This window comes from Lissotriton helveticus, chromosome 6 (genome assembly GCF_964261635.1).
Source record: "Lissotriton helveticus chromosome 6, aLisHel1.1, whole genome shotgun sequence".
Classification (NCBI taxonomy): Eukaryota; Metazoa; Chordata; class Amphibia; order Caudata; family Salamandridae; genus Lissotriton; species Lissotriton helveticus.
Window position 1 is genome coordinate 514,767,103 of NC_136067.1, and position 144,179 is coordinate 514,911,281.

Sequence of the window (144,179 nt, forward strand, 5' to 3'; positions counted from 1 at the left end):
TAAGCAGACTGAAAGCCTTATTGTGCCAGGAGTATGTGTCCTGAGCATCTGCATGGGAGACGTTTGATCTTCAAGTTGTAAGGTCCACTTCTGAGATACAGTCACTACTCAACACTAACTTCCCACACCATTTTGAAGAACTTGTACATCACATTTTTTATATGTCTAATACAGTGAAAGTGGTGCACTTTTTAAAACAAATTACTCTGGGTTTGGTAGCACCTTCCAGCCAGCCTTCTGAGTTATTACTTTATTCATACATTCCATGCTTGGAAGCATTTTTGGAGGCTTATCGCTTGTCCTGTCACTAGGTGTTGAGACAGTGCTTTTATTTTTTCTGCTCCGCAATCAATGTCCCACGACGATTCCAAATAAGGATAAGACTACCACAAGTGCTCCTGTGTTGTGAACGCATGATAAAGTGCTTTGGCACACCTTCAATTCAGGAATTGATCGGCCATTGGTTCTTTTCCGTACGCCCTGTTTGTCTACACTGCTGGCAGCTCATTTCACAATGTCTGCTGTGTACTTTTGTTTGTGCCCTGGACATATGCTTGGGATCGCAATTAGTTCAACCTCTGAGCATTGCCCTAGTGGTGGGTCCCTTAATGGCTCACTTGTGCTGCTGTCCCTCATGCTTGCCATTGCTCCTGAATACATATTATGAGCCTTCCTGGGATGCTTCTGCTCCAGGTGACCTGGATCCTGGCTCATCTTCTGCGGTATTAGCACTGGCTATTCCTTCCTTGGTGGTTGCTGAGGGGAATGGACTGGAACATCTTTGCTCTAAGGACCTGATGTGTTGCGTGCCTCTGGGATCATTGTCTGTGGTTGCTGGGAACAGCAATATTTTGTCTACACCTTGGAACACATAAACAATCTGGCAGTTTTGAGTTGTGGGAACCTTTTTTAAATTGGGACTTGCTTTTAACATCCTAAATTGTTTTATATACTGCTTTTTAACTTATTTTTCAAATTTGCTTTTATACTTTTCAATATGGCATTCTGTATGCTTTTATCTTCTGTTAGAAATGGGTTCTCTATGTAGCAGTCGTTTGCACCATGTGCAAGTAGGCACCCACCCTATAGTCAAGGTAAGGGAGTCACACAGCTAAAATAACCCCTGCTCATTCCTATGGTAGCTTGGCACAAGCAGGCAGGCTCATCTCAGTGGCAATATGTAAAGCATTTGTGCATACACACACACAGTAGTACAGTGAAAACACTACAAATGGAGTCCACACCAGTTTAGAAAAATAGCCAATATTTATTTGAATAAAACAAGACCAAAATGAGCAAAAATACAACATAAACAAGTCAAGATATAAATTTTCAAGGATTAAGTATGTTTAGTTCATGGAAATCTGTGGATTCCTTTAATTTAGCACAAGGTACCTTGGATGCGCCAAAAATCAAAGACGAAACAGGCACTGGAAAAGCAAAGCGAAGTGTTGGTTCCTTACTCCACATGGAAGGTGATGCATCGGTTCCTTACTGCTAGGCAGGGGAGATATGGTGTCATTTCCTTACTGCTTTGCAGGGGATGCGTCGGTTCTCTACTATCAAGTACGTAATGCATCAGTTTCTCACTGGAAGTGGAGGTGATGCATCAATTTCCGGAAACGCTGTCATAGTTCCTTCCTCGAGTGTGACAATAATGAAAAGACAGCGTAGAGGAACAATGCGTCGAAAATCTATAAACGCTGCATCAATGTGATGGTGGTGATGCAACTGCTGCATTGATTTCACAGCTGTGACGCAGGCGCTGCATCAATTCTTCAGCGGCGAAGCAGGAGCTGCGTCGGAATCAGAGCAGATGCCACAAACGTCGGTTAACCAGTGCTTGAGACTCGGGCTGCAGTGATTCTTCAGCCACAAAGCAGGTGCTGAATCGATTCTTCAGCTGCACTGCAGGTGCTGCATCATGAAAACGGGCGTTGAAAGTAGATGCATGGATTTTCTCACCAGGTTACGCTTCCAAGGGTACAGGAACTGGATTTGGCACCACTTGGCATATCAGGGCTCTAATCAGAAGAGCCTAGGCACTGGTAGGTGAAGTATTTAATGGCCTTGAGACTTCTTAATAAGAGGCAAGTACACAGACGCCCTTGGAGAATATTGGAAGCTGGATGTAGAAAGGAAAGCCCAGTCCTTTCACTTCCAGGACAGAAGCAGCAAGCAGCAAGTCAGCACAACATAGCAATAGGCAGAGTAGCAGTCCCTCCTACAGCATACAGGTCTTCTTCCTGGCAGAATGTCTTCAGTGCAGCAGTGTTCTCATTTTGGGTATCACAGGTTCAATGTTTATACCCCTTTCTGCCTTTGAAGTAGGCAAACCTCAAAGGAAATACTTTGTATTGCACAAGACCCTGCCTCTCCCTGACATGGCTCCAGACACACTACAGGGGGTGGAGACAGATTTGTGTGAGGACAGACACAGCCCTATTCAGGTGTCAGTGACAACTCCTCCCTGCACTGCAGCTCAGGAATGCCAATCAACCAGGTGAAGGCCCATCGGGATATGCAAGGCACATCTTTGTTCCCTTTGTGTGAATGTCTAGAGTGAATGCACATGAGCCCAACTATCAGCCAAACCAGACATGTATTCTATAGACAGGCAAAGGCACAGACTGGTTAAGAAAGAAAATGCCCACTTTCTAAAAGTGATACAAAAGGGAATGATGGACGGAGCGTTTGAGCAAATCAAACACTCATCCCCAGTCAACTGATCTGGGTTTAATCCATCACCATTCTTTAGCTCACTATGCCACCCCAGTTCAGACATGGCCATATGCAAATCAGTCCGACCCTGTGCCTCATGGGAACAGTCCAGCCCGAACTGCCAAGCCATGTCTTCCCTGGCTTTGTTCGCCCTAAGTTGGCAGTGTACGCTCAGACGTGAGTCCCTTGCTCACATTGCCACTGGATTCAAGCTAGCCTGACTGACGACGGCTGAAATGCCGGAAAGCGGTCCTAGGATGCTTGTTTCCGGTCCAGGGAAGACATGGCTTTGGCAGTTCGGGCTGGAATGTTCCCATGAGGCACAGGGTCCGAATGATTTGCATATGGCCATGTCTGAACTGGGGTGGCAGAGTGAGCTAAAGAATGGTGATGGATTAAACCCAGATCAGTTGACTGGGGGTGAGTGTTTGATTTGCTCAAATGCTCCATCCATCATCCCCTTTTGTATCACTGTCTAAAAGTGGCATTTTCAAACACACAATTTAAAAACCAACTTCACCAAAAGACGTATTTTTAAATTGCGAGTTCAGAGGCTACAAACTCCAAATCCCTACCTACTCCCAAATGGAAAATGACACTTAAAAGACATTTCAAAGTAATCCCCATGTTATCCAGTTTGAGAGATAGTCCTTGCAATAGTGAAAAAACTAAATCAGCATCATTTTACTATCAGGACGCGTAAAACACACCAGTACATGTCCTACCTTTTAACTACACTGCAACCTGCCCATGGGGCTGCCTTTGGCCTACCTTAGGGGTGACTAACATGTTGTAAAAGGGACGTTTTGGGCCTGGCAAGTGCGTGCATTTGCCAGGTTGAAATAACAGTTTAAAACTACACTCACAGACACTGCAGTAGCACGTCTGAGAAATGGCTGCAGGGCTACTCATGTGGGTGGCACAATCAGTGCTGCAGGCCCACTATTAGCATTTGATTTACAAGCTCCGGGTACACCTGTCACACTTTACTAGGGACTTACTAGTAATTCAAATATGCCAATCATAGAAAAACCAATCACTAATGCATTTTAGATAGAGAGCTTATGCACTTTAGCACTGGTTAGGACTAGCAGTGGTAAAGTATCCAGAGCCGTAAGCCAACAAAAGCAGGCCAGAAAAAAATAGGAGGAAGAAGGCAAACAAGCTTGGGTATATCCCTGCAAATAAGGGTAGGTTCTACTTCCTCAAACTGTATAGCCCCTTTTTATAGTCTTAAGGGCTATTTATGCTTTTACATAGGTTTAGCATTGTATCTAGGTAGCTTAATTTTTAGACGCCTTACGTCCAAGGAGTGGGTGTCATATGGAGGTATTAAACCCGGTTAAGAAACACCATTTTTACATGCTCGTGTTCTTTTTTATTCAGAGTTCTATATAGCATGGACATGACCCACAAGGGTATCAGAGTGCTTTACACATGAGCAGGATGCAGGCATTGATTTGCAACAATAATGATCAAATTAAAACTACATGTAGTAAAGCTGTATCTACCGATGGGGCACAAATCTGGGAATCTTTTACAAAGATTGTATCAGCATACTCTCCAACCGACAGAAATACCCATAATAAAATCATCCACAGTGGAGACGATCTCTAACCCTATATCTATTTCCAGGACCTTTGCTGAATTTTGCCGTTCCCTCTATACTAAGCATGAGGTCCTTTCAGAATCCCAGATAGAGGATGTTTTTCAAGATATTCCTCCCAGGGTAATATCTGACACCACATGAGATTCCCTCGTAGATCCTATCTCACTCGAAGAATTAATCTCTGCAGAATCTGGGATTGCTTCTGGTCCCAAATGGATTCCCTAGTGAGTTCTTTAAAGCATTTGCACCTATACTGGGGCCGCATTATCTTTAGCCCTTGATGAAACCATCCAGAAGAAAATCCTGCCATTAGACTGGAGACACACCAAAATCGCGGTTTTCCTTAAACTAGGAAGCCCCCAGGACCTATGTACGTCCTATAGACCAATGTCTCTTTTAAACATTGAAGCTATGCTTCCAGCCAAAGTGCTGGCAAACAGGTTGATCCCACATCTAACAGACATGATCCACCCAGATCATGCCGGCTTTATGCCGCAAAGATCGACCCGACACAACATCCGTAGATGAGATAACGCCGTCACCGCCATTGGTCTCCTAAACAGAATGGCTACCTTACTCTTGGAAGACATGGACAAGGCATTTGACTGAGTGAGGTAGACATATATGTTCATATTACTGAGACACTTAAACATGGGTCCCCACCTCATCGCATTGATTAGACTACTATATACAAACCTTACGGCATCTGCCCACTTTCCAATCCACTGGGGCACCCGTCAGGGGTGTCCCCTTTCTCCCCTGCTATTTGCCCTTGCCATTGAGCCACTTGCAGCCTGGGTAAGACTTGATGCACTCTATCGCGGGTTCGAGTGGACTCCTGATATATTGGACGTATAGTATTATATGCAGATGACATCCTATTCTTTCAGACCGATCTCCACCGGAAAGGGCCCAAATACTCCAGGTCATGCGCTTCTTTGGTGAAACATCTGGCCTTTACATGAATCCTACTAAGTGTCAAATTTGGCCACTCAGAGGGTTGCTTGGGAGCGGACAGTGGGCAGAAGTTCAGACGCATGCAACACAAGGCTTCACATACCTAGCCGTCTTTGTTTCAGATAGCCAAATTCTCTCCTGGGGGAAAAACCTGGAAGTAAAAGTTAAAGCGGAGATGAAGACATAGGCTACACTTCCCCCTCACCCCCCTCTCACTTTATGGAAGGTCAGCCTTCTTCAGGATGGTCTAATTACTGAAATTACTATACCAACTACAATCTCATCCTTACCTGATTCCAATGTCCTGGTTTCGTCAAATGAACACAGCCTTGAGCCAATTTATCTGGGGGGTAGCACAGTCATGGTCGCCCTACGCACATGTATGCAGTCTTCAAACTGTGGTGGAATAGCCACCACAGACATGTAATCCTATAATGCAGCCGCACAGCTTCAGATCCTGAATGAATGGTGGAATGGTCCTAGAGAAATACCTGCATGTAAGATTGAACGGTGGAGTATGGGGGAACCATCCCTGTACCCACTCCTGTATAGCAGATCTGTCCCTAAAGGCCTTCCCAGAGCAACACAGGTAGAAATCATGACTTGGCTGCAGACTCTTCACCATATCAGTTGGTGGGGGCATCTAACACGTGAGATCCCGCTGTGGGGAAATCACCTACTCCTGCAGGTAGCGGACCTTCAGGGGTTCGGTGGCTGGGATCACATCGGAATTTCAACCTTAGGAGACGTCATGAAGGGCCACATCTTGAAATCCTTTCAGGACCTTCAAAAGGAGTTCTCCATGCGCCATACCCAGTTTTACAAATAGTTACAACTACAGCATGCCCTACACTCTTACATTAAGGGCTTAAATGTTCTGCCCGAGTTCAGCCCACTAGAAGGCAAACTCCTGATGGGGCACTTAGGGGATCACAAAATGTATCAAACAATAATAACGAACAGCCCCACATTCCCTGGCCACCCTATGAGCCGCTTGGGACACAGATATAGGACCCCTAGACTAAGACGACTAGGCAGAGGCTGTCCAATCACTATGTGCAGCTGCAATATCCACACACATCTGTTATATTCAATTTAAATACCTGCATAGGGTATATTATACTTGATATAGTCTATGGAGGGCAGGGCTGATTACCTCCTCTCAGTGCCTTTAATGTCATTCAGAGGAAGGCACCTTGCTACACACCACCTGATCAAGTCCCACTCCCGATCGTTTTTGGCAGGGGTGCTTTAAAGCCTGTCTGCAGTACTAGCATGGGAAATCTCCAGATCTCCCAAACTTACGCTTTTACACTGCATGGACAAAATCTGGGGCAACCATCATAAAATAAATGTCATTCTTGGGCTTTACCCTTACAAAGCGAGATATAGCCAAACCTGGAAGGCAGACACCCCACCTTGTGTATTGACTTGTAAGAAGGGCATGGTTTACGTCATGGAGTTAGAACGACCTGTATTCATAGCTCGCGGATGCCCACAGAAGCACACCAAAATAAGGAAGAGATGGGTCACATACAGGGACATTCCCCTAAAGGGACATAACACAGAGGATGGTCAGCTAATGAATGAAGTCATAGCATTTCAGTAGGGACGGGGAGTTTATATCAACACTCCACCCATACAGTAGGGACAGGAGTAATCAAGATTACAATGTATGAGATCAGGCGCAGAGTTAGTTATGTTTGACGCATGTGTTTTTGTCTTGTTTGTAATCCTACTGTACATGAAAAGATGTGGACTGTAATTCCCCTCTTATAGATCTATCTGGTGATATGTGTGTCTCTCATCGCTTGGAAATATTGTTATGATCTTGACAAAAGCAGTAAAAATTGTTCTAAAAACAAAAAGTACATGTAGTAGCGGTCCGAGGATATGGGGTGAGGAACTACCTCAGGACCCAATATAACAAAACATAAAGATACATAGACGCTAAGGTGCTGCGCAACATAGGGCAAGTGTATAATAGTCATGGTTGATGCGCCAAGGACCTGTGAACTAGGGTAGGTATTTATTAATCAATAACAGTTTTACTTGTGCTTTGAAAGATGCCATTGATGGATTCCCTCAGATTTCAGAAGGAAAGGGGTTACAAATTCTTGGGGCCGCACCAAAGAAGGCCCAGTTGTAGGTTTTCTTCTCCTTAAATTCTGTGGTTTCATACATAAAGATTTATTACTTCTTGAGGATCTAGCTCTACCAGATAGCTCCAGTGAGTGTAGGGCCTTGTATGTCATACATGCAATTTTGTGTTGAATTCTTGTCTCAAGAGGGAGCCAGTGTAGAGATTTCAAATCTGGTGTGATGTGATAGTAGCATTTGGTTCCGGTAATTAGCATTGCAGCTGAATTAAGTGAGGCCCTGAGGTGGGCCAAATCGATCTTGGCCGGTCCAAGAGTGATGCATTTCCATAGTCTAACCATAGATAACTAGGACCTGAACCACTGACTTGAAGTCCTCGAGGGGGAGGAAGGGTTTTATTTTTCTTAGGATGCTCCTTTGGAAGTTAGTTACTCTAGTAGCTGCGCTGATGTATATCTGCATGTTCAAATTCTTTGTGATTTCATGGAGTCAATGACCTGTGGGATGCAATTGAGGGCAGTTACATGTTTCAACGGTTTTGCAATGTCTAGTGAGTGTTTGGGAGGTAAAATTAAGAGGAATTCTGTTTTGAGGGTGTTTAGTTTGAGGTGGTTGCAGGTAAGCCAATTCTGAGGTTTTTTTAAAGTAGTATTAAGAGAAATTATATCTTCAGGAGACTTTAAGGTAAAGTTGGGTGTCGCCCAAGCACATGTGGTATTTGATGTTAGATGCTTTCAGAATTTCCGTTAAGGGTTCCATGAACAGGTTCAAGAGAGTGGGTGATAGCGAGTAACCTTGCGGAACACCTAGTGAGACAGGCATGGGGTTTGATGAGGAGTGGTTAATCTTTATTCTTTGAGATCGATTATTGAGGAATGAGGCGAACCAGTCTAGGACAGGACCAGAAATTCCCATCCTGAGTTCCAATAAATCAAGGAGGCTGTAATGTTTGACTGTATTGAATGCTGATGAGAGGTCATGGATGATTAGGAGGCAGGATTTATTATGATCAAGCATTTGCAGCGCATCATCAAATATGTAAGTAATGGCTGATTCAGTGCTGTGGCCCTGACGGAGGCTAGATTGGTATTGGTCTAGGAGCTGGAAGGTATCGATGTGATTGCATGATTGAGTGTGGACACATTTCTTTAGGAGTTTTGAAAGAGTCAGGATGTTGGAGATAGGGCGGAATTTTTTTAGATTAGTGTGTCTGGCATGGGTTTCCTGAGAATGGGGGATATCTGTCCAGATTTGAGGCAGTCTGGTATAAAACCTTGTAGTAATGATGCATTTACTATTTTTGTCCAGAGTGGGAGAAGAGAGGTTTTAATCTCCTTGAAGAGATTCATGGGGAGTGGGTCGCTGAAGTGGTTGTAAGGTTTCAGTGTTGATAGGATTTTTTAAATGGTAGTTTCATCAACATAATTGAATGAACTTCACACAGCATTATTTTTGGGGGTGCCGATTGGACGCTCCAAACCCAAGGATGGGGAGGGCTGATGTGTAAAAGCACCGGGAGGAGAGACAATTCAGGACATAAGTTCTCACATACCACCTGACTTGATGTATACTTTATTGTTTGATTAATAAAAATCATTACAATGGTGAACATACGAGCATTATAAAACATATATCAAGAATAGTTATTTAAATATTCACATTTATACCATCACAATGGGAATGAAAGATAAAATTCGTCAGATATGATTTAAAATCCTAAAAACCTATTTATTAAAGCAGTTGTAAACCCTGATTATCCGTTCTAGTTTTTCCATCTACTCTAACCACAGGCAGACATTTGCTATTAATGAGAAACAATTAATAACCTTAATAATATAGTTCCTTGTTTGTAGTGAGGATCCTGGGGTTGTAATCCATTTATGTAATAAACCCCCTGCATACAGTGTTTCAAAGGATTCCAGGGATGCACAGGAAGACAGGTCAACCCGTACGCCCGGGCCGTTGTCAGCTACTCTTGTGTAGTACAGAGGGCTATGCAAATCAGAAAAGAGTACAACTGGAGCGCAGGGCTTCGTCTTTCTTTTGATGGTTGACCGTTGATGGCTTACAGGGACTCGCTGTTTGTAAACTTTCTTGCTGTTCCTGTAACAAACTTGGTGAACCTGATGTTAAGCTGTGGATTATGCAGGTTCATTGATGCAAGAATGGCTTGACGGCGTGTACGGATACCAAGTTTGTTCCATTCGCTCTTTAACAATTTCTTTCGATCGTATTGAACTGCAGGACAAAGACATACCCACGTGCTCGATTGTTTCTGCACTGCTCCCACAGCCCCTGCACGTTACATTAGGGTTTGCACAGCGCCATTTCGGCAGGTGATACAGAAATGGCCATTCACCCATTCTGAGGGCCAGAAATCTTTTTTTTCACATCACTGAGTAGGTACAAGACAGATGTGGTGCCATAATCCCAGGATTAAATCCTGATACAATTGTCCAGGCGTGCTTACGTTGAACCAGTTGGGCTCTGTCCGAGTGAAAGGACCAGAGGCGGTGGTTTCTTTTGATATGGGTTTTAAGTGCCTGCTGCGATGGATTAGAGGTCCAGATTTCTTCTGTGTCATGATTTTTAAAGAATCTTGCAAGTAGCGCTGGTATGAGCTACCAATTTGACCAGCTGAGATTTCCAGCCACAAAAGGGCCTCCAGGCTTCCTTCTCTGGAGCTACGCAACTTGTTGCACAACCTGATATACGCTCCACGCCCTATTGCTTGGTGGTCTTGGAGACCAAATTCAAGACGTATTTGGGCGGGGAGGAGGATTTAGGTAAGCCCAATACCTGTTTGAATATTCTTGTTATTGTTTTGTTCACATGACTGTTGTCTTTCCCTTGCATGACCTTGCAAGATCTCCTGGCTGTAGGTGAGGAAATTGATGATTTTTGCCTTCATTACAGTTATAAGTGGGGTTAGACTAGGACCTGACAGTTGCCTTGCAAGAGTCTTAAACGCCACCTGGATTGTCAGGGCTTTAGCTTCTACCTCATCTCTATGTTTAGAGAATGTTCCCCTTCTGTTCCCCAGATACTTATAAGAAAGGGCTCTTTCAACGCTTCTGCCATTATATTGCCATCCGCCACCTTGATATTTCCTTTGCCCAAGGGTTATTGCCCTTGTCTTGGTTAGATTCAGTTCCAGATCATTTTCGGTGGTGAATAAGGACAGCTGATCAAGTAGTCCCTGCAGGCCCACCCTGGTGTGGCTAAGCAGAACCAGATCGTCCGCGTACAGTAGGTTGCTGACTCTTGTCCCAGCGAGTTTTGGAGGATGCAAGTTAACTTTGTCAAGTAACTCTGACCGGATACTATGCAGGCTGGTCTTTTGTAGTTACTTTGTATGTTAAGCGCCTTGAGACCTAGCGGTGATATGTGCGCTATATAAGATTTTTTGACTTTGACTTTGACTTTGTTACCCAAAACCTGGATTACATGATTAAACTTCGTTTTTTTCTCCCTGGCACTTGGTGAAATGTAGATATTGATCAGAATCAGTTGTTCGGTCTGTGTGGAGTTGTTAATCAGTACGCCAGTCTGTCACTACGGTTTTTGCCTCCTTCATTTTAAGGTGGGTCACCTTTACTGGGGATCGGCCTTTGGCTGATCTTAAGGTTGAGAAGGATCGTGGACCTTGTTTATCTGGTTTGGCCGGGGATTTTACGAGGACTGAAGGGTACCGTAGTTCAATTTGCGGGACTACTTTAATGCCCCATTTGTTGAATAGGGCTGACCTTGATATTACTTCCTCCATGACTGCTGCAGTTGAAAAAGTAATTAACGTTGGTTCTGCAAACTGATTGCTTCTGTTCGGTTTAAACTCAATTTAGATTATTTCGTTGGGTTCAATGTGACACAATTCAGGGATACATTTAAAAAGTTTCAGGATGTTCCCTCTGTTCAGGATGTCATGCGGTCCTTGGCTGTGATATTCAGGGACAAGTAACAGTTTGTCTTTTAAGTTATTTGATGGAGGATCCTGTCCAGAGGTCTTATGGTTGTCTTCGACCGTTATTTGAGATGGGTCAATGCTCCTTTGGATGTAGGGCGATTGTTGCTTGTGTACCGCATATTCGCCGGAGGTCTTATAAATGTCTTCGACCATGATTTGCGATATGTCAAATCTGCTTTGAATGTGGGGCGATTGTTGCTTATTTCCCTTGTCTTCGCCTCGAGGTTCATGAAGAACTTTATTGGGTAAGGGCTTGCCCGTTTGTGATGCACCCGGGTTCTTGAATAATGTTATCTGGAAGTTCTCCTTGCCTCTTGCCTTGCCTCTTGACCTATACTCGTTGGCGTGCTGTTCTATGGTTTCCTTGTCTTGGTTTACCTTTGGTGCGCTTACCGTGTTCGTTAGAACTATCAGATCATCTGGACCAGTCTTGACAACGTGGGATAATGTTTCTAACTTCGTGACCTTTCCAGGCTCGTCCAAGGTCGAGGGCTGTAGAGGCTTTGCGCGAACATCTCTCCTGAGCCCGGATGGTTCCTTGTGTTTTTTGCTAATGACGGGAGCTGTTAGCACCTTGTCAGTTATGGCTGTTACTATTTGTGTTGATGATTTTTGTGGCGATATGAAGGTGCTATTGGAGCTTGCGTTGCTAGTTGAACTAGATCGAGTCTCACCCTTTTCAATAAGTAGTGGCTCACTAGTTATGTTTGAATCGCTACACTACGTTTGTTGCGTTTTTTCCATAATCTCTTTCTTTCTTTTTTGCTCAGATGTTGTTTTTGGGGGGATTTATTCATTGATCCGGTTCCTGGGCCGGCTTCTCTGGTGTCGACAATTTGCACTAACTCAGATGTGAATGGTTTGTCTGTTTTCAACGTGGTATTGTTTTTGTTATTCGATGTGGTTGGTAGAAAGATGCCGTACTCCTTGGGTACCACTCATTTATCTTGATTGTGTGGGGAGGCAGCTACTACTGGGGCATCTGTTGATCGAATGTTGATTTTTGCTGAAGAGGCCTTATGATTTTTGCCCAGATTATTATAAATTATGCTTCCGTCGTTGACTTCATGGGTGATTACGTTAGTTGGGTGTAGGCCTGACGGATGTGGTTGAACTTGTGAACCTGATGGTAGTTTCTTTATTTCTGTCAGAACCAGGGCGAGAAACTGCGGAAGTGTAGACAGACTATCGATTATTGGCAAACAGCAGCATATCGCTTGGGTCAGGTTGACTTTAGATTGTGCTTTGGTTATTAGGGTGTTCAAGCCTTCTAGTTTGTTGTCGATCCCTGCCATGTATACTGCTAGTGTGTTTAGAAGATCAACTTGTAGGTCAAGTTTATCTGAATGATAATTTAGTGCAGACACTGTGGATTGTAATGTTTGTAGAAGCTGAGGCCAGATGGTGGTGGATTCAAACACTGCTGGGTCGTGGGCTTCTATTACGGCTTTTGTTTTATTAAGGTCTGTCTTGAAAAAGGATAGGTCCAAAAGAGAATGGTCGTTGGGCTCACCTGTCTTTATTTCGGGAGATTCGTAATGGACAAAGACGGGTGACGTTGTTGGTGTTAACGGCTTAATGTTACTTGAGAGGGTTCTGGTCCATTGAGCTGCTTGGGGAGTAGATTCTATTTTGTTTACAAAGGAACCCATCCTGTATGGATTGATTTCCTGCTGGATGGGTAATCTGGGGTAAAAAGGAGTGTCATCACTTGAGATGGTTATTGGTGATGAACACTGATCCTTATTAGGTTGTTGCACTTGTTGAGAAAGCTGAGATATATTTCCTGACCTGGTGTCTGGCCTTGGCCTGTTTTTCCCAGATATAGAGGATGTTTCCCTTGTTGAATAACCATCTGAGGATGTGGTGGTGGCCTGGTTTTGCAACTGTTCATGAATCAAGGCCTGTACTTTGATCTGGACTGGATCAGTGTTGGGGGTAGTTTGAGGCAACTCTGTAGGTTGTGACGATATTTCGATGTGATTGGTTGAGACTTGAACTTTAGTTCCTTGTTTCTTAAAGAAGTCTCTGATGGTCCTCTTTTTTACATCATTAGTTGTTTCATCCGGCGTGTTATGCTGTTGGGTTGGGGGTGCTTGGGTCGTTCCAATCTTGGTAATACAGTCTATAGAGCCAGGTCTGCATTCGAAATTCTGCAGGTGGGTTAGTGATAGAGGTGACGCCAGGGGATGGGGTTGCGCTATCTCCAATTCCTCAAGTGGATCTATAGATTCCTTGTTCAATTTCTTGTGTTTTTTTGCGGCCTCTTTTTTCAGCCTTCCGGACCGCATTATGATTTAACCAGAGAGAGGAGAAGAAGAGGAGTGGGAGTGACTACTCTTAGTTTTTAACTCTCTCCATTTCTTCTTTCTCTTTTATTTATTTATTTATTCTGCCTTTTTTTAACCCTCCTTACCCTCGCTTAGTGTCTTCGAAATGCGAGGGGGGTGGGAACCAGAGGGGTTGCCCCCTAAGCCCTACTCAACCCCTCTGTTCTTTCAGTACTGCCCCCAGTCACCCCCTTGTACTTGATCAACTTGTGCCTGCTACCTGGGTCACGATGTCCACCGGCAGTTCCACAGGGGCGGTGCTGCTGTTGGTTGGCTAGCTAGTTAGTTGTTAGTTGTAGGTTGCACGCCTCTTGCCCCCCCTCGCTGGGGTGCTTTTGCGGCTAACTGTGGCTGTGGTGCCGGAATACTGTATGCCTGGTTGCCCGGTTCACCGGGCTCGCTGCACGCTGTTCTCTCCTCTCCCGCTCGTCCCACCTCAGCTGCAGGTCTCGAGCCGCTCTCTCCTGTGGTCCTGCTGCAGCCGCGGGCCTCGAGCGTGGTTCCCGCACTACCCTGCTCCTGCTCCCGCTCTCAACTCGTGGCTCTCAGCGGTTGTGACCCGTGGTCCGCTGTCCGCTGTGGCCGCAGGTCTCCAGCCGCGGGTGTTTACCGTTTTTGCCCCCTCAGTTCTTCCGCCGCAGCCTCTCTGCTCACCCTGGCTGTCGGCGGCTGTCAGCGGCTCTCGATTTTGGCGGGGCTGGGCGGTGCGGCTGGCGATGGCTGCTCTACGGCTCTACTGCCCTGCTCTGCTGCTCTGTGAGGAGAAGGGGCATGACTCCTGACTGCTCGTCCTGACTTGTTGTGGGTATGTTACTTGTTGTATATTATATATGTTGACGCTGGAGCAGGTGCACGGGTACCGTCTCTCCCTGCATATCTCCCTGGCACTTGGATGTGTTGTTTCTTTTGGAACAAAAATGGCCGACTGACGTCACGGACATAAGTCCCTTTAAATCATTCCGATCTTTTCATGGGCGAAGGAGGCCAGTTCTTCTCAGTTAGGTAGCGAGATAGATCCAGATAGAGGGTTAGGTGGCCTGTTAGATTGTGATTTGACAAGTTCAAACCATTTTTTAGGTTTGTTCCTGGCATTGTCAGATTCCTGTAGAAGTTCGCTTTAGCACTACAAATTTGTTTGTTGTAAATATTGTTCTGTGACCTTAGGTGCTTGTGAAGATCGAGAGTGTGGGAGATTCTCCATGAGCGTTCAACCGGTCTTAGATTGCGTCTGTGTTTAGGCTGCCATTGATCCATGGCTTAGAGTCTTTGGTGGATACTACTTTTAGCTGGAGAGATGCCATATAATCTAAAATGTTTCTCATTAAATTGTAAAGATGATCCGTAAGAATCTGAGCATCTGACATTTCTTCTGGAGAGTTTAGCATGTGTGTGCTAATAGATGTCAGTTTGTGCAGCTTTATGTTTCTAATGTTCATTTTCCTTTGACTAGGTTTTTAATTTGAGCCTTTCTAGAGGACATTGACTTTGTTATGCAGAAGGTGATGCAATGATGATCTGTCCAGTCACATATGACAACAGAATCAAGCTGAATGGTATTGGCCTTGGAGATGATTAGATCTAAGGTCAATCCCAAGTTGTGGGTAGGAAAATCACACATCTGGACCAGGTTAAAGTCAAATAGGAAAGTTTTTAGGCTAATCACTGTTTGATCGCAGTTGCCTTTTCTCCCTAAACACGGTGACATTTGAAACACCTTCTTTTGCGCACACACACAGGCTAACATTCTGCGAACTCAGTTTTACGTACAAAACAACTTCGTAGGCACTCTATCAGAACTTCTTGAACATTCTGTACAAGGGCTAAGTTTATCACCCAAGATGTTGTTATTTGTTTTTGGCCATTCGGCGACAAAGCTCTCATAATAGAATAAACAATAGCATCCTTATAAGTATGACATCCAGCATTTGTTTAATCAGAGGGGCATTTAACTGGCACTGAGAGGTCAGTCCAGCTCAGCTGATTCCTGTTACCTTATGCAAGAGATGTTGTTCAACTTTATACCAAAACGGGAAGCTTGCTGACACTTACCCACAGGTAATATGAGTTAGAACACCCAACAGGGTTTTGGCAGATCCACTCACCTTAAACATGATAGGGTAAAATGCACTAGGTAGGTGTACAATAAATTACAATACTTATATGCAAGCATATATTTTTCTGTAATCAACATAATGGTTGTATTATTTATCTTTGTCACATTTTTAGAAAGGAGTCTTGACCTTTCCTCAATAAAGTTGAGAGAAAGGATAGAAAAATTCTAAGAGTACCTCTTGTTCTGCTAAAACGCTTTGGAGAGAGAACCTCATGCTTGCAAGCAAGCACTCAAAATAAAACTATTCAGACAGTCAAACGGTCAAATAAACGGAAGGTTATATAGGGCTGCTGCTAGGCCTGGATGTGAAAGCAGGAAGGTAAACAAACAAGACGTACCTGGAAATGAGTAAAGAGTATTCTTATTGAGAAGTCTTAGATGTTGTGATCTGAAACCAAAACCTAGATACCTAATAAAGGACAAAATAAATTCTCTTGATCAACGGACCCCAAATAGCAAACATAAAGAAACTTTGTCTATAAAAGTGTCGACCTGATCAACCCAAAAGTAGGTTCTTGGTATGGTTTGGATAAATGATGGAAAACTCCTCAAGGGAGTAGGAGTTATGGAGTGGGCACCTGAGTTTGATTGTATAACAGAGGAAATGGGAAGGAGAACTGATCAAGTCCATCTTTTTTTTTGTTTAAATTTGTTTATTGGGATTTTACATTTCATGGTACACAGTTATACATCATCATTAACGCATATTAACAGTCGATTACAGGCATTTAGACGGTTCTACTGCAGTGTGGATCGACTGTCCCATCATACACTGATCAAATCCATCTTGACGAAAGTATGCAAAAGAAATCCACTCATGTTTAGATTATTATCAAGCACTTGGGAGAATCATAGTTGATACATTTTCAGCAAAGTTTCTATCAAGAAAAAATACTTATAAATAGAATAAATGGCCTAAATATAACAAGTTTGCAGCCAAAAATGTCTGAAGTCAAGCATGAAAAAATACAATTAAACTGAAGAACTCTTGTTTCAGAAAGCCACATACTATCTAGATAATGTTTCAGGAAAATGATACCAGTGGATTAATGTGAAACTCTTGATATTAGAAACTCTGTGGGAGGGTTACATGAGTAAGATCATTTGGTAGGCAAGGAAGCCTTTAGGAAAAAGTGCTGAAGCCAGTTGAACACACAAGCAAAATCCTTGCTTTAGATTTTTACTGAATCTAACTCAAAAGCATTGAAAATAATGTTCAAGAATATAACTAAATCTTGTGCATCAATGTGCTTTTAAAATATTTAGTATTTTATATTATTCTAATTTTGTTAAATGTAACTATTTGCATTTTCTTAGCTTGTGGGTAGATTCTTCAGTTTTAAGTGACATGAAAGGTAATTGGCTGAAATAACCTTGTCAAACATTGAAACCTCACCATCCTACTTGTCTCCCTGTCAGCCTATCAAAACCCAGCACAGCATCATCTGGGCTCCTTTCCGAAGTTTGTCTGTTGCAGTGTGACGGTGAATCAATGGACTGCAGACCCTGAGCATAAACTTCCACTTGATTCTTTACTTTAATTTCATCTTCATCTTCAGACACCATCTCAGTGACCTCTTATGTTATATGCCCTTACCTCTGACCATTTTCTGAGTGAGTCTTGCACTTCTTTGTGATACTACTGTAAAAGGTACATGTAAGTATTAGTATTGTTCATTTAGCTGTGGAAGTTGTGTCCCATGAGTAGTTTTTATTTCATGGTGCAATTAGTAGATTAAGTCTCGATTAAGAGTGATACATAGTTACGTGCAAATATGCCAGGTGCCGGCAATTAATATTTCTGGCTTTCATCTCTGTGCCTTGCTAAATAAACCTCTTATAAATTAAACCCCACAGAAGGTTGCACAAATGTCTGAACCCAGTTATGTCAGCGAAATTCCACATGTATTTCAAAATGCCATGAGGTTTAAAAAATACGTTTATCACCTGCTTTAAGCAGATAGTAAGTATGTGTGGGTAGCTAATGTAGGTTGGAGAATTGTACTTTATTATTTTTATGCACGATTAATTAAAACTGTTGCATTCAAGCATTTTACAAAAAAATCATTCACATTACGTTAATACAATAAAAAACTAAGAAAAAGTTTAAAATAAATACTTTTATGTATGCATGAAACTTTTAAGATAATGCCAAAAGTGTGTGTGTCCCTTGCACAACCAGCAATGAGTCTGTTAGAAAGCAGCTCAATAGAAAATTTCTTTTTAAACTGGCCAAATGATCCCTTGCGGCAAGTAGGCAACCTGGAGCAGCTATTTTTTGCATCCAGATTCCGTTGTGAGTGGCTGGCATTGTAAGGTGGTTCAAATAGTTCCCAAGGATGTGACTTTTTCAGGTTAGCTTTTCAGCTTTGTTGCAGTCAATGCAAATAATTTTATGAGGTTGCAGTTTAGCTGTACCAAGGATGGGTTGAAGCACAGCATTACTGCCTGTCTACAAGACCTGACACCATACTGATTGAAGAATGACTTTATTAGCATTTTCCGTAGGTCTTTTAACTTCTCACAGATGCATATAATGTGAATAAGGTTCTCCATGCCACTAGCGCACAAGCAGCAGGGCTGGTCTCCACCCCGTCTTTCCTTTCCCAAGGTGGTAGAAGCGAGTTAATTACTCCGACTCCCAGGCAGAGCCTCAAGAATGTATCCATGATTGCCATTTTTATACCTGCCTTGAGATAGAGTTGGTGTTTGAGGACATCATAGTTGTTTAACACAGCCCAACCATGAGCTCATTTAGATAGTGCATTCTTGTCCTCTATTGATGATATTAGTCTTGTTGTCTTGGTTACTAATTTCTTGAAGGCTGAGTTGCCTATCGGAGTGTTCCAGGCGTCTGTCAAGCCTAGTGTGTTGATGGAGTCTTGAAGGTACACAGTGGCGGACAGTTTTCCAGAACGTGAAAGCTCTACCCTAAGATGACTGTTCAGTGTCCCCACTTCGGCCGCTCTTATTTTATACCAGCTTTTTACAAAAGCCCCCTTTCTTCTTATCACCTGGTTTTGGAGGCCGAATTCCAGCCTAATTTGAGCCGGTGAAACATATTTGGGAAGCTGGAAGATCGCTCGAAAGGCGGTTGCTAATGTGCTGTCGAGAGTTACTGCGTCTCTGCCCATCAGCGATTCGCTGCCATAGTTCAGTGTGAGCTGCAGTTTTGCTCGCAAGACTTTTAAAAAAAGTTCGGAGGGTTTTAATGCTAAGTAGGCCATGACTCCCTTTCTTCACAGTGATTCTAACTGAGGCTTGAAAGAGTTCTTGTGGTCTAGCAAAACGCCCAGATATTTATAGTTTTCTACTTGGTCAAGGCGTTTGCTGACCAAGTACCACTTTGGGTTTGCCTTCTTGCAGTGGTTTACTGCCAGGATCTTTTAGTTTTTAAAGTTAACTTCCAGAGCGTTTAATTGTGAGAATTTATAGGTTGCGTCAAGAAGGTGCTGAAGGCCAATGGGAGTCCTACTAATTAAAACGAAATCATCGGCATATAGCAGGTTTGTAAATGCTGTGCCCCCGAGCTTCGGTGAATGTGAAAGACAGCTATCCAGTTCCCCCGGTAAATCCACCAGAAAAAGGCTAAAAAGCATGGGGGCTAGGACACATCCTTGCTTTAGACCCTTTGTAGTAGTAATTCTGGACGAAAGATGTTTCCCGGAGCTTAGTTTGATTCTAATCCACGTGTTGGTGTGCAGTTTAATGAGTTGATCCAATAAGGGTGGTGGTATCCCCCATTTGTCTAGCTTTTGCCAGAGCCTTCTACGGTCTACATGATCAAACGCTGCTGAATAGTCTATAAAGCAGAGGTGTAGAGGGTATTTTCCCTGCTTTGCAGCACCCATGAGCATGGTTAAGGCCATGATGTTGGTTATTGTGCCATGCTCTTGATGAAAGCCTGTTTGGGTGATTGGTATTTTATGGTTCGTAGTGGACCAGCTGGTCAATTCGGTTAAAATGATCCCTGCAAAGAAAGAAATTTGGCCTCTGTGTCTATAAGGGCTATCAGTCGATAGTTGGATCCGACCTTGCTCCTTGCTTGTATATTGGACTGATAATCGAACCTCTCCATGACTCAGGGAATTCTGTAGTTCTTAATGCATGTTCTATCACAGGTTCCAAAGCATTATTCCAAAACTCGGGGTCTTACTTGTACAGCATTGGTGGGATACCATTTAGGCCTGGTGCTCCCGCCCGTCTTCCTCTTGCAATTTGCTTCCTTATTGCTGTAGCCAGGGGGGCGTTTTGCTTTTCTGCTACATTTAATTCATATTGTGAGCCTGTTGGCTGATCCATCTCCCAGAGCTTTGACTTTGGTGAGCCTCTATCATCTTTACTTTGTAGGTGTTGTTTTGTATCTGCCTGAAGGGGAAATTTGTCTTGCATTCTCCCCCATGCCTTAGAAGGTGATCAGCAGGAGCTAAGGACCAGATTCAAGCTGCACTGCTGACCAGTCCCAATGAGATTTTATGGTAAAATAGGATCAGGTGGTCTTGTTGGGAACAGCTAACCACTTATAATTAAGCACAGCTGTATAAAACCAGAAGATAACATTCAAATTACAATCACTTCCTTAGTTCAACATAACATTTGCACTGGTGTTAGAATGCAAATATGCTCGTTATATTAATATTGCTGTACCAAGTATGATTAAATATTACCTTGACAAAGTTCTCAGCTTTTAATCTGCAACGAGAGCTTGTCTCTAGCTTTGTACACTACCTGGATTTTTACACATGTGGGTTAATTTTGTATATCATTGATATTTTGAATTCTTTGTTTTGTATTATTTACATTGAATCACTGACAAAATATTGAGTACCACAATATCGAGGTAAAAAAATATTGCACAAAAATATCGAAGTCAAGAATATTGACATCCTATCTACATCATGGTGAGTACAAAAATATTGAGAAAAAAAATATTGATGTCTAAAATTTCATTGTATAAAATATAGTTAAAACATAGTTAAAAATATTTTAAAATGTTTAAACATCATATTTAATACATATAGGTGTCGATTCAGATTCGGTAAAATGCCTTCCGAATAGCCGTACGGAGCTTTTTTCCCGTACGAATCGTATGTAGAACCGTACCCGTACGCACGATGTAGTACTATGTGTACCCAAAGCAGTTTTCCGTATGAATCATACTGAAGACCGTACAACTCACAAATCCGTACAAACGCGCAGTGCGCGATGTCCGTACGGATCGAAGCTGCATTTTCCGACACAGCAAGTACGAATCGTATCGACAACACTCCGTACGACTCTTTTTCTACGGGACCTTGAAACGTCCGTAAAAGAAGATTTTGCCTCGAAATGCGTACGAAACGGACCCCCCGGTTACGGTGCGTACACCCCATGATTGCAGGGATATGGTGCATCGGGGTACGGTGCGTACACCCCTGGATTTCAGGGGTGCGGTGTGTGTGTCCCCGTGCGTACACCCCATGATCGTAGGTGTACGGACCGTAGGGGTACAGTTCGTACACCCCAAGGTCGTAGGTGTACGGTGCGTACACCCCGTGCATACACCCTTTGACTTTAGGGGTACAGTGCGTATGTGATAGTGTTAAAAGAAATTAAACATATACATATAAAATATAATATTTATACTTACTTAATATTATTCAAAAATTATTATTTTAATAACTCATACATTGTTAAAAACATTTTATAAATTATAATTACATATATACACAAACAAAAATAATATTAATAAAAATATAAAAAATAGATATTACCAATGAAAAAACGACACTATTTTAAATAGATTATACACAACATTAACTAAAAGAATACAGAAAAATGTTGGATAAATGAAGGAATTAAATTACTATTCCAGCTCCAGAGAGTGTAACAGTAGGGAAAGTTGTGGATAGCGTAGGGATAAAAATAACGATTCCAACTCCAGAGAGTGCAACAGTAGGGAAAGTGTTGGATAGCGTAGGGTTTAAAATTACTATTCCCACTCCAAAGGGTGCAACAGTAGGGAAAGTGTTGGATAGCGAAGGGGTAAAAATTACTATTCCCACTCCAGAGAGTGCAACAGTAGGGACAGTGCTTGATAGCGTATGTGTAAAAATTACTATTCCCACTCCAGTGAGTGCAACAGTAGGGAAAGTGTTGGATAGCGTAGGGTTAAAAATTACTATTCCCACTCCAGTGAGTACAACAGTAGGGAGAGAGTTGGATAGCATTGCGGTAAAAATTACTATTCCCACTCTAGTGAGTGCAACAGTAGGGAAAGTGTTGGATAGCGTTGAGGTTATAATTGCTACTTCAACTCTAGAGAGTGCAACAGTAGGGAAAGTGTTGGATAGCGTAGGGATAAAAACGTACTATTCTCACTCCAGAGAGTGCAACAGTAGGGAAAGTGTTGGATAGCGCAGGGGTTAGAAATAACACACTTATCAATTCATAATTTTAAAAAAAATAAATAATGAATTCATAATAAATAACAATAAATTATTTATAAATACCAATAAAATAAAACGAATAATTACTTTAATAACATTACATTACTTCCCAACCCATTCCCCAATAAAACCGCTCCGCATAAAAATGAACACACTTAATATAATTATCAATTAATCAATTATGAAAAATTAATTACCAAATACTATTTAACGAACAATAAATTAATTATCAATACCAATTAATAATCATTAATACAACTTAATTACCAATACATAATTAATTAACAATAAATGAATTTGCAATACCAATACATATTAATTAATAATTACTTAAATGTAATAAATTGCTTCCCACCCTATTCCCCTATAACACAACCCGCTCCTAAACTAAATTAACACAATTATTATATTTATCAATTAATCAATTAATAAAAATTAATTACCAATTATCAATTAATAAACAATAAATTAATTATCAATACCAAAAAATAAAAAATATTAATTAATGTATTATAATTAATTTACTTCCCACCCTATTCCCCTATAAACCCACAACCTGCTCCAAAAACAAATTAACACAATTAATATAATTATCAATTAATCAGTTAATAAAAATTAATTAATAATTAATTAACAATAAATTATCAATCCCAATGAATAAAAATCATAATCATATTTACTTAATTACAATTACATTACTTCCCACCCTATTCCTCTACAAACCCACAAACCGCTATGGTACTAAAACCCAAAATTTACTGGAGAAAAAATTACTAACTTCTAAACATTTAATACATATATTTAAAAGAAATACAAAACATGTGAAACACATACATATAAAATACATTATAAAATACATAACACTAACATAAACATCGATATTATTAACATTGATATTTTTTCTATTGATATGACTAACTTCGATATTAACAAAAATGATATTTCTTACCTTCAGGTCGATATTCTGGTCACCAATATTCTTGATGTCGATATTTTGTCCCTACGATATTTAAAACTCGATTTTTTTGTAGGTCAAAAGAAAAGCTCGATATTATGTCTGTGCACCATTTACATCCTTGGTATTTTTCCTTCTTTGCTATTTTTTAAACTCTTGATTTTTACATCCTTAATATTTTTAAATCTTTTTTGCTTTCAATCCTCAATTTATTTTCACCCTTTCCATCTTTAGCGCATTGGTAATTTTTACATCTTCGGCTTTTAATTTCAAGCTGCTCAGTGTTTTCCTATATAATATAGGCTCACTTATTTGAAAGAGAGGATGAAAAAAAGAAGGGAGAGAAAATTTGTAAGCCATTACTGCAATGTAGAACTCGGCCCATGTAGAACAGTTGTCTGAGCTGCAGAACACAGTGGACCAGTGGTTGAACACTACAGAAAGCCACATAACTTGACAATGTATGGGAGTATCTGCTATCATGGCCCCACTAGGAGATCCATTAAGTACTCTGATAGGGATTTTTCTCCCTTCCTTATGACAGTCAGATTTGGGGGAATAGGTGAGAACATCATTTTCTGTTCCATACAGGTCTGTTGCCTGAGTGATACCTACATGTGTGAGATGGTGTTGAAGATCTGTTAGGTGTGGGGAAGGCCGCTGTGGAACTTTAGAGTTATAGTGGGACTCCATACAGTGTGTAATAGATAGCTTTAGATCCTACCTCATCTTAAGCCCATTTAGGAGCCCCCTTATTTTGAAAAGCTGACTCTTGGTTATGAATTGGACTAGTCAGGGTAGCTAGATACATCTGCATACCTTGCAAAATACAAACAAGCAAGCACTTTGTAACACACGTATGACTTTACTGCTAATAATATTGTTTACTGCTGGGGAAGCAATTTAAAGTTCAATCTTCACAGCTTACTTTATTTACCAGCATACACATCTTATTGTTGGTCTCTGAATCACAGTCCAGTACACTAAGGCGAACTGGCTTGCATTAACGTTCCTTTGGCAGCTAGATCAGATGAAGAAGTCATTCTTCAAGGAAAATGTATAATGCATTATGTGCAACTGTACATCCAAGCAATGCTATCTATATGAAATAAAGAACACAAAGGTGGTTCACCTGTACGGGTAACACTTTCTTGAGGAAAATTATAAAATATGGTAAGAAGATAATGAAGTTAACAAAGGATGTAGCAAAAAGACATAACATAACATAAAAGTTAGTGGATAAAGTATGACCTAAAGTAAGAAACCTCAATATTCTACAATGCTATGTTGAATCTTGAGCTGCAGTTGGTTACGCTGTATGTTGTAAGGGAGAAGATCTTGCTATAGTTGGAGATTTAGTAATGACGTTAGTTACATTTTGGTCAGATTGGATGAACCTTCAGAAAACTTCCCAAAAAAGAGTTCATCAACCTGAAATGTTTTGGGGGTGGTCCATCAAGCAGAGGACAAAAAAAGGGGTAAGGGGTCCCAAAACATTTATTTCCCATGTTAATTTCCATGAAACATTTGGGAAAATGTAGCAGAAGAAAATAAGCCAAATTTGTCAGAAAGTTGTAACTTTATTCAGATAGTGTTCTTCTTACAATATGTTCCAAATCCGTTCACCCATTTTGAGACGTTTGCATCTAAAGATGTGCTTGTTTTGTATTGAAAGGGTTTAAATGGTAGGTGTAAGTGGAAAGTTGGTTCCATAGGAGTCCCATGGTACCACAAATTCAAATAAATAGGTCCTTTGTCTGAGTGAGCTTTTTGCTTGTTGTTCGTTGTTGATGTGGTGGCAGCTAATCAGTCACTTCTGGAGATCTGTTGTTTCCATGAATCCCTCGCAGCATGAAATAGACAGAGTTTTTTAGGCTTAATTACACAGAAACTACTGAATGGATTTACACCAAATCCCAAAAAGCATGCTTTCTGTACCAACATCTAGCATTCTGACAAATGCGGTGTAAATCTGTTCAGTTGTTTGTGCTTTAGCTTTGTCTAAATTTCCTGAGGGAAAATAAATAGGGAAAAAATAGATTTTGGGACTCCCCTTTTGCTGGGCCCCTGCTTTGGAGCTGAGGTGGGAGAACGTTCTTTTTTGGAGTTTCTTGAAGATTTTTCAAACGGTGCAAAAGGTGTTAGGAAAAGAAAAAAATAAGTTCCTATGGAAACACGATCATACCTATAACTACTGAGTGGTGACAGCCACTACATAAGATATATATATTAATAGTCAAACTCATACTTGAGACAAACAGACTCCCAGCTGAAGATGTCAGGGCTCAGCAATGTGGGGTCTCAATACCCTGCTAATTAATGCATAAAGTAGTCCCCTCTCTTTCCACTCCTATCAGGATGTAAAGTGAGAAGCTTTGGTAATTTCATTTATTAGCATACAGAAGACATGAAACATTGCGACTGCAAAAGGTCATGTTAACATAATCAGGTCACTAAAAAAAGTGCAATTTAAATCCTGAAAACAGACAATAGAAATGCCCAATTGGGTATAACAATGATGATTGTATGATTTATCATACATTCACTGTATCATTAAGGCATTATTAGTTGACATTCCCAATTCAAGCTATGTAGATACTGAACTGAAAATATACACCACCTGAATGCTGATATAAGTTTGTCAAATTCATTAGGTAAACAGACTCCGATGGTGTCCTAGATAGTTTTATGAGGCAGGCTTAAACATTTTTCCACATAGAAGCACCAGGATGCAAAGAAATCAGAAGACTTAGGGGCCCATTAGGATAGCGGGAGGAAAATCACCCCGACCGAAAGGGAGGCGGAAAACAACCGCCCGCCGGGACCGCGGATAAACCGGCAGTCAAATTAGGATCAACCGCCAAAAAAGACCGACTGCGGCTGTAGCGGGCTAACAAAAACTGTCCGACGCGTGCAGTGACGTCTAAAAAACGACCGCTGCGGTCGGAAAAGCAGTGGAAAAGCTACACCCCGCCGCAAGCATAGCGGAGACACCGCACGGGAAATTAGGATTTCCCCAATGGTCCCGCGGTACGAACCGCTGTTTCCGACTGCCGCGGTCACACACTGCAGTGAATGGGAGAGACAGCGGAAGAGCTGCAGCATAGCCACTGCCGTGGACGGTAGATGAAAAACATGGCGGACGAAGCCAAAAGACCACAACAATGCCTAACTGAGCACAAATCAAAGTAGCCATGCCCTGCAAATACACAAAACACATACCAATGTAAAAAAAAAAAAAAAAAACTCCCAGGACAACACCCACAATATACCTCACAGCAAAGGCCCAATTGGACGGTATACACCCGTTACAACGGATCTTTTAATCCGCAGACCCATTACAACGCGACCATTACTCCGCATACCATTACAACGCATTGCGCTGGGGGGCGCTCTAGGATAGGGAATAAGTATAATTTACTATCCAACACCTTCCCTAGGGTCCACGGGGACTGGAGTTAGAATAGTAAATTATACTTACCACTATCCAGCGCCCCAAGGCGCTATGCGTTGTAACGGTATGCGGAGTAAAAGTCGCGTTGTAATGGTCTGCGGAGTAAAAGTATGCGTTATAACGTCATACATCCAATTGGACACACCCACACAGCTGAGTATAAATACAGGTCCTTCACTGACACACAATTCTTTGCAACACTCCAGAAGAGAAGGGCATACACCAGATCTGATAGGAGAGGCAAAATATCACAGCACACACACATCACCACCACCACCATCACACCAGCACCAAACACTCCTCAGCGCACAACACATCCCACACTCCAACACCACACCCACCACACCCACCCCTGCACCCACAAACACTGCAAACACCAACCACCATGGCAGCACAGAAAATGCCACATTTCACAGAGGGTGAGTTGACATTCATGGTCAATGAGATAGCGAGAGTGGGTCCAAAGGGTCAATGCAGTAGGGATCATGAAGCGGTGGCATGATCTCAAGAGGGTTGTCACGGAGAAGAGGAGCAAGAACTTGGAGCTGGCGAACGTGACTGGCAGTGGCCCTCCCATCCCACAGAAAACATTCACACCATGGGAGGAGCAGGTGCTTGCCATACTGCATCCTGAGAGTCTCACAGGAGTATCCGGGGGAACGGAGGCTGGTAAGTACAAACAAATGCCAACCAATACACTGATAAGTACTTCCTTTCACAACCCAAAGACCATTGCACTGTTCACCCTCACCTAACAGGTAGCCAGCCATCTTCACTGTGAGGCCTGTTTGGGGGAGGGAGGCCTGCACTACCACTCCCAGCATGCCCCTTATTCACACTCCAGCAGCAAGGAGGTCTCCCCCACCCTGGAGCATGTGTCAGCCATTGCACTGTTCATAAAACTGACTCAGAGGTAGGTAGCCATCTTGTATTGGAGGACTGCTTGGGGGTGGGAGGACAGTATCACTACCACTCCCAGCATGCCCCCTGTTCCACACTCCAGCAGCATTGAGGCCTCTCCCACCCTGGAGCATGTGTCAGCCATTGCACTGTTCATCAAACAGAATCACAGGTAGCTAGCCATCTTGTATTGGAGGACTGATTTGGGGTGGGAGGACAGTATCACTACTCCCAGCATGCCCCTGTCTCACACTCCAGCAGCATGGAGGCCTCCCCCACCCTGGAGCATGTGTCAGCCATTGCACTGTCCACCCTCACCTAATAGGTAGTTAGCCATCTTGTATTGGAGGACTGCTTGGGGGTGGGAGGACAGTATCACTACCACTACCACTCCCAGCATGCCTCTTGTCCCACACTCCAGCAGCATGGAGGCCTCCCCCACCCTGGAGCATGTGTCAGCCATTGCACAGTCCACCCTCACCTAACAGGTAGGTAGCCACCTTGTATCGGAGGACTGCTTGGGGGTTGGGAGGACGGTATCACTACTCCAAGCATGCCCCCTGTCCCACACTAAAGCAGCATGGAGGCCTCCCCCACCCTGGAGCATGTGTCAGCCATTGCACAGTTCATCAAACAGACTCACAGGTAGCTAGCCATCTTGTATTGGAGGACTGCTTGGGGGTGGGAGGAGAATATCACTACTCCCAGCATGCCCCCTGTCCCACACTCCAGCAGCATGGAGGCCTCCCCACCCTGGAGCATATGTCAGCCATTGCACTGTCCACCCTCACCTAACAGGTAGGTAGCCATCTTGTATTGGAGGACTGCTTGGGGGTGGGAAGACAGTGTCACTATCATACCCAGCATGCCCCCTGTCCCACACTCCAGCAGCATGGAGGCCTGCCCCACCCTGAAGCATGTGTCGGCCATTGTACTGTTCATCAAACAGACTCACAGGTAGCTAGCCATCTTGTATTGGAGGACTGCTTGGGGGTGGGAGGACAGTATCACTACTCCCAGCATGACCCCTGTCCCACACTCCAGCAGCATGGAGGCCTCCCCCACCCTGGAGCATGTGTCAGCCATTGCACTGTCCACCTTCACCTAACAGGTAGGTAGCCATCTTGTATTGGAGGACTGCTTGGGGGTGGGAGGACAGTATCACTATCACTCCCAGCATGTCCCCTGTCCCACACTGCAGCAGCATGGAGACCTCCCCCAGCCTGGAACATTTGTCAGCCCTTGCACTGTCCACCCTCACCTAACAGGTAGCTAGCCATTTTGTATTGGAGGACTGCTTGGAGGTAGGAGGACTGTATCACTACTCCCAGCATGCCCCCTGTCCCACAGTCCAGCAGCATGGAGGCCCCACCCTGGAGCATGTGTCAGCCATTGCACTGTCCACCCTCACCTAACAGGTAGGTAGCCATCTTGTATTGGAGGACTGCTTGGGGGTGGGAGGACAGTATCACTACTCCCAGCATGCCCCCTGTCCCACACTCCAGCAGCATGGAGGCCTCCCCCACTCTGGAGCATGTATCAGCTATTGCACTGTTCATCAAACAGACTCACAGGTAGCTAGCCATGTAAATGTATATAGGCATTTATATAGCGCACTACTTACCCGTAGGGTCCCAAGGCGCTTCGACCGCTGCGAAACCCTTCCTGGCTTCCCTGAGAGATGGTCCCTTAATGGGTATCTCCAGGGTGAGACCAGGCATCCCCGGCGGTCTGGTGGGGCCGTTAGTGAAGATGAGGCAAGCTAATGCCCAGAGTTGCCGAGTGTGATCGCTGATCAGAGTGGGCACCGAGGCGAGAGAATTATCGAGTCCGCTGACCCTGGTCCAGAAACCTGCCGCGCCGGGAATCGAACCCTGGTCCCGGGCCGTCCTCTGCTCTCGGGTCTGCCGCCTCTAACCAGTGAGCCACACTACCTCACATCTTGTATTGGAGGACTGCTTGGGGGTGGCAGGACAGTATCACTACACCCAGCATGCTCCCTGTCCCACACTTCAGCAGCATGGGGGCTTCCCCACCCTGGAATATGTGTCAGCCATTGCACTGTCCACCCTTACCTAACAGGTAGCTAGCCATATTGTATTGGAGGACTGCTTGGGGGTGGGAGGACAGTATCACTATCACTCCCAGCATGCCCCCTGTCCCACACTCCAGCAGCATGGAGACCTCCCCCACCCTGGAGCATGTGTCAGCCATTGTACTGTTCATCAAACAGACTCACAGGTAGCTTGCCATCCTGTATTGGAGGACTGCTTGGGGGTGGGAGGACTGTATCACTACTCCCAGCATGCCCCCTGTCCCACACTCCAGCAGCATGGAGGCCTCCCCCACCCTGGAACATGTGTCAGCCATTGCTCTGTCCACCCTTACCTAACAAGTAGCTAGCCATATTGTATTGGAGGACTGCTTGGGGGTGGGAGGACAGTATCACTAGCACTCCCAGTATGCCCCCTGTACCACACTCCAGCAGCATGGAGGCCTCCCCCACCCTGGAGCATGTATCAGCCATTGCACTGTCCACCTTTACCTAACAGGTAGGTATCCATCTTGTATTGGAGGACTGCTTGGGAGTGGGAGGACAGTATCACTATCACTCCCAGCATGCCCCCTGTCCCACACTCCAGCAGCATGGAGACCTCCCCCACCCTGGAGCATGTGTCAGCCATTGCACTGTTCATCAAACAGACTCACAGGTAGCTTGCCATCCTGTATTGGAGGACTGCTTGGGGGTGGGAGGACAGTATCACTACTGCAAGCATGTCCCTGTCCCACACTTCAGCAGCATGGAGGCCTCCCCCACCCTGGAACATGTGTCAGCCATTGCTCTGTCCACCCTTACCTAACAGGTAGCTAGCCATATTGTATTGGGTGACTGCTTGGGGGTGGGAGGACAGTATCACTAGCACTCCCAGTATGCCCCCTGTACCACACTCCAGCAGCATGGAGGCCTCCCCCACCCTGGAGCATGTATCAGCCATTGCACTGTCCACCTTTACCTAACAGGTAGGTATCCATCTTGTATTGGAGGACTGCTTGGGAGTGGGAGGACAGTATCACTACTGCAAGCATGCCCCCTGTCCCACACTCCAGCAGCATGGAGACCTCCCCCACCCTGGAGCATGTGTCAGCCATTGCACTGTCCACCCTCACCTAACAGGTAGGTAGCCATATTGTATTGGAGGACTGCGTGGGAGTGGGAGGACAGTATCACAACCACTCCCAGCATGCCCCCTGTCCCACACTCCAGCAGCATGGAGGCCTCCCCCACCCTGGAGCATAGGTCAGCCATTGCACTGTCCACCCTCACCTAACAGGTAGGTAGCCATCATCTCATATTAGAGGACTGCTTGGGGGTGGGAGGACAGTATCACTACTCTCACCATGCCCCCTGTCCCAAACACTAGCAGCATGGAGGCCTCCCCCACTCTGGAGCATGTGTCAGCCATTGGACTGTTCATCAAACAGACTCACTGGTAGCTAGCCATGTTGTATTGGAGGACTGCTTGGGGGTGGCAGGACAGTATCACTACCCTGAGCATGCCCCCTGTCCCACACTTCAGCAGCATGGGGGCCTCCCCCACCTGGAACATGTGTCAGCCATTGCACTGTCGACCCTCATCTAACAGGTAGGTAACCATCTCGTATTGGAGGACTGCTTGGGGGTGGGAGGACGGTATCACTACCACTCCCAGCATGCCCCCTGTCCAAAACTCCAGCAGCATGGAGGCCTCCCCACCGTGGAGCATGTGTCGGCCATTGCACTGTCCACCCTCACCTAACAGGTAGGTAACCATCTCGTATTGGAGGACTGCTTGGTGGTGGGAGGACAGTATCACTACTGCAAGCATGCCCCCTGTCCCACACTCCAGCAGCATGGAGACCTCCCCCACCCTGGAGCATGTGTCAGCCATTGCACTGTCCACCCTCACCTAACAGGTAGGTAGCCATATTGTATTGGAGGACTGCGTGGGAGTGGGAGGACAGTATCACAACCACTCCCAGCATGCCCCCTGTCCCACACTCCAGCAGCATGGAGGCCTCCCCCACCCTGGAGCATAGGTCAGCCATTGCACTGTCCACCCTCACCTAACAGGTAGGTAGCCATCTCATATTAGAGGACTGCTTGGGGGTGGGAGGACAGTATCACTACTCTCACCATGCCCCCTGTCCCAAACACTAGCAGCATGGAGGCCTCCCCCACTCTGGAGCATGTGTCAGCCATTGCACTGTTCATCAAACAGACTCACTGGTAGCTAGCCATGTTGTATTGGAGGACTGCTTGGGGGTGGCAGGACAGTATCACTACCCTGAGCATGCCCCCTGTCCCACACTTCAGCAGCATGGGGGCCTCCCCCACCTGGAACATGTGTCAGCCATTGCACTGTCGACCCTCATCTAACAGGTAGGTAACCATCTCGTATTGGAGGACTGCTTGGGGGTGGGAGGACGGTATCACTACCACTCCCAGCATGCCCCCTGTCCAAAACTCCAGCAGCATGGAGGCCTCCCCACCGTGGAGCATGTGTCGGCCATTGCACTGTCCACCCTCACCTAACAGGTAGGTAACCATCTCGTATTGGAGGACTGCTTGGGGGTGGGAGGACAGTATCACTACTCCCAGCATGCCCCCTGTCCCACACTCCAGCAGCATGGAGGCCTCCCCCACTCTGGAGCATGTGTCAGCCATTGCACTGTTCATCAAACAGACTCACAGGTAGCTAGCCATCTTGTATTGGAGGACTGCTTAGGGGTGGGAGGACAGTATCACAACTGCCAGCATGCCCCTGTCCCACACTTCAGCAGCATGGAGGCCTCCCCCACCCTGGAACATGTGTCAGCCATTGCACTGTCCACCCTTACCTAACAGGTAGCTAGCCATCTTGTATTGGAGGACTGCTTGGGGGTGGGAGGACAGTATCGCTACCACTCCCAGCATGCCTACTGTCCCACACTCCAGCAGCATGGATGCCCCCCCACCCTGGAGCATGTGTCAGCCATTGCACTGTTCATCAAACAGACTCACAGGTAGCTAGCCATCTTATATTGGAGGACTGCTTGGGGGTGGGAGGAGAATATCACTACTGCCAGCATGCCCCTGTCCCACACTTCAGTAGCATGGAGGCCTCCCCCACCCTGGAACATGTGTCAGCCTTTGCACTGTCCACCCTTACCTAACAGGTAGCTAGCGATCTTGTATTGGAGGACTGCTTTGGGGTGGGAGGACAGTATCACTAGCACTCCCAGTATGCCCCCTGTACCACACTCCAGCAGCATGGAGGCCTCCCCCACCCTGCAGCATGTGTCAGCCATTGCACTGTCCACCCTCACCTAACAGGTAGGTAGCCATCTTGTATTGGAGGACTGCTTGGGGGTGGGAGGACAGTATCACTACTCCCAGCATGCCCCCTGTCCCACACTCCAGCAGCATGGAGGACTCCCCTACCCTGGAGCATGTGTCAGCCATTGCACTGTCCACCTTTACCTAACAGGTAGGTAGCCATCTTGTATTGGAGGACTGCTTGGGGGTGGGAGGACAGTATCACTTCTCCCAGCATGCCCCCTGTCCCACACTCCAGCAGGATGGAGACCTCCCCCACCCAGGAGCATTTGTCAGCCATTGCACTGTTCACCCTCACCTAACTGGTAGGTAGCCATCTTGTATTGGAGGACTGCTTGGGGTGGGTGGAAAGTGTCACTACCCCTCCCAGCATGCCCCCTGTCCCATACTCCAGCAGCAAGGAGGCCTCCCCCACCCTGGAGCATGTGTCAGCCATTGCACTGTTCATCAAACAGACTCACAGGTAGCTTGCCATCTTGTATTGGAGGACTAATTGGGGTTGGGAGGACAGTATCACTACTCCCAGCATGCCCCCTGTCCCACACTCCAGCAGCATGGAGGCCTCCCCCACCCTGGAGCATGCGTCAGCCATTGCACTGTCCACCCTCACCTAACAGGTAGGTAGCCATATTGTATTGGAGGACTGCGTGGGGGTGGGAGGACAGTATCACTACCACTCCCAGCATGCCCCCTGTCCCACACTCCAGCAGCATGGAGGCCTCCCCCACCCTGGAGCATGGGTCAGTCATTGCACTGTCCGCCCTCACCTAAAAGGTAGGTAGCCATCTCATATTAGAGGACTGCTTGGGGGGGGGAGGACAGTATCACTACTGTCAGCATGCGCAATGTCCCACACTCCAGCAGCATGGAGGAATCCCCCACTCTGGAGTGTGTGTCAGCCATTGCACTGTTCATCAAACAGACTCACAGGTAGCTAGCCATCTTGTATTGAAGGACTGCTTGGGGGTGGCAGGACAGTATCACTACCCTGAGCATGCCCCCTGTCCCACACTTCAGCAGCATGGGGGCCTCCCCCACCCTGGAACATGTGTCAGCCATTGCACTGTCCACCCTCACCTAACAGGTAGCTAGCCATCTTGTATTGGAGGACTGCTTGGGGGTGGGAGGACAGTATCACTACCACTCCCAGCATGTCCCCTGTCCCACACCCCAGCAGCATGGAGGCCTCCCCACCCTGGAGCATGTGTCAGCCATTGCACTGTCCACCCTCACCTAACAGGTAGGTAACCATCTCGTATTAGAGGACTGCTTGGGGGTGGGAGGACAGTATCACTACTCCCAGCATGCCCCCTGTCCCACACTCCAGCAGCATGGAGGCCTCCCCCACCCTGGAGCATGTGTCAGCCATTGCACTGTCCACCTTTACCTAACAGGTAGGTAGCCATCTTGTATTGGAGGACTGCTTGGGGGTGGGAGGACAGTATCACTTCTCCCAGCATGCCCCCTGTCCCACACTCCAGCAGGATGGAGACCTCCCCCACCCAGGAGCATTTGTCAGCCATTGCACTGTTCACCCTCACCTAACTGGTAGGTAGCCATCTTGTATTGGAGGACTGCTTGGGGTGGGTGGAAAGTGTCACTACCCCTCCCAGCATGCCCCCTGTCCCATACTCCAGCAGCAAGGAGGCCTCCCCCACCCTGGAGCATGTGTCAGCCATTGCACTGTTCATCAAACAGACTCACAGGTAGCTTGCCATCTTGTATTGGAGGACTAATTGGGGTTGGGAGGACAGTATCACTACTCCCAGCATGCCCCCTGTCCCACACTCCAGCAGCATGGAGGCCTCCCCCACCCTGGAGCATGCGTCAGCCATTGCACTGTCCACCCTCACCTAACAGGTAGGTAGCCATATTGTATTGGAGGACTGCGTGGGCGTGGGAGGACAGTATCACTACCACTCCCAGCATGCCCCCTGTCCCACACTCCAGCAGCATGGAGGCCTCCCCCACCCTGGAGCATGGGTCAGTCATTGCACTGTCCGCCCTCACCTAAAAGGTAGGTAGCCATCTCATATTAGAGGACTGCTTGGGGGGGGAGGACAGTATCACTACTGTCAGCATGCGCAATGTCCCACTCTCCAGCAGCATGGAGGCCTCCCCCACTCTGGAGTGTGTGTCAGCCATTGCACTGTTCATCAAACAGACTCACAGGTAGCTAGCCATCTTGTATTGAAGGACTGCTTGGGGGTGGCAGGACAGTATCACTACCCTGAGCATGCCCCCTGTCCCACACTTCAGCAGCATGGGGGCCTCCCCCACCCTGGAACATGTGTCAGCCATTGCACTGTCCACCCTCACCTAACAGGTAGCTAGCCATCTTGTATTGGAGGACTGCTTGGGGGTGGGAGGACAGTATCACTACCACTCCCAGCATGCCCCCTGTCCCACACCCCAGCAGCATGGAGGCCTCCCCACCCTGGAGCATGTGTCAGCCATTGCACTGTCCACCCTCACCTAACAGGTAGGTAACCATCTCATATTAGAGGACTGCTTGGGGGTGGGAGGACAGTATCACTACTCCCAGCATGCCCCCTGTCCCACACTCCAGCAGCATGGAGGCCTCCCCCACCCTGGAGCATGTGTCAGCCACTGCACTGTCCACCTTTACCTAACAGGTAGGTAGCCATCTTGTATTGGAGGACTGCTTGGGGGTGGGAGGACAGTATCACTTCTCCCAGCATGCCCCCTGTCCCACACTCCAGCAGGATGGAGACCTCCCCCACCCAGGAGCATTTGTCAGCCATTGCACTGTTCACCCTCACCTAACTGGTAGGTAGCCATCTTGTATTGGAGGACTGCTTGGGGTGGGTGGAAAGTGTCACTACCCCTCCCAGCATGCCCCCTGTCCCATACTCCAGCAGCAAGGAGGCCTCCCCCACCCTGGAGCATGTGTCAGCCATTGCACTGTTCATCAAACAGACTCACAGGTAGCTTGCCATCTTGTATTGGAGGACTAATTGGGGTTGGGAGGACAGTATCACTACTCCCAGCATGCCCCCTGTCCCACACTCCAGCAGCATGGAGGCCTCCCCCACCCTGGAGCATGTGTCAGCCATTGCACTGTCCACCCTCACCTAACAGGTAGGTAGCCAACTTGTATTGGAGGACTGCTTGGGGGTGGGAGGACAGTATCACTACTCCCAGCATGCCCCCTGTCCCACACTCCAGCAGCATGGAGGCCTCCCCCACTCTGGAGCATGTATCAGCTATTGCACTGTTCATCAAACAGACTCACAGGTAGCTAGCCATCTTGTATTGGAGGACTGCTTGGGGGTGGCAGGACAGTATCACTACACCCAGCATGCTCCCTGTCCCACACTTCAGCAGCATGGGGGCTTCCCCACCCTGGAATATGTGTCAGCCATTGCACTGTCCACCCTCACCTAACAGGTAGCTAGCCATCTTGTATTGGAGGATTGCTTGGGGGTGGGAGGATGGTATCACTACCACTCCCAGCATGCCCCCTGTCCCACACTCCAGCAGCATGGAGGCCTCCCCACCCAGGAGCATGTGTCAGCCATTGCACTGTCCACCCTCACCTAACAGGTAGGTAACCATCTCGTATTGGAGGACTGCTTGGGGGTAGGAGGACAGTATCACTACTCCCAGCATGCCCCCTGTCCCACACTCCAGCAGCATGGAGGCCTCTCCCACTCTGGAGCACGTGTCAGCGATTGCACTGTTCATCAAACAGACTCACTTGTAGCTAGCCATCTTGTATTGGAGGACTGCTTGGGGGTGGGAGGACAGTATCACTACTGCCAGCATGCCCCAGTCACACACTTCAGCAGCATGGAGGCCTCCCCCACCCTGGAACATGTGTCAGCCATTGCACTGTCCACCCTTACCTAACAGGTAGCAAGCCATCTTGTATTGGAGGACTGCTTGGGGTGGGAGGACAGTATCACTACCACTCCCAGCATGCCTCCTGTCCCACACTCCAGCAGCATGGATGCCCCCCCACCCTGGAGCATGTGTCAGCCATTGCACTGTTCATCAAACAGACTCACAGGTAGTTAGCCATCTTGTATTGGAGGACTGCTTGGGGGTGGGAGGATAGTATCACTACCACTCCCAGTATGCCCCCTGTAAAACACTCCAGCAGCATGGAGGCCTCCCCCACCCTGGAGCATGTGTCAGCCATTGCACTGTCCACCCTCACCTAACAGGTAGGTAGCCATCTTGTATTGGAGGACTGCTTGGGGGTGGGAGGACAGTATCACTACTCCCAGCATGCCCCCTGTCCCACACTCCAGCAGCATGGAGGCCTCCCCCACTCTGGAGCATGTATCAGCTATTGCACTGTTCATCAAACAGACTCACAGGTAGCTAGCCATCTTGTATTGGAGGACTGCTTGGGGGTGGCAGGACAGTATCACTACACCCAGCATGCTCCCTGTCCCACACTTCAGCAGCATGGGGGCTTCCCCACCCTGGAATATGTGTCAGCCATTGCACTGTCCACCCTCACCTAACAGGTAGCTAGCCATCTTGTATTGGAGGATTGCTTGGGGGTGGGAGGATGGTATCACTACCACTCCCAGCATGCCCCCTGTCCCACACTCCAGCAGCATGGAGGCCTCCCCACCCAGGAGCATGTGTCAGCCATTGCACTGTCCACCCTCACCTAACAGGTAGGTAACCATCTCGTATTGGAGGACTGCTTGGGGGTAGGAGGACAGTATCACTACTCCCAGCATTCCCCCTGTCCCACACTCCAGCAGCATGGAGGCCTCCCCCACTCTGGAGCATGTGTCAGCCATTGCACTGTTCATCAAACAGACTCACAGGTAGCTAGCCATCTTGTATTGGAGGACTGGTTGGGGGTGGGAGGACAGTATCACTACTGCCAGCATGCCCCTGTCCCACACTTCAGCAGCATGGAGGCCTCCCCCACCCTGGAACATGTGTCAGCCATTGCACTGTCCACCCTTACCTAACAGGTAGCTAGCCATCTTGTATTGGAGGACTGCTTGGGGGTGGGAGGACAGTATCACTACCACTCCCAGCATGCCCCCTGTCCCACACTCCAGCAGCATGGATGCCCCCCACCCTGGAGCATGTGTCAGCCATTGCACTGTTCATCAAACAGACTCACAGGTAGGTAGCCATCTTGCATTGGAGGACTGCTTGGGGGTGGGAGGACAGTATCACTACCACTCCCAGTATGCCCCGTGTCCCACACTCCAGCAGCATGGAGGCCTCCCCCACCCTGGAGCATGTGTCGGCCATTGCACTGTTCATCCAACACACTCACAGGTAGCTAGCCATCTTGTATTGGAGGACTGCTTGGGGGTGGGAGGACTGTATCACTACTCCCAGCATGCCCCCTGTCCCACACTCCAGCAGCATGGAGGCCTCCCCCACCCTGGAGCATGTGTCAGCCACTGCACTGTCCACCCTCACCTAACAGGTAGGTAGCCATCCTCACAGCTCTAGCTGTTTCTGTCTGGCAGACCTGCAACACTACACAGGGCACCAATTGCATGCAATGCATTGACACAGTACATGTATGAGTTCATGATGTTGGCATGCACCATGTAATAACAGCCAGTATTGCCTGTAACAAGAATACAAAAGTTGTCTCAATTGTGTAATGTACAGACAGCAGATGACATGCACCTAACAGAATCCCTGCAGCTCGCCCAACACTGACCATTTTCCATCTAATCCACAGGTGATGAAGATCTTGCTGCTGCGGACAACATCAACAGGCAGAGCCAGTCTTCACCCCCGGTACATGGACTCTCAGATGTAGACTCCCAGGATAGTTTGGACAATGAGCTCTAGGCCGACCCATCTGGTGGGCCAAGGCCCAACCGGGCCCAGGACCCCATCCTCCCCACCACCACATCTGCTGCACCAAAAACTGCACAGCAGACCCCTGCAGTCACGGCCTGTGCCTCCACCGCTGCCACCTCGGGCACCACTACCACCATCACCACCGCCGCCACCACCACCACCACCCTCCCTGTCCAAGGGGACGACCAGGACACACCACCAACTGTGGAGGACAGGGAGAGTGTGCGAGGACCCACCGTGGCAAGGCAACAGATCCATGGCAGCAGGGCAGGTGGGAGGGCCAGTGTCCCCCCCAGACATCAGGAGGTTGGCACACCATCCCTGGACCACTTCACCTGAGTCATCGGTGCATATGAACAGGCCCAGGGACAAAGTGGCAGGTCGGACGAACTTTTAAGTGAGCTCATCCTGCTGATGAGGTCCATCGACAGACGTATAGGTCAAATGGTGGACCTCATGGCCCAGCAAGTCTCGTTGTAGAGGGAGAGGCCTGTGTCCCACCCAACACCTCTGCCCCCTCCTGTTGTGCCGCAGGATGACAGTGCACCATCCTCCCCTCCGCCAACAGAGAGGGGCGGGTCCTCTGACGCCGCTGGCCAGTCAGCAGGCCCCCCACCGCCAAAAAGATCAAGGGGGCGTCCAAAGAAGAGCCTGGGAGTCTCCGGAGGCAAAGCACCTGCCACACGCCAGTCACGGAGCCAGCCCTGATGGCAACCCTCTTTTCCACTGCATTGACTGTTTGGACTGTCTTTCCCCACATTTCCTAGGCAATGGCACTTGTCTGTTGGACTGAGTCACCACATCCATGTGGTGTCTACTCTTCTCATCTACCATGACTGTCAACTCACTGCTCATTCCCCACCTTCATGTAAATATTCCAGCACAAATCACATATCCACTTTCCAAATAAAATATCTGATGCACCCCGGACCCCTGCGGTGCATCACCGCCATGGGGCATAGCCTACAGCCAATGGGAGCGACGATTGCGGTGGCATGATGCAGGTTTGAAAATCGCGGCAGGCGTGCTCCGCCACCGCGGAGCCGGTCATTGGATGGGTTTGAAAGATGCACCATCGCGGTAACGTACCCCGAGCCCCTGCGGTGCATCACCGCCATGGGGCAAAGCCTACAGCCAATGGGAGCTACGATTGCGGTGGCATGATGCAGGTTTGAAAATCGTGGCAGGCGTGCTCCGCCACCACGGAGCCGGTCATTGGATGGGTTTGAAAGATGCACCATCGCGGTAGCGCACCCCTGGCCCCTGCGGTGCATCACCGCCATGGGGCATAGCCTACACCCAATGGGAGCGACGATTGCGGTGGCATGATGCAGGTTTTAAAATCGCGGAAGGCGTGCTCCGCCACCATTGAATGCTTTTGAATGAGGCAGACCTGGACAACCAATAATTGCAGCTTGGCACCTTACAAACAAGCCCATGGGGCTATAAATCTGTGGGAGTGAGCCTAACATTTCTACTGCTCACAGAGCCTGCTGCCTGGGACCCTCTCCTGCTGCTGCCTGACACCCTCTCCTGCTACTGCCTGAAGTGCCTGGGACCCTCTCCTGCTGCTGTTTGGGACCCTCTCCTGCTGCTGCCTGGGACCGGGACCCTCTCCTGCTGCTGCCTGAAGTGCCTGCCGCATGGGACTCATCAACACTCACTTCAACCACAGGTGTCAACTGTCCACAGGGATGGCAAGAACAGAGAATATCCGTGCCAGCCCATTCACAAGCGAGGAGCTGGAGGTGCTAGTGGACGAGGTGCTGGCACAGTACCCGAGGCTGTATGGTGGCCCCAATGTAGTGGTAAGTTATCATTGAGTGTGCTGTTGGGCAGGGGTGGGTCATACATGCATGGGACTGGTGATGTGTGCGACACACAGAGGGCTTTCATTGCTGTCATCCTGCATGTGTGTGTGTTTGGCATGTAGTCTGTATGCCCTCATGTTTGCATGCTTTGATGACTATTTGGCCCATGCAGAGTGCCCTTGTGCGGTGTCCCCCAGTTTGGGTATTTGCGGGATTCCAATAGGTCGAGACTCTGCATAATGCTACTGTAGTGATAGATGTGGGAACATGACACAGTGCAACTGGTAACTTACCCTACTTTTCTCCAATACCTGCAGCTCAAGGTACACCAACGTAAGGCCGTATGGAGGGGCCTTGCTGCCAAGGTATGGGCCCTGGGGGTATCCAACAGACGATGCAACCACTGCCAAAAGAGGTGTGACGACATCAGCCGGCTGGCAAAAAAAGTGGCCGAGATGACCTTGGGGCTGCTACCACGCACTGGGCATCTGGCACGGCAAAACTTAACACCACTGCTTTCTTGTAACATTTCCTCTGCTTTCAGAGGCCGAGGTCAAGTGTCAGTTTGTATTCCTACTTGCCAGAAAGGGCGAGTAGGACCTAAAAATAGCTCGTCCTTAATCAATCTGACTCGCAAATGCGAGCGGTCGAGTGAATTTTTCGAGCCCTGCCTATGTTCCAAATGCTGTAATGATATAAAAAAGTCTTCAAAATATACTTGGCATGTTGTTGTCACCATAATCCCCTTATTTATGATGCAATTGAAAACCGAAAAGATTCTGTTCAGTATCAGAAGTTTCAATAGGGATGAACCCATGAATCAAGAAATAATAGGTGCATCTTCTGAAGGACTGTTCATACACATAGCCAATTCATGACAACAGTTATAGTAACACATGTTCAATGACAAATTGTTGTTGCTATTGTAAACAAAGATTAACAATGAAAGTCAATGTACATATTTAAACATAATTCTATCAAATCGCAATACAGCTGACATGTGGTAGTGAGATTCTGATCTCCATAAATCACGATACAAAACACTCAAATTTATTCATAAAAGAATAGTAAAATATAATATATTAAGAGCCCAAATTTGAATGTCCACAGTTCATTTGACTGTAGTAGCCTGTATCATTCCTATTATGTAGCTTGTGTAATCATGTTAACAACACAATCATCTATACTAGCCCATTAAACGGTTCACGAAGCAGAAACTTTTTGTGTATCCCTACAAAAAGAAAGAAAAACATCTAGAATAACACAAAACAGCAATCCTAATAGAAACAAATACAGTTATACAATTAAAGTTACTTATAGAAGGATGAAATGGCAATCTGAAAGCCTGTAAAGGGTTGAAATGGTCTTGGTTGACCTAATTACAGATGTACAGGCAATGCCTCATCCGTATTCATGGCCCTTGAAACCATGCATCCTGCTTCTGTTATTTATTTAGACTCCAAACTGAAGAGGGTAAGTATACTATTACTTCCCCTCTGATTTTATGGAACACAGCCAATCCCAAAGAATTTTAGAAACCTTAAGGGGCAGATGTATTAAGCTGTTTTCATGTCGCAAACGCTGCGATTCGCATTTTCGCAGCGTTTGCGACAAAATAAAGTGTAACTGGCATGTATGAAACAAATTGCATCGCATTTTAAGAAATCGCAACATTTGCGATGTCTCAGTGTGCGAGAAGTGTTTTTCTGAGAATTTTGTTGCGATATCTTATTTTGCATGTTCTTAGTTTTGCGAACTTCGCAAACAAGAAATCGCAACATAAGAAATCGCAACAGGATGTATGTAAAAATAGCAATTTGCGAATTTCAAAAAATCGCAAAATTAGAATTCGCAATTAACACCAAATAGAAGCAGGTGGTAAAAGAAAAAAAAGCATAAAAAGGCACCCAGAATGCATTATTTTAAATTCCAAAATGGCTGGACTGTACCTGATTGCCAGGAGGCTGCGCATTCAAGCTCTTGCCCAGAGAAGACAAAGACAGGAGAGAATCTTCAGAATACGCATTACGCTGTTCCAGCAGACTCAGGAGGAGATATATGACAAATACAGACTTCATCCACACACCATTTTGGACCTGATTAATGAATTGGAACCTTTTTTGGAACATCCTACAGGCAGGACACAATCAATCCCAACACATGTGCAGGTATTGTGCTCACTGCACCTTTTGGCTTCAGGGTCTTTTCAAAGTGTCATTGCAGAGGTTGGTGGAGTGTCACAAAGTGCCCTATCACGCTTCTTTCATGTGTTCCTGGGTGCAATGCTGAGGAGACTCTAACATCATATATATTACTCAAATACACAACAAGCCTTACAGGAAACAAAGTTGGATTTCTATCAAATCACACGCTTTCCACATGTGATTGGATGCATTGACGGAACCCATATAGCTATCACTCCACCTGCAGCCACAGAATATGTATTTCGGAATAGAAAAAGCTACCACTCTCTCAACATCCAGATCATATGCAATGCCAAAAACATTATCAGTGACATTGTGGCAAAGTATCCAGGAAGCACACATGACTCCTTCATCTTCAGACATAGCACAATTCATAGACGTCTGAGTGCTGGTCAGTTTGGAGACGGATATCTGCTAGGTGAGTAACACTCATGCAAACATCCATCCATCCATCCATCTATCCATCATTTGCAAATGGAACACATGCAGGTGATAGTGCCTATGCAGTGCGTGATTTCATCCTAACACCATACTTGAATCCTGCAAATGCAAGTGAAAGACGGTACAACAGGGCACACCGGTCTACACGTGGGGTAATTGAACGTACATTTGGAATATTAAAAAGCCGTTTCAGATGCATACACAAAAGTGGAGGAGCTTTGCAATACAATCCTGAAACCTGTTGTAAAATTGTTACAACATGTGCAATGCTGCACAACATGGCCATGCGCAAAGGCACAGACATTGAAGTGAGTGAGTCTGACTCTTCTGATGATGATGACATACCTCCACCTAGGATGGCTGTAGCAGGAGTTGGAGCAATGGCTGGCTGACAAAGTAGGACAGAGATTACACAAAATTATTTTTAGGTAAGAAAAGCCAAACTACAGACTCATGTTTGCAATTGTTGTTTTAAACCACAACAGACAAACCATAGTGCATTGTGTACAAATCATAAATTTTAAATGAGGGAAATGAAAATAGCCATACGTGGAACATAAAGACAACTTCCACAATGCAGTTATGCTGAATAAGTTGTTATTTCAAATGTTACTTCTTGCGCTGGCGGCTTGAAGCAGGTTGCTCCTGTGATTGCATGGCTTCTTGTTCAGGTCCTGTACTAGCACGCCTTCCACTTCTGCGTTGGGTCAAATGGGTTGTTGGAGTGGGGTTCCTACTGCTCCTACTGGAGGTGTCTTCACTATCAGCTGAGCCAAGGAGAGCGCCTGCGCCAGAGTTTGATGTTTGCATGATTTCTAGCACAGAGGTAATTTTGTCCAAACTTTAACCATTTCACGTGTGCAGTCGCTCCTTTCACGCTGCATGTTAATGCTGCGCCTAGTGAAATTGCTAGAGGCAGCACAAAGCCTGTTAATTGCCTTTGTGTAACTAAGCATCCTCACATGTGCTGTCTGTTCAGCCCTGTTGCGAGCACTTTCTGTTTGTGCAAGGGTCAGGCAGAATTTTTCAATTGATGCAGCCATGCCTTCTTGATTTTTATTTGATTTCAAAAGCTGCCTATTGATTGACCTGAGGGCCTTGTGTTGCAGGCGCTGTACATGAAGCATATCCTGCTCAAGGCCAGTAAAAACAGTGCCTCCCTCAATTGGCCCACTGCTGCTCCTACATGTCTCCAACCGGAATGACCGTGGCCTCCTTGGTATTTGTGGTTGGTCTTGTGAGTCTTGAGGGAACACTGTGTCAGTCTCACTGGGTACTGTACCACCATCTACATTATCATCATCTTCCATTGCTGGCAGAGGAGCAACATGTCTGCGCTTTCTGTGTATATTTTGAATGAGGGTAGTGGCATCAGTGCCTCCTTCTTCTGTATCAGTGGTAACATGTGGAGGTGAATTATCCAACTCACTTTCTGCCCTGGATTCCCTTGATTGTTCTGTGGATGTAGAGTGTGATATATGAGTTTGTGTTTCTAACAAATACATTTTTTCATTGATGACAATAACTTGTACTACACTGTTTTTGTATCCTTCATTATTAATTGCAACCAACTCATGTGCTTCTATGATGATAAGTGTGACAATCATTATTGCACTACAACTCCCGTGATGCATTGCTTGCTACAGGTTTAACAATCTCACTGGACTACTACCTTTCTCAAACTGAGTATAAGCACAGGACACACACACATTCATTACACACATTCTATGGACTTCTTTGCATGCATCTTACCTTGTGTAGTTGCTGTAGGGTCAGAGCTATCAATGTTAGCCACTCCACTCACACTCTCTGGAAGCAGGGTTGATTCAATTAATTCCTCATGGGGTGTCGGTTGGTCTGCAGATGAAGTACCACCACTTGTTTTATTTGCCTCTTTAATCCTTTCTGCAAGCCTCTCTTTGGATCTTAGTCGCATGTCATACCATCTCTTCATTATTTCCTCTATGGAGCGAGTGGTAACTCCAACGGAATTGACTTTTTCCTGGATCTCCAACCAGATTTTCCGTTTCCTAGAATCAGGAACTTTTAGTGCTTTCTTGCCAAAAAGAACCTCATGGTTACAAACCATTTCTTATATGAGGATTTCTTGCTCCTTTTCAGAGAATTTTTGCTTCCTTTTTCTCTTTTCAGCTGACATTTCCTCCTGTGCCTTTTGGGACTCCATTGCTGTCCAAACAGGTCTGCTCTGCCTCACAACAGTCTTCCAACTGCCACTGGGTGTGGCTCAGGCAAGCAGGTGCAAGCAATCACTGAAACTTCCTGGTTGTGATGTCATCAGGCTGTTCCTGCATTGCAGATTCCCTTTTTTGCGATTTCTTAATTTGCGAAATTTGCTAATTAAGAAATCGCAAGAATTTCGCAAATTATTCTGCGATTTTTAAGAAATCGCTAATTTATCGCAAAAATGTACATACATTCCATTTTGTGATACCGAAATTGCGATGCGCAAAAAATCGCAATTAAGGATTTGCAAAACAGATTGTAGATACATCTGCCCCTAAATCTTTTTGATGTGATTCACTGAAATGTCTGGCTGCACTGTAGATCACGTCCTTATTTGTTATAGCCTGTAGATGTTCTAATATCTGTTTCTTTTCAGGTAATGTTATGCTTCCCATGTACCATTTTGGACATGGGCACAGGTTTAGGTTTGTTTATTGTACAGTTAATAAAAACTCACAACTTAAAACTTATATATGTAAGAAAAACCTTATTTACATTTAAAATTTAAGAAAGGCGGGTGGTCACACTTTTAAGATCATAAAAGTCTCGATTTCATTTTGGTGAAGGCCATAAAAATTGAGGGGGCAAAGTACTCAGAGTGGGCTAGCATAGCGTTGGCTTGGCAGATGCTTTAGGTGAGCCAGGTGGCTGTTTCGTGAGTCTTCTAGCCACTGTGTCAAAGAATTTTGTTAGTCTGCAATTTAACTGAGTCTCTTGAGGATTAAAACACAGCATCACAGCCTGCCTGCAGCTTGTTATGCCCTTTTGGTTCCATAGGACCCGAAATAGGGAGCACCTTATATCAATGAGGTTTGTACAGATACAAATGATGTGTATTAGGTCCTCTTTACCTAATGAGCAGAGTCGGCAGCGATTTGCTGAGCTTGCCCTTTTCCAAGGTGCCAAATGGGGTAGTATAGGTATGATGCCGAGGCACAGGTTTAAAAACTTGTTTTTTTGTCTTCTGCGTGAGGCCCATTTTTAGATATTCTTGCTACTTCAGAGCGTTGTAATCTTTCAGCACTGCCCATCCATGAGCCCTCTTTGCCAGGGTGTCTTTGTCCTCTATGGATGATATCATCTTGGTTACTTTCGTTACCACTTTTTTGAAGGTTTTGATGTCTGTCGGTGACTCCCGGAGATTTATGAGCCCCAAGATCTCCAGTGATTATTTTAGATACTTCCTTGCGGGTGAGTTCTCTCTGATAGAGAGTTCAGTCCAGAGTTGGGCGTTTAGAGATCCTTCATCGGCATCTCTGATTTTCCGCCATCTTTTTGTATATGCGCCTCTTCCCTCCACCGTTTGCTTCTGTAGGCCGAATTCAAGGCGGATTTGAGCAGGCGAAATGTAAGTGGGTAGGTGGAAAATTGCCCTGTATGCTCGACTGATGATGTTGTCTAGTGTTGTTGCGTCTTTTCCTTGCATGGATTCGCTGCCGTATGTGAGCATGGGCTGTAAGCGCGCTCTAATCACCTGCAGAAGGGGGTCCAATGACCGGTCTGGGAGAGCTTTCTTCAGAGGCTTTATCGATAGATAAGATGCCGTGCCCTTCCGACAGATGGCCTCTAGTTGATGTTTGAACGAGCCTCTACTGTCTATAAGTACGCCTAGGTATTTGTAAGTGGCTACCTGGTCTAGTCTCTGTCCGTCCAGGAATCATGCGAGTTTCTTTGTTTTGTTGTAGTTTATTGTCAGGACTTTTGTTTTAATTAAATTGATCTTTAGTGCGTTGTTTATGGAAAACGTATTGGTAGTGTCCAGAAGATGTTGGAGTCTGATAGGGGACCGACTGATGAGGACCAGGTCGTCAGCGTATAAGAGGTTTGAAAGTGAGGTGTCGCCCAGCCGCGGAGAATGTGATTTGGATTTCTCCAGTTCACTGGGGAGATCAGCGAGAAAGAGGTTGAACAGCATAGGGGCTAGGACACAGCCTTGTTTCAGGCCTTTGGTGGTGTTAATTTGCCTTGAGAGGTGCGTACCAGAGCCCAGTTTGATCTTGACCCAGGTGTTGGTGTGTAGCATTATCAGCTGCTGTAGGAGTGGCCCAGGAATCCCCAATTTTTCCAGCTTCTGCCAAAGTTTGCTCCAGTCTACATGGTCGAACGCAGCACTGTAATCTATAAAGCACAGAAATAATGAGCTCTTAGTAGATTTTGCTGTGAGAAGAGTTAGCGCCATAATGTTAGTCGTTGTGCCCTGGCCTCTGCAGAATCCGGTTTGGGTAGCTGGGATGATGCGCTTTAAGGTTGCCCAGGATGTTAGTTTCTCCAGGATAAGGCCCGCGTAGTATTTTGCCTCCGTGTCGATTAGGGTTATAAGTCGATAACTACTTGGATTGCTCCTTCCACCCTGTTTGTAGATCGGGCTTATTATAGAGCCTCTACAGGTTATTGGACTTATTGCTGTTTCCCGTATTTCCTGGAAGACTGGCACCAGGGTGTTGCTCCAAAAGTGGGCGTCTTGCTTGTATATTATTGGCGGGATCCCATTAGGGCCGGGGGCACCCTCGAATTTGCCTTTTGAAATTTGTGTCCTGATCCTAGCCGCTGTTGCTGAGTCTGTTTTTTCCACTCTATTCGTAATTGATGTGAGTCTTGTTGTTGCTTCCTCGTCCAGGTTTGCGTCGTTTTGCAGGGGTAATTTCCTGATGTAGTCGTTGTTAGCTTCTTTTTTATGTTTGCCAGTTTTGTCGGGGCTCTGATGCGGTCCAGTTATACGGGCTCCGCCTCTGGATAAGTACCCCTCTAGGTTTTCGGCATTAAAGTGAATTGATAAATAGTGTGCCAAATCGGATTCAGATACGTTAGAGTTAATGCCTTTGTGACCTGGCCGTTGTAGGCTGTGGAATGATTTCCAGAATCTGGAGCTGTTCTTCTGTTTCGAGTCGTTCAGTTGCTTTTTCCTTTCCCAGGTCTTCTTCTTTAGCTGTGCTTTTAAGGAGCTTCATTTTTTGGATGTTTGTGGAGCTGCCTTAAAGTCTGGTTTATATTCTGTTTTAAGGTTTTTATCTCGGATGTTGTTACCTTTCCGAGTATGTTCCACGGTGTGTTCCCTTTTGGTTTTTTTTTCTCTGTAGTGTGTGTTGCTCCACGTTCCATTACGAATGCTTCCCAGGCCTCCAGTGGATTCATGTTTGAGCTGGTTATCTGGTGCATGTTTGTTTTTGCACTGATTAATATTCTTTTTATTTTTTTTATTTGTTTTATTAGCATTTCAAAAAAGGGCAAACAAAGAGGCAATCAACGTGATCATTGGAAAAGGTCAGTGGCAGCAGAAGTACAGATAATATATACATGCACATTGGTGGGTATCACACAAATCATAAACAAAGTTGACACCAAACACGGGCACAGGAAAGAGCACTTTACATGGACTCAAGACCCAGGACCCCAGGCAGCAACGTAATAGGTTCTTCCTCAAGAGAATTCCAAGAAACTTTCTCCTGTGGACATTCGCCAGTTTTCCCAATCGCCCAAGGCATGCCGCCAAATTGTCTACCGTGTCTCAGCGCAGGACGTTTCATGAGGCGACTCTGTGTCCCGATCCGGGACTACCCACACCCCCGGTCAATCTCATCTTCCCCCTCCATACTGTCTCGAGTCTGCATCCCATCCAAAAGCATAGACCTGAAGTTCTTGGGCCTGTTACGAGGAGGCAATAATTCACTATAAAGTTTGGATTGTGTGCAGCAATACATCAGTTCCTTAGACCAGGAGTTCAATGTAGGGGGAGGACCCCTCATCCAGGCGCGCGCAACGCACCTTTTAGCAAGCAGAAAAGCTATGTCAATTAATCTCCTATGCGCCGGTCGCAGGGGCTTCGAGTAGCCCAATAAAGCTAAGAGTGGGTCTGGGACCAGTGCTAGTTGCGCAATCCTGTTAATCTCCCCGTATATCGCGTGCCAAAAGGAGAGGACCACTGGGCAGAGCCAGGCCACATGCAAGAAATCGGCGATCTGGGCACCGCATCTCTCGCATTCTGGGCTGTCCCGCAACTTGTACCTGTATAACCTCTCAGGAGTGTAATAAGATCTATTCAGGTACTTGAAGTGGATAAGTCTGTCACGTCCATTCAGGGATATTTTCCTAGTGCTTGTACAGCAATATTGCCACAACTCTTCCCGGAGCTCAATTTGTAAGTCAAGTTGCTATGCCAGTCTTGGTTTCGAATATTCCGTTGTTCTTTCTGAGAGGGCAATGTGATACAGATTAGTTATTAATTTAATGGGGGACTTGGCGTTAACTATATAATCATACGCCGTGACCGTCGGGGGCTCCTCCATATCATCACCCAAATGTTCTCTCAGTGCATACCGCACCCTGTAGAACAGAAAACGTGTTAGAAGCGGAAACGTCTGTCATCAGTTTCAAACCCTTCCCAGGTTCGAGCTATACCTTCCTCAAACAGATCTCCCATACAGTGGATATTCAAAGCTCGTGTCGCCGATAACACTCCCTTCTCCGTGCACGGGGTTAGCCAGGTGCACCAATCTATGGCCGCCTTTGGAGCATACAGCAGGCTGCATGCTTGGATATCCATCATGTGGTGCCAGACATGTGTGACAGAGTTCAAAGAGTCAAGGATACCCGTACATCGATCTTGAGGTTTTGCCAGCAACGCAGGCAAAGGAGTCGGATCTGCAACAATCGTTTCGATGCGTATATGGGGAACATCTGCTGGGCCATGTATCCAATGGTAGGCGTATGCACAGAGGTCAAAGAGTCAAGGATACCCGTTTGTCGATCTCGAGGTTTTGCCAGCAACGCAGGCAAAGGAGTCGGATCTGCAACAATCGTTTCGATGCGTATATGGGGGACATCCGCTGGGCCATGTATCCAGAGGTAGGCGTGTGCACTCTGTGCAGCACGGTAATAAAGTTCCAGATCCGGAGCGTTCAGTCCGCCCACAGCAAACGGGTGAATAAGTATATTCCACGCCACCCTAGGTTGCCTCCCAGCCCATGCGAGTCTAACCATGAGCGCTTGTAGCTGTCGGAAAAAGTGAGATGATAAAACCATAGGGATGTTACTGAACAAGAACAGAAAGCGTGGCGGAACGATCCTTTTCATGAGCGAAATACGCCCCAGGAGTGGCAGCGGGAGAGTAATCCATTTTTCAACATCGTCCTCTAGCTTAGAGACAGCCCTTCCATAATTCTCTCGTAGAACAACCTCTGAGTCCGTGTGGAGACGAATCCCCAGATATCGCACTGCCTCCGTAGTCCACTGTAGTGGGTCCTCCGGATCAAATTTCTGCGTAGCCGGAGTAAGTGGAAACATAATGGATTTGTTCCAGTTAACGTGAATACCCGAGAGGGAGCTATACAAGACCACCTCACAGAAAACTGAAGATAAGTGAGTTTCTGGCTCCCTGACATACATAAGAGTATCGTCCACGTATGTGGAGACAATCAGATTATATGAAGGGAACCAGATGCCCATGTTGCTATGGTATTCACGTACGGCACAGGCGAGAGGCTCAGCCGCGATCGCGTATAGGATAGGGGAGAGGGTCAGCCTTGCCTTGTCCCCCTACAAATCTTGATGGGGTCCGTAATGAGCAAGCCAATGCGTATTCGGGCTGGGAGAGAGGCATAGAGCACCGCTAGGAGATGAAGAAACAACTGCCTCATGCCCATCCGACTCAGAACCTGTCGGAGAAAGGGCCACTCAACAGAATCAAAGGCTTTCTCCATGTCTAAGAAGACGGCCACCGCAGTCACCTCCGGGCGCGTGTGCTGGAAGGCCGCAAAGACCGTTCTGAGATTGTACGTAAGGTTACGAGAGGGAACAAATCCGGCCTGTTCCGGCGCCACCAGGGAAGTGATCATAGGGTTAAGACGGTTGGAAAGCAGTTTGGCGAATATCTTTGCATCCAAGTTCAATAGGGCCTGCTTTAAGGATCCCAACAATAATCGCCTCTCGCATAATACCCGTGTTAGCCATATCATCAAACAGGGTGAGCAAGTGGGGTAGCAGGAGGTCTAAAAACACCTTGTAAAAGGCTACTATAAGCCCGTCACTCCCCGGCGCGCTCCCTCTCTTCATTGTAGAGAGGGCCAGAACAATTTCATCTCGATCGAACGGGCGCACTAGGAACTCGCGATGCAGATTGGGAAGCCATGGTAGCTCTATATGTGAGAGGTAGTAGACAATACTTTCCTCCGGGGTGGGGCCACGCGAAGCGTATAGCGTAGTGTAATATGCACGAAAGCGCTCTGCAACGTGTGCTTTCGAGAGAGGTTCTTCCGTAGTCGCGGACCTCAACACTGGTATACTTGTTCTGTCCCTGCCCTGCTGGGCAAGCTTCGCCAGAACCGAACCTGGACGCTCTCCCTCACAATATGACAGAGCCGTGGCATATTTGCCCAGGTGCTTAACTTCAGCGTCCGCCTCCTCATTGTACCCTTGCAGGGTCACAGCTATCTCCTGAGCTAGGGACTCGCTATCAGCCTGGAGACGTCGTTGTTCCAGGTCCTTAAGCTTGATTTCTAGGGAATGTAGCCTGCCCCTGATCGATTTTAGGACTCCCGAGTGTTTAGAGATAGTGACACCCCTGACATACAGCTTAAACGCCTCCCAGACAGTCTGAACCAAGTCAACGGAACCCACGTTGGCATCAAAAAACGTCTCGATAGCCATCGCCAGCTCCTCTTTGAAGAGGAAATCCAACAAAGAGTACGGGGGGAAGCGCCATGCAAACGGTGGCATACGTCGCGTCGGCGTAGTAATTGACAGTAAAATCGGTGAGTGGTCTGAGTACGTACGTGGTAGGACGGTACAGGACTGGATATTAGTAATTAACTGGGATGCAACAAACCAATAATCTATTCTGGTGTGTATGTTATGTGGGGCCGAGTAGTGCATGTACCCACCCAATGCAGGATGTCTATGTCTCCATACGTCAAGTAAGCCCAGGTTGGTGAGCTGCTTGGCCAGTACTCGAGCGGAGGCCGATGGCATACGAGTAGGGCCATCCGACCTGTCAATACTCGGCTGTCTTGTTATGTTAAAGTCGCCTCCCCAACAAACCATCCCCTCTGAGTGCAGTGCAATCTTGGCTGCTAGATCTGTGTAAAAGTCCGGGTGGTCGTAATTGGGACCATAAGTGTTAACTATACACATGTCCATGCCCCTGCCATGGCCGTTGGTGATCATGTATCTCCCGTCACTGTCCGTCATAAGAGGTGTCCATTTCTGCAAGGCTTTTGGGTCGATCCACGTGAGTACGCCTCTTGCATGTGTCATGAACCCCGTCGCATGTACATTACCCATAAGGCCCCGGTATCTCAGTATATGACTGTCTGAGGGGAGGTGCGTTTCCTGCAATATGGCTACATCCACTCTGTGTCTGGCAAAATATTCCAAGATCTTTCGCACCTTGCGGTGGTCGTTTAGGCCTCGCACGTTCCAGGTCAGCAACCTCAGAGTATCAGAGCCGTCTCCCTCCTATGTCATCTCGCCCAAAATGGTCTGTGTGGGCCCCCCACCAATATAGTCCGGATCACATTCGTACTATATTGGCCTGCCATTGCCACATAGGAAAACTTGAAAAACAGTCCCTCAGAACTCAACCTTACCCCACCCCACCCCTTCCAGACGCCGCAGCATCTGACCACCCCCATCGCTCACCCACCCACGCCTGCCCTTCCCCAACTAGGCCACGGACTCCCCCACTCCCATAGAACTCCCCCGCTCCCCTCCTCCCAGTACTAGAGCATCAAAACCTAGAACAGGAGTCTTGCCAGTTCGCTGACAAGTTCCCTGGCCCCTGTTTGTCTGTGCTTCGGGTGTATGTATGTATGTATGTGTTTATAATGTATAGTGGTTGAGTAACCTGATTTTTTATGGCTGTTAAAGCTAGTGCCTGTATCGCACTAGGGGAGGTGTTTTTTACGTTAATTTCTTCCATCGACCCAATGGTTGATATTGAGACAAGTGACCCCATGCCACCTGAGCTGTGGTCATAGGAAGAGCCTCTGATTGCTGGATGGGTTTGAGTTGTGTAGCCTTGTAGGGGTATTTCGTTCTCTTCCCAGGTTTCCCGGAGTAAGAGCAAGTCAAATGATTTTAGGTAGTTTGATGTTTCTGGGTCCTCTAGTTTGTCAGGGAGACCGTTGATGTTCCAAATGCATATTTTAATTTTGGGTATTTCAGCTGTCATGAGGGTCAGGGCTGGTGCTCTTTGTCAATTAGTGTCTCCTGCGGTTATTGTCCGCCATATAGTTGCCCTATTTGAGTCAGGTTGCTGGATCGTTAAGTGTTGTAGATGTGATGGGTTGCTGTCGGGTCCTGGGGAGTAACTACGTGCTCCTTTCAGTATAGATTTGACTGTTTGAGAGCGTTCATGTTTACTTTCTTTTAGGAGCGGGGTGGCATAAGGTGGCCTTTTTCCTGCTTCGAGCTTTATTCCCCACTGGGAGAATCTGAGTGTTTCCCCAAGATTATATTTGCTAGGTCGTTTGTTTTCAATACCGTCTTTGTTGTTTCGTGGCCTAGTAGGTCAGGGGAGGGATGAAATTCGATTGCGAGCAAATCTGTTGTATTAATGTTTTTTAATTTTTTAATTGAGTGGATAAGCCTTAGAATGTTGCCCCTGTTTAGGGTGTCCCCTCTTCCTCTAGATTTAAATTCTGGAATAAAGAGAATAATGTCTGACTCATTTTTCCCAGGGGACAGTATTTGCTGATGTATGTTTAACTTGTTTTGTTGGGCCCCATGTGGGGGTTGGATTTTGGTTATTGAGGCACAGCGTTTTATACTCGCTCCCTGAAGATGTTCTTTTGCCTGTGCGCTAGCTGATTTGGTGGTACTTAGTTTCCTAGCCTTTGTCATTGTTTCGTGAGTGGTGGCCTCTGTACTGTGACTCCACTGAGGCCTGCACTGCGGTCTCCGTGACAGGTTGAGTTGTTACTGCCAGTGGGTTGCCTACAGGAGAACAATTTTTGCTTTGTCTTTCGTATCCCAGTTCGGGTAAGTTGCTATGTGGTAAGTTGTTAGCCTGGCCGAGGGGCTTCTGCTCTGTCTGTTTGCTTATTTTCTCTTTGGAGGGTATTGGTGTGGCTATCTCTACTACATTTGATGTCTTTGCTTCTGTTGAGATTATGTGTTGAGGTGATGACTTTGTGCCTTCCGTATGGTTCTTAGCGGCCCCTGACTGCTCCTTGCGCCATAGTGTGATTGTTTGCTGGTTCACATCACTACAGTCTGCTCCTGCTGACTTTCTGTTCCTGCCTTTTCTTTTTTGTTTACGGCATACACGCGTGTTGGTTTGGCTCGCTGGGTCAACCCTTTCGTTGATTGAGATGTTCTGAGGGGACTCTTCTAGTAAAGTTTTGGGTTTTGGTGGTCGGTCCCCTTGCTTGATAACCGTGTGGTTGTCGTTGAAGGTTCCTAGTGGCCTTTTGCTGGGGGATGGTCTGCCAGGCCTAGCCTCTGTTGTGAGGAGCGTTGTAATTTTAAGTCCCCCAGGAGGTTTCCCAACATCGTGGGAAGTGTGGATAATTTGTCAATTACTGGAGAGCAGACGCAATCTATTCTTTCTATTTGAGTTAATTTTGGTGTCTCTTCTCCTCTTTTTATGAGGCCATTGAGCTCTGCGAGTTTTCTTTCTATCCCCAAAGTGGCATCACCACCCCCTTTTGTACCGCTTTGTTTGCCATAAGTTGTCAGGGTATGCTCAGAAGTGAGTCCCTTGCTCACTTTGCCACTGGATTCAAGCAAGCCTGGCTGAAGATGGCTGAAATACCAGAAACCGGTCCTAGGAAGCTTGTTTCCGGTCCAGGGAAGGCATGGCTTGGCAGTTCAGGCTGGACTATTCCCATGAGGCACAGGGTCTGACTGATTTGCATATGGCCATGTCTGAACTGGGGTGGCAGAGTGGGCTAAAGAACGGTGATGGATTAAACCCAGATCTGTTGACTGGGTGTGAGTGTTTGATTGGTTCAGATGCTCCGTCTATCACCACCCCCTTTTGTAGCGCTTTATTTGCCATAAGTTGTCAGGGTATGCTCAGACGTGAGTCCCTTGCTCACTTTGCCACTGGATTCAAGCAAGCCTGGCTGAAGATGGCTGAAATGCCAGAAACCGGTCCTAGGAAGCTTGTTTCCAGTCGAGGGAAGGCATGGCTTGGCAGTTCGGGATGGACTGTTCCCATGAGGCACAGGGTCAGACTGATTTGCATATGGCCATGTCTGAACTGGGGTGGCAGAGTGGGCTAAAGAACGGTGATGGATCAAACCCAGATCTGTTGACTGGGTGTGAGTGTTTGATTGGTTCAGATGCTCCGTCCATTACCTCCCCATTTTGTACCGCTTCTGCTAGCATTTGCAGGACAGTCAGCTGTAGATCTAATTTGTCAGATTGGTACTTTTGTGCTGTTGATGACAGCTGAATTGTATTAAGTAGGGTTGCCCAAAAGGTTTCAGTGGGGCCTCTGATCCCCTCGGTGGGCTGATAAGAATGCTCTTCTCTGGTGCTGTTTGTGAATGGCTTAATGTTGTACGATGCCACTAAGTCTTCCCATTCTTGTGATGCCAAGAAGGTTATGTCCCTGTCTGAAGAGAATGAATCCCCCGGTGCCAAGTATGGGGAGAGGTTTACCGGGTCGATTTTCATTTCCTGCTTCTCAGCTGCCGGAGTGCCTCCTTGGGTTGTCAATTCCGCGTGTGGGTGGATTATGTATGCATAAGGTGATGTGGTCTCTTGGTCGTTTTTGACCTGTGCGTGCTGATTGGGTGGGGGGTATGTGTGAATGATAGCTGGCCTCTTGTGGTGTTGGTACTATGGTGCTCCGAGAGCCCTTCTGGTTCAGGGACCAGTTTGCTCGATTTGTCCATCACGGGCGCTGGCCCTCTTGAGTTTGCTTCCTGATCACCTGCGCCTGTCGGTGGAGTAATTTGGCTAGTGTCTCCCTCTGTTGGTTCTGGACTTCCAGCTACTTGCCCCCGTTGTACTCCAGCCCCAATTGTGCTTCTTGTATGAGCCAAGGTCTCCGTTGGGATTGGGAACGTGTGTATTTCTGCAACTGTGAGATTTGACGTTTGAGGCAAAGAGCTGTTTGCGCCAGGGGGGTGCAGTGGGGATTGTAGGCCGGTTATGAAGTCATTGGTTGAGTAGATTGCTTTACCTGGATCTTTAAAAAAAGGTAAATTTCGTGTAGATTTTTGGTTGGTAGTCATTTTTTATTTTACTTGGAGGCTGGCCTTCTATGTTAATTAGCTTGTGGGAATTTTTCCTTTTGTCGCTACCAGGTGTGTGTGTTTAGCTCTTTTACGTTGCTCTGCTCTGCTGTCGGTGTTGGGCTTTGTCCTTTGCCTGTTGGCGGGCTTTCGTTTGAGCAGTTTTTTGTGTCATTGAGGTTAATTTTTTGAGTGTTGGTGTTATTACTGTCCTTGATGCTGTTTGTTCTCGGGTTGTCTTTTTCTGGGGGTCACAAGGCTTGTTGCCGCTTCAATTCTATTTTGTTTGGGCGGTGGCCTTGTTAAAGGTCTTCTTTCTCTTCCTGATCTCATGGCGAACCCACTTGGTCCCTTTCCTGTCTCTCTCTGGGTGTCTACTATGCTGCTGTTTTCAGGCATGACAGCTCTACTCGCTTCCACACCTCTTCAGCCTCCGCCTTGCCTTATTGCAAGTTACTGCTGCTGGTTGCTGCTTGAGTGTAGAGACATGGGCGGGGGTTGTTTGAGCGGGCTTAGGGACTGGCAGGCGAACGCTGGCGCACAAAAAACTGCTATATCTTCAAATGCGCTATGCTATGCTCGATGGCTCTGGATGGGTTCCGGTGCTTTCCTTTAGCTCCATAGTCTACTTACGCCTACTTACGCCTGCCGTGTGCGGTCATTCACGGGGCACGGTGCTGTTCAATTCTATTCTTTTCCTGATCAGCTCTGTCCAGACTCCACTCGATGCTTGGTACTTGATGCTTGATGGCAGCTGTGCTCAGGTGCTCCTGCCGCACTGGCTAGCACCTGCTCAGCTCAGCCGCGTCCTGGAGGTCTCTCGCGACTCCTGCTGCACTGGCAAGCTCCCGCGGCGCAGCCCCATCCTGGGAGTCTCTCAAGGCTCCTTGCAGCTCCTGCCGGGTGAGGGCCAATAGGTGGGCTGATTCAATAGTTGGCCCAGAGGTTGACATTGGCTTACTGACCCTTGCGCCGCCTTCCCACTGCTGTTGACTTTTGCCCTCCGACCTTAGCCTTGAACGACGTCCGTTTTCTCGAGGGCAAATTCCTCCCCCGTTCCCACTGCTGGATTAGCACTGGATTGGCACTGTGCTGCGTCTGCTCACTCTAACCCGAAGGCTAGTAGGGGGGTCAGTAGTTAGAATCTGAAGGTCGGTTTCTTCAGAGTCGAGACACAAGAGTCGAGACTAGAGACTCGCTTTGTCCATCCGTCCCGCTGGGGAAACTCACAGCTCCAGTCGCCTTCCGGGGACAAACCAGGGACAAACCAGGTTTAATCTCTGGGAGTGTCCCGGAGGCTCACCAGCTCCTCGGCGGCTCCTTAGAGGCTTGTGGCAGACCGATGCGTCCTTCGGCCTCTGCTACTGGTGCGGCCGCAATCCACAGAGTACACAGACTGCACGCCGCACCGCACGCTACCGGTCACCGCACGGTACTGCACCATACCGCACCCCGGCGGGGGGCTTACAGATGGGCACCTCTCCCACCGCTGCACCCAATGGCAGCGGCAGAAGAGCAGCAGAAAAGCGGCAGAAAACCGGGAACAACAAGCCGTCTCCGATCCAGCTCCGCTGCTACGCGCCGATTTCCACAGAAGTCTCGAGCCTCAGTAAGACGTGGACTGGAATCCCCTTGACATTGGATACGGTATCCTATTGGGCACAGTGTTATGTTATGTTGTGTGAATATTTAGAATACAGCTAATCACCCGTGAAGGTATCCAGGCGCTGAATAGGGCAGGCCTGAGGAGGGACGAGGAGATCATACCTTTTATGTCTGAAAGAGCCATGTCTTGTGGTTCCTTCGAAAATCCATGAGGGAGGGTAAGGTTCTGAGGTGTTTTGGGAGTTTGTTCTAGGTCTTGGCTGTAAGATATGAGAAGGAGCATCCTCCGTTTCTGGGTTTCTTGATGCGTGGGAGGTGTACTCTTACCTGGGACGCTGATCGAAAATGTCTGGTGGGTTAGTATAAGTTGAGCGGTGGTTGAGATCAGCTGTGCCGGTGTTGTGGAGAGCTTTGTAAGCATGGATGAGTAGCCTGAACTTACATCTTTAATGGACTTGAAGTCAGTAGAGATTGTTGAGGTGTTGAGACATATAGGGCCCCATTAGGATAACGGCCAGAAAACCACCCCGACCGCCATAGAGGCGGGAAACAACCGCCCACCGGGACCGCGGATAAACCGGCGGTCAAATTAGGATCAACCGCCAAAAAAGACCGACCGCGGTGGTAGCGGCAGTCGGAAGTGCAGCGGAAAAGAAACACCCCGCCGCAAGCAAAGCGGAGACACCGCACGGGAAATTAGGATATCCCCGATGGTCCCGCGGTACGATCCGCTGTTTCCTATCGCCGCGGTCAGACACAGGAGTGAATGGGAGAGACAGCGGAAGAGCAGCAGCATAGCCACTGCAGCGGACGGAACATGAAAAACATGATGATGACAAAACACCGTAACAATGCCAAACTTAGCACAAATCAAAGTAGCCATGCCCTCCAAATACACAAAACACATTCCAATGAAAAAACAAAAGCCAAAAAAACATACAATACCCAGGACAACACTCACAACACACCTGACAGCAAATTCCCATTTGGACACACCCACACAGCTGAGTATAAAACCAGCCCCTTTACTGACCACAATCCTTTGCAACACTCCAGAAGAGAAGGCCATACACCACATCTGACAGGAGAGGCAAAACAACACAGCACACACACCACCATCACCAACACTACCACCATCACTACCACCATCACACCAGCACCAACGATCCCCCAGCACACAACACACCTCACACATCAACAGCACACACACCACACACACCCTTGCACCCACAAACACTTCAAACACCACACACCATGGCAGCACATAAAATGCCCAAATTCAGAGAGTGAGTTGACAGTCATGGTCAATGAGATAGTGAGAGTGGTACCTCAACTGTTTGGTAGCCTGGTCCAACAGACACCATTAGCCACAAGGACATAAATGTGGGAAAGGATAGTTCAAAGGGTCAATGCAGTAGGGACCACCCCGCGATCCAAGAAATGAAGCAGTGGCATGATCTCAAGAGGGTTGTCAAAGAGAGGAGAAGCAAGAACAGGGAGCTGGCTGACAAGACTGGCGGTGGCCCTCCCATTCCACCAAAACAATTCACACCATGGGAGGAGAAGGTGCTTGCCATACTGCATCCTGAGAGTCTCACAGGAGTATCCGGGAGAGTGGAGGCTGGTAAGTACAAACAAATGTTAACCAACACACTGATATGTTCGTCCTTGCACAACCCAAACCCCATTGCATTTTCCAACCTCAACTAACAGGTAGCTAGCCATCTTGCTTGGGAGGCCCTGTTTGGGGGTGGGAGGCCTGTACCACAACTCCCACCATGCCCCCTGTCCCACACCTGGGCAGGATAGAGGCCTCCCCCACCCAGGAGCATGTGTCAGCCATTGCATTGTTCACCAAACAAACTTACATGTAGGTAGCCATCTTGCTAGGGAGGCTTTTTGTGGGGTGGGAGGCCTGCACTACCACTCCCACCATTCCCTCATGTCCCACACCTGAGCTGGATAGAGGCCTCCCCCACCCAGGAGCATGGGTCAGCCATTGCACAGTTCAGCCTCACCTAACAGGTAGGTAGCCATCTTCACTGTACTGGCTGTTTGGGGGTGGGAGGGCTGTACCACGACTCCCACCATGTCCCCTGTCCCACAGCCTACCAAGATGGAGCCCTCCCCCCAACACCACCCTGAAGCATGTGTCAGCCATTGCACTGTTCAGCCTCACCTAACTGGTAGGTAGCCATCTTTCCTGTACTGGCTGTTTGGGGGTGGGAGGGCTGTACCATGACTCCCACCATGCACCCTGTCCCACAGCCTACCAAGATGGAGGCCTCCCCCAACACCACCCAGAAGCATGTGTCAGTCATTGCACTGTTCAGCCTCACCTAACTGGTAGGTAGCCATATTCCCTGTACTGGCTGTTTGGGGGTTGGAGACCTGTACTACCATTTCCACCATTCCCCCTGTCCCACACCTGAGCAGGATAGAGGCCTCCCCCACCCAGGAGCACCTGGAAGCCATTGCATTGTTCGCCAAACAAACTTACAGGAAGGTAGCCATCTTGCTTGGTCTGGCTGTTTGGGGGTGGGAGACCTGCATCACTACACACAGCACCAATTGCATGCAATGCATCAATACCTGACATGTACGAGTAATTGATGTACCTCTGCACCATGTAATAACACCCAGTATTGCACTTAATAATAATAGTGAAGTTGTCTCAATTGTGTAGTGTACAGACACGCATCTAACAGAATACTTGCAGAGTGCCCAACACTGACCAATCCCCATCTAATCCACAGGTGATGAAGAACTCGCTGCTGAGGACAAAAACGACCAGCAGAGCCTGTCTCCACCCCCGGCACATGGACCCCCGGATGTTGACTCCCAGGATAGTTTGGACGATGAGCTCCAGGCCAGCCCATCTGGTGTGCCAGGAACCAACAGGTCCCAGGTCTCCATCCCCCCCACCACCACGTCTGCTGCAACAACAACAGCACAGCAGACCCCTGGAGGCACGGCCTGTACCTCCCTGCTGCCACCTCCACCACCACCATAAGTACCACCTGCAGCACCCTCCCTGTCCCAGGGGATGACCAGGACACACCAACAACTGTGGCGGGCAGGGAGAGTGTGCGTGGACCCACCGTCACGTGGCAACAGGTCCGTGGCAGCAGGGCAGGTGGGAGGGCCAGGGTCACCCGCAGACCTCAGGAGGTTGGCACACCATCCCTGGACCACTTCACCAGAGTCATCGGGGCATATAAACAAGTCCAGGGACAAAGTGGCTGGTCTGACGAACTATTACATGAGCTCATCCTGCTGATGAGGTCCATCGACACACACATTGGACAAATGGTGGACCTCATGGCCCAGCAAGTGGCGTTACTGAGGGACAGGCCCGCGTCCCAAACAACACTTCTGCCCCCCTCTGTCCTCAGACGCCGCAGGCCATGCAGCAGGCCCCCCCACCAAAGCGATCAAGGGGCGTCCAAGGAAGAGCCTGGGAGTCTCTGGAGGCAAAGCACCAGCCACATGCCAGTCACGGAGTCAGCCCTGATGGCAACCCTCTTCCCCACTTCATTGACTGTTTGGACTGTCCGTCCCCACACTGCCTTGTGAATGGCACCTGTCCGTTGGACTGGGTCACCACATCCATGTGGTGTCTACTCTTGCATCTCATCTACCATGACTGTCAACTCACTGCTCCAGCACCACCTTCATGTAAATATGGCCGCACCCCTCACATGTCACCTTTGTAAATAAAATACCTTACACACTTGAATGTGTGCAGTATTGTATTTAGTGCAATATTTACAGTGTTGCAAATGTCCATTATGTATCCAAAAGATGTACAGTATGTAGGGCTGGATAATTTTGAAGCACCTAGGGAGACACAACAGAACAACAGTCACTGGTGTTAGTGTGCCTTCACAGACATAACACTACACAAAAGATCCACATAAGTCTACAGGCAGACAACACAATGTGCAGCAAGTGTCAACAGAGTTCTGTATACGTTCACATGGGAAATGTTACTGCCAAATTTCCACACACAGGTGACTCAACATGTGCCTGTCTGTACCATCCGTGCATAACCCTTCACAACAACAGCAATCACACCAGACAATGTACAAGTTGTACCTCGTCTCCCACCTTCAAGTGAGGTAGCGGGTGATGAACTGTTGACGCATGTCAACTCCTTCCTCCTCTCCACTGTCTTTATCACTGGACTTAGGTCCTTGGGCAGGTGGGGGCCTTGGGTCCTCACCATCATCCAGGAGCAGGGGAATTCCCTTGTGAAGGGCCATGTTGTGCAGCATACAGCATGCCACAATGATCTTGCAGACCTTCCCAGGCGAGTATGACAGTGCACCTCCAGTCCTGTCCAGGCAGCGGAATCTTGACTTGAGCAGGCCAAATGTCCGCTCAATGACACGTTGGGTCCTGCCATGGGCATCATTGTACCTGACGTCAGCCGGGGTCCTGGGATTCCGTAGTGGGCTCAACAGCCATGGCTGGCTGGGATATGCAGAGTCACCTGTGAATGACAAACACACATTGCAATGTTGCACAGGCAGAGGGCTGCAGGTCACATGCACAGCACACCACATCACTAGACATACTCACCCACAATCCGAGCACGCTCGGGAAGCAGATTTACCATCATCTGGGGCACCATACTGTTCCTCAGGATGTATGAATCATGGGCTGAGCCGGGGAATCTTGCACACACATGTGATATGGTCATGTCCGCAAGGCACACCACCTGCACATTCCTCAAATGATAATGTTTACGATTTCTGAAAATGTGCTCAGTCGCCTGTGGTGGCACCAGACCTACATGGGTGCAATCGATGGCACCAACAACATGGGGGATTTGCCAAAGGGGATAGAAGTCACCCTTCACAGCGGCCAATTCTGCTCCCCTGGGGAAATGTATGTATCGATCCTTATATATCATGATGGCGGCAAGAACATCCCTGAGCACCAGGCTAAACATGGGTTGCGACATCCCTGCAGAGCTGGCCACGGTCTCCTGGAAGGAACCAGTTGCAAAAAAGTGGATGGCTGCCATCACTTTGTATGTGTGTGTGAATGCTGTTGGGTAGTGGTGACGAGGCTGCAGGTGGGGCTCCAACAGATCACAAAGGGTCTTCAGTGTCGGTCTGTCAAGGCGGAATTTACGAATGATCGCTATAGCCTCCATGTCCTCCAGCACTGTCAGGTGACGTATGAGATTAGGCCTCCTCCTAGTTCAGATGTAAATGGACACATGTCAATGACAACCACCATGAGATGGCCACAGCACATACCGTTAAGGATGTCACGGAAAACCAAAGACTGCCATGAGAGATGCGTGGCACACCAGGTTACATGGGTGGACAGTTGAGACACACAGAGGGCACATCTCTCCATTTACAATACACAAGTGACGCTAACAACACATAGGTAAATGGGAATGCACACATATAGAACCCCACATTCCACATGTGCACGCCTTGTACCGTACCATCCACAAAAGTGTGTGAAATGACCATGACTGTCTAATACCCATCTACTGTACCTGTCACACCTCAATGCATCATGTGAACTTGGCACACATCAACAGCCCAATGATCACAGTAGCTGGAAAACTGTCACTTGTGTGCATGAGCTGTAAGTAAGTAAGTAAGTAAGTAACTACACCATACAGTGAGACAAGCCTTGCCAAGGTCAGCACTGACCCACAACACATTGATTTGTCACACATTATTGACATCAGCTTAACACTGTGAAGCATCATCAAACATCAAATGCATAAGTGACATGGCAGAGACTACAGACCAATGTGCGTCACACATAACGTCCAGTCACCTGTGAATTATATTGTATAATGGCATTGTGTGCACAATGATGTTCCCTTAACCATGTTGCTGCTGTGTACTGATGCAGTGTTCACAATGGACATTGCCATTGCATGTGCGCAAAATCGCGGTAGCTACCGCTTGGCAATGGCGGTGTGACACCAGCACCACCCCCTTCATAAGTGAGTGCGGTAGCCATTGGCATGGAGACATGGGTAGATGGCAGTGGGCATGCTCCCCCACCCAAATCTCGGTAGCCACCTCATGGCAATGGCGGTGTGACACCAGCACCACCCCTTCACAAGTGCAATAGCCATTGGCATGGAGACATCGGTAGATGGTGATGGGCATGCTCCACCACCCAAATCGTGGTAGCTACGGCATGGCCATGGCGGTGCGACACCACTATGGAGCATTGCCTACAGCCAATGGGAGCGATGATTGCGGTGGCATGATGCTGTTCTGAAAATCGTGGAAGGCGTGCTCCGCCACCGTGGAGGCGGTCAGTGGATGCTTTTGACAATGCACCATCGCGGTAGCGCACCCCGGGCCCCTGCGGTGCATCACCACCATGGAGCATTGCCTACAGCCAATGGGAGCGATGATTGCTGTGGCATGATGCAGTTTTGAAAATCGCGGAAGGCGTGCTCCGCCACCGCCGAGGTGGTCATTGGATGCCTTTGATCGATGCACCATCGCGGTAGCGCACCCCGGGCCCCTACGGTGCATCACCGCCATGGAGCATTGCCTACAGCCAATGGAAGCGATGATTGCGGTGGCATGATGCAGTTTTGAAAATCGCAGAAGGCGTACTCCGCCACCGCGGAGGCGGTCATTGGATGCTTTTGAACGATGCACCATCGCGGTAGCATGGTACCCCGTGCCCCTGCGGTGCATCACCACCATGGAGCATTGCCTACAGCCAATGGGAGCGATGATTGCGGTGGCATGATGCAGTTTTGAAAATCGTGGAAGGCGTGCTCCGCCACCGTGGAGACGGTCATTGGATGCTTTTGAATGAGGCAGACCTGGACAACCAATTGTTGCAGCTTTGCACCTTACAAATGACCCCAGGGGGCTATAAATCTGTGGGAGTGAGCCTCACATTTCCACTGCTCACAGAGCCTGCTGCCTGGGACCCTCTCCTGCTGCTGCCTCAAGTGCCTGCTGCCTGGGACCCTCTCCTGCTGCTGCCTAAAGTGCCTGCTGCCTGGGACCCTCTCCTGCTGATGCCTCAAGTGCCTGCTGCCTGGGACCCTCTCCTGCTGCTGCCTCAAGTGCCTGCTGCCTAGGACCCCTCACCACTCACTTCCACCACAGGTGTTCCATGTCCACAGGGATGGCAAGGACAAAGAAGATCCGTGCCAGTCCATTCACAAGCGAGTAGCTGGAGGTCCTAGTAGACGAGGTGCTGCCACAGTACCCAAGGCTGTATGGTGGTCCCAATGTAGTGGTAAGTCATCATTAAGGGAGATGGAGGGCAGAGGGGGTGTCAGACATGTAGTTGTGCTGCTGCAGTATACGCCTGAGGGTGTGGGGTTGTGTCATACACTAACAAACAAGCTGTCTCCAGGGCGAGAGAGTGTGTGTCTGTCCCAATATCACTGTTTTCCCTGCTTGAAGTTGTATGTGTGAGTGGAGTGTGTTACATTGTCAGCCATACAGAGCCACAGGATGTTGGACATGTTGGTGCCAGGACAGTAATTGCTCGGGTAAATGTTTCTGTGTGCCCCTGTTGTCCGACTCAGTGTGAATCCAGAGACTAGGCCCAGTGCCTGCCCACCCAAACGAGAACACATCACCAAAGTTACATGGTCCTTGCTGCTGTTCATTCACACTGAATAGTAGATATGCACAATCTCAGCCCTGTACAATTGCACACAAACACACTTCTGTAGATGGCTATTTTGTTGGTGAGTCCATGTGCCCCTAGGCCATACACATTACAAACACATATGTTCACAGGACATGCTCATTGAATGCTGCCCAGTAATGCACACAGTGCTTCTAGACACAGACACAGATAGATATGTGATGTATGTAGTGGGCAGACATGCATGGGACTGGTGATATCTGCAAGCCACTGAGGGGGTTCAGCGCAGTCATCCTGCCCATGCAGAGTGCCCTTGTGAGGTGTACCCCAGTTTGGGATGGAGGGAGATTAGAATAGGTCATGAGTCTTTGTCTTGCTACTGTACTGATAGATGTTGGTACATGACACTGTGTAACTGGTAATTTACCCTTCTTTTCTCCCATACCTGCATCTCAAGGTACTCCAACGTAAGGCCGTGTGGAGGGCAATTGCAGCAAAGGTCTGAGCCCTGGGGGTATCCAACCAACGACGTACCCACTGCCACAAGAGGTGGGACGACATCAGCCGGCTGGCAAAGAACGTGGCAGAGATGACATTGGGGCTGCAACCACGCACTGGGCGTTTGGCATGGCGCAACTTAACACCACTGATGGTCCACATATTGGCAGTGATTAATCCGGAGCTGGATGCATGTCTGAAGGAGAATCGCAAGCAAGGCAGGGGTGAGTATTTGGGGAGGGTGACCTGGCCTGGAAGCGGATGCATGTGTACAGGGCCTGTGGCAGAGGTGGCCCATATGATGTTTGTGTGGTGGTGCTGTGCTGTGTCATGTGAGTGGCTGTTGGGATGTGTGCTAGTGTCAGGCATTGGGCCAAACTGCCCTTACAAAGCTGATCCTCTCTGCTGTGCTTTCTCATATCCAGATGTGTAAGGATCCACATGGCCATTCAGCATTGGTATGGTGTGGGGAATCAATTAGGGGACAGCAGGGTCCACTATCCGAGTGTGACTTCATGTATGCCTTCTTTGCATGCACCATGATCGATGAGGCCCACACATCTGACAACAAGATGCCCCAGAGTATCACATGGTGCTTAGTATGGCCTACTTGGCATTGTGGACTGTCATGTCCTAATAGGTGTGCGTGTTGTCCCCTCCGCTTCCCTGAAGGTCTGTCAGTGGCAATGAGTGTTGGGACATGATAGATGTGGGCAGGGCAAGTTGTGTGTCTGGTACACTTCATCCACGGGCAGGGTGTTGTGCTGTGTGGCTTCAACATGGCAGATATTCAGTGTTGCAGGCACAGTTGTGGTCTATGTATTGTGTTGCTGAAATGTGATTGCAGGGTGTGGTGGTCACCATGTTGATTTGGGCATCCCCTTTACAGCATTGATTGGATTGCTTTGTCCTGATGATGACAGTAACATAACCCTGCATCTCTCTCTCATGCAGAATCACCAGTGGACACAGAGGAACGGGAGCCGGAAACCAGTGGTGGCGAGAGTAGCTCCACAGCTGCACCGGAGGCCAGTGACACAGAGCTCACCAGCGCATCTGAGGGGGACCGTAGTATGCAGGAGGAATCCATGGCTGAGACACAGAGTACTACATCATCTGATGCCAGCGGTGATGCATCCATGTTGGCAGGCACAGGGGATGGGGAGTCTGCAACATCATCTACCACACAGCGGTCAGTGCCCAGCCTCCCATCCACTTCCTCTGGTGCTGCCCATGTCCGTGTCAGTAAGAGGGGATGAGTTACATTCACACCTGACACTGTTGAACCTGCACCTGTCTCCCCTGCTGCCCTCAGTGCAGTCTATGGAGCTCCTGCACCAGCTTTGTGTGGGCCAGACCGCCCTGCACAACGCCTTCAGTGACCATGACAAGAAATTAGGCCAGGTGGTTGCCTACATGGAGGGCATACACTCTGACGTGGGTGGGCTACACCGTACAGCCCAGGCTTTGTCATCCGCAGTGACGTCTGCCCTTCAACAGGCACAAGCTCCCATTCCTGCTCAGGTGCCTTTTTCCACCCCCCCAGTCAGTGGCCACATCAGATGAGAGTGACCACGGTTCGCATGCGTCACAGACACGATACAGCATAAGGAGCACACAGCAGACACAACCCAAGCGGTCCCGCCCACAGACACCATCCCCACAGAAGAGCAGAGCCAACCCAGAATGCAAGGACAAGAGCCTGTCAGGGAAAAGCAAGGCAGAAAAAGCAATGAGGCTGACATCAGGCTCACATGCGTCAGAGGCATCACCAGCAAAGGACTTCCCTGTACCTAAAACTTCACCCAGAGCTAGGCGTGCAGTGTCTGTGCCCACTGAAGAGGTGTTCTATAGCAAGGGTACACCTAGGAAGGGCACAGGGCCACATCCCCCCACCACATCAACTCCAATTCCAAGCCCAGTGAAGCAGGTGGAGGAGGGCACTGTGGGGGCCACCCCTGGCAAAGATCCAAAGGAGGGCACTGTAGGGACCACCCCTGTCAAAGAGGCAAAGGAGGGCACTGTGGGTGGGACACCTGGCAAAGAGGCAAAGGAGGGCAGTGCAGGGACCACCCCTGGCAAAGAGGCAAAGGAGGGCACTGTAGGTGGGACACCTGGCAAACAGGGGAAGGTGGTCCAGAGGTGTAGCCAGACAAAGCGTTCCACAGGATCCAGCACAACACCAGGGATAGTGCCAGTGTCTTCACCTGATGCGGGACAGTTGGTTTGTGTGCCTGTTGTGTCATCACCAGTTCCCATTAACCCCAAGACAGGGAAGCCATTTTGTATTCCCAAAAAGTGGAAGGCACCCCTCCAACCTCTCCCACCCACACTGTGTCGCAGGTCTTCATGACTCCACCTCCACGTGCCATCATACCACCTGGTCCAAACAGCCCTCCAGCTTGCCAAACGACTGATAGCCCTACATCACCTGCGCCTCTGTCTCCCCACTCAAGTGTTCCTGATGTTTCCGACACACAGCCAGCTCCAAGTCCACCTGACAGCCAAATGTGAGTGGCAGTCCCCCTCATACACCTGTCTCTCATACAGGTGTGTATGTCCTGCCCATTGTGTGCCACCTGGGTGTGTTGCTGGTCAAGGAACGGTACAGTCAAACACACTCCCTGTGCTGCTTCTCATGTCCTGACTCCGCATTTCTCCCTGGCCACTGAAATTGTCGTTCCCTGCTGTGTTGTACTCTCCCTGTGCAGCCTCTCATGTACTTGCTGTGCCATCTGCCATGGACACTGGCACTGTTACTCTGCTATGTTGTACTACCCCCTGTGCCGAGGACACTGGCCCTGTTGCTCTGCTGTGTTGTACTCTCCCCTGTGCCATGGATACTGGCCCTGTTGCTCTGCTGTGTTGGAGTACCCCCTGTGCAGCCTCTCTTATACTTGATGTGCCACCTGCCATGGACACTGGCCCTGTTGCTCTGCTGTGTTGTACTCGCCCCTATGCCGAGGACACTGGCCCTGTTGCTCTGCTGTGTTGTACTCTCCCCTGTGCCATGCACACTGGTTCTGTTGCTCTGCTGTGTTGGAGTCCCCCCAGTGCAGCCTCTCATGTACTTGCTGTGCCACCTGCCATGGACACTGGCCCTGTTGCTCTGCTGTGTTGTACTCTCCCCTGTGCCGATGACACTGGCCCTGTTGCTCTGCTGTGTTGTACTCTCCCCTGTGCCATGGACACTGGCCCTGTTGCTCTGTTGTGTTGTACTCTCCCCTGTGCCATGGACACTGGCCCTGTTGCTCTGCTGTGTTGGACTCTCCCCTGTGTGTGCCATGCCCACTGGCCTTCCTGTTTGTAGTTTGCCTGTGCAGATTATCTTGCATATGATCAGCATTTTGTGCCTTGCTCTTGACTACTGTTGTTCTACTGTCTCATCTGTGCAATATGTGAATAAAGACAGTTACTCCTGTTGTGTGTTTTGTCAGTGTCCTTGCTGATTAAAGTTCTTTTGGTGTGTGCATTTGGTTGCCTGTGCCCCATGCTCTATGTGTCACTTCAACATTGCCAAGCTCTTTGCCCGCATGTCATTTTTAAACAGGGGTAACAGGGTCTACAGTCCATTCAGACACTGATACTTGTGTTATCTGTGTTGGCTCTTTTGCCTGTCATGCAGTTCTCTTTTTAGTGGTTTGCTATTTTTGACTACGTTGTGGACATGTCAGGTTTGGGTACACTGCCAGCACAGGGTGTGATGCTGTGCACAGGTTTGCATGCAGGCTGGGCAATGTCATAATGTATGTGTGTTATTCCTGTATATGTGCCCAGCCGTGTATGTGTATGGTCATTTTGTGTTGTCCCTTAGTCCTGGTCCCCTGGCCTACATGAGATGTTTGCTCTTGGGTGGTGAGGAGGTGTGTAGCGTGTGACTTTGTAGTGGGTGTGGGTGTGTGTGTGCCCCTGTATTGTGATAGCCACACATGTGTCACCCAGGAGTTGTGTGCCTGTTGTTTGGATTGTCCTGCCCTGTGTAAATGATTGTATGCACTTCTGTGAGTTGTCTGTTGTGCACTGTACCGTGTGTTGGTGTGTCCATGCAGTTCTGTGTGACTCCTCGTTGTTGTTTTGGTCACTTATGAGTGTGAAAAGTGTGTGACTTGCACATCAGTGTTGTGTTTGTTTGATCAACAATGTGTCTTGAGTGTGTTTGTGTAGACTGTGTGGCCCTGCTGCTCCTCACTGGCATTGTGTTTGTGTTTCTCATGCATTGCAGGCACATGGTGCCTTTTCGCCTCCTGTATGGCATGGTGTGTGTCGTGTAATGCCATCATCTATGTGTGCCACATGTGCCTAGCCATTGTGGGTCTGCACTCCCTCTATTTGTGTATGGTCCACCCCTTACATGTCTACTACTGATGTGATGTGCAAGTCGGTTGACTCTGAGGTCAGCTGTCCCTTTTGTTTACATGTGTATGTGCATCCCCATCACATCATTTGTGAGACTGTGCCTTGTGGTGCAGTTCTAGGGCCAAGAGTGATGTTCCACTCTGGACATTGCCCCAATGGTTTATGTGTGATGTTCTTGATCTATTTATCAGTGAGGATTGTCCATGTGCACTTGAGCTGTGTGTGCTGCTCAGTGCTCTGGTGTAGATGATTCTGCTCTTGTATCCCAGAGTGGTGCATCCTGTTGCTGTCGTGTTGAATGTATGTGTGTTGGCTGTGGTATTGCTTCACTTCCTGGGTGTGTTGCTGTATTTGTGCTGTGCAGATTTGTGGTGTGTGTGTTGAGGTTGTGTCAGTCATGTCTGTGTGTAGCTGTTATGCTTGTTGTGCACACACTGCTTGTTGTGCATACATTGATGTGTGTATGTGGGCTTGGCATTGCCTGAGGTGCATTCCCTGATGTCCTGTGCTGTTTGTTGATTTGTGCTTTCATGTGCATCTGTGGTTGGTTTGATGTGGCAGTGTAGGTCTGTGCAGGTGCACTTCTTGTGTGATTTGTGGTATGTTGTGTGTGTTTTGTTCTTGAGTGATGATGTTGTGCGGTCATGTTGTGTCTGTGCTCCCATTGCCTTTCCACAGTTTGGCTGACAGGGTATGTCTGTTTCTGTTGGGGTTCTGTGTGTGTTCCTGTGGTGTTTGTGTGTAGTTTTTGGTCAGGCATCTGCTCAGGATTCCCTGTGTGTGTGTTCTGTTTGTGGATACACCCAGGGTGTGAGTTTGTTTGTGTGTGTATGTGCTGGGAAGTATTGGCAGCCTTCAGTGTGTGAGGCACTGGTGTTGTGTGTTCCTTGTCAACCACTCCTGCAGTGGCTGTCTTCCTGGTTGTTTGTTGTGTGGTGCAGGGTGTGTATTGTGCTTGCTTGTTGATGTGCTTGTTGCTTGTTGCTGTGCATGGAGCTGCACAGTATGGGCACCTGGCCTGTGACTTGATGGGGTGTGTTGATGTGTGGTGGGGGTTGTGTATCCATGTGGTTTCTGTGCCCTGCCCATGTCTTGGAGTGGCCCTGCCTTCTGCATTGTGCGCATGTGTTGAAAGTGGAGGTGACATGACCGGGAACGGGACGTTGCTGCTAGTTCGCAGTCGATGTGTGTCCTGGATGCAGAGGCGGGACTTGGTGGCAGGTGGGTTATGTGTGGGTGCCCTTGTCGATGTGTTGTGACCCCCAGCAGGGTGTCTGTGGTGGAATTGGACCCTGTGTCAGCCCGTGTGTTGTGTGTTGTATTTGTGTAGTTGCATACCTGCGTCGAGGGCAGCGGCGGCCCATTTGATGGTAGTGCTGTAGCAGATACATCACCGGATGCATATGTAGAGCTGGGTCCATGGCGTTCATGACCAGGTGGAGAGGACCGGGTCTCTGCTATGGCGCTCCGCTGTTGAGTTTTCACCATGTCTGGTTGGGCGGTGTCTCAGCTGCGGTGCGTCTGCTTGTTTGGGCCATTCTAATTTGTGGGGCAGGGCGGATGTCATTCCGCACGGCAGGGAGTCTCCATTGGCTCCCACCGCCACAGTGGCGGGTGCACTTTGATGGCGGTGCGCGTTGCTCCGCGGCAAAGGGAAATAACCTATGTTTTGCTATACTAATATGTTTGACGTAAGTACCACTGCTAGCGGGTTAAAAAATGTGTTTTTCCGCCCCACCAACACCGCGGTGATGCCACCGCCCGACATCCTAACGGACCCCATAGTTTTTTTGTGGGATGTTTAGGGTGAGTTTGGTGATGCGTGCCTGGGTGATTTGGAATTAGATTAGGACATAGGTGTAAGGATCCAGGTGTAGTCTCAGCAGGGATGTTCCGGATCCGAGGACAGGCCCAAACCCGCCCTCCTACACCTAATGCGTCTATCAAACTCTAGACCACACTGGTGATCGGGAGGGAAAGGAGGGAACAAAACAAGGAAAGGAAGAGGGAGGTGAGTCCTTGGAATCTCAACACAGGCTGGTACAACACAGGTACTGAAAGAAAGACCAATGTCAGTACACGTTAGGAACAATACCATACAAGCTAGCTGTTCATTAATGAGGTTACCTAAAGTCGTCTCTTGACAGTTCCCACATACATGAATCTCCCGTGAACTGAATCGGATCCTGAAGAGCTATAGTCTGGCAAAGAAAAGAAAGGTAAGTCTGTGTATAATTACCCAAAACCATAAGAACCCAGTGCTCCCTAATAATCTCTCACCCCCTGTAGTGGTGGTAAGTAGGCTTTGATACTCTTCCTGGACTTCAGGGTTGCACTGGTTAACTCTGTAAGGAATAGCACACAATGGTCTTAACTGTCTGGTGACACACTGTTACAAAGGTATAAAATGGTGCGCAGAGCGCCTTTACCAGGTCTTCATCTCGAGGAGATCTTGAAGGGTGTCTGTCGTCCAAAATCTGTGTAACTCCAAGGAGGGTATGGGAAATAGGCGGACTCCAACTCCCAAGAAACCCCTGGAAGGACTGTAGTGTAGTTCCTATTATCCCAATAGGCTCTGCGCATTGGAATAATACCTCCAATAGTATAGACCTAGACCAGACGTTAACTAGGTCTTCTACTGTCGATATTAGACTTAAAGTTTTGGGTTTGCCAGCTAGCTCAGAGTTCACTAGAAACTTTCTCGAATAGACAAGGAGGAGTTGAACCTCCCTGGATAGACAAGAAGGGATTTAGTTTCTGACAACCATAGAACATGACAACTTTGCTCTCCCCTAATCAAGAGTGTATCTCTAGAGTCGTGTGAAAACAAAAGACAACTTATTTTACTCAGTCAGTACGTGCATTCTTAGTTTCACCAGATTGTAGAGAAAAAGAAGAGACGGGCGTGTTCGATAAAAGATGTTATTTATTGATCAGTCTCTTTTCTCGTACAAGAGAAATGAATCGATATTATTGCAATACTTATGGTTAAGTAAAGTGCATACAATAAAAGCAGAAGTATAAAATAATACTGTAAAAACATTTATATGGTTTCCAAGCCATATGGTGGTTTAAAATGGATAAAATAGATACATACATATAAACATTTGACTAATCGTACTCAACTGGTGCTTCTAACCACGCCTACCCCAGTGTACCTGACCTAAGCCTAATACGTGGGCGGGGATAGAAAGTAGCAGTCTAAGTTAAGTTTGTTTTGCCAAGTGACTGATTCAAGAATTCTCTGCAAGGGGTTATTCAGTTCCGTACCTTGAATCTAGGATGATTGAGGGATGGTATCTCTCATCTTTGGTCTCGATATTCCAGGCTGCCTGCAAGGGCTGCTCGGAAGCGCCGGAGCTGGATTTCTCGGCAGGAGAAAGGCAGCGTCTCGTTCTCAGCGCGTCAGGAAGGCGGGGCAGCTAGTGGGCTTCGCTCTCTGCTGGGCTTCGGGAAGTCTCGCTGCTCCGATCTCGTCACCACCGCGTGTGTTTGCTTAAGGCAATATCGGTAATATTTATACCTGTAAGGTGCCGAGATTGACGTAAGGATGGACATAGATACGTCAATAAGGATGTCATACGAGCTGGTCGTTAGCGCATTCTTTTACTGAAGTTCTCGGTGAAATCAAAACAATGGCCGCAGGGTTTTTCCCAGGTTGTCATAGGTTTGATTTGTTTTGAGAACTCCGTATGCCTTATCAGGGGCTGGAGGAATATTGCTTGCCTAATTAGATGGCAAGCGTTATGACCTAATCAGATAACGCGCTCCTGTGCCGTGGTCTGGCGTAATCAGATAACGGTTTCTGCATCATGGGATGGCTGCTAGTTAACTCGTTAACCAGAATAGGGTCAGGAATAGGGGGATCGATACAGAACCTATAGGAATACATCACACCCACTCCACGCTAACTATGGCCATATTTACGAATCTAGGCATAGTAAAACATACTGTAGAGTATCGTGTATACCTTACCACCCCAAAATACACATAATGCATTTTGAAATTATGTAACATACGGGGAAAAAAATTGTCATATGTACTATATGCACTCAAGCAGTAGAATAATGCTAAAATAATCACGCATATGTATACATTATTAGTAATTGAATATTAGAATTACACATGAAATGGCTCTTAATACAGAAGAAAAGTTCGAGACCACTTCATCACAGTTCAAAAATATTTATAAACATACCAGCGGGCAGCTAATGTCTATGAAGTTTCTGAAAATAGAAATTAGTTCTCTAAGAATAGTTCTTACTTTAAGCAGAAGAAAAGTGTCCCGTAAAATTTAACAAAAATATTTTGGGGCTGCTATAAAAATTGCTGTCCGTGGACTGGAGGAAAAGTCGATCTTGCTACTTTATTATTAAAGTTGAAGGCCAAATTCAAGGTGTCGGGAACGCCGTGTGCTAGCTTGCTCAAGAGTCGTTATTTCTGCTCTGGTGAGAACATCATATTGTTGAGACTGCTGAAAAAGCTGTCAACAGCTTCCTGTGAGAGTTCCACTAACTCGGAAAAGGATGTAACCATGCATTCATGTGCATGATTGTCTCCATTGACGTTTTGATTAGTATTGCTGACAGAAGGTTGTACCTGATCGATGCTGCTTTCATCTTGATCTTCACTACCCCTTAATCGTAGTGGTGAAGTTTCCACGAATGCCGTCATCAGGATTGGCAGCCGTTGAGGGCAGCACAATGCATGAGCCTTTACCGGACCCAACAATGTTTCTGCATCCATTGGCGCATCCGATTGTAGCGTCAGACAGGTGTCCAACACGCATTCTTCTCCGCACAGCATGCACCTTAATACAGGTAAAACACATCTTTGCCATATCGGCCGAAATGAAAGAAACCAAGTCATGTTCAGGTCTCTAAGCCGGGTTAGTCCCAGGATTTTTGATATCCGGTCCCGGTATCCAATGGCTCGGATTGTTTCTTCCCTTGTCGCAGGTGTTTTGTCTGTGACATGGTTTGCCATAACGAAATATAAGGACTAAGAATAGGATTCCTGCAATTAGTCCCAAAATGAGGGGAACTCCTCCAAAAATCGAATGGACGAAGTCTGGAAAAATACCCAGTATGGCTTTGAATGGTGTTAATGCCATCGAAAATACTGTCTTAAATACATTTGAGACTCCACTGGTATCAGAAATATTTAAGATTTCATTCAGGATTTCTGCGAAATGTATGGGGGAATTAGTTGATAACAATGAGTGAATCTCTGCAGTCGTCCTTGCGACTAGGAGATCATACGTTTCTTTTGATGACGTGAGCCTGGTCGGCGTCTGAAGAAGCACTGTTTTCATTCTGCTTAAAGTATCAACTCGAATAGAAGTAATTTTCAAGTGAGGCCATGCCCTTGCCTCCCTGTCTGGAAAGGAGCTGGGGAACAATAAGCGTCCACAGCACATGACCTTTGCAGTCGTACTAACGAGATAAGGAACCCCGGGCAGTAGACTACAACATCTGCGATCCACAATTAGAATGTAACTCCCGTTATAGAGTCTTTTAAAGAATGGTTCTATCTCTGTTGCAGGTGTGCCTAGCTGGTGACATGAAAGGTTATTTGAGTTCCCTTCACAGGCTCCATGCAAACTAATTCCATTACACAGAAGTGTACCGCTTAGTGACATCGCACAATTATTGCCACTAAGAAACACTTTCTGTCCTTTATTACTGACACATGCATGTGAATAGGGCAAGTTCCATGTTGTCTTAATGTACCCTTTTCCCAATTTTTCGTACATGCCAGCCTGTATATATTTTTGGCAGTATTGAAACCTGAAAGTAGATATCGGAATATTAATTATCCCATGTATTATCCATTCAATGACAGGTCGTTCTGACATTGTCAATGGTAATCTCTCGAGTTTCTCAATGCTCCGGATTGTATAATCAGCACCCTTTTGTGCCATACTGATCTGTTTATCAGTAAGGTTAAAGATAGTGAATAGTGACGTTGTGTTGATTAAACGCCAAGGCACATAGCCTGAACGCAGATTTTGTAACGTCCAGCCAAGCTGTACAATAGAACGCAATTGAGACTGACCGTGTTGTAACAACAGTAAGTCTTGCGATATTATGTCGATTGCTGATGACACAATGCTGTCCAATGAAAAGATTCTGGAGGACAGAGTCATTAACCCATTGTCCACTACAGAAAGCGATTTTTCCAAATTAATACGGTCAATTTCCCGTATACTTTCTGCTGTCTCAATTTGAGTTATCTTCCAGGCCTCGTTGTAAGCTGCATATATAGAGGCTGCTATGAAGCGTTTTTGACGCTGTTTGCGTGGTCCCATAATGAAATCACGCAAGTCAGCACCATCAGTAAGTAAAGTTAGGTGTTGCTTAATTTCTGTCAGTGTGGAAGTTTTTAGCCAATGAAGGCATAGTTTGCCCACACTGTAGGTGGTGATTATCCCTGGGTGTTGTCTTTGGGAATATCTAGGGTCTGGCCTGGTCAATGTGAACCCCTGTGTTTTGTTCAGGAATCTGTCTTGACAGTTATTAGTATCTGTGGGCCAGATTAACCATTGTTTCCAATCAGGATTTGTTCTGTTTTGGTTTAATACATAGTTTACGTCTATTTCTTCATCTGCAGAGTTATTGCTGTTCATTGTTGGTTTTGGAATAGACGATTTATTTAAGTCTTTGATTTTGGCTAATCCAAGACAGGTAGTTTGTTGAATAGTTTCATTCAAGAATATAATTTGTTCTGGGATCATGCAGGCTCTAAACAATGATTCTATACCTTGTACTTGCCATTCTTTTGTACCCCAAACACTTTTTACTTCAACATTTTTGTCCCAATAATCAAAACCAAATGTATTCATTTGTTCAAAAAATGAGTCCGAATATATCAATTTTGTGTTTGTAAGCATGGTTTTTGTTCCTGTCTTATTTGACAATTTGAAATAAAATGTTTCAGCATTACTTGTGTTGAACCCTGAAAAGTATGAATATTTGTCATAAAAGGTTCTTGAGCTTCCTTTTGGAGGGGTTGCACAATGTTCCCATTGATTATAATTTAAAACATTTCTAGGTTGTGCTGATTTATGTAAAAAATGGTTACCATAGTGGTTGTAGCAGTACATACTATCATAATTAGACGAACCCTGCAAATAATCATGTTTGGTAAATTTAGCAGACATCACTAGATCAGACATCATGTTATTAATACTTTCAAAGTCCCAATCATCAGCAAATGAGTTTGGTTTTACAAAGTCACTCAACGAGATCTTGATTTGGTGTGGATATTTGAGGATCTCTACCGGACCATAAATTTCATAGTCAGTATTGTCCCATGCTACCCCACCCGGTATAGGATTGGCTGTGAAATTGACTGAAGAAAGTTCTCTTTTCTTGACGTGTGAAGACGTGTGTGGCTTGAGGATCAAGTTGATTTTCTGGCTTGCTGTGGCCATTTTAGCATATTTTCCCTCAATGAAGCGTCCCAAACATAGTATCATGATGAGCCAAAGTATCAGGATAAATACACCAAATGACACCCAAAATTCAATCCACGGAGAAATCAGATAGGTTTCTTTCAGCTGTTTCAAAAGTTCCTTAGCTTTATCTTTAAAAGTTTTTGTTGATGGCTGTGTCTTTGATTCACTTAGATCTTCAGAAGAATCTTCAAAGTTGATGAAGTAGCCGGATGCCGTTCTGTCTATTGTTCCAATTGCTTCAGGATTACTGTTTCTTGCAGCTTCAGCATATTCATTTGTTACTTCATTGTAGGTTGGTGTGTCTCTACTAAATGTTTTTATTTGGGTTTTCAGAGGTGTGAGTTCCATTGCATTGTTGCATAGTCCTTGTTGTTGTTCTGTAGGCGTTTCGAATGTGATTAGCCTTTTAGTTAGCACCTCTGTACTTGTAGCAAACCTTGGTGTTCTACTACTTATCGGGAGTCCACTTGGCCTACTGTTTGTTATCGGCCACATGATTGTGGTTTTACCAGGTCGATGGATACAACTCGGTTCTCCTTTTTACCAGCAAGCGGCGGTAGTACAACTGAACTTGTCCCGTTGATGGACAAGACAGGAACTGCTTTTCTGTAAGAAGGCCCAAATTCCTTCTTTACCGCGATCTTTTCTCTAACTAGATCCCCCACTTTTGGAATCCAGACAGGTCTTGCTGGGACAGGTGGTGGTTCTTCAGTGGTTGTTGGCTGCTGTTTCAACTTTATGTTGCTCAGGTCTTTTCTTGTTTCGTTTAAGTCCTGTAAAATAGCCAAACGATCTTTGATATCAAAGCTTTTTTCTTTTACCACTGAAGTCTGACTGTCAAGATCTAAGACTAGCATCCTAGTTCCAAACAGTAATTCGTACGGACTGAATCCCCTCAGAGAATTTCTTGGCAAGTTGTTTAGACTACGTTGGACACTTATTAGATGTTTGACCCACCCAGCTCCCGAACCTAATACCTTTGCTGTTATAGATTGCTTTATGTCACGGTTTTTTCTTTCAACAATTCCGTTTCCCTCGGGATGAAATGGACAAAAATACCGCAATGTAACGCCCATGCTGACCATGGCCTCCTTATAAGCTCTAGAGCTAAAAGCAGGACCCTGGTCCGAATGCAGCATGCCAATTGCGTATGTGCCGATAAAGACTCGCAAATCTTTTATAACAGTTCTGGCGTCAGCCGTTCGCTGGGGCCACATCCATATGAATCTCGTGCATGAATCCACTGCGACCAAGATATATTTATAGTTACCATCCTTTTGTAAGGGACCACAGTGGTCCAGGTAAACACAGGCTAATGGTTTATCCGAGATTAGAAGGGGCGTCTGTGCTGGTCGTCTCACTGTTGATACTTTCATTTTTTGACATATTTCACATTCTAGAACATAGTTCCTGGTTTGTCTTCTCATTTGTGGCCACCAGTATCTCTGTTTTAATAACGATACTGTGGCTGAGACGCCAGCATGTACAGAAGCAAGTCCTTCGTGTGCCGCTATGATGAGTCCTAACCTATGTTCCATGTTTGGAATTACTCAATCCCCCACTCCAGGGATTCGAGCAAATGGAACGTTATTTGCATCAGTTATGTATGAGTACTTTACTGGAAAGCCTTTCGGGAGTGTTTCTATCGCATCTTTTACTGTAGCGCTGACAGCTTGTAATATATCGCTGTCTATTTTTGTTTTTGACCGAGTGATGGCAGCTACGGAAGCCGTTTGCACAGCTGCCTTCGCGGCCTCATCAGCCAATGAATTCCCTGCAACGTGAACGCCATCACGTTGATGACTCAGTGTATGTATCACGTGAGTCTTTGGTAGTTCCTTTTGTAAAAGAACTACTTGTTCCCAAAGCATTTTATGCTTGATTGTGCCTCCTTTTGCATCCTTAAAACCATTCTGAAGCCAGATCTGTAAGTATTCATTGTAAGACTGAACGCAATAATACGAATCACACACTATGAGTGTGGGGAATTCTCGATCGGTATTTTCAAGCGCCATCTTGAATGCTAGTAGTTCTGCTCGCTGAGCTGTATAATCTCCTAGAGATTGTGTTTTAGTGACCGCTGGTTTGAATTTCCCATCGTGCCAGCGACCTTTTACAATCGCACACGCAGCACTGTAAGCTTGTTTACCTCCTACTGCGGGTTGTGCTGATCCGTCTGTATATATTATACAGCCGTAATGTTCTAGAGGCAGAATTTCGGTCGGCGTCGGACATTCGAATTCGTATTGGAGAAACTCTTGTGTTTGTAAGTTAGGATCAAATTCGTATGTCACGTCTGTTGCAGCAAGAGAATTAGCCCATTGTATCCATCTCGGATGGAGCGCTTTAGCATTCGGTATGCTTGCTTTTGTTACAGCCTCTAGGGCTGGTATCGGTGTAACGATTATTATTCGTTTACCTTGTGAAAGGGCTCGTTCTTTTGCTATAGCTGTCTGTGTTGCAGTAAGAATTTGTTCCGTTGGGCTAAATTTCATTTCAGCTTTAGTGTACAAGTGCGATTTGAATGCAATTGGTACCTTTTCTCCCTCGTTAGAGGTCAGGTATGTGAATCCGCATCTTCCTGGGATGACTCGAATCACAAGGTTGCGTGTGTTATCACGTGTTTCTAATTTTGTTTTAATTAACATATCTGTTTGTAAGGATCTCAGAATTTCTGTGTGTTTTTGAGTCCAATTTGATTTTTTTAAATCTGGTTTTATTAGATCATAAAGGGGTTTGACCCTTTCTGCGTAATTTGCAATGTATGTTCTTCCGAAATTTAGGAAGCCTAGAATTGACTGTAGGTTTTTTAGTGTTCTAGGTGCTTGGAGTACGGCACATTTCTCTAGGAAATTGTCAGCCAGGCTTTTGCCTTCACTTGATAATTCATATCCTAAGAACAGGACTGTTAGATGGGCAATTCTAGATTTTTTAAAGTTGAATTTGTAACCCTCTGCTGCGAACCCAAGTATTATGGTGTTCACTCTCTTCAAGTGAGTATCCAAGTCATCATCTGTTAGGTATATGTCATCGACATAAGATAATGCTTCGTCATCATATGTTTGTAGTAACTCTGTTACCCTCGCTGAGAATACTCCTGGGCTGTTCTTGTACCCCTGGGGTAACCGACAGAATTCTTTTTGAGCGCCATTTATTGAGAACGCTGATAAGTATCTGCTCTCTGGTGCTATATTTTGACAAAAGAATCCACTAGAGATGTCTAATGTTGTTTTATATTTTTTGCGCACTATGTTATTCATTAGTGCAGCACTATGCGAGTTTTGTACTGCAAAAGTTTTGCAACACGAGTTAAGGTGTCTGTAATCCAAAACTAGATGATATGAATTGTCTGGTTTGGAGACAGGAAACAAAGGGTTGTTCATTTGTGAGGTGCAAGTTTCAATCACCCCCTGGTATTCTAGTTGATCTAGAATTTCTTTTACCTGTTTTTTAGCTTCTTGCTTGATTGGATACTGCCTTTGTGCAGTAGGTTGTGATTTTAACTGGATTTTGTGAGGAGAGTCCTCATCCCATCCTACATGATTTTTATATAAAGCAGGAACCTGAGCTACTGCCCACTTTCTTGCAAGTGTATATTTTTTATGAATTGGAATATGATTTGAGAAGGCAGGCATAATTATTTCTTCGCCATGTGGGCACTCCCTGACGAACTCTGGTGGCCAATCTTTTTCAGCTAGAAGGATGTCATAGCCCTTGGAGAGATTATCCCAAAAAAGGCCCCTTATTTTCCTAGTCTTATCCCCTTCTATACGTAAAGTTATTTCATATATTTTGTGAGGTTTGCTAACTCTGGTGTCTGCAGTTTCCACCTGAATGTATTCATTCGTGTCCACTGTCTCCAGATGATTCATAAGGACTTTGCGTGCTATGCTCACTTCTGCTGCGCTGTCTAGCATTGTCTGAGCCCACTCTCCGTTTTTCAGCTGTGTCCTCAGTATTCTCGGCATTGTTGAATACTTTAATACTGGCTACCTTCTTTTTTGGAAACTGTAATTTTTTATTTGGATGAGCAGGTTCCTTGTCTTTGGACTTGACGTGCCCTTCCCTGGGTTCCGATCGTTCTCTTTTTTCCGATTTCTGCGAGGAAGTCTGAAAAGATTGAGAGGGACGTGTATCAAAATCTTGATATCTATCCGGTTTCTTTATGTTATCCCTATTTCTAAGGTTGTATTTTTTCACAGAGGGCTCCCTTTGGGGAGACTTGGGTCCTTGGTCCGGAGATCTTTCTCTCCGCCGAGGAGACCTTCCTCTGGACTGGAATCTCTTTTCTTTTGGATTGGATTGTTTGTTTCCATCCCAGTTCTTCTTTTGACTGTTTAGATTATTTTTAATAAATATTTTTTCAGGACTTTCAATTAGTTGGGGCTTTACTGGTATTCCACCCAAACTATCTCTACCTAGTTCTTCATAGGATTTTTCTATAATTCTGGCAATTTCAGCTGGTTGGTCTGCTATATCTGTCTCTTTTAACCTCTGGCGGATCGCCACATTCGCTGCTTCTCCTTTTATGTTGGCTATTAATATTGCAGAGACCTGCTTGAAGTCTTTTAGTAATTTCATACCAAGAGTTAAAGCGGGTTCTGGACCGTATTCGTCTTGAATTTGTTTTAGCACATCTGGTATTACTGACATGGATGGAACTCCATGTGTTTTTGTGTAAATGGAAGCAAAGACTGTACCCCAAGTGTCACAGTCCTCCACGTGTGGTGCGATTCCCATTGGAAGACAGATAGTCAGAATCCTGTGTTTATCCACAGGGGTGGTGTCTGGAAACACCGCCTCTATTTGGGTGATTTTTTGTGCTAACCAGAATGGTATTTGTTCCCGTTTAGCTGGTACTTTACCTAGGCAGGACTGTATGTTCTGTGGTGTAATTTTATTTGTGTTCCCCTGATGAGGGGTCAGCTGTGGGATTTTAACTACAGGTTGGATGGTTGAAGTCCGCATTACATATTGGACTAGTTGTCTATATATTTTAATTAATTGTTTTAGTTGTACTAAAACATCTGCTGCAGACATTCTTTCGATGTCTGGATGTGGTGTGTATCCGGCTAGGACCGGCCACGTTGCTCCTTGTCTACCTAGTGGACCGAGCCTGGTGATGTGATTATTATGTTTTAGGGCGCCATTAAACAAGAGCAGATGCTCTTGGAATTTGAGTGGTACTTCCACTTCCTCGAAAGGAGTGTAGGTATCCGGAGGTTCCTCTGTTTTATAACAGTGGAACTCCTTTGTTACAGCATTTGCTGCTGGAAAGTTTATCCATGAATAGAATACCTCTGTCTGCCGATATTCGTGTGCCTCAATTACGAATATGACTGTACCACCTCTTGGTGTATATATGGCGCACTTCGCCATATATGGCGACCGTGCGAACACGCAGCGGTCACGCGCAGCGGACGCGCCGATTGTGCGCCGAAGGCGCGCCAAAGGTAAGCCCGTCTACGCCCGTCCACGCCTGGACCGTGCCCAGGGCCAGGACCCCTGGCCCTCGAAGACCCCGACCGACCCGCCTGACGTACACCGCCGCCTCCCTCATCGCACTCAACACCGGCCGAGTCCCGGAATGCTACCGAGCCACCCCACGACGCGTCCACGGACCCTTCAGCTGCAACACCTGCAAGTTCACCTGCATCCGGACCTGCCCGACACCAGCACCTGCCAAACCGAACACCAGCAACAACCACCTCAAGTGCATCCTGCTCAACACCCGCTCCGTCCACAGACACGCCATCGAACTCTGGAACCTCCTAGACGCCACAGCCCCTGACGTTGCCTTCATCACGGAGACCTGGATGAACGCCTCCTCAGCGCCCGACATCGCCATCGCCATCCCAGAAGGCTACAAGATCACCCGGAGGGACCGCAACGCCAACCAGGTGGGAGGAGGCATCGCCATCATCCACAGGAACACCATCCGCATCACGACCAGCACCGACAACACCCCACCCTCCGCCGAACACCTGCATTTCCAGATCCACACCGACCCGAAGACCACCCTCAGAGGCACCCTGATCTACCGACCTCCGGGACCACGCACTCAGTTCAGCGAGGACATCGCCGACTTCGTCAGCCCGCACGCCCTCCCCTCCGCTGACTACATCCTCCTGGGAGACTTCAACTTCCACTTGGAGAACAACAACGACTGCAACACCAGCACCCTGCTCGACAACCTCGCCAACCTTGGACTCAAGCAGCTGGTATCCACCCCCACCCACCTCGCCGGACACACACTCGACGCCATCTTCTCATCCAGCAAAGACATCGCCTTCAGCCACGCCACAGAACTCCACTGGACGGACCACAGATGCATCCACTTCACCTTCAGAAGAACGACGATCCACCACCACCAGCAACAGGTTGCCCGAAGAAGCTGGAACAAGATCACAGCCGACCAGATCGCAGCTTCCCTGAGCCAGCACCCTCCGGCCAGCTCAGCGAACCCCAGCCAAGCCGCCGACAACCTCTCGAAGTGGATCAGCAAATGCGCAGACGATCTCGCCCCTCTGAGGATCCCGCCCAGCAGACCCGGCAGTAAGAGAGCCCCATGGTTCACCGACGAACTCAAGAGCTCCAAGAAGAACTGCCGAGCCCTCGAGAAAGCCTGGAGAAAGGAACCCACGCCGGACAACAGGACCACCCTCAAGCTCGCCACCCGGAAACACCACCAACTGATCCGCACCGCCAAGAAAACGGCTTTCAAGAACCGACTGGACAACAACACACACAACTGCAAGGAACTCTTCAACATCGTGAAAGAGCTCTCCAACCCCAACGCCGGAAACAACGACATCACCCCATCGCAAGACCTCTGCAACTCCCTCGCCTCCTACTTCCACAACAAGATCGCGGACATACACAACAGCTTCAGCACTCAACCGACGCACGCCACGACCGCAGCAACGCAACCCACCACCACCCTCCGCGCCTGGACCCCGGTCAACACAGAAGACACCGTCCGCATGATGAACTCCGTCCACTCCGGATCTCCGACCGACCCCTGCCCTCACCACGTCTTCAACAAAGCCGACGCCGTCATCGCACCCCACCTGCGGGACATTATCAACACCTCATTCGACACCGCCACCTTCCCCGAGAGCTGGAAGCACGCCGAACTCAGCGCTCTACTCAAGAAACCAACAGCGGACCCCACCGAACTCAAGAATTACCGCCCCATCTCTCTACTCCTGTTTCCAGCCAAAGTCATCGAGAAGACCGTCAACAAACAGCTGGCCGCCTTCCTCGAGACGAATGGATCCCTCGACCCATCGCAGTCCGGCTTCCGTGCCAACCACAGCACCGAGACCGCCCTCATCGCCGCCACCGACGACATCCGCGCCCTGATGGACAACGGAGAAACAGCGGCCCTCATCCTCCTAGACCTCTCCGCGGCTTTCGACACGGTCTGCCACCGCGCCCTAGTGCAGCGCCTCAGCAACGTCGGAATCCAGGAGAAGGCACTGGAATGGATCGTCTCCTTCCTCGACGGAAGAACACAGAGAGTCCGCCTACCACCGTACAAGTCAGAGGCCACCGAAGTCATCTGCGGCGTCCCCCAAGGATCCTCGCTGAGCCCTACTCTCTTCAACGTCTACATGAGCCCCCTCGCGGCCATCGCACGCCAACACAACCTCAACATAATCTCCTACGCCGACGACACCCAGCTGATCCTCTCCCTGACCAACGACCCCGCCGCCGCCAGAGCCCACCTGCACGAAGGGATGAAAGAGGTAGCCGAGTGGATGACGACGAGCCGCCTGAAACTGAACTCAGACAAGACGGAGGTCCTCATCCTGGGCTCCTCGCCCTCCGCCTGGGACGACTCCTGGTGGCCCCCCGCCCTGGGCACCGCACCCAAACCGACAGACCACGCACGCAACCTGGGCTTCATCCTAGACTCCTCCCTCTCCATGACCAGGCAAGTCAACGCCGTCTCCTCGTCATGCTTCAACATCCTGCGCATGCTTCGGGAGATCTTCTGGTGGATCCCCACGGAGACCAGGAAGACCGTCACCCAGGCCCTCGTCACCAGCCGACTGGACTACGGCAACGCACTCTACGCCGGAACCACTGCCAAGACCCAGAAGAGACTCCAGCGCATCCAGAACGCCTCAGCCAGACTCATCCTCGACATCCCACGACACAGCCACATCTCCGGACACCTAAGAGACCTGCACTGGCTCCCGGTCAACAAGAGAATCACCTTCCGTCTCCTTACCCACGCACACAAAGCTCTCCACGATCAAGGCCCGAGCTACCTCAACAACCGCATCAACTTCTACGCTCCCAAACGCCACCTCCGATCTGCCAGCCTCGCCCTCGCCGCCGTCCCACGCATCCGTAGAGTCACCACAGGAGGAAGGTCCTTCTCCTACCTGGCCGCCAAGACCTGGAATCCCTCCCGGCCGACCTGCGCCTGACCCAAGACCACCTCTCCTTCAGGAAGAAGCTCAAGACCTGGCTGTTCGAGCAGTAGCGGCACCCCCCCCTCCCCCAAGCGCCTTGAGACCCTACGGGTAGGTAGTGCGCTCTACAAATTATTTTGATTGATTGATTGATTGATTGGTGTCAGTCCATTTTCTATAAGTTTTAACGTTATAGATCTTCTTATGTTGACCGGGATGAGTATTATATCCGGGTCTGCTTCTTGCATAGTATTATCAGCTGCTATTACTTCAGCTGCTACTCTAGCTCTCTCTCTTTCATCATCACTGTCTGGCATTTTACTGTCAGGATGGTTATTCTGTTTGTTTGCAGATCAGGTTTCTTATGGAAACAAAGATGAGATGCACAATATTTTGGAACAGTGTATCCTTCAACGTTGATTGAACCAAGAACCATACATAGGAGTTCCCTCCTGCACGGTTTGGCGGATTTTACCTCTCACCCACTCCAGACGTCTTTGGAGTATTATGGGAAAAAGGGGTCTGAGTGAAAAAGCACGACTGAGTTACTCTAAAGTCTTGCGTTAGTTTTATCGCCTATCCAAACACGTTGGGCGCCATGTAGTGTAGTTCCTATTATCCCAATAGGCTCTGCGCATTGGAATAATACCTCCAATAGTATAGACCTAGACCAGACGTTAACTAGGTCTTCTACTGTCGATATTAGACTTAAAGTTTTGGGTTTGCCAGCTAGCTCAGAGTTCACTAGAAACTTTCTCGAATAGACAAGGAGGAGTTGAACCTCCCTGGATAGACAAGAAGGGATTTAGTTTCTGACAACCATAGAACATGACAACTTTGCTCTCCCCTAATCAAGAGTGTATCTCTAGAGTCGTGTGAAAACAAAAGACAACTTATTTTACTCAGTCAGTACGTGCATTCTTAGTTTCACCAGATTGTAGAGAAAAAGAAGAGACGGGCGTGTTCAATAAAAGATGTTATTTATTGATCAGTCTCTTTTCTCGTACAAGAGAAATGAATCGATATTATTGCAATACTTATGGTTAAGTAAAGTGCATACAATAAAAGCAGAAGTATAAAATAATACTGTAAAAACATTTATATGGTTTCTAAGCCATATGGTGGTTTAAAATGGATAAAATAGATACATACATATAAACATTTGACTAATCGTACTCAACTGGTGCTTCTAACCACGCCTACCCCAGTGTACCTGACCTAAGCCTAATACGTGGGCGGGGATAGAAAGTAGCAGTCTAAGTTAAGTTTGTTTTGCCAAGTGACTGATTCAAGAATTCTCTGCAAGGGGTTATTCAGTTCCGTACCTTGAATCTAGGATGATTGAGGGATGGTATCTCTCATCTTTGGTCTCGATATTCCAGGCTGCCTGCAAGGGCTGCTCGGAAGCGCCGGAGCTGGATTTCTCGGCAGGAGAAAGGCAGCGTCTCGTTCTCAGCGCGTCAGGAAGGCGGGGCAGCTAGTGGGCTTCGCTCTCTGCTGGGCTTCGGGAAGTCTCGCTGCTCCGATCTCGTCACCACCGCGTGTGTTTGCTTAAGGCAATATCGGTAATATTTATACCTGTAAGGTGCCGAGATTGACGTAAGGATGGACATAGATACGTCAATAGGGATGTCATACGAGCTGGTTGTTAGCGCATTCTTTTACTAAAGTTCTCGGTGAAATCAAAACAATGGCCGCAGGGTTTTTCCCAGGTTGTCATAGGTTTGATTTGTTTTGAGAACTCCGTATGCCTTATCAGGGGCTGGAGGAATATTGCTTGCCTAATTAGATGGCAAGCATTATGACCTAATCAGATAACGCGCTCCTGTGCCGTGGTCTGGCGTAATCAGATAACGGTTTCTGCATCATGGGATGGCTGCTAGTTAACTCGTTAACCAGAATAGGGTCAGGAATAGGGGGATCGATACAGAACCTATAGGAATACATCACAGGACTAACGGAACCGTGCCACTCAAGCCCGGCCAACCGACGGATCAACAGGACTGGCCGGTTAGCGGGACCCGGCAGCAACAGTCCGGTCAGCCTCCGGGGAATCAGAAGAAGGCAGCCGGCTCAAGTGCAAGGGGGGAAAAGAGGGGTCCAAAGAAAGGGAAGACCCCAGCTGCTCTCTAAGAACAAGCAGCACTTGGCCCGAGGACGGAAACAGTCCAAGGGGACACAAGCCGTTACCAGGTATGAGTAACGCCGGAAAAGAGAACAACAAAACTGGAACAAGGTACAGTGATTCCCACAGCGAAGGAGAAACGTCGGGGACAGAAAGGGTGGCGCGGCGTACAGGAAGTGACGCGACAAGGAGCCGTGCACTAGAACGCGAAGCGCCGCAGTTGGGGGGGAAGCCGGGCTTTTACTGTTGCCTGACTTCCTCGCGCATGCGCAATGCGAGGCGGCCATTTTGGGAGTCCGGGTATTTGCAGGTGTGCCAATAGGCTGGGATTTCAATGCAGAAGGTGTTTCCATAATCAAGTACACTTGTGATAAGTTCAGTGGGATCCACTTGAAAATCTTGCTGTATTTTAAAGCATGATGAGAAGACAGCGTTGATCCGTCTGCTCATTGAGAAGCTGGTATTCAGGATGATCACATAGTTCTTGGCTTGCTCAGCAGGGGTGGATGATGGACCAAGTTCAAAGGGCCACCTAGAAACATCTCAGGGGGTGTGGTTGTTGCTGATGATTAGGAGTTCGGTTTTGTCTGTGTTGAGCTGCAGGCAGTTGTCTCTCATCCATGAAGTGATGTTGCTCATGCAGTTGGCAGAGTTTGCTTTGGTAGTGCTGGTTGAGTTGGCAAGGGAGAGAATGAGATGTGTGTCGGCATAGGATACCATGTAGATGCCGTGGGCCCTGGCGATGTCTGGAAATGGCGACTTGTAGACGTTGAAGAGTGTTGGACTGAGTGACAGTCCTTGAGGGACAACACAGATACGTTTCTTGTGTTCTGAGATAAAGGGGGAAGTCTAACTCATTGAATTCTGTCAGTCAGGAAGGAGGGTATTCACCTGGCAGCAAGTCTACAGATACCCAAGAGCTAAAGCTTTATGATGAGTGAATTGTGGGCGACCATATTGAATTCTGCAGAGAGGTTGAGGAGAATGAGTGTGGCAGCTTCTTCTTGATCGATGATGCTTCTGATGTCATCGATGGCTGCAATGAGGGGGGTGCTGTGGTTGGTGCGAAAGCCTGATTGAGAGCTGTCTAGAAATTGATGGAGATATAGGTGGTCTGTAAGTTGGGTATTGATGGCTTCCTCAATGAATTTAGCTGGAAAAGAAAGGAGCAACATGAGTCTGTAGCTGCTGAGCGTGTTGGGGTCCCGTGTTGGTTTGTTCAATAGGGCATTGACTTCTACACCAGAACATAAACAACAAAATCAGTTTAACATGTAAGGTGTTTACTGGCACATGCATCAAAAATGCCATTTGCGATTCCTTATTTGATAAAAATAAGGATTCGCTAATAAGGAATTGCAAAAGCCTATGCATGTAGGAATTGCTAAAAAAAAATAGAGATTCCTACAAATTCCTCAATTGCGACTTGCAAATTGCGAGTCGCAATTAAGGAATGGCTTCTAATTCATTCCTATGAATGGAAATTGCATGCACAATTTCAAGGGTGCAAGGGTGTCAAAAAGAACACCCTGTTGAACCCCTGAACATGATATGTGCACCCATGTTGCGCACACAAATGCCCCAAGGGCATGTGTGTGTGTAACCTGGAACTTTGAAAAATGCACTTTAGTATTACTGTTAACTTTACATCCAATGCTGTTTTGTCTGTCCATACCCCTAGTTTCCCACTGAGCTACTGTTGTCTTTTTCTACACTTCTTTTATTTGCTGCTTTCTTTTTTCACACGGATGCATTGTTTGCATATGGTTGGTTTTGGTTTTCCTTGCCTGGGCATTAAAGCTTGTGCTCCTCTAAAAAAGAGTTTTCTTCCTCGGTAAGATTTTTCATCATCAACATAGTCTACTTTAGAACTCACATCTGAGTGTGTTTCCTCCCTCCTTTTATCCATGGACTGTAGAGTTTTGTCCTTCAGTGTTTGGAAACATGCATTATTCAAATGTTCTCTCAAAAGTGAAGATGCGCCCAGATTCAGATTCATTTTTTATTTAGTTGCAACTTTCTCTGTTTGTGCTGAATAAAATATTTCTCAAAGGCACAAATGCATTCTTCCATTGCCTTAATTGTAGCAGTGATTGTGGTTTGATATGCCTCCTTGCTAAATTCAAGGATTTTGGTTTTTTATTTGTTCCAATAAATTGTTACGTTCTTTCCAGACAAATTAAATAAGTGTACTAAGCATTCCTTGTGAAAACCCAGGTGAGTCCTACCTGACTACTGGGCTCACTCAGGTGGAATCTCACAGTGATTTTTGTTTAGACGAATGTGTGCCTATAAAGGACACCTCCCCCCCAGATGAGGATGCCGGTATCCCCTATAGTTCAGTGTTAATGTACCTTATTTTGATACTCAGGTAGGACTTACCTGGGTTTTGCCTTTTTATTGTATCAGTAGATATTTCTTGGGGATTAATCTGCCTGAAAAAGTTAGGGATCTACAGCCCTGAAGAATGCCCCAGACCTGTTAAGACTAAACACTAGAGAAGAAACAGATTGGCTTCAAATAAACCGTCTCAATTAATTTGTTTTAGTATACCTGAGGTCCCTACTATTACAGGTGACATACCATGGAACCTCCAGGTATTTTTTAAGGAATCTGGATCCTGCCTTTCACCAGTAGCTTCTACCTAAGAACTCCCACTTGTCAGAGTCCATCAGATGGCTGAGTCCGCCCAGGTGGTATTGTCCTACCAGGGTGGGGAGAGGTTGCTTATGATGAAGCATGAGACAAGTATGTGTGTGAGGCTTCCTCTTCCATAGCATGATCTTCCCCTAGGCCTTGACAAGAATTCTGTAAGGTCCACTTCTTGGACATTGACCTGTACTCCAAAATCTGGAGTTGGTCTACTGTCCATATCTTGAATCTACTGTACTCTTTTTGTGATTAACTATAACTCATGCCCTAAGGCAGAGGTCTTCAAACTTTTGAAGGTTGAGCCCCCCCAGCTGAATTTTTTTAAATGTCGTGCCCCCCACCACCTGACAGAAATTTCTGGAATCTGGTACACTACATATTCGACCGCCACTTGCATATCCCGGGCCATATCCGGCATATAATGTTCAAAACAATGAGTGTCTCCTCCTTCTCCATGAATTCCCTCACTACCACTCACCAACAATGCACCTCATCTCTCTATGGCACCTTTCTGGTAAACATATAATTTTTTTATAGTGCTACTCTTATTTTCATCATACTCAGGGGCATATGTACAACCCCCTATAGAAACCACACCGTCACTTTTTACGACGTGGTGGCGATAGGGGCATTGCCCTATTTACAAGGCAGAGTTAAGCCAGTTAACTTGGCTTAATGCTGCCTTGTAAATAAGGCCCCCTTTCATGCTATGCTTAGCGTGAAAGGGTGGGCAGTGGGTGTTGCGGTGGGCGTTCCACTGCAACAGGCACTGATTTAGATGCTACGCCCTATTTACAAGGGCAGCGTAAAAGGGAGGCAGCGTTAAAATTAAGAAGAGGGAAACCCTGGTCTTAAGCTAGCGAAACTAGAAGAAATGCATTATTTCTCCTCATTTTTGCTCCATCCATGTGTGCTGCCTTGTGCAGCACACATGGAAAAAGCAATATGCCTTTTACTTGTAATCTTAAAAAAAAATTGATTTCCGTGTGTGCTGCATTAAGCAGCACACATGGAAGTGTGACAAATGGCTTTTAAAGATTGTGTATGTACAGGAAGGTCCCCCTTCTGTACATATACAATCTTTCCCCTGCATGCAGACACCCTTGCACTATGGTGCAATGGTGTCTGCATTGGCGCTACACCGCTAAGTGTAGTGCCAGCGCAAGGGAAATGCAAGGCTGCACCCTATTGTTGTAAATAGGGTGCAGCCTTCCATTTCTGAAGTGGCGGAGAGAGGCCTTAACCCATGACTGCTAACGCCTCACTCCGCAACTTCCTTGAACTTATGCCCCTCAGTTCTTTGATCTGCATGGTAGACCTTCTTTGTAACAGGCACATTAACCCTCTGTGCTGTGAGGGTGGCAGGAATGCTCATGTGAGTGCACAGTGAGGTATGCGACAGTTTGAAAGTAGGGTAAGTGGAGTGACTGCAGGGTAAGTGAGGTGACCATATGAATTTGGGTGTGCATGTTAGTGCAGAGTGGGACTAATGAATGCATGGTTAGTGATGGGCTTGTTTAAGTGAGATTGCAGATTGAACCGTGAGGGGGACAGGTGAGTAAAGTGTCACATGAGTGCAGGGTGGGTAGTGTGCTTGTGTGGCTGCAGGTTGAGGTACAGGGAAAAGCACGCTAGTGCATTGTGAGAGAAGAGTGATCACTGAATGCAGGGTGAATGGTGTGAGTGCATGGGGGTCAGTGTGAAGGAATTGTGATCGCTGTGAGTGCAGGGTGAGCATGAAAGTGAAGGGCGAGGATGAGGAGTGAGTGTAATTATGAGTGACATTTCAACAACTATGAGTGACACCTTCTTGCGCGCAAAATCAAGCAAAGAGAAGGGAAACATATAAATATCAGAAATTACACCCATTTAAGCAACGAGAAACTGTAAGAACATCTTAAAATGGTGCAAAGCACCAGAAATGGAAGGGCAACAGTCCGCTGATTTTGGGACTCAACAGTCAGCCCACCGCAGGGCACTGGGCAAGCCTCAGAAGAGTGAAGACTAGATGCCAAGTTTTGAGATTGCTTATATGAGACATTTTCATGGTTTCAGTTGACTTGTCACATTCTACTACTAAATTCGTGATACTGAGTGACACTTTCTCACAAGTAAAACTAAGGAAATAAGTCCGAGTAAAGAGCTAAAGTGTCGTATGTGTGAACATCTAATCAATACCCTTCACATGCATTTCTACCTTGGAAACACTGATACGAATGGGGATAATAAATGTGCAAGCACGTTGGATTTATGATCTTGGAAGTGACATCTACAGAATGTAAACATTCTCCTCTTTTTAATTTGGGTTGAAATGTGTGTTCAGTGCCCAGTTTCTATGTACATAAATCACACGTGCTATTTTTTTTTGGACATTGTTGCAACCTGCCATTTGTTTTTTTCTGTTTAATATGGCCCTCGTCAGAAATCAGTATGAACCCTCTGCGCTACTTTATTAGTGAGAAAACTGCCAATAAACTAAATGCTGATCTCTGCCACAAAAAAACATTATTCACTAGAATTATCTTGGCATTTGTATTATCTGAAAACTTCTGGAAAACAAGGAATTCAGCCTCACTGTCAGGTCGTTTTAAACCCATGTTATTTATACAAAAGTACAAGTTCCACAGTAAAAAAAAAACGATCTCTGTGAGAAAAGTAACTCACAGGTATCATCAAACCTCATAAAATACAGTTTGCGAATATACACCATGACTCGTACACATACACATACACTTTCCGACTTTCCAGCAGGGATGAACCCTTTGCGATAGATAGTAAATCATATCGAGCCAACTGCCATTACATGAAAACGTCGACATTAACATAAACATTTATAGGACTCAAAGGGCTTAAGCTTCTCCCCCCCTCCCATTGTGTGTGTCAGCCCGGGCTGAGACACCTTCCCGGGCGTGCACACAGCCCCACCCGAGCACTTCATAGTCTTTTAAAGACCATTCACTTGTTCACAAGGCTTAGATGGTTTTCACCCCTTCTTAGGGCCCCTGCCGTTCCACTCGCTTGCAAGCCGTTTGCTTGAAGAATCAGCCCCCTGACATTTGACTCTAGGACGGTGCCCCTCTGCCTGATGGTGAAGTAGAATTGATGACAAAGGTGAGATTTTAAGGTGGAGTGCGCGCCCCCCCTGAGACGGTGTCGCGCCACCCCAGGGGGGCGCGCCCCACAGATTGAAGAACTCTGCCCTAAGGTAACTATTACTCACTCCACCACCATGCATACTTTTCTAATTAATAATGTCATTCCAAATGTTGCAGTGATATTATTAATGATGTCTTAGAAAATGTCATGGGTGATTTAATAGTTGGGTAAATAGCAGTGCATGGTGGGGCAGCGTGTTATGGTTGCATGCACCTTGCATCCAATCCCCCTCAGGCAGCCGATCCCACGCTATGCATGACCTTTGACTGTAAACAGCTGGGTCTTGGCCACAGGGCCTGAGCTGTAGCCAATCCCTGCCTCCAACCTCTCTGCAGGCATCCAACCCCACGCTGCACACAGGCTTTGGCCGTAAGTAGCAGTGGATTGGCCACATTGTTTGGACTGGGGCAAGCCCACCTACAAGCAGCCAACCCACATGACACACAGCCTTCATCTAAGTAAAAGGGTCTGTGGTTTTTAAGACTCAGAGAGGGTCTGCTTCATTTTATACATGATCCATAGGGTGAATGTTTAAATAATGTAATTATTAAATACAATTCAAGTTTTGCATTGTTAGATCAGATGCACCTAGTTTATTATATGCCTCCGACCTTTATATGGAATGGTGAAGGAAGTGCCATTTATTTTATTTTATTTTATGTTTTGCCTCCTTAAGTACCTTGATGTCTAATTTAAAAGTTACCCCTAAGTGTTGTTTTGGTCATAGCTCACTTTCAATTTTAATTTGTGTTAAATGGAAACAAAACGGAAGAATGGGTTGGTGGTCAAGTATTAAGAAAATCAAGGTGTTGAGCTAAAATGGGATAAATCTATCCTACCAGTTTTCTGACAGACCCTTTGTCAGACAAAGGTAATCACATAGCAATGTGCCTTAACCCTGATGGTGATCCTTCTGAAATAATGTGCTTCTTTCAATCTCTTTGTGAGACCATTAGTCAAAGGCTGACAAGTAAAACTCAGTGTTGCGTAAATGCAGGTTGAGCTAGTTTAACCAAGCATGCTCTATTACACATAAACAAATTTTAGCCCTTAAAAAAGTACCTTGGTCTTGGGAAGAAATCAGGTTTTGTACAAATAAGTATTAGGCGCAAAAAAAGGAAGGAAATTAAGGCAAAAGACTGGGATGATCTGGTAGTGGCTGGAAAATGAAAAATATAGTGGAGTTTTCTGTAGAGTGGTAAATGCCCCTTATTTTAATAATACCAACTGTTAGAAATGGGGTCTCTGGTCCCTTTGTAGCTTGGCACCAGAAGACAGGTTTATTCCAAAGGCAATGTGTAAAGCAGTTTCTACATGAGCCTCTTGCCTCTGACACATAGCGGCGCAGATCTTCACGAGCACCCTCTGTGACGACACGCCTTTCGTCACGGAATGACTGAGTGACTTTGATTGGCGCTATGTCGTGCCGGGTGCCTACCGGCACTGCACCTTGTACATGCTGCAATGTTTTTTAGTCATCGGGTGAAACGCTCAGTGGCGCTACGGGACTCTTTCTTTGTGCAGCCCCAGATGCTTATTGTCATGCTTCTGCCCCATGCTGGATAAATAAGTGGAAATATTAACCCTCAGAGGAATGGCGTTTATAAGCATCTCTTGTGTCTTAATCGCCAGACTGTCAGATTTCAGAGACACGCACACCCTATCCGGCTAGAGGAAAGTCTTCCTTGTTTTCTACAATGGGATTTTGAGCTGGCAGTCCACGTGGGAGCTAATTGACAATATTTGCTGTCTGCTATCTCCTTTAGGCGATCTATTTACAAACGTTGGAGTGTGTCACCGTACTACGGTGACACGCACACCTTAATCTTTGTCCTTCAACTTCCGTTATTGGTTGGCAGTATTCTTGCCAAAATTCATTATTTGTTATGCTCACACCTTATCCATTCACGTAGGGGTGGCAAAGGGTTCTTCTCCCACTTTGCTTACTACACCATTGCCTAAACAGGTTACATTTTTGCGTTCATGGACTTTGAACACTCTCCTACAGGGGTTCATGGTGCATTTTTCATGTGTACCATTTTACATTTTACATTTCCCTACACTTGGATGGCTTTGGGTTGTAGCCCTATTGCTATGTGTTATTACACTTTACGTTTCTCTACACAGGGATGGGTTTGGGTACAAGCCCAATTTGCCCTTCTACTTGCCTACACAGGCCACTTACGGTCTTATGGGTCATAGTCCCATTTGCATGTTCATTTTCACCCTCACTCAGGGCGTCTTATGGGTCACAGTCCCATTTTACATTTACATAGTACCCTTTCACAGGGCACAATTTTATGGGCCTTATACCCATTTACATTTACTCAGTCTCCCTACACAGGGTGTCTCATGGGTTACAGTCCCATTTAAAGTGCTCCTCACATTCTTGCACAAGAGAAGAGGATGGTCATGGGTTTTAGTCCCAGTGGCTGCTATTGTCTTTTTACATTCTGTAATTTTGCTGTTTTTTATAACGCAATGTTACTCTTTCATCTTATTGTTATTGTTTATTGAAAATGAAAGGAAGTATTAGTTATACTGTATGTATCTACTCTGCCTCTTCTCTGTTTTCTTATTCGTCCAGCATTCCCCTTGGTGTCATTCTCATTGTCATCCTTGGTTTCTGGATCCACACTTCTTGTTGTCGTCCATTGTCTCCAGCCTTCTCTCGTTTGCACTTTCTTTCTTTTCCTTCCTTGTTTAGGAGGAAATCTGTTACTCCCTTCTTCCTGTGTCTGTGTGGAGGCTGGTGTCTGTTTTCCATTGTGCCTTCTTCTTTCTTCCCTTTCTGCCTGCCTGGCCAGTGGGTGCGTTCGGAGGCTACTCTTTGGTGCATCTGAGTTCTTCTGCCCCTTGTTGTTGCCATCTTCTGGATACTCGTTTTTCCCTCATATCTTTTCTATGTCCGTGAGTCTGTGTTATCTCTATCGGTTTCCACTTTACTCTTCTCTTCCTCTTCTTCTTCCTCCTCATTTTCTTCCACCTGTCTCTTCGCGCTGCTTTGCTTACTCCTTTCATTGACGTTGTTCCTGTTCCTCTGCTATTCTTCCTGGTTATCTCTTCCTTGGTTCTCTTTCGCTATTTGTTATTCTCTTATTGGTTTAATGGTCGACAGGTGCTGCGGACCGGGAGTGAAGGGTCTGCGCAAAACGCTATCATTCGTGAAGCCAGTCATACTGGGAGGTGTAGGAGGAGCAGGCGTCCACCCAACAACTAAAAGCCAACTCAAATCTGCAGTAGGTTATACAAGAGAGGCAGAAGGCACTGCATGCGGTGGCGACGATGTGCGATTGCAGTCAGAGACAGGATCCCAACACTACCCCTGAATGCTCCCCAAGTGACGTGGGCTCCACTGCGACATAGTCATCGGAGTCCGTGCAGCCCAGATATGTGACTGCTCAGACGGCAGATAACCTACTTTAATGTTGACTGGTTGTGTGTCTCTCCTTCTTCCACAGTTACAGACAGCTCTGGACAGGCTCTAGGTTTCTGTGGTTACTGGTCTCCAGCTTCCTGTTGCAGAAGTTCCATTGTGTACAGAGGTCAGCTCTTAGAAGGGATCCGGTGCAGTTGTCACCCAAAGGGATTGGAGCAGTTGTTTAGGTGAAAATGCATGTCAGAGTTGGCGATGATGGTGTCCTTGATGCTCCCAGCCACAGTGGCAGGAGGTCCATGATGTCGTTGACCTTGCCAAGGATGAATTGTGGAAGTTCTTATTATCCAAGGGCCTCATTTATGAGGCCCTAGCAACACTCTTGCAATGCTGTGACATCACGTGTTAGGGGATATGTGGTATCCTGCATATCATATTGTAAGGTGTTTAACCAGCCCTGCTCTGCCAGTGCCAGGCTCTGACTCATTAGAATGTTGGAGTCTGATGATGCCTCGGAATGTTAGGACTGAGAGAGGCAGAGCGACAGTTGGTCATGGGCTGAGCAGCTGACAGGCAGCTCCTGGTGGGGCTCTGATCTACCACATAACTACATGATGTCCTGTACCTTACTACTTGTTGTCTTTATGCAATTAGGGGACACATGCATCAATATAGCATTTTGCGATTCCTTAATTGCGAAAAATAAGGAATCGCAATTAAGGAATTGGAAACTGCAATGCATCAAGAAATCGCTATAAAATTAGCGATTTCTTAAAATTCCTTAATTGCGATTCTCTAATTGAGAATCCCAATTAAGGAATACCTCCCCATCCATTGCTATGGGCCTAGAGGCCCATAGGAATGAATGGAAAGACATTCCTAATTTGCAATTCACCATTAGAAATTCGCAAATTAAGAATGCAATTTCAAGGGTACAGAGGTGTCCACAGGACACCCTGTTGCACCCCTGAAATCTGCTTAGAAGTACATTTTGCACACTCACATGCCCCAAGGGCATGTGTGTGTGTAAAATGGAACTTTGAAAAATGCACTTTAGTGCATTTTTCAAAGTTTTCACAAATTACCATGAAGGTCAACTTCATGGTAATTTGCTCCCCTTATTTTGTTTGATGCATTGCATTTAAGGAATCTCAATTTAAGATTCCTAAAATGCAATTGCAATTTAAGAAATCGCAATTTTGCGATTTCTTAAATTGCGAAAAATAAAAAAATGTTAATGCATCCCAAAAATGGAAATTGCATTCGCAGCCGAATTTTGCGATTCGCACCATTTGCTAATGCAATTTCCTTTGATGCATGTGCCCAAAAGCATCTTGAAATACACCTTCCTGAGTGGACCTTCATCACTACATATTTGTTCTCAAAACACACAGTAATACAGTGATAACACCACAAATTGACACCACACTAGTTTAGAAAAATAAAGTATCTTTAAACTCAACCAGACAAAAACAATAAAAATCCAACATACATGTAATAAGAATATGACTTTTCAAGGTTTCAAGCAACTTGCGGGGTATATTTACAAGAAATGCCACTAAACAATGTTTGTGTTAGTTACCGGCAATTTCCTTGGCGCTGTCAATCAATGAAAACTATTGCCCTGTTAACGACGTATTTACAATTAGTTGCTACATGGTGATAGTATCAACTAGCTGCGGCGAAAACTGCAGCTAAAACTAGCCTTAAGTCGATAAAACATTTGACGTTAGCGAGAGAAAAGTGACGGAAGGCCAATTAGTGCCAAAACATTTCACGTTAGTCAGCCCAATGTTACATCTCAGCCTCTAGAGGCAAAAATACCTATAAATAGACCTCTAATGAAAAAATAAAATAAAAACAATGGAATAGAGCAGGCAGGGCCAAGTTTAACGCAGGTCAAAAACCCCACCAAACCCCCAGACAGCCAGGAAGACTAGCCAGAGTCACAAGGGAAGAGGAAATGCAGAAACAGGGCCTCACTTATTAAAAGAGGCGCTTCGCTAGGGAAAAACTTTGCATATTGCAATCTTTGCAACACCATGGCAGCGGATGCCTGGAAGTGCGGACAGTCTCCCGGGCCTGGAGGTCTCACTGGCCCTGTATCTGAGACTTGGAGTGGAAGGCAGATGTGCTGTGGTGTCACGGTGGTCTGACAGTGGAGGAGGGTGTAGTGACCGAGGTATTTTGAAATGATTGGTTCGGTTATGATCATTGCCCAACACAATCTCAGCATATTTTAGCCTAATATAGTGATATTTAGGCCTGCTTCTGACTTTACCTTGTTTATGGCAACTGCTGACTATTGCCTTTGACATGCTTTCATGTTATCTTGCTTTGCAATTCATATCATCACATAGACATAGTGATGTGTAGACCTGAAGCTACAAAGAAGGGTTTGATTGTGTCTCTTTCTGTTTCTGACTTCATCTTGCTTAGTGGCAGGGCTTGCCTATTGGCTTTGGCATGATATTATGCCTTCTTGTATACTAATTTTGGCTCTTTGTAGGAGTAGAGGCCTATGCTTGAGCAACTCCATATTCTAAACTGCAGCCATCTTCTGAGCCTCTTTAGGTGAGAGGTTATGTTTTAATTCCTAGTTGTTATTCGCTCGTGCTAAACTAGAGAGGACCGTTCTTATCAGAGGAATGTGCTCACTCGATGCCGGAGTCATAGCAAAACGCTTGGCCAGCTGCTTGTTGTGCTCTCTTGGTATGAGGTGGTACAGGAATCCAATAAGAACGGTATCGGAGTTTGATAGAAACTTCGATGGAGAGCTGCATTCTATATTAGACAAAGGGGGTCCGAGAGAGGGTGAGATGTTGGTCTGGTGGTTAGGCGGTCTGGTGATACATCACGGTACAGATGTGCAGTCGTGACTGTGGAACAGAGAGTCCTGACCGAACCAGAGAGGGAGAGAGAGACGGACCCTTCTCCGAATGCAAAGATACCTAAGATTATGGTGAGGTGTTCCATGTATACCTATTGTATCTAACTATTATTTTAATTTTCAGCTTCTACATATATGTATATGTCAGTAATTGCTATTGTGAAGAATGTCTACTGTGATGTTTAGTTATTTCTTTCTTTTGTCATTCTATCATTGTGTAATAAAGAAACCCCAGAGCATATAATTTGTTTGTATTCCCTGTGAAGGAAGGTCGGGCCCCTTTTTTACCAAGTGCCCACGGAGGGATGGGTAAGTTCCCCTCCAACGGGTAGTTGTTGATACAGGAGGGAAATTGGCTCCCAACAGGGATGTCTAAATTCTAATTATTCTATCCGATACATTGGTAGGAGGAGCATGCACTGTGTACCATCTCGGATGGGGAGGTGTTGTGATTTGCTGTGTACCCTCTCGGATGGGGAGGTGTTGTGACTTGTTGTTATTTGCTAGTTCCTCTGCAATGGTATATGTTGTTAGTGCTTATTCCTTTCTTGGGTAAGTATTGTGAAATGTGGTGTCTTTCTGGATCCTGAGAAAGGATGTGGTAAGTAATGGCCTGGTGACTGACAGAAGCACCAAAATATACGGAAAAGCAGGTCATTACAGTGGGCTGCGTCAGGCCAAAGTCTGTGGGCTTTGGCAGTAGACATTGAGGCATCGGCGATCTCCCTTATCTGGTGGTGAAATCTAGCAGGTCGCATGGAGACATGTTGCTGATCTCTGTGCTAAGACCACCTGGCGCCCCTTGGAGCTGTGATCGGTAGAGACGCTCCTGCGTACTGACATTGGGAGGTCCGCATTACATAACAAGCGCCACCACTACAGCAGGGTGCATGGAGGAGATTCCCAATGGCGGGCCGCGCCTCTCTGCATCACAGGCCAGTGGATGTGCCACTGCCCAGGTGCTATGGAAGGTGAGGCCTCTGGGTTCCACCGAACTTGTATGGCCTGGAGAGCTGCAACTTTACACCTCAGGGGGCCCTGTTCCATCACCTGAATTGGGAGGCTTGTGAAATCTCACCTGGCTGAGGCTCCTGTTGGCTGAGTCACAGATTCAGAGAGAGAATGGCAGATTGAGCCCCAGTTTCGATGTCCAGGTGAGGAGAAGTTGGAAGGTGAAGCAGAGGAGGCCCGGGAGTCGAGTCTTGCCCAGGCCTAGTGCCTGTGGGTGGCTCACACCATGCCTTGAGCAATACCTGCACTGCTGACCTTCATACCCGATGGTACTGCACAAGACTGGTGGGGGACTCCACTAACTGGCTCTAGTCACTGATATCGGCCATTGGTGGCTGCGGGTGCCAGGGGCATAGGGGTCGCTTCAGGCCCAGGCCTTTGGGTACGCACTCACAGGAGTATTGGGGAATACAGAATCTGGTCGCCACTGTTAGATGGGAGAAAACAACCATGTGGTGCTGCCTTTCCTCACCCCCTGGTAGTGAGTTCTTGAGTATACTGGGGATTTCCATTGGTGCCACCTGAATGAAGATTCCTGGTTTTGCATACACCTGACTGGAGGAGAGGGTCCGGCTGTCCACACTGCACTGCACCGCATGTCATACATAATGCCTGGGCGTCTGGCACAGCGATGGCCTGCCTGCAGTTGGGGGCAGCATCGACATTAAGCCTTTCCTCTGTGTCGGTGAACCGAGCAGCTGTTGATCGCTGGCCGCTGTGGTGGGTGAAATAGACAGCCTGGACTCCAAACTAGAATCTGTACTCATAGTGGGTACCTCCATCAAACAAACAGGCACGTCCTTTGAGGGCTGCACAGACAAAATCACAGTCAACTTCATCCAGGAGCGAGAAGATGATCACAAGCTGCCTTAAAAGGTACATGACATTGAGCAAGAACTGGCCAAAGTCCCCCGAGTAACCTGAGCACAGCATTGGAGGTGTAGCAGCTAAAGGCACATGTGTAGTCACTGGCAAGAACAGCTGAGGATGTGGAGGGCTGCTCCCAGTGTAACAATGTGAGGGTGTTGGGTCTGCCTGAGGGAACAGAAGGGGCTGATGCAGTGACATATTCTGAGACATGGTTGCGTGACCTACTGGCAGCAGATGCCCTCTCCCCATTCTTTGTTGTGGTGCAGACCCATTGATTGCCAGTGAGCCGCCCGCTGCTGGCGACAGGTCCTAGACCCTTTCTCCTCCACCTCCTCCTCCTCCTACAGGGATCATGACAATGTCTTAAGGGAGCTACCCAAGCTAGGGGAGGTGAAAGTGGAGAACGCCACAGTTATTTTCCTCCCTGACTATGCCATGGGGGTACAGAGGCAAAGGGGCTCCTCTCTAGTGGTTAAGCGATGCCTCCAAGAGTTGGGCATCAAATACTCCCTCCTCTACCTGTAAAGGCTTTGTGTGATCTCAGATGTTGACACGCAAATCATTGGCTCTGCTGGATAGGTCTGGACCTGGCTGCAATCGACTGGTCGACAGGTGCTGCGGACCGGGAGTAAAGGGTCTGCGCAACATGCTATCATTCGTGAAGCCAGTCATACTGGGAGGTGTAGGAGGAGCAGGCGTCCACCCAACAACTACAAGCCACCTCAAATGTGCAGTAGGTTATACAAGAGAGGCAGAAGGCACTGCATGCGGTGGCGACGATGTGCTATTGCAGTCAGAGACAGGATCCCGACACTACCTCTGAATGCTCCCCAAGTGACATGGGCTCCACTGCGACATAGTCATCAGAGTCCGTGCAGCCCAGAGATGTGACTGCTCAGACAGCAGATAACCTAATTTAATGTTGACTGGTTGTGTGTATCTCCTTCTTCCACGGTTACAGACAGCTCTGGAGAGGCTCTGGGTTTCTGTGGTTACTGGTCTCCAGCTTCCTGTTGCAGAAGTTCCATTGTGTGCAGAGGTCAGCACTAAGAAGGGATCCGGTGCAGTTGTCACACAAAGGGATTGGAGCAGTTGTTCAGGTGACAATGCATGTCAGAGTTGGCGATGATGGTGTCCTTGATGCACCGAGCCGCAGTCGCAGGAGGTCCATGGTGTCGTTGACCTTGCCAAGGTTGAATTGTGGAAGTTCCTCTATTATCCAAGGGCCTTATTTATGAGGCCCTAGCAACACTCTTGCAATGCTGTGACATCACGTGTTTGACTTTCCTGTTGCACAAAGTGTCACAACATTTTTACAAGACCATGCAAAGCCACTTTATGTACTTTTCTTGGACTTGTAAATATGTGCCCCTTTCACACATTAAACAGTGTGAAAGGGACATTCAATGGATTTTGCTGTGGAAGTACCCACATAGAACCAATGGAATCTGGAGCATTCCCAGGTTTACGAGAAACCTTAAACCTTCGGAATGCGTCAGAACCAATACCACTCCAAAGGTAATATTTGGGAGACTCTACGAGGATAAATGTTTTCATTTCTCCTCTTTTGTTCACTTTTCCGATGGGTGCTGCATTCTGTAGCACACAGAGTAAGAGGAAATACCCTGGACAGATAGGCTTTGAGCAGGTAGGTGTCCCTTGCTGCAGCCATGGCAGGTGGTAGGTGTAACTGCAGGGCGGTGACGTAGGGAGGGGGAGTAGCAGGGTGGGGGGTTGTAATGTATGGATTACGGACTTTGTTTAAGAAAGAGAGAGGAACCCTTTGGTACAATCAAGGGAAGTGAGGTTATCCAACCAGTGAAAGAATTTGTTCCCTTGAGAATAATTTCAACAAAAGCTAAACCATAGCCTCAAAAGTACATACTGTCTATAAAAACTCATATAATCACAGAAGTGAAAGAAATAACATATTTATTATTAGACTCAAATTAAAATTAAAAACAAATCATTTACATATCTATACAATTGTAGTACTTAATTGAATTATAAAAGAAAATGGGGAAACAATAACACCATGTATTGTGACCTGCACAATAAGAAAGACAGACAGAGATTTGTAAATCACACAATTTGTAAAATACAATTGGTACATTTAAAACTGCCAGTTATTCAGACCTATGTTTTACCACTTTGAATTTTTAGATATAAACATTGATGGTGGAGGCTTAAATTGTACTGAACAATAGCGTTTAACAGGTAAGTAAACCTATAAATAAATAAATAAATAAATAAAACGAATTTCGTTGCGCGCACTGCATCACGAAATTCGTTTTATTAATTTATATGTTTACTTACTTGTTAAAGTCCGTAATCCATACATTACAACCCCCCAACCTGCCCCTCCCCCTCCCTATGTCACCGCCCTGCAGTTACACCTACCACCAGCCGTGGCTGCCTTCCTGCACAACATCAATCAACTCTGCAATACAGTCATCCTTGCACTATGGCACAACGGTACCTGCATTGGTCCATGGCAGCCATTGTGCGTCAACTTAGGTGAAGAAAACAGTGGGGCTTATTTATGAGCCCCTTCCGCTTAACGCTGCCAGTGTGTCATTTTCTTGACATACTTGCAGCATGAATTTAGCACCACATTGCGATGTATGTTCCAAGTGATGCATCTAGGCATATGCATGACCTTGTTAAGCCCTGTGCCACGTTATACCTGCATCAGGTACGATGTATGCAGGGTGGGCGTTCCAACGCAACAAAACCTTGTAGGAGTGGCTCAGTGAAATCTATCAGACTTTACAACAACAATTCTAGGAAATCACTGCGTCAAAACTAACCTTGGGCGAAGAACTACGCTACGCCCACGTAGTTTGCGAAGTTTGCGCTACTTTGCACTACGCAAATTGCACGTAGCACAGTGCAAACATGCATAACTTAGCGTAGCGATCATTTTGTGCTTGCTCACGGTCCTCAGCGTCAAGTTAGCGACCGCGAGCGAGCAAAATGACATCACGGCGAGACTTTTTCCTCGTTCGTGATCAAATTGCCGATCGCGAGCGTGGAAAATAAACCTCCCGCTGAGATTCTCAACGCGGGGAGGTCAGGTTTCTCATTGCGAGTGGTTGCATATGCTGGCAATGAGAAACTACCAGCCCACGTTGAGAAAGCTGCAGCTCGAGTACAAATCTACTCGAGCGGCAGCAAACGACTGCTTGCACTGTGCAAGATGCTATTTCCACTGATTGCACAGTGCGGACAATCATCAGGTACTGTGCAAACTACGCCCAGGGTTAGTCAAAACCTTACTCCTGCCTGATGGCAGGCGTAAGGGTGACACAGTGCCATTGGAATATGCTAGCCCTATGCATTGCTGGAGTTGTGTCATGCTTGCGACACAACTGCAGCAGTGTGTGACTTTAGCACTGACAGATATGTCAGGATTCCAGACGTATCTGTCATTGATTGCGACATGGAGCGCTATACAGTGAATATGGCTCAGCCATGGTGTCGCATGGAAGGCGCAGTGAAAAGTGTCCAATCATTGTTTTATCGCAGTGATGTAACACTTTCATGAATGGGGCCCAGTAATGTGCCCTATCTAATTGATGGGGCACATTCCTGACCTCTGGTTTTCACGCAGTGCAGCAATATTCCTTGGAGCACTGTCCAGCACCCAGACATCTAATATGTGGGACCAAGTGTTTACACCAATTTTAAGACCAGCTATTTTCTGGTCTTAAAAACCTAGCTCTAATTGGACTTAGCGGCATTTTTGGGGGGTTATTGACATGATGGGATTTCCTTGAAAATGGCAGTTTTTTCACTGGAATGCCAACCTTCCATCTCATTTTCATTAAGTCTCGCTATTAGAAGTGGCGATCTTGGAATTTCATGTTTACGCTGGAAAATTGCTGCTAACTGCTGTTAGCTGCAACTTGTAAATAAGGCAAGAAAAAAAAGCCAGCACGTCCAAAAATAGATGCTACTGTAGCCTTATGTTCTTGTTAATATGCCCCTTGGTCCATAGAGAACTATGGACGCGTGATTCTACACAAAGGACCTGCAGATGCGTCAAAATTCACCATGCCAAACAGCCACAGAAAAGGGAAGTGTAGAGAAACAAAGAGATGGTTCAGTTCTTGAGTCCTGGGGAGGCGAAGGAACAGCTCTGCTGCAAGCAGGAGAAGTGATGCGTCAAATCCGGACTGCAGGTGGAAGTGATGCATTGACTCCAAGACGGCTCTGGTCCGTGGGTGATGCGTTGGGAAAACTTGCCACACAGATGCGTAGAAATTTGGGATGCGTTGCCGATTGATGGGCCAAACAGCGCTGCATCGGTTTCTTCAGCCATGATCCCACGATGCATCGGTAATTGTAGCCATGACAGGTGCTGCGTCATCTCTGCAACAGCACATCAATGCGTGGAGATTCTTCTGGCACAGTAGTGCTGTCGGAAAAACAGCTGCAAGAAGGGCGATGTATCGAATTTCTCAGTTTTTCAGGCTTCTTCCAGCTCCCAACAGCAGGAACAACCTCCAGAGGCCCAGAACTGGAATAGGCAACTCCTGGCAGGTCAGATCTCTCAGCAGCAGAGTTCAGGAGAGCAGGGGGTTAAGTCTTTGTGTCCCTGAGACTTTGGAACAGGAGGACAGCACACACATTCCCTTGGAGATTCCTCTTCAAGCAGGTTCACAGCAAAGTTCCAGTCTTTGTCCTTTCCTTGGTAGAACAGCAACTGCAGGCCAACCCCAGCACAGCACACAGCACAAAACACACAGCACACAGCAAAGGAGCAGTACTTCTCCTCATAGTTCTCCAGCTCTTCTCCATGGCAAAAGTTCCTCTTGAATCCAGAAGTGATCTAATGTTCTTCGGTTTAAGGTCTACTACTTATCCCACATTCTGACTGTGTTCTCCTTGTGCAAGGGTCCAAACCAGTTCTGTCCTCACTGGTGAAGTTTGACCACAGGGGGTAGAGGCAGCATTTTACAAGGGAGAGAGGACTTATTCGGGTACAAAGAAAATGAATCCCACTACTCTAATTGCAACTAAGCACCATTCAGCTCAGCTCTGAGTCATCCAGGAAGGGCCAGGCACCCGTCAACCCCCAAGTGGATGTCTACAGTGAATGCACATCCCCAGCTCCTGTCACTCCAAATCGAGATAGGCAATCCACAAACAAGCAGAGGCACACAGAATGGTTAAACAAGAAAATGCCTAATTTCTAAAAGTGCAAAAAGAACAATTGATGGACACAATGCAGAACAATGTCATACATTCACCCCAGTACAGAGATCTGGGCCTAAATCCATCCTTTTTTTTGCCACCATGCCATTTCAGCTTGGACCCAGCCATATGCAAATCAGTCTTGACCCTGCACCCAATAGGAACAGTCCAGCCCAAACTGCCAGGCCTCGTCCTCCCTGGACTGGAAACAAGCATCCTAGGACCGGTTTCTGGATTTCACCCCTCATCAGCCAGGATAGCTCGACTCCAGTGGCATGGAGCGCACAGGACCCATGGCTGGGCATACCTGATCCACTCAGGGTGACAAATGCAAAAAGAACAATTGATGGAAAGAATGCAGAACAATGTCATACAGTCATACCAGTACAGAGATCTGGGCCTAAATCCATCCTTTTTTTGCTCACCATGCCATTTCAGCTTGGACCCAGCCATATTCAAATCAGTCTGGACCCTGCGCCCAATGGGAACAGCCCAGCCCAAACTGCCAGGCCTGGTCCTCCCTGAAGTGGAAACAAGCATCCTAGGACCGGTTTCTGTTTTTCACCCCTCATCAGCCAGGATAGCTTGACTCCAGTGGTATGGAGAGCACGGGACCCACGTCTCGGCATACCCATCCCACTCGGGGTGACAAATGCAAAAACATCAATTGATATACAGAATGCAGAACAATGTCATACAGTCACCCCAGTACAGACATCTGGGCCTAAATCCATCATTTTTTTGCCACCATGCCATTTCAGCTCGGACCCAGCCATATGCCAATCAGTCTTGACCCTGCGCCCAATGGGAACAGTCCAGCCCAAACTGCCAGGCCTGGTCCTCCCTGGACTGGAAACAAGCATCCAAGGACCGGTTTCTCTTTTTCACCCCTCATCAGCCAGGATAGCTTGACTCCAGTGGCATTGAGAGCACGGTACCCACGTCTGGGCATACCCGTCCCACTCGGGGTGATAAATGCAAAAAGAACAATTGATGGACAGAATGCAGAAAAATGTCATACAGTCACCCCAGTACAGAGATCTGGGCCTAAATCCATTGTTTTTTTGCTCACCATGCCATTCCAGTTTGGAACCAGCCTTATGCAAATCAGTCTTGACCATGCGCCCAATGAGAACAGTCCAGCCCGAACTGCCAGGCCAGGTCCTCCCTGGACTGGAAACAAGCATTCTATGACCAGTTTTAGGGTTTAACCCCATATCAGCCAGGGTAGCTTGACTCTAGTGGCATGGAGAGCACAGGACCCACGTCTGGGCATACCCATCCCACTTGAGCATTTTCAAACACACAATTTAAAAACCATCTTCAATAAAAGATGTGTTATTAAATTCTGAATTCAGAGAGACTAAACTTTATTTCTCTATCTTGTCCCAATGGGAAGTTATACTTTTTGTAGGATGTAACAAATTATCTCCCATGAAGTACTATGGGGCAGATAACCCTTCAATAGTAAAAAACGAAATTGGTAGTATTTCACTATTAGGGCATGTCACACACACCAGTACATGTCCTACCTTTCACATACACTACACCATGCCCATGGGGGCACCCAATCATGGGTTGGCAGCAGCTAACTAACGCACTATTAACCTACTTCAGGTAAAGCCATAGGCTCGGACAGTGTACAAGTAGACATTAATAAAAGTAATATTTTTTCATAAGCCCGCTATTGACAAATGTGATTTAGGAAGACATTATTGGAGCATTCTCACCCACCTGGTCAGAAGCAGTTATAGGTCCTATCTTCAGAAAGGAACCTTCCCACCTGTTACCACCTCAACTTGTTGCTTGGCTCAACAGCACAAATCCTGGGCAGAGTTGTACTCACAAGGTTAGAGGGTTGGACAGAGGAAAATGGTATTATGTCTTAGATCTAATATGGTTTATAGAAAAAGATGGAATCCTTGGGGTTGGAGAAGCCTCTAATTTCCCTTTAAAGAAGAGGCAAAGCTTTTAAGTTCAAAAATAGGTTTATTGAAATAGAATAAGACACAAGGGTTTAAAGCAATATCAATAAGAAACAATCATAAAATGTTCATTATATTTCTATACAATTATTCAGGGGAAAGGGAAGGTTGTACACGGTTTGAATGAGAAAAGTTTGGATGGTATATGAAGAAGGTGAATACAGTAAATGTGCACAATATAGCAATAAGAAGAAACATACTTAAATATTTCTAATAGTAATAAGAGGAAAGTCAAGGATGCTAAAGAACTTATGGTTGAGTAGGTGTACGTGCAAAGGAACGTTTTGAACTATCATTCAAGAACTTTGTAATAGGAGACAATAAAGGTAAATATTTCACAGCTAAAGTTAAAGGATAAACATATCTTGTATGTAATCTGTGGTTATGACAAACTGCATACCAACAAGCTTGAAAAAACTGTTAAGTCAAGTCCTTCCAATTTTTGGTGATCTGTTGAAAAGCGACAGCTAACAATAAGTCTAGAATATGTGTATTAAGTGAGTACGTACTCCAATCATCAGATAGACTCCCCCCAAATAATTTTGCAAATGAAATATGTACTGTTGTGTGAAAAATTAAGTTAATCTGGGACCAAATTTGTTTCCAAAAATGATGTACAGAGGGTGAAGTAAAAATTAATTGCTTTAGATCAGCATGTGCTAAAGAGCATGTCCAGCAAGTATCAGGATACATTTTGTAAAAGGTCACATGGGTTCGTAAGAGTCTATTGTATGTAAATAAAAGAGCCTGCTTGGTGGCTGCCACTCTAGAGAACTTCCTGATTTTAATCCAAAGGGGAATTGTCCAATCTATCCCCTAATCAGATTCCCAGGATAGCTCCACATTTATATTGTCCCTGTCAATAGTAGGGAAACGTAAATGAGAATAAATAGTAGATGCCATGCGATAGGTTAGCAGAAGGGAGTGCCAGCGGCGAGTAGGGGATTGACAGAAAGAAAAAAAAATGAAATTGAGCATAAACACTACAAAGTGTTTCATATATTGTTTTGAATTTATTCCGGAAAGAAAGAGGAAGGTTAAATAGGTAACAAGCTTGAGAAAATGATAAAAATGCCATTGTCATTGTCAAAAAGCTTATGTACCCAGAGCATACCTTTATCTGTCCTGGATTTCCAATAAATGGGTTTACTATTATCTAATATAGAGTTATTATGCCAAATACGGAAGTTAAGAAAAGCGTTAAGCTTGGTGTGCGATTAATGAAGCATAGAGTTTAACAATGCAGGAGTGTTCAAAAACAGGAGTAGAGAGAGATTGTGGTTTGTGGGCGAAAGATAGGTATTCTTAAAAGGAGAAGGGGGAAAGTAAAGACTTTTCAATTTCAACACGTAATGGACAATCTGCTAAAGAATCAGAGAACCATCTAGAAGGTTGATGCAATAAAAATTCCTTGTGGCATATTGAAAAGTCTGGGAAGTTTACCCCACCTTCTGACTCTGAATGTGTAAACTTGGGCAGGGATAGATGAGGATTTTTATTGCTCCTAAGAACGAGGTAAGGATTGAGTTTATCTTTTGACAGGATTTAAGGGGTACAGATAATGGGATATTATAGACATTATGTAGTATAATTAGAGTTAACATCATTTTAATGGTGTCAGGTCTGCCCCACAAGGAAAGATATAGAGGATGCAATTTTCTACTCAAAGTGGTTAACTTATGTATGCATGTTTTTAAGTTTAAAGGAATTGAGGTTGAAATAGATGATGTAAACCATGAGCCTAGATATTTAATATGTTCAGGACTCCACCTAAAATTGAACACTGAGAAATAACGTTTAAAAGTAACTTTAGTTAAGGGTATTATTTCACATTTCTCTTTATTCATCTTATACCCTGAGACCTTTCTATATAAGGCAACGTCTTGCAAAAAAGCCAGAAGAGGAGATTGAGGCTGGGAAATAAATAAAAATATAACATCAGCATGTGCTGCCAAAGTAATCTGCCTGGTAATTAAATGGAAATCCATGGATATCTTGATTATGTTGCAATTTAGATAAGAAAGGTTCTAATGCTAAGATAAAAAGAAAAGGGGAAATAGGACAACCTTGATGAACATCCCTCCCTAAAGTGAAATAGGAAGAAGTGAGTCCTTTTTTCAAAAATGGCTGTGCCTGGGGCTATGTAAAGGAGAGCAATAAGGGAAATCATTTTTGGTCCAAAACCAAACCACTTAGGTGTGCGGAAAATGAAAGGCCAAGAAACCCAGTCAAATGCTTTTTCTGCATCTTGGTTAGTTACTGCAATAGATTCAGACTTATGGGAAGATTTGGATGGAATATCAAAGAATAATCGAGTATTGTCAGAGATGTAACGTCCTTTAACAAAACCTGATTGCTCCTTACCAATCAATCCAGGAAGATAAGAGTCAAGTCACACAGCTAAAGCTTTTGAAAATATTTTATAATCAACATTGACTAGTGAAATAGGCCTGTAATTTTTACAATAATGTGGATCCTTTCACTCCATTGGGATATGGCAAATTAAAGCATCCATTTACATGAATGTGAAAAGGAATTTAAAAGAGAGTATAGTTTGGGTAGGATTAACTTACCAAAATACATGTAAAATTCAACAGTTAACCCATACAGGCCATTGGCTTTATGTTTTTTCAGTGTATTCAATGCAGTTTGTAATTCAGTTTGTGACATATGAAATTCCAACAATGTAAGGTCAATTTGAGTATCAGAGGGTTTGTAAATGGTGGAAAGGTACTGAGAAATTTCAGAATCAGAAAGTATGTCCTACGGCGTATATAAAGACTTATGAAACTGTACAAATGCCTCTAAAATTTCAGAGTCTTTATACTTTGGTGATTGGTGCGCATCAATAATGGAGTCAATGTTGAGTTTATTAATCTCAACTCTAAGATAGTTCACTAGCAAGTTGCCAAACTTATTCTGAGCACCATATTGTTTTGCACTGAACTTTAATAAATACAATGAAGCATTATCTGTAGATTCCTTGTTGAATTGGAGTTTAGTATGAACTACTTCTGAGAAACAGTCTTTTGATTTAGAAGTATTAAAGGAATGTTCCAATCTCTTTATCTTTACAAAAGGTACAGTGGTATGAATATGGCCGCCTTTTCATTTATTAGCAACATACATGATAATGAAATCCCCGGTTGCTGCCTTGAAAGCATCCCAGATGACATGAAAAGGTAGAGTATCTGCTTGATTATAATGAAATTAATTGTGAAAAAACAAATCAAAGGAAGAGGTAAAGATGGGGTCTATAAGGAGTAAATTATTAAAACACCATCTTCGGGGTGTATTGGATTTAACAAGCATATCTATTTGGAGTGAAATAGGGGCATGTTCAGATATCAGGATTGACTGATATCAGCAGAACATAAAGATTGTGAGACATTATGTGATTTAAAAAAATAATCTATCCGAGATTGAGTCTGATGTGCAAGGGAAAAGTAGGTGTAGTCCCTCAAAGTGGGACTGAAGGCCTCCAAGCATCAATTAATTTCCTCTGCTTGATAGACTGGCCAAAAAGCCTGTGAGCTTTATGCGGTAAGAAGGAGACTGTAGAGTTGCGATCAAGAAAGGGGTCTACAATCTGGTTACAGTCACCTGCAAGAATAAAAGTGCCATCAGGATATTTAGCAAGTTGGTGAGTTAAGCAAGGCCAAAAGTGGGATTCATTAGCAGGGTGGCATAGTTATTGATCAAAGAGACTGGAACCTTCCCAATCAACAACTCAAGGCCCATAGGAATCAATGGCACTGAATCTTACTGATTCGGTAATTGTTACAGAATTATTACCTACATGGCATTTACCGATTTGTAAATACCGAATCGGTAAAATTCGGTATTTACGATTCGGTAAATGCCATTTACCTACATATGGCCCTAAGTCTTAAATGAAGTATATAAAGGATTTTTTAATGAATTTTATGATGAAAGTTCTTTTATTGGTTTTTTATACTAAAAGTATTTTTTGTAATTGTATATTGTAAGATTTTAAATAATCAAACAATAAAGTATACCTAACCTATTGTTCCCTATGCATTTTGCTGCTAGTGTTGGCTGGTATACTGCATTGTTAATTAAAATAAACATTTTAAACTATATTGTGTCTCTGTTTACTCATGTTGTGGACAAGTATGAGTGTTTGAACAAAAGAGTGTTCTTCTTCCCATGATTCCTGAGAGCGACGGAGTGACATGTTCTAGGATGTCTAATCATTGGTAGCTCAACTGTAGTACAGAGAATGAATGAGACACTATAGCTACACCACTACACACAGAGGTCCTGGTTTTCTGCGGATGGTTCTGGGTATGTGCAGAATCCCGCTAACATGGCGCACCTAACGTTTGGTGTGGTTCTTTTTTAAGAGGCACTCAAGTAGTACTGTTGCTTGTCCATAATACCCTCACTTTTGTTTTCTGGTAAACAGTTATGACAGCATAACCTACCTATATTGATGTTTTTATAGATCTTTTCAAGCTTGATATAATTAAACAGCCTTTTGTTTGAATTACTACCCTGCATTGCGCTACTACACATCAAGTTGTTATTCTTTCCTAGTCCTTATGGCTGATTTCGACATTGTGGCACATCGGCATTTTCAAGCACATGGCGTGCCAGAGGCGGGCATCAATCTTATTTTTGTGGGTGGAGCTGATCTAGCTTTCCACTTTGAGGTGTTTTATTATGGGTAACTTTCCCGACAGTGAATGGAGATGATAACTTGTTCCATGTATACACTTACACTGCAACACCTGTGGCTTATCAGCCTTATAGGACTCTCGAAGTTTCGATTTCAGCATGTCAACGCCTTATTTGGTTTAATGGTGCCCTACCCCACACAGTGACTCTGCTGTGTTTAGGCCCTTTATCAATTACTGCTACCATTTGGCCAGTTTTGGCCTGCTACAAACCACATCCACGTTATTTGACAGTACCAATAGCAGAACTTCATATCTTGCACTGCTCCTTAATTGAGGTACACCAAGCTCTTGTGCAATACGTCTCACGCAATCTCCAGATGGGAACACCTGGGGTTGCTGCGCAACCAGCTGGACCTGGCGGGCTGACTATTAGTACTGTCACGGTTAATTTGGTTATGGGTAAGTGTCCACAAAATAAGGATGATTATCCTTACTGGCTTGCTGAGAAATTTGACCAGCTGGAAGCAGTATTTCCGAATACCACTCCTGTGGAGAAACACAGGATTTTAACTATTAGTTTGCAGAAAGACTTAATACCCGAGGTAACCGATTGTGAAAATTGGGGTAAAGTGTTCGCGATGGTGTATGCAAAATGTTTTGGCACACCTTCTATGACAGTGCTCCCCTCCGTGATTAAGCATGTGCAGGATGAGCATGGACGGGAGGAGGCTGTGGAATTGGGGATGAGGTTGGTTGGAGTGTTCGACGTAGTTTCTGATCTGATCCTTGCCAATGTCAAGGGAGATTCAGTCAACTTTCAAGTGCCCCGAGCATTACCAAAAATCATTGCAAATGCCTATAAGACAATTGGCCACAATAGTTTGAGTCTTAAACCTTTTGCTAAAATACCAGCGCAACAGCAAACACAGATGGCACAGTCTGCAAAAGACAACCGTCCAACATTTCCTAAGAAAAATTGGAAAAATAAAAAACAGGGGAAGCAACAACAGAAACAAGGATCGCATACCACGTCACCTGTACCCGAGTCTTCTGAGCGCACTACATATTTGCGCGACCGAGTGAGCATTAGGTCTCCTGACAGATTTCAGGTTCCTGATCAGAGTTCTCCTCGTTCTTCACAGGACACATCAGGCTCACAGACTGGTGGCAGAGAACGCCAGGAGCGTGGAAAAGGTTGAGGTGTCCCGCAAGGACGTGAGCAACCTCGTCATACTGACGGAAAAGGCAAACAGGATGATTTCCCCCGTCAGCGCCCACCGTTTCAGAAAAAGAAAGTTGCTGCTTTAACATCGAGATATGCGACAGACGGTGAGGACACGGCTCCAGAACCTAACATGGCCAGAAACGCTGCTAGTCAGCGCAGCAGAGGTTACCATAGTGCGGCAAGCACTGCGTCCATTTCTGGATACGACAGCAAATGAAACTTTCATCACAGTTGAAACGGCTGATATACCGCGTGGCTCCCCTGACAGATTATATGACATAGTCTTTATGATTGAAGGTGACATACAGAGTGTAATTAATGGGGATCTTTGGGGAAAATCTGACTTCTACTTATGACATTTTGTTGACAGAGGCAGATTGCCCCCCATCTTTTCTTCTTGCAGGTCCAATAGTGGAGGAAGTAATACTCCCTAGTTTTTCATGTAACGTCTCCAAGGAGCACACAAAGGCTTTTGCAGGAGAGTGGGCTTTGGGGCTTGCACCGGCGCTGTACCGTACTGAGGTGGGCTGGAATAAAGATTTTCCCCCGCATTAGATACCATTACAGTCTATGCCACAGCCACAACCTCGGTATGCCATCCGGCAGGAGGCAAAAGCTCCTGTTTTGGATCTGGCTCAATTGGAATATCAAGGAGTAATTGAGACATATGTGTCACCAATGAATAACCCTCTGTTTACCGTAACCAAACCCGGTGGGTCATACCTCCTAGCTTTGGGTTATCGGCATTTGAATTCTCATTGTGGCACCTGTGCGGTTCAGAATACCCATTGTTCTGCTCTAGTGGACAGTGTAGTTCATAAAAATATAAAACTACCCTTGATATTTCCAACGGCTTTTTCAGTCACAACCTGTCACCTGAAAGCAGTCAATGGACCACCTTTACCGCCGGCGTAAAACAAAAACAATGTTGGCATTTGGCAATGGACTACAAAACAGCCCAGGTGTATTTGCGGCCCGTGTGCCGCCCGTGTCATCTCTTTGTTGGAAAGCATTGACCCTGATGCGTACTCGTACGTTGATGTTATTTATCACATGAACGACGAATTATGGCCGCATGTTTGTCGAGTGGACCACATCTTACTTTTATTTGCGGACTACGGCTATTAGTTTAACTTTGCAAAATCACACATTGCAGAGTATACAGTGTTGTTCTTGGGCTACGAGCTCAATAATGAAGGTAGAGGATTGACGCCTCACTTCTTGGAGAAATGCGCTCGTTTGCAACCTCCTACAACCCTAAAAAAACGACATTCCATGCTGGGATTTTAAAATTTTGGTTGAACTTATATTCCCGAGTATGCCCAGCGTATCAAACCATTGTATGCTTTGATACAACCTACTTTTTCAAAAGCCTGCTGGCTTCCGGAACATTCAGCTATCCTGCAATCTTTGCAGTCTGATCTTCTTGAATCTAAATACTTGTTGACATGTGACAACCACACTAACCTGGTGATACGTATCATGCCAGGCGCGGTGGGTTTCACATACTTGGCGTTTAATGAAGGCGACACAGTGCCTATTGCTTAAAAGTCACATTTGTACTCTTCGGTTTTCCACTGTTGAAAAAATCTTGACAGCTGTCCAGATGGCGATCCTGAAGGAATGTGCTCTGGCACAGGGGAAGCACATTTTGGTTGTCACACCATATCCTGTTCTGGAAGCAGTGACGAAGGCAAGTGTACCAAACTCAAAAGCTTTGCATCCACATTGGATACAATGGGTGACTTCATTGACATCTTCAGAAGTCACCTTCATCTTCAACTCCTCCCTGCAAACACAGGAGTTTTAACAGTATGAATTTGATCATCCTGCTCCTATGTCTATGCGTTCATTGGAGGCGTACCATTGTATCATTTACACTGATGGTTCAGTGCAATCGGCGACAGGGTCAAACCATTCTTATTTGGCAGCATGCACAATTGTGGCAGGTGCCATAGTGAACAGAGAGTTCAATTCAAGTGTTTTACACACTAAGGCATTAGGAGACTGTACCACCCACTTAGCTGAGCTGCACGCTCTGGTGCTCGCCCATAGGTTTGCAGATCCGAATATGACTACTCTCATTGTCAGAGATTCTTACTTCTGTGTTCAGTCTTTCAATGACAACTTACACTTTTTGTCCCAAAATGACCATCATGATTCTAAAGGCAGCACAATCAAGCAAAAAATGCTTTGGGTTCGAGTTGCAGATCTTAAACAACGTCTGCCTCTCACACATGTAATTCATACTCTTTGCCACCAGCGTGTAGTAGTACACACGGTTGGCAATAGTTTAGCTGATGAAGCAGCTAAATCAGCAATAGTCACGTTTTCAGTTGCAGCGGTTACAATATCCATGAATAAGATTGATAATGACATCTTGGCGGCAACTGCTGCTACAGAGAAGGGCGGCAATTGCCCACAGGGTTTCCCTTCAAGATACTCTTATCACTTAAGTCCCGACAAAGTTCCTTATGTGAGGATTAATGACAGTGACAGGTTAATTCCCAATGGGGACTGCAGACTTTCACTGATAACAGCTGCACACGAAGGCTTAGCTTCGGTCCATGCTGGAGTGTCTGCGACTGTTTCAATCTTACAGCTGTTATTATCAGGTGACATTGATTTTACAGATTTTATAAAGGAGCCTGCAGGTGATAGATCAAAACGATTAATTTACGCAACCTACAATGAAATATGGAAGCTGTCCCAAATTGAGGCTGCTTCCCGTTTAAGGGCTATAGACCAGGCTAATTTGTAAAAAGTCCTTGCTGTTGTGGATTATAGTATTAACACATTTTCTTACCGCATTTACACATTGGACAGAATTGTTTCATCTGTTGTTGATATTGTGCAAGAGGATGTTTCTGTTTTGTATCATGGACAGAATCAATTGCGTTCAGTAATGCAGTGTGCATGGACGTTATAAACTCTTAAGATGGGAAAAGTTCCTTTGGATTATTTGAACGCGACATCTTTATTTTTGCCTTTTAATTTAACAGACAAACAGCAGTTTATGTCCATGAAAGATGCTACAAACACTCTTTTACATATTGAAAAATTAGAACCTTTGCCTTTTTCTGTGGCCGAAACTGAAGCTGCTGTCTGGCTCATTCACGGGGTAATAACCTTATCATTTCCTTTGTTTAAATTTAGCTCCTGCATGAAGCATTACCCCCTAGGCTGCTATGAACCCTCAATCAGTGCTTTTCTTCATGAGGTGTGGTCGTTACCATTCACTTACAGATGCTTGTGGGTTGATAAAGAAGTTTATTTAACTGGGGAATCATGCGATTCAACCATAGGTCATTCTTGGTTTGCAAAAATAGACAGTTGCACGGAGCCTTCGACTTAACGGCCCCAAATCTCGCATGCGTTCTGAAAGGTATTCCAGTGCCAAGTATTACACAAACTTTCAATCTGCTTGCAAACGGTAATTATCTGCTTTTGAATAATGAAGACTGCTGCAGATATGCTTGCTGGCATCCCCTACATTGTGACAGTCTCACAACATGTGGTTTGCTGTAAAAATTTATTGTTTCCACCCCCACACCGGAGACTCGATAACTTAGTCTGGCCTTCCATTCCGACCTTGAAGGCAGACTTCGATAAGTTGAGCAGAATTAGAGCATTGTTATCCCAAAAAGAAGTTTCTCTCACATCTGCACATGAAACATGCGTCCTTCATGTGGCCAAAACCGAATCAGAGGTGCAGGCCCTCCTTAATACTGACCTACCACTGCATTTTGGTGCTTTAATTCATACTATTTTCAATGCCTCTCATACTACCAGCCTGGCACATTTATTTTAAAGTTGTGGGCTCTGGCTTCGTGTCATCTTTCCAAACTATTTTTGGTGTCATACCAGCATTTATTCATTCAATTTTTTCCAGGGTCTTCAGTGGGCTGCCACTATTACTTGCCTTAGCTGCTGGAGTACTGCTGATGTTTTGCCTGCTGCGCAAAGGCTGCTTTTCCTGTGGCCCTACACAGCCAAGACTGGCTGCAGATGCTTCGTAGCCTTATGCCTAAATGCTATGGTACTCTGCCCCTGGCCACACAATGGGGCCGATTATGATCGCGGACGGACTTTCGTCCGTCCGCGATCACTGAGGAGGAGGGAACGTCCGCATGGGCTGCGGCGTTCCCTCCTGGGCGATTAGGATGTGACCGCCACCCTTGCGGTCACATCCTCTATTACTAACATTGCGGCGGGTGCGGCTCCAAGCTGCACCCGCAGCAATGTCAAAAATGCAGGTGTTGCCTTTGTATGCAGAAAGAGGCAGGCACCGCGCGGTGCCTGCCGCTTTCCGCATACAAATGCAGGGGGGTACCATAAGTACCCCCCATATGCACCCCCCACCCCCCCTTCACCTAGGGGGGCCGCAACGGGCCCCCGCAGTGAAGTTACACATGCTTTTCCACGGCGGAAAAGCCGCCGCGGAAAAGCATGTTTCACATCCCATCCTAATCTGGCTGACGGTGTCTGAGAGACACCGTCACCATATTAGAGCTTTTCCGCCGCGGTTGTAAGCCAACCGTGGCGGAAAAGCAGTGGACGGAAACCAGGACCCACCAGCCATCCTAATGTGGCGGTGGGTCTTTGGTGGGTCCGCAGCGGATTTTCCGCATCCTCCGGGCCGGCGGTGGCTTCCGCCGGCCCAGAGGATGCGGAAAATCCGCTATCCTAATAAGTCCCTAAGCGTGGCTTACAGATTGTACTTTCGTTTTGCATACTACACTTGCGTGCAACTTGTTTTCACCTGCCTGGAATGTTCTTTTGAATGGGCCTTGGACATTTGCCTCTCCAACACAGTGTCTCCTGCACCGGATTTTGATCTGCTGATAAGTCCCTTAGTGTGCCATGAGCAAGAGTGTTCCGGTGTTGGTATTATGGCCTGCGCTAGGAGTTTTGGCACAGTGGGATATCCGTGCCGCAGCACAAGATTTCCTACAATGAAGTTGCATTGAGTATCACACAAGTTGTCCCTTGATGGTGCTAGAGGCACCCTTATTGAGGAACATGTTTGTTCTTTCAGTTTGCTTGAGTGGATGGCATCTCTTTTCTCTGACGATAACAATGACTTCCACATGGAGGCTGTTGCAGCTTACTGCTCATACACTTTGATGGATTAACCTGGCTGGCACGACCATCTGCAGAATTTTTTTTACTTTCTTTCCTCTTTTGTTGGTATTTTTGTATACGTCAAACTTGTTTAAAGACAAAATATATTATTTCCTTTCCTGCCCAAAATTGTAAAGCTGAATTTGAAATCAAACACACTTCCTGGATTCGCAAAACACTTCATAATCAATGCTCTAACTTCTGAGTCAGACTTCTTGAACTCTGTGTTCTGCATAAACCTCTGCATAAACCTCTGTCCAATGGACTGACCAGGGGAGGGTGTATTGAGGTCATAGAATTAACTGCAGACATTGCTAAGTTAACATTAGTTAGTATATGCTTGGCAGCCATCTTGATTCTTTTGCGCACGTTACTACATGGCTTTATTCTCGTGGATAGGCTGCCGGTAAATTCTCACCTGAGAACTGTCTGCTTTTCACACATTTAGCTGTACACTGTGCTCCTCCTCTGCACAGCGTGTTCAAGGTAAAAAAACTATGTATGCTGTTGATTCACTTTGGTAAGTCCCAAGCCCATAGACACAGCATTGAACACAGCTGCACTGCTGAAAGTCGAGTGCTTTTAATATGGCATTGCATACATGAAAAACTACTTGGAGTGATTAATTCCAATTAAGAAGAGCTGTGTTTGTCCTGAGATGTAATTCCTTGCTTCTAAACTTGAAGGTATGGGGTCCACCTGACAAAGCCTAGATGTCTTCTATACTTATAATAAACCAGCTTATAGCACGGGGAGGGTGGTAAGGCGCAGTAGTCCTGTTTCCATTGTCATTATCATTTGAATTGTAACCCTGCTAATTATATTGTTCTTATGCATTTTGCTGCTAGTGTTGGCTAGTATACTGCATTATGGAGAGCACGTTAGTTAAAATATACATTTTAAACTATATAGTGTCTCTGTTTACTCACGTTGTGGACAAGTATGAGTGTTTGAACGAAAGAGTGTTCTTCTTCCCGCAATTCCTTAGAGGGTTGGAGTGACATGTTCTAGGATGTCTAATCATTGGCAGCTTCGCTGTAGTATGGAGAACGAATGAGACACTATAACTAGTCGGATTGGGCTTCTGGGCACCGAGGTGGATTTTCTGGTACACCACTACACACCGAGGTCCTGGTTTCCTGCGCATAGAACTGTGTATGTGCAGAATCCCTGCAACACCTATAAAGAGTAGAATTCCAAAAAGGGATTGGGGGTGTAAATACATGGAACAGATGGCAGAACAAGGATCCACAGGAAAGGCAAGGGAGATGCACAGCACACAATACATAAATGAGGAAAATCACAAATGAGGGTAAGATACCTGCAAAAAACAGGGTTATTAGTACTTAGTATTATCAATGACAACTCTGGAAAAAAGAGAAAAGAACAATATGAATATAAACATGAAAAAAGCAAACAATATGTAAATATCATGTTACGGAGTGAAAGACTGCAAAAATAGCAAATTAATTGAAACCACTTAAGATACAGATGTTCCTGATGTATCCATTTTTGCTATCTTGCAAGTGTTGATGAAACTCTTTTTTTTTTATATGATCCTAGTACGTAGTAGTTTTGTTTTTATGGGTGACCTTGAACAAGCAGGGAAGAAAGAGGCCGAAGCGAGCTCCAAGAAAACGAAAATCTGGTCTCATATTAAGAAATTTCCTGCGTCTGTCAGCTGTAGTCTTTGCATAGTTTGGAGAAAAATATATAGGGTTATCCAACCATGAAATACGTTTCAAAGATTTGATCACTGACAGAACTTTAAGAAGATCAGTATATTCCAAAAAGTACATGATAACTTCTCTCTGCTTTCGCGAAGTGGAAACATCTGCTGATTGATGACCTAATCTGTGGGTGCACTGTATATTGATAAGAGTTCCTTCTGGCATATTCAAAAGTTTAGGAAGAAAGGATTTGAAAAAGGTGATGGGCTCCGGACCTTTCAAACGTTCATGGTAACAGTTAAGGACGAAGGTTGTTCATCTTATTTCTGTTTTTGTGGTTTTCACCAGAGATGACACCGGAGTTTGAAGGGCATTCACTTTGGTATTGGTGGATCCAAAGGATGCAATATTTTGTTCTACAATATTAGGTCTTTCCTCCAGCTGGGTCCAGCTATCAGTAAGATGCTGCAATTTTCATTCGTCTCCTCCATATAGGGCCGTAAGGCACGTATTTCTTCCAATAGAAGACCCATGAATGCAACCGGCGGAAACTTCGTATGAGATAGGAGATCTTTTTTCAAACATTTAGAGGAAGCTTTCCTGGTGGCGGGTAAGGCAGGGGCCCCACTAAAGCTTGAGGAGGAACCCTATTCCCAGAAATCATAGAATCACCCATTTTTTTTTAAATCTTTAAAAAAAAGGTGTCAATGATGGTTTTACCTTTTTCAATCTTCCCATAGAGATAATAAAATAAACAAGAGGTGCAAGCAAACTTACTTTTGCTGTCAAAACGCACAATCCTTAACAAAAAACAGACAGCTCATCAATATAAATGAAAAGGTTGGATTAGGAGAGTACCTTGACAAGAGACAGTCGTGAAAAAGTGAGGAGCCAGTATTGTACTCCCAGGCACCATGCATTGTGAAACAAAAGGAGGAAGCACAAGTGGTGTAGGGCTGGAAGGCCAAGGAAACAAGGCTTAAGAACCAGAGAAAAAATGAAGGGAATAAAGAATAATGCTGCGACAATTGAACGATTACTGTAGCATAATAGCAACCTGCTTGCCCTTCCAGAGGCTTTAACAAATAATAAATACAAGCAGAGCGGTTAAAAGGAAAAAAAGGAACTAACCCGAAGGGAAGAGCGGTCTTCAAATGAGCTGGTTGCAGTTACTGCTGGTTCACAAAATGGTGGACGGCTCTGTGAGGAGAGCCACGTCTTCGGAGAGAATGTGAGTCCGCTCCATAATAGAGAGCCCCTCCTCAAGGAAATGCGAAGTCCAAAATCGCCAGTGCCTCCTTATCCGGATACGACAGTTCTCACTGTAACAGTGTTGGCATCCAGCGTCATCCTGAGGAGAGCTACTCAGGTGCCGCCATCTTCTGTGAACACCAAGCTATGCCCTCCCAAAAAAGAAGCAAAGCTTTTAATACACCACCTTTCCTCAGCAACTAAGTGTGTAGCTGTAATTAGTTTTATTCGCTCAGCTTAAAAACCAGAAAATGTTAAGGAAATGATAACTTCTTCTGTCCTTCTGATCAATTAGGCCAGCATATTGTATTGTTTCTTTTATGTATTAACACTTGCATGATATATATTGTTTTAACAGTGTTGTGCTTTTATGGCTTATTCTGAGCAGAAAAGAAAATATTACATTTATATGTAACTTTCAATTGCAGCCTATCATAAGGGACCATTTGGTGACACTGGCTTGTTACTCGGATGATAAATTTGCTATTTTTCTGGCTTTTGGTGGACCAATGTTCCATTAGATTGGTATAAATAAAATGGTTCAGGTTACATAAATTGTATGCATCTGCTCTACAGAATTTTGATTTGTGTAATTAGATGTGACTATTTGGCAATATTGTGGCAGCATTCGTGTGAAAGTCAAATATAATTAGAGTATTAAATAGAGCAACTGGCCTATATCTGCCTTCATTATTTTCTTACATGGGTTGCCATATTAGCCAATAGAAACGAGTGAAGTTTAATATAATGTCATGGAAACGTTAAAACTTCAAAATACTTTTGTCAGTTTCCCTTTGGCCTTGTTTGTGAGTTACTGTTCTGTCTCGAAGCACTTTGGTTGGTAGTTGGTGCGTTATACGGAAAAAATATAAGCAATAAATAATAGTAAATGTCTTTAATAATATTATCTTGCTCTTGTCAGTAAGTTGAATGTCCTACAATTATTATTGATCGAAAGCGACTCAAAATTCTGAGATTTTTGCTATTGTCAATATTAATCATGCTTCTGTAGTAGATGCTATCTTTATAGTAATTCATATCAGATTTTAATATAGAGTTAGTATGCATATATTTTATTCCTTTTCTGTTTTACGAAACTACCTCTTTCTAGTTATCCTTTATTTGTACATTGTGATACTTTTTTATTAGACTAACCAAGGAAGTGGAAGGATGTTTTGCTCAATAAACTTTCAGGAGCATATTAGACAGCATTATTAGGTTCTAAAATCACTTAAAACTATTGCACCACTCAATGAAATGCATGTCTGTTAAGTTTACGAGCAGTTTGAAGCGGAGTGCCTGGTTTATGTAAATGCACATGTACTTCTTTTGGTTGTTATAAGGTTTTATGGCATCAAAGGTTCCTTTAACTTGCTTACTAACATAAAAAAGATCGAATGCAGGAAACACCATAGTGGACTTACTGTTCAAAGCTTTATAATGTTATTGCATTTTGTTGTTTGCATTAATGCTTACATCATCTTAGTGCAGCTACAGAGCATTCTGAGATACACTAAACATAAAAAATAGAAAAATAATAGTTGGTTTTGTAAAAATAAAGGCATTTCTGGACTAGTTAGAAACTTTATTGTTTTGCCAAGATTCCTACGAAATGAGGGGGCATATTAGCAAGACCCTCGTTAAAATTATCGCTGTTTTAGCGGCAGGAAACTGCCGCTAAAACGGCGATAATGGGCTTGCTAATATGCGTTATAGAATTCCAATAGAAACCCAGGTCAGATGCCCTGCACATCTAACCTGGGCTTCTATTAGAATTCTACAATGCATATTAGCAAGCCCATTATCACCGTTTTAGCAGCAGTTTCCTGCCGCTAAAACTGCGATATTTTTACCAGGTTCTTGCTAATATGCCCCGAAGTCACTAGTGGATCACCACGCCAATGTCAGCTAAATTCACCACATCATGCAGCACATGAATTTCTTCTACACAAATCTGGATTGACTAATAGAAATCTGCATACTAGCCCCATATTGCCTGCATGCCGACATTGCCAGGAAGCCTAGTGCTCCCAAGAAAGGAATGGTGGAAGGGATTCACTCTCAAGTAGATTTTTGGCAAATATGCCACAATGGCGAAATTTAGAGCACAATGTTTTCAAATATATTGAATAAAAACAGGATTCAGACATATGTCTGATCGCGAACTTTTGAGCCACTCCAATAAACGTCTATTAATGAGGAGCAATAATTTTCTGTAGCTGAAAATATGTGTTTGTTTTGAAGAAACTAAGGGGCATATTATCAAGAACGACGATAAAATTATCACCGCTTTAGCGACAGGAACCTGCAGCTAAAGCGACGATAATGGGCTTGATAATATGCTCTTGTGAATTCTCATAGCAGCCCAGGTTCGGCTGTTAACCTGGGCTGCTATGGGAATTCGCAAGGGCATATTCTCAAGCCCATTATCACCGCTTTAGCGGCAGTTTCCTGCCGCAAAAGCGGCGATAATTTTATCGGCGTTCTTGATAATATGCCCTTATGTCTAGATTATGAAAAATTGGACTAACAGAGGTTAATAGGGGCGGTACGGGAGAAGATGTGCCTAGACAATACAATGTGACCTGCTAGAAACATTTCCAAAGAGAATCCTAGGCCAGCAGAATAAGCAAGTTTTGGCTGATGAGCTAGGACATTATGGCCAACTCTATAACAGTGTCAGTTGATAGTTCATCAAAGTTTCCTGGATGCCAATAATGTTACTTGCACCTGCTGGGGAACACTCATGTATGTCACAATCAAGTCTAAAATGCAAGTCTGCCACAAGTGATAATTGATACTCAAGCAGGCTGCCTGTTGAGACAGGGTGCATTACTTTGGGCAAGAGGGTTGCTGACAGTGTCCTGGCAGAGTGTGAACAGTTGAAAAGAAGTGAATGGATTACTTGAATTAATCTAAGTCACTTGTAATTTCTCTAGGTCACACTCCACTGTTTTTGCTCAGTGTGCCATTATCGGCCTTTCTGCCAGTAGAGGCTGGCAGGAAATGAGGGTGGGGGGAGGGGGTGGCATAAGGTCGAGAGGTGGAGAGGGGGCATAAAATAAAAATGCCACTTTCCTATTCTGCCAGCCGCGTCTTTCCTCCGGTTCTCTGCAGTCCCAGAACCAGGAAGCACCCTGTCTCTCCTAAGCTAATCACAATGCTGCAAGGCAACACTGTGATTGCTCCACTAAGCCAATCACAACGCTGCAATGCAGCGTTATGATTGTTCTGAGCGCCAAGGATCTTCACTCAGACGGAGATTGGGGGTCTGGGTATGTTCCCCACTAGGTTGTGTAATGCAGCCCGGTGTGGGACATGTAAAGTGTGCATGACTGTTTGGCCAGGCAAGACAGCCGGCCAAGCAGTCAGGCACACTTGGAGCCTTCAAACCACTCCTCCCCTTGTTCCACCCGTTCTGCCCTCCCCTAACCCAGCCCCGAACCTTCGTAAAATAAAATGATAATAGCAACCTTATTATAATTGTATTTTTACTGCTCTAAGAAAAGTGGGGCCACGCTCTTCCACCTTAGCGGCTGCCCCTGATTTATTTCTTCCTTTCTTCCTTTGTTTCATTCTTTGTTTACTTTCTTTTTTCTTTGTTTGTTTCTTTTTCTATCTTCCTTCTTTCTTTCTTTTGTTCTTCCTTCTTCCTTGCTTTCTGAGGTTATTTCTTTCCTTCCTAACATCTTCCCTTCATCCTGCACTTCTGTCATTTATTCTTTCACCCTAACTTCCTCCCTTTTGTCTAACATCCTTATTTACATTCTTCATTTAGTTCTTCCTTTCTTTCTTCTTTTCTTTTTGCCTACATCATCTTTTCTTCTCTCCAACCTCACTGCCACTCATCTTTCCTTCCTTTTTTAATTCCTTCTTTTTGCCATATTTGTCCATTTTTAATTTTTTTATTCCTTCTTACATTTCATTTCTTCCTTCCTTTTCCTGCAACCTCTTTTTTATTCTTCCTACCCTTCCTTCATGTCTACCAACTGTCCTTCACACAATTCTTCCGTCTTACCTTTTTCTCTCTTTCCCAAAATTATCACCTTTCCTTCCTTTCTCCTTGGTTTTTCAATCCCTTTGCTTATTTCTCTTTGTATTTCTACATGTAATCCTTGTTTTCTCCCATTCACCATGCTTTGCTTCTTTGGTCCTTTCTTCTCTACTGCATAGCACATTTTTTCTTCCTTGCTCCCTGCCTATTCACTGTACTCCCCGTCTCTTCTTTCTTTTCTTCCTTCTGTCTGCTTCCTGTCCTTCCTCCTTCACTCCTTGCTCTTTATCGCTCCCTTCCTTCTTCCATTCTCCCATCGTCCTTTTTTTCTCCCGTATCTTCATTCTGTTTCCCTATCTTCCTTCTTCCTGTCTTCTTTCATTTATTGCTTCCATTCTACTTGCCCACTTGCCTCATTTCCCTTCTTTTACCTTCCCTTCCAAATATATTTTGACTATCTTTTTTCTTCATTGATTTCACCTGTTACTTGTTGAGAATTGTCTTTGTCCGGTGCTCTGTTATAAGATAATTATCAATTCTTCAGTAGCGTCTAATGTTTTACTATTTTCAACTATTATATTCAGTTAAAATCGCTTTTTTCTCCCTGTTGTTTGGCTTACATATTGGCACTACGTGTTGCCAGTGATAAAACGAATGTGTACCGTACCCCTACTGATGATGATAATACGATCCGTGAATGAACTAAGGTTATGACTTTCTTTAACTTCTTTCTTCGTTTTTAGCCCCAGGGGAAACGAAAAAAAGAAAGAGGAGATATTCGCGACGTGAAAAATGAGCCTGACAAGACCTGCGCATAAGAATGCACAAAAGGCAAGGCTGAAGGGTTCTTCAGAAGTTTTTAATTTATAATAAATGAACCTGCACCAGAATATGACATTTTCAAACGCGGGTAGTTTTGTCGAAGCTGATCTGTTGGTTTCATTTGACGTCTGCCTTTTGTTTTGTAGTACGAAAACTGATATCCAATCCTACTTCAAAAGCAAATATAGGAAGTAAACTTTGGCATGTGGCCGAAGAGACGACAGTCGTTCTGCAATAAACCTTTTGTACAGCTGATAATTCAGAAATCTAGGCTTCTCTCGTTATCCCAAGAGATGTGGTAGCAAGTCTGCAATTCACAAAAGAAACTGGTTTCATCACACGCGAAATAGCTTTAAAATGTAGCGCATTCTTGACACAATATTAAGCCATGGAACCTGATGGCAAAACTTTTCTGACTGGCGCTGTTTAGTGTGCATGGTGGTAAGACACGCAGTGCTTGGTGTACACATGCATACTTTGCAACCGTGTCGCCAGAGTAGATTTCAGCAGGTGTTGGTGCACATTTATTCTGGGGCATATTGTGTTGCTGGTGATGTGCTGTGTGAAGGTGCTTTTTGCTGATATGTTATTGTGCAGAAATATTGCGATATAATGTTGTCGTGGAGTAATGTATTTGTTCGTTAGTGTTTTACTGTTCTATTTTGTTGTGCGCTTTTATGTTTCAATTATACTGTTATGTTACTTTGTGTTTGTTACAGTATTATGCTCAGTTGTTTGCCTTCGAGGTGGCAATAATTGCTACAACATGTCAAGCCAAATGGAGTCCATATATTAACCTCTTAACTTGTGAGGCTTTTCCACTCCGAGAGCTAAGCCCTTTTTAAGTCGCAGCCTACCAGACAGAAGAGTTGTCTGGTTTGCTAAAGACATCCTGGGAACATTCTGAAAGTTGACCTCGGAATGCATTCTGCACGTTTCTTGCCATTGGGTTTGTGGTTTGTAACTCACCTTTCCTTGCTTTCCATTTGCTGGCTGTATTTGTTTTATGATTTCCTACCTTGCCCAAACGTTATTTACAGTATCCTTCCGAGTGCTTCCCCTCTGTAAACAGGCCTGTAAATCTTGTTCTTATCTGGTCACATGTGCTGTGCATTCAAAAACTAAGGTCAAATGTCAGGCGCAGTCTTGAAAGGACGCTTGTTTACTTTTCTTTCTCTGACTTCAAAGTGAGAGTATTTATGTGACAATCTTGCTGGATACTGGGAGTAGGAAAGTTTTTTCCTAGCACACAACAATATTTAAATGAACTGTTTAAGTATTCAGAATATATCAGAATTAGGAACTCAAATGACGCACATTTTTTGTTATTTCTGAAGTCAGTTAGAAACAAATACTTTAATATGAACAAAACAAATCATTACATTAGGTGATGCAATGTCTACACATTTTCCTCTGTGCCCTGTATAGTTTTATTAGTAAATCTTTATGTCTGTGCAAATGTAATGGTCAATTCAATTGAAAATGTGTTTTCTGTAAATGCGGTGTGCTACCACACCATGAATTCTCCACTCTGTGCCACTCTACTCTACTCTGCACCACTACACACCACTGCACTCTACACTGCACAACTCCACTTCGCACCACTGCACTCTGTGCCACTGCACTCTACACCTCTCTACTCTCCCCTATACCGCTCTACGTTACAGAAAAAACAGAGAGTGACCGCTTTACACCAAAGGAATAGGGTTCAAATGATCAATTGAAAGATAAAAGATTCCTTTGGGTTAATTGTAGTAGTTCATGCCACCAAAGAGCACACAGTCATCTTATGTTCCTAACACACCATACATACAAAGGGGTTGCAATATTACATGAAGAATACGCACAGCGTACCAGTACTTCTACAGACCCAATTTATGAAGGGTTCTGCTGCAACAAAACAAGCTTGGTGTCACACATCTAGGAGGTTTTTGGAAAGGACGCCAATTAACAGATTACAAAATAACTTAGGACACATCTAGCGATTGGATGGTGCAGCCCCATTATATTGCCGTCCAAGAGAAGTCACAGATTAAGGAATCTAATTAAAAGAAATATAGAGCCAACATCTCCATCTTCTACACAGGACAAGAGAGGTCCTTATTTTTAACCGAAAATGAAACAATAGTGGAAGGTTTTCTTACCTCCCATCTGCCCCTATGATATTGGCTGTGACAACTACCTCTAAAAAGTTGAATTAAAAAAACAAGGTGACAAAAGAAGGTCTGGGGGTTCTTTTATCCATTTCTGGCAACATAAATGTTTTATGAGAGTCACAATACTGGTCTTGAGAAAGATGGTCTAATTGAAATTTTCCATCGAAACGCATCAACGCCTTTTACATATTCTGTGTAACAACTGGAACTACATATAACAAATAGGGCACATATTATCGAGCTCCAGTTTTCAATGTGTGGAACACAAGTGTGTATCGTTTTATGACAAATTGTACTGTCTTTTGTGTGTACTCTCTTGTGCTTTTTTGATGATTGTCCATGTATACTAATTGTTTAGAGGTATCCTGTCTGTGTTGCCTTAGGCGATATTGAGACATATTGTGTGTGAACTCATTCATACAACGAAAAAATATTTTAAGCTATAACATTCCCTAAACTCATTTATTCGTTTTTAATTACTTTCTTATATTGTGAAAATATACTTTCATGTATTTGTCTTTAATCAGATTAATAAATTGATATATTTTTGATAAACAACTTTTTTCCTGTTTTGACATTTGGTTTACTACTGGATCCCCTTTGTGTGTATGGTGTGTGAGGAACATCAGATGACTGTGGGCTCTTTTAGTGGCATGAACTACTAGAATTAACCCAAATGAAGTTTTTCTCTTTCAATTGACCACTCTACATTATGCCAATGCACTCTTTACCACACTACTCTAAACCACTGCACTTTTCACCACTGCACTCTACACAATTCTAGTCTAGGCCACACCAGTATACTCAGCACAATTTCACTCTATGTTACTGTTACTGTACTCTATGCCACCCTGCAGCACTGCACTCTACGCCACTGCACTTTATGCCAAAACGCTTTACGGCAATGCATTTTACTCTGTTACACTTAGCGCTATGCCAATGCACTCTACGCCAATCCACTGTATGCCACTCTAATCTACTCTGCACCACTGCACTCTATACCACTGCACTCTACACCACTCCACTCTGTGCCATTTTACTGTATTCTGAAACAACCTGCTCTATGCCACTGCAGTCTGTGCCATTCCACTCTATTCCACTCTATGCCACTGGTGATAAAAAATATTCACATTTAAATCTCATACAAGAATATCTCATCTCAAGGTAAATATACAAGTCACAAACCCCTAGATACCCGGCAAGGCATCAACTCAAATGCCAAAAAACATAAAAACATTATCAGAAGCAATTGATAGTAGAAAGTTAATTAAAACATATTAATGCTATTAAGAGCAAAACGTCCTTGACTATTCATCTTTATATCTAAAAACATCCAGGTCAAGCAGCCGTTTCCTCTTTGGATTGCATAAGAAACATAAACAGCAACTTAATAGCATAAGTCCACATTATCAAGATCACAAATATAATTGCCTTTCTTGATGGTCTGGAGATGAAATGTCTAGAAAAAGGGTAAACTAGAGAGACACTTTTTCACTGTTAGCGGCAAGGTGGTGGAAATTAGTAAAGCTAGCCCCCCCTTAACTCGTCCTTGGCTGGAGGGGATGGCTGGGGTTGCTAAAGGTCCTATATCCATCTAAATGGAAATCCCCCATATGGCTGGTTTCCTGTAAACAGATCAGATGGGATGGCTTAATTAGGTCTACCCAATCCTTGTTTCCTAGTTTGTTGTAAACACCTGCAATATTCCACGTCCTGATTTTTTTTTTTTTTTTTTTTTTTACAGAGTTTTATATAGCGCAAACTTGACCTGAATCGAGGGTATAGACCGCTTTACATAGCACTAGTTGTGCTACATGAGGACACATGCATTTTCTTTTGTTAGGCAATGGAAGATTAAGTGATTTGCCCAAACTCACAGGATGTTCAGCGTCATTGCTGAGACTCAAACCTAGTGCCCCAGATTCGAGGGCAACTGCCCTAGCCGTTAGGCCAACTTCTCTCCTTTGGTACTCACACTCCTAGTGTGAGTACTTCTTTGGTACTCACACTATGCAGGTTTGGAGATTCCAGCCCGACCCCCTAGTTTGGCTCAGTCAAAATCCCACATTTTATAGCCAGGACAGCAGGGTTCTCATTATTATAATTTGACTGCTCAAAAGAAAGGCAAAGGACACCCTTCTGGCCTTTAGGAAGTTGGCACTGAGCTTTTAAGGCCTTAGTGTCCGTTTCCATTTCAAATCATTCCAGTTGTTCAGCCAGTCACAGTCATCAAGGAAGGTCAGATGGGCATAACTGTTAAAAAGATTCAAATCCCTCTACTCTTCATCACTGTACTTTAGTCAACAGTTCTCTATGTCACTCCTCTACTCTACTCTACACCTCTGCACTCTGACACTCTACTCTGCAACCTCCGCCACTGAACTCTATACCACTCTACTCCGCACTACTCCCCTCTATGCTAATCTGGTCTCTGCTACTGCACTCAATAACACGGCACTATACTCTACTCTGCACAGTTCTATGCTTCTCTACTCTGCACCACTTTATGCTACTGCACTCTAAGCCACTCAACTCTACTCTGTACTTTACTCAGCACCGCTGCCCTCTGCATCACTCAACTCTACCCACTCACTCTGCACCACTCTACATCACTCTGTGCCACTGCTTGCTAGGCCGCTGCATTCTATGCCACTGCACGCTCTGCAACTCTATGCCACTCCACTCTGCGTCACTCTCCACACTCTGCACCCTGAACTCTACTATTCACCACTCTAATCTACGCCATTGCGTTCTACGATGCTGCATTGTGCAGCACCGAACTCAATCCCACTGCACTCAATACCACTGCACTCTACACCACAGTACTCTGCAGCACTGTATGCCAACATACTGTACACCAGACCACTCTACTATATACTACTCCAGTGTATATCATTCTACACAATTCCACTCCGATACGCAATACTCTCTGCCACTCTACTCTACAACACTCTACTACACTATTTGCCATTCCACTCTATGCCACTCTCCTGAATGCCACCAACGTTTAGCCATGCAGAACAGCAGCCACGCTGGTGTACAGCATGGCGAAAATACATTGGCAAAGCCAATAGCTCTTGCATAGGCGAGACCTATTGGCTATGCCAATGCTTGTTTGCTATTTGGGATACTTCGGGCTTCCACATTGCTAACTTTTTTTTCACATAAAGTATGCACACCAAATTTGCCCTATTCCAACATTCAGGGGATTCTAAAGATATCTAGCGTTTATAGATTTCCCTAAGGGGAACCAAGAAAATAACCAAAGTCTAGCAAAAATTTTTTTTAAGTTGAACAAGTACCGTGTAAGAAAGCATATTTTTTTGTTCTAAGAACAATATCACTGAAAGGTTTGCTGTGATAGGATAACCATCTTCCCAGCATCTAGAAACAAATACAGTTGTATCAAAAACAAAATATATTTACCAAGGTGTTTGCATTTTTCTAAGAGGAAGTCCATTCTTTCTTATTTTTTTTGTGATTTCAACCTACTTGCAGTTTGTGGGAGAAATAGGTGTGAAAAACATGGGCGATCCCAGAAGCCTACCCATTTCTGAAAAGTAGCCAAATTCTGAATTTAGCAACTGGGTATTTGTTTTGATCACTGGTTTAAAATCACAAAAATGCAAATGACTTGGAAAAAACAGCCATTGTGACACAGTTTAACTTCCTTCATATGATGATGGCCAATTTATAAAAGCATTATTCTGTTACATTTAATAGACACTTCTAGTCGAGAGGACAGGTTCTCATGAAACATGTGGTACAAAGAGGCAACAAATGAGCTGCACTCATAGAAATTGGGTTACTCGTTGAAAGGGGTTTGAGCCCTGGTCAAGCAGCAACCACTGTCTTATTCAAGGTAGGGTACAGGCCAATTCTAAATTAACCTGTGTTCACCCGCCGGTAGCCTGGCACAGAGCAGTCAGGCTTAACTTAGGGGCAATGTACAACGTTTTTGTGCAACACATAAAACAGTAAAACAGTCAAAACACCACACAAAAAGATCCCACACCAGTTAAGAAGATGAGAGCAAAATTTAATAAATAAAACAAGACCAAAATGACAAACACCCAATGAGTAGAACTGAAGTTATTGAGTTTTAAATTCTATAGTGTGATATAGAGCCAGAAAGCACAAAGTGCTATTGGGGATATCTGGTTGTGCCGGACCGGTGTGGTGGTGAGCCTCAGCAAGGCCTACCAGTGCAAGGGATTCGCCCTTCTCTCCACAGAGTCCTCAGACCAATAGAAAGAAGTTGGCACAGAAGCTGGAATAGAAAAGATAGAGTTTATTAAACCCCATGAGGTGGAACTACATTCACACAACACCCTTCGGTAGCACACTGACTGGAAGGAGCTTGGTCCTTTTATATCCACACAGGGGCTGAAATGAAGGCGGTACAAAGTACAGAATGCTGGTTTCATATACATGTAAGGTCATACAGGGAGAATGCTAGCAACAAGTGGGAGGGGCTGTAAGCGCAACTGAGCATGTGCGAAGCAGAAGAGGCTAAATATATCTCGTCTCTAGGCAGATTAAAAGAGCAGTTAACAGGGAGGTAGGACAGAGCACATGGCGAGCACATGGCAAACAAAATGGCTGCTAGAAATACAAAATGGATTCCACACAACGGACAAGATAGTCTCTAAATACAAGATATCTTCTGCTAATGCTTAACCTAATCGCTGCTAAATTACAACAGACGACCCTTTCAGCATTAGCTGAAGACATTTGTTTATCTGGGGTAATCTAGATATGCATCCTGTACATTGATGCTCATCATCTCAGTAATTTCATTCTTTAACATTTGTTGTGCTTTTATGTATGCAGTATTTCTTTTGGCAGGTGTACCAGCAGTGATGCACATGGAGCAAAGCATAGGACCGCATTGTATACAAGTACAGCATGTAAATAGTATCACCAGTAGTATACATAGTATAGTCAGTAGCTTCCAGCCCCAAGTAGCAATGAGTGTCCATATCCAGTTTGAAAATGTCCATGTACCAGTCTCTCTGTGAATTTCTGCAGCAATCTTATGCAGTTTTGAGAATGCATCATATACTGAAGGTGAGTGATCTGGTATAAATACACAGCAACTGCTACCGATGATGCGACATGCACCACCTCGATCAGCTAAAATCACATCAAGCACCATCCTATTTTGGAGTGCTACAATACTTGCAATTTGCAGTTCTTCTATATTGTTCCCAAGTGCCATGGCTGTCTGATTGGTGAGAGCTTCCACAACACGAGTCAATCGCCTTATCTTTCTGCTATTCAATGCACCACCCACAAAGAAGAACAAACCCAATTGAAATCGACATATTGTTGCAAGGTGGTATCTGTCTGGTCAACTTCATCTGCACTTATTGTTTGTTTATATCTATTCTTGGAAATGACATTATACAACTTTAAATTCAGGTGATATGATGGAGGGGCCAAGAACACAGGTGGTAACAAAAATGATATGTAACATACCCCGGACCACCCAACAGGTAATTGATAGTATCCTTTGTTACCACATACAAAATATGAATTATGCAAAGACGTAAAACTATTGTTGTTAGCTCCTTCAATAATCAATGTCAAAATACATTCACTCCGTCCTACTGGAATTCTCCCAACACTACTTATACTGCAGATTCTTTGCTCGGTCTCAAATGGTATCGCGATGCTTCAGTGATCGTGTGGTCTGGGAAGACTTCCGCAGATTCGTCAGGTGAGATAGCTTGACCTTTCTCCGTCTCCAGAATCTCTCGATGGTCGGTCAGCACAGCAGGTTCCATCAAGGCAGGTGACACACGCTTACAGTGCGTGCTGTGGACCCAGTTCTTCTTGTTCGTCACTCGAACTGCTGTCCTTTTCGCAAGGAGCACCTGCTCTGGACCTCGCCACCTCGGTTCCAAGCTGTTCGATCTGTCGAAGACCTTGACCATCACATAGTCGCCAGGACAGAGTTCGTGGCCTCACCTGTAGATCTGTCAGGAAGCGCTTCTCGAACCTGTTGATGAATAGAGACCAAACTGTCGGTTAACTGTGCCAAATAATCCTTCATCAGAACACAAGGAACATCATGTATGGGGCGTGGCTTAGGAACTCCCCAAATATTCATCGGTCTCCCAAAGACCACTTCGTATGGGGTGAGACCAGATCGTGAGTGTGCGACCGATCTTATGGATAATAATGTTAAAGGTAGTGCATCTGGCCACTTTAGGGACGTGGAAACTAGTATTTTTGCCAGCTTCAATTTTAAAGTAACGTTATACCTTTCCACCAATCCTGCTGATTGCGGGTGGAAGACTGTATGGAACTTCTGTTTGATCCCTCATCCTTTCAGGACATACTCAACAACTTGCCCAATAAAATGAGGTCCGTTGTCACTCCACAAAAGCTTACAAACACCATATCTAGGGAAAAACTCCTTTAGAAGCACCTTTGCAGTGGTGAGAGCAGTATTATCCTTTGTAGGGTATGCCTCTATCCATTTACTGAAGGCACATACCACCACTAGGACATATTTTAGATTATTGCAGCGTTCAAGTTGGATGTAATCCATCTGCAAGACTTCAAAAGGTGCGGTTGGTGTTGCAAACCCTCCTGTAGGAGTCCGTGTCTCTTTTCCAGGATTTTACTGCCAACAAATCAAACAGGACTGTACCACTCTTTTAGATGTGCTAGCAATTTCAGGATGCTCCCAAAATTGCGTAAGCAATTTAGTTATTGCTAGAGCTCCAACATGTGCCAGCCCATGTGCCATTTGAACCATAGGTTGCAAATAGTCTGCAGGGAATTTCCACTTATTCATTTCTTTGTTACACCAACAACCCTCATCGTCTAACATTCCTTCTTTAGACCATTGCTCAAGTTCTTCCACAGAGGCAGGTCTCTGTATATCCAATACTTCCTCTCTAGCGTCATGCCAACGCTCAGCTTGAGACGTCACTACGTACATGGAAGTAGTGTTTCGCTGCATCGCAGTTTCACGAGCTACGCGATCTGCAAAGTCTTTGCCTTGTCCTATTTTGTCAATGGTTTTCTTGTGTGCGCTACACTTCATAATAGCAACTTTCTTTGGGTATGTAAGTGCAGTCAAGAGATTATGTACTAATTCTCTGTGCATTATCTGCATCCCGTGGGATGTAAGAAAGCCTCTTTCCTTCCAGAGTAGGCCAAAATCATGAACCACTCCAAAAGCATAGCGGCTATCCGTGTAAATGTTCACACACAAGTCAGTGCTAAGTTCACATGCTCGTGTCAAAGCTATTAGTTCAGGTGCTTGAGCCGACTTCTGTGGTATGCGAGCTGTTTCCACTACTGTCTCAAGCGTGGTGATTGCATAAGCAGCAGAAGTCGTGCCATCTGGTAACTCCAGACAGGACCTATCAACCCACAGTTCCCCATCTACATCTGGAAGGGGCGAATCTTGCAAATCGATGCAACCCTTTGTCTGTTCCTCAGTGAGGAATATACAATCGTGAGGCTCCTTTGACTGAGACGGAGTCGCAGGATATGGCAACAAAGTGGCTGGGTTTAGTGTCGCGCAGCTCTTCAAGGTAAGGTGAGGTGCTAACAGTGTCAATTCATATCCTGTCAGGTGAGCACTAGTTAAGTGTTGTGTCTTAGTCTTATTCAAAAAGGCATCTACTGCATGGGGTACTAGCACCAACAGTTTGTGCGACAAAACTATCCCTTCACTCTGGCGTATGGACACTGCTGTCGCTGCAACTGAACGGAAACATCCAGGCAACGCACGAGCAACAGGATCAAGTACTGCAGAAAAATATGCACAAGGGCGCTGCCTATCACCGTGTGTCTGTACTAAAACTGACAATGCACATCCATCTTTCTCGTGTACATAGAGTGTAAAGGCCTTCGTGTAATCTGGTGTGCGTAACACTGGTGCAGAGCAAAGAGCTTATCTTAACTGGCGAAAAGCATTTTGATATTCATCTGTCCATGGAAGGGGGATCGGAGTGTTCTTAGTCAAAAGTGCTAGCCGAGGTTTAATAATGTGTGAAAAACCCAATATCCATTGCCTACAAAACGAAGTCAAACCAATGAATGCACGGACATCTTTCTGTGTGGAAGGTACTGGGGTGTCTAAAATTGCTTGAATGTGATCTGGTATCAGTGCACGGCCCTCCTTAGACAGAAGGAGACCTAAGTAGGTTACCTTCGGTCTACAATATTGCAATTTCTTTTGTGATACTTTATGATGGTGTGTAGCAAGAAAAGAAAGCAAGGTCAAGGTACATTTTTCACACTGCTCAGGTGTATCAGCTGCCAACAAGATGTCATCGACATATTGTATGAGAACCACTCCTTCAGAGAAAGTAACGGAATCAAGCTGTCTCTTCAACGCTTGACTGTAAATACTAGGACTCTCATATAGCCTTGAGGAAATCTACAAAATCTATACGATCGGTTATTCAAAGTGAAACCGAACAAATATCGGCTTTCAGGATGAATAGGGATCGTAAAAAAAAGTGTTCTTCTACTCTATAACAGAGAATGTAGTTGCTGTTGGAGGAACTAAAGTAAGTAGTGTTGTTATGTCAGAAACCACCGGGTACTGCGGTACTACAATCTTGTTGACTTCTCTTAAATCAATGAGGAATCTATTAATCCTAGTGTCAGTATCTTTTTTCAAAATAGGAAGAATCGGACTATTGCAAACATTGTAAGGAACTTCTTCCACAACCCCCACTTTAATCAAATCATGAACAATGCGTGTAAGTGCTTCTTCTCCTTCTTTAGAAATTTTATACTGAGGCAGTCTTGGCAAAGAAGCACCCTCCTTGACACTAATATGCACTGGCGGAATAACTATTTGTCCTTCATCGGTGTCTGAAGTAGTCCACAAAGTACTAGGGAGTGAGGCTAGTGCAATGTCTTCTTTAACAATACAAGATCTCTCAATCACAGGGTAGTTGTCATTCAAATAACCCGTACTCCTTCCGGAGAACATCGTATCGTAGCCCTGAAGTATTTAAGCATATCAAGACCCACAATATTGTCTGGTGTGTTTGGAGAAAGCAAAAACGGACATGGAGCAGTAAACTTATCAACATGGAATGCGAGTGGTTGTGACAATGGGATAAGGGAACGTGTTCCATCGAAACCTATCGATGAAATGGTTAAGCCAGACAGGGGAGCACTTGGAACCAATTGTTTAGACAAGGCGCTGCGAGTAGCTCCTGTATCAACCAGAAACTGATCAGTGGAACCCAAAACATGTGCTGTAACATAGGGACCCCTTTGATCTACTGGAACTTCAACTGATTCCTTACCCCATCCTAGGCAATCCTATGCATAAGCAGAATCTTGCAAATCAGACGGCACATAGTCAGACGTTTGATATTGGTTCCGTCTATCAAAAGTGTTAGACCCATCTTGTCCACGTGTATTAGCAACAAACCTAGCACGATCATTTGTGCTTCCTCTAGGCCCTGAATATCCTGAACGATTTCTCATTTGTCCCCAACCACGTGAACCCTGCTGAGCACGCAGTACTGGACAGTCAGAAAGCCAATGTCCAAATTTCTTGCAGTACGCACACTGATCAACAGACAAATTCGAACGAGTATAGGGAGTAAAAGAAGAACCATAAGATCCACGTCCACCTCTATCATTACCACTAAAAGGTGGGCCATAAGCTTGAGCTAACATAACCTTTGTTTTCAACTCTTTAGGCTTTTTATCCTCATTATTTTTAGCTTCTAATTCTTGTCGCTCATAATACTGAGCCACAGTTAAGAGAGAAACCGGAGAAGAGGTAGTCCATCAACTCTCACTGGCCTTTAGGTGACTAGCTATTCCTGGCAAAAAGTTTGCGACATATTTATCGACAAACAGATACCTACCTGTGTCATCTGTCAATGACTGGCCACTAAAATCGTGGAATGCCTCTTCAAAGCGTGTAAAGAAATTTGAAACCGTTTCATCTGTCTTTTGCTTACACGACGCTAATACAGTCCAATCTATCTTTTTAGGGGGAATAATCGTTTTTAACTAAACTAATATAGCTGCCGGAAGATCTAACATTAACTGGCATGGTTTCTGCGCAGGTTCTCTGTCTTCATCTAACTGCTCTAAATCTTTCCATAATGCTCCAAATGTCGCACGGTCATCAACTTTACGCACAGTTCTCCACATATCAGGCGGTAATTTTAATCCAAAAAACAAATCAATATCAGGCAAAGTCATAGTACAAGAAGTAATTCCCCCCTCAACTTCCTCATAAAAAGCTGCTGGATTCTTTTGCGGATTAGGCAATGCATTTTTAAGGGCCATAACATCTGCTCTATTCCAAGGAGTGTAAACCCAATTATAAATAAAATACCCTTTAGCATTTACAGAAGTCTTATCATCATTTGTACCCGTTCCCTTAGGAGGAACATATAAAGGCGCGGCTTCCCGCATGTGTTTCACATTAATTACAACATTCTTATCTGTTTCAAGAGTAGAAGTTTGTGCCATGCTGATCTAAGATGTTGGTGCAACTGCGTCTGCTGCCTTTTTCTCCTCTCGCAGACGGGCTGCTTCACCACACAGTTCAACCAAGCGTCTGATCGTGTCAGCCACCTGGGAGAAGACAAAAAGACCGTCACGTAATTGTTTACAATCAGCTGCTACATCATCAGGCTCCATTTCTACAGAATGTTTCCTAAATCGTTCAATAACCTCTGCGGCAAATGTATCGGTAAAATATATTTTCTCCCTTTCCTGCCAACCTTTTATACTATCTAAAAGTTCAGAAGCAGTGGCAGTACAACGAACAGCTTTACACGCAGCAGATCTAAAGTCAGATGCACGTCCAGCAGATAACATTGAACAAGCTTCTCAAGCTTTGTCCTGGTCTGTAAGCGAGTCCTCATCTGACTCATAAGGAGCAGTAGGAAGAGTATACAGAGGTGGACAATGATCTAATAAGAGAGAGTCATCTTGGGGTTTGTTAAGAATAGGATAAAGAGGGCTATTAACAGCGTATTGGCCATTTATCTGTAAATGACGCTCCCTATCTTCCCTCTCTTTAATTTCTTTAATTTCCCTATTTTTCATCTCCAATGCTTTCGCATGGATGTTCTTTCGCTGTTCTTTTTCAATCAAGGCTTGCTCAGGCTTCATTCGTTCACGCACTTCTTTCTCCCACATTCGTACACAGTCAAACATATCTAGCCTAGCCTTTCACTTAAACATCCGTTGTTCCACATACTGAATCTTTTGCAAATCAAATGACCCATGCATTGGTCAACGCAACTCATGATCTTCACTAGTATAGTTATTCCATACGTGCTGTACATTATGGAAGAAATACCTTACTTAACATACATGTCCCTATTAGGCGTCCCCTCCGGGGGCGGGGGGAGCGGTTGTGCTTCGTTGAGTCTCAATTTGGTACCACTACAAAAGCAACACATCCTACGAAGTGTGCTGGAAACAGGCATGCCAAAAATAGTGCAAAATTTGCAGTATTATAATCAAAGTAGCGCTTAAGGTACTCTTCGTACGTGGCGCCGTTCAAACAAAGGTAAAATAGAGAAAAATCTCCTCATTACCTGCCTATATGAATTGCAATACATATATAATTGTCAAACAAATTCTAATATTGGCCAATCATACAAACAAAGCTGCAGTAAGTGTTACTAAACTACCTTACCAATCAAAGGCGTCAAACCAACAGCAAGTGCCGCAAAATGGCACTTGCTGTCAAATGGTGTCCAGGTTCCAACTGCCAAGTTCTCAAATCGACCAAATGGTCACTGCACGGTGAATCAACAGAAGAGATCTCAGTCGAGGACCGGCACCACCTGGATGGTCAGGTCAGAAAGAAAGGAAAAACACCGTGGGTGCCAAGACTCTGGTCTCATCAGGCAGCGATTGCGTCCAAAGCGAGATTCCAATCCTTTGTCATGACCAGTCCTTCGGGGATCCGAGTCGCCGATGAGCCCCGCGTTGGAAGCGCCAATTTTTGGTGGTGAGCCTCAGCAAGGCCTACCAGTGCAAAGGATTCACCCTTCTCTGCACAGAGTCCTCAGACCAATAGAAAGAAGTTGGCACAGAAGATGGAATATAAAAGACAGAGTTTATTAAACCTCATGAGGTGGAACTACATTCACACAACACCCTTTGGTAGTGTATGAGGTAGCACACTGACTGGAAGGAACTTGGGGCCAGATCTAGGAGCCATTTACCGACCGGTAACGGCCGATTTCGGCCGTTACTGACCGGTAAATGGGTTTTCGGTATGTAGGGGCACATTTTTACAGAATCGGTAAATTTACAGATTCAGTAAATTTACCGATTCTGTAAAATACCGATTCGGTATTTTTACCGATTCGGTAAATCTCAGATGTAGGTGGGACTCTTCAGAGTCCCAAAGGCCCTACAAATTCGGTATTTTACCACCCAATCCAATTGGGTGTTAAAATACCGAATTCAGGTGTGCATGCACATGTGTGCATGCACATCTATGCCATGTGACAGACAGACATGCCCTTAGGGCATGTCTTTGTGCCACATGGCGCACATGTCAATTTTTGGGGTGCCAGAGGGTGTCAAAGTGACACCCCCTGCACCCTTGCTAAAATCGGAATTTACCGATTCTGTAATTACAGAATCGGTATTTGCCATTAATTCCTATGGGCTTCAAAGCCCATAGGAATCAATGGGAAATACCGATTCTGTAATTACAGAATCGGTAATACCTACATCTCCCCCCTTCATATTTACCGACTCTTAAATACCGAATCGGTAAAATTCGGTATTTAAGAGTCGGTAAATATGAATTACCTACATCTGGCCCTTGGTCCTTTTATACCCACACAGGGGGTGAAATGAAGGCGGTACAAAGTACAGAATGCTGGTTTCAAATACATATAAGGTCATACAGAGAGTGTGCTAGCAACAAGTTGGAGGGGCTGACAGTTAGCTAATTCTGGTGGACACATCCTGACAGTTACAAGTTGGGGACAGCTGTAAGCTCAACTGAGCATGTGCGAAGCAGAAGAGGCTAAATATATCTCGTCTCTAGGCAGATTTCAAGAGCAGTTAACAGGGAGGTAGGACAGAGCACATGGCGAGCACATGGCAAACAAAATGGCTGGCAGAAATACAAAATGGATTCCACACAACGGACAAGATAGTCTCTAAATACAAGATGTCTTCTGCTAATGCTTAACCTAATCGTTGCTAAATTACAACACTTGGACTAAGTCACAAGAGTATGCTGAGCATGATGAAGCACAGGCCGACTAGAAGGACTGAGTTAGGCCTTCCGAACATAGTACTTTCAATCCTGGTTGCAAACCATTGCGTGGATCCACGTTGAAGATGCGTTGCACAGCCATAGTGATGCATCGGTTCTGAGAAGCAGCAAAGCTGTGGTGTGAGGTCCTGTTGCATCAATGTCAAGGATCCCATTGACGCGGCTTGCAATATGAAGCCCGGTGTTGGGGATGTGGTGCGCAGTTGAGGCAA